Source organism: Prosopis cineraria, unplaced genomic scaffold (assembly GCF_029017545.1).
Source record: "Prosopis cineraria cultivar Desert tree isolate PC_DT_omini unplaced genomic scaffold, ASM2901754v1 PC11, whole genome shotgun sequence".
Taxonomy (NCBI): Eukaryota; Viridiplantae; Streptophyta; class Magnoliopsida; order Fabales; family Fabaceae; genus Prosopis; species Prosopis cineraria.
In genome coordinates this window covers 13,212,076-13,356,254 of record NW_026555342.1, presented here as the reverse complement: position 1 = coordinate 13,356,254, position 144,179 = coordinate 13,212,076, and the positions used below count along the sequence as shown (strand labels likewise).

Here is a 144,179-nt window from a genome sequence, read left to right as displayed (position 1 = left end):
AGATTTATATTGATAAAAATTTTAATCTTTATCTTAAATTTAAAAATTTAAATCTTTATCAAATTTTATGTAAAATTTTAATTCATTTTATGTTGAATTTTAAAATTTTCTGTTTAAATTAAAATGTCGGATTTCTTTAGAGAAAAAGGCTTAAGGCTAGGCCTTAGAATTAGGTCAAATCTTGGGTAATTGAGTTTTAGGACCTAAACCTGGCCTTGTTCTCACCTCTACCAGAAACACAAATATATATATATATATAAAAGGATTAATAATAACATACGCCTAAAGTTATTTTTTTAATGTATTAATAATAAAGGCCATATCCTCATGTTGGCCGGATTTTTCATTTTAATAAATCCACACGGTTTAATATCACAGCAGGCCATGTCAATTCGCTCTTAATTTTCAAAATTATTGCTGAAATAATGGCCTGTCCTATTAATTTCATAACCTTTTGCTTCCCATTCATTCGCCATTATCCAATTAATTTTAAACATTTCTTCCGTCATTTTCACTTTTCTGTTCAGCCTCAATGCTCCGTAATCTGACTTTCATAGCGACTATCTATTCTTAAAAAAAAAAAAAAAATCAATATCTGCATAAAATATTAAAAAATCTAAAAAGCTATAAGAATTATATTCCTAAATGATATACAGGCACCCATTTATTTATTTTCTTTTTTAAAATTAAAATAAGAGGGTTTTTAAACCTAAACTTTTCTTAACACCGTATGGTGTGCTCCGTTTAACAGGAGAGATAAAAGAGGAAGAATTTTAATTGAAAAGAAATGATGAGGGATTTGAACAATTAATCCCTTGTCTGTAGCAAATATATAATAATAACACATTGAGTGATTAGAGAATTAATCACAACTATATAAATATATAGTAAATTCTTTAAAAAGTAACTTAAACTATTTTAATTTAAGTGATGAATTTTAGTTTATGATTAATATAAAACTTTAATAGTCGGCTTGGCTGAATGGGCTTAGCTGCAGTTTGCAGCCGACTGTTTCATTTTAATTTCTTTAGTCAAATCCAATGAACTTAGCATAATGTTGTTCTCGCATCTAATTTTAAAACAAACCCAAAAAAAAAAAAAATTGTCGCTGTCTATTGTTTACGAGAATGAAAGAGAGTCCTATTAATTAATTAAAGCAACCCGAAAGTGAAGGGATTAATTCAGAATAAATATAATGTCATAACTTTCTCAAACCAAATAGAGCGAGTCACAAAATGAATTTTATTTTTTTAATGATTTATGATTCCAAAATAAACTTCATTTCATGCCCACCTCGTGGCTTGAAGGTTCCCAGTGGGTATCAAGGAACTAATAATAAGAGTGCTAAAAATTTTGGGATTATACTAACTCTTATTCAAAATTTGATGTAAGCTACATAAACGAAATTATTATGTTTAAAAAAATTACCAAATTACGGAACTATTTTGACAGAATTATAATATGAAAAAAAAATATTACTGTACGAAATTTTATTGAAAAACTTATATGCGCACTCGCGAAATGATATACATATGTAAAAAACTAGAATCTGACCATTACCTTTGTCATAAAGAATTGAATCATTACCTTTGATTATGCATTCACGGAAGTAAATAAATGTGCTGAATTTCTCGCTTACTAAACCTCTTAAAAAAAAAATTAAATCTTATCATTTTTATCATTTGCCCATGATGTACATCTCTTATAGAATCTGACATAATTTAATTTATATTCTTATTTTGCATGGGTTTCTTGTGACTTTATATTAAAAACAAAAAACTAGAATTGAAAACTTTATATACTATGCATATTAATCCACGTAATTGTTTTTTTTTTTGTTAATGAAAAAAATCCATTGCTATTTATATGGGAAATTGAGTAGAGAAGAAATGAAAGTGATAATATATGTAGAGACAAGATATAGTTGGGATGGGTTGGGAAAAGAGAGAAAGAGAGATTGAATTTAGCTTAGCTGCCAAGGTTGCGTCAAACACATAGCTTATGAAAACCAATTGCTAAATGCTTTGTTTTGCCTTTACACTTCAAAAATCCTCTTAATTAAATTATAAAGTAAATTCACTTTCTCTAATAATTAATCAATTAAGTTAAATATATATGTAGCATAAGGGTAGGCTACCAACTTGGTTAATACCTTAACTTCCCTTTCCAACTTCCAACTTCTTTTCCTTCTCTTCTTGGTCACCTAACTTCCCATTTTACCCTCTTCTCTTCTCCTCTCTCGGTCAAATATTAAAGTGAACCAACTTTAATTAATCCAAATCTTTTATCAACACTTTATTAGCCAAACTATATGTTTTTAGTACTCTCTAAGCTATAGGTCCAAGTGCATCTAGAATTCTAAATTAATTTTTAATGCAATATTTTTAAAAAAACTTTTAAAAATCTTGCAACGTTACTCATACCATTAGTAAAAATTAATTTTAACAATTACAGTTGATTAAAAAATAATAGAATGATTTTAAAAGTTACAAACAATGATCTAAAAAAATTACAAAAAAGAAAAAGAATGATTAAAAAATATTTTTGCCCCTCAACTATTCATTCAGGAGTATTTGATATCTTAAACTTTTATGTGGTGAAATTTGGCCCTTCAAATTTTGAAAATGATACACTAAACACCTTGCTATTAAAGAGATAATTTTGACTGTTAGTTTAACAATAAAAATAACAAAAAAACTCATAAAATTATAAATAAGTACTCTGTAAGAAAATTAATATTAATTAAGCATATAAAGTAATGGCTGGCCAAAATCATAGCTTGGCCTTTAAATGGGTCAGAAATAAAATTTATATCATGTTATTTATATGTAACTTAGGAGAATTAAATGATGTTAATTTTTTTATAAGATACTTATGTGTAATTTTTGAGATTTTTTTAATTTTTAAATTAACTAACAGTCAAAATTAACTTTTTTAATGATAGAGTATTTAGTGCACAATTTTTAAAAGTTGAAAAAAAAAAATTATACTACATGAAAGTTTAGGATTTCAGGCATTATTGAGCAAATAATTGAAAGGAAAAAATGTTCTTTAATCCCAAAAAAAACCAAAAAAAATATTTGTCATTTTTATAATTTTTTTATCAACTAATGATTAAAGTTACTAGCTATCAACGTTAAGGATCATATTGCACTATTTTGAAATGTTGAAGAGAAATATTATACCACAAACAAGTTTAGAATCCCCAGACACTTTTAGATTTAAAATTTAGGGGCTAATTTTTCATTTAACTCATATCAATTTCATCAAAAAAAAAATATCATCTTATTAAAATTATAGCATGTTCTAATACTTTGAATTTATATGCATGATGACTCAAATTAAGTCCATTATATGAATTAATAATTTTATTTCATTGTGTATTAATTGTTACGTCTATCTATTGTTGACAATTTTGTATATTTCAATTTCAAAGTGTAGTGTAAAGATATCCCATAAAAAAAATCTAAAAAAGCGCACAATAATAACAACATGAAGTTTTCCCCATGAAATCGTATAAACTAAAAGCTTTCCAGAAAGCTAATGATTAATGTTGTTCAGCACGCATGCATGGTTTGGTTATCTGTAGTAACAGCATCGTATATATACACTAACATGGCGGGAAGAAGACTTGTAATTGAAGGCTTCCAAATATATTTAAAATTGAATTCCATTACGTAAACAATATAATAAAGTCAAACCAATAAGGGCAAAATTGTAACTTGAAGGATCCATCGAATTGCCTTATATATACATATATATAGACATGCTACGGAAGCCATTGGCCATTGCTTTTATATCTCTTTGTATTGTGCGGGGTTTGAATATCTTACGTAACACTATAAGCGCCAAGAAGATGACCTGCTTTCACGGCTCACACGACCTTGTGATGTTTCTCCTTCTCTGCATCGTCGTCTTCCTTCAGTCTCCGGTGCCGGCATCGGCCGCCGGAGAAGACACCGAGGGAGATTTGTTCCAGTTACTGAGCAGAAAAGAGATGGTGCAGATGGCTGGATATGGAGAAGAGAAGCTTTCCACAGTCCTCGTGACGGGATCTGTTCATTGCGAGGCCCATGATTTGCATGGAAAAGCTGATCAGCAGATTCATGCATGGCCAATTCCAGGTACATAAACACATTTCAAGCCCTTCTGCTTATTTTTCTTCATCGATTTTGTTTCTCTATATAAATTCTGCAGTTTGTGCAGTATATATATGTTTATATATTTCAACGAACCTATGAACTGATCGATAACTGTCAAAGTATCGGCCTCTGTTCTCAATTTTTTTTTCTCCCCACTCTCAGATTACAGACACTGGAAAAGCAAAAGAAGAGAAATTTTAGTTTCATTATTACTTTCTGCGTGTGTTGGGAATTATTTTTATTAGTTCCAAATTTCTTTATGGATGAAAGCAAACAAGACTATTGCTTCTGCGAAAATGTGGTTATGGAAAACACAACATTAGATATCCGCTTCAATCCAAAGACAGCATTAATTTTTTTTTTTTCCCCTTCGATTCTTTTCTCTTCTCTTTAATCTGGATCTATATGCTCCAAAAAGTGCTCATGATTTCTTTATAACGTTGAGAAAGGGTCTTATTAATTATATGATGTTGTGATTTTTGGTTATTATTAATATATGCTCGTATTAAAGGGGGAAAAAATGGAAAGAAGCTATGCTGTTATATCAGAGAGCTATATGCAAGCTAATCACTAATCATGTGTTTGCTTTAGTTTGGGGTGATTAATTCACTGCAACAGTTTGTGTGTGTATATCAGTTAATTAAGGATTATATATGTAAAGATTAAGCTGTTGGTAAAAGAATAACAATATGCTTCGAATTAAAGCAGTGAACAGTACTACTGGAGAATGGGAGAGCTGTTGGCGTTTCACTATTAATTTTGGTGAATGTTGAAAAGTTTTGCTTTCTGGTTTTGGTGAAAACTTCAGTTTTGAAGAAGAAACTTATGTTGTCTCATATTCACTCAATCATATTGCAGATTATTAAGGCGTAAACTGATTCTTACATTAGATGAAAAAGAATTATATGCATGAAAGATAGAAAGAAAATGATAGCAAACCAAACAGAAATTTAAAAAAAAAAGTTTAGTCAATATCATTAGTGGATACCATAGCATGGAAATCATGCTCAACCTGCTTGGTTAAATTGGTAAATAGTTAAATTAATATATTGATTTGTTTAATAAAATGCTTCATTTATAACCGGTCTGATTACAGTTCAATTATAATTATAATTATTAATCATTGAACTAGTACCTTGATCACTTTAATAATTGATTTGATTTTCAATACCTTGGTCAATATACGTCCTTTCTAATTTTTAATATAAACTAAACTTAACCAACTCTATTTATTAAGCAATAATAGTTATATCCTTAATTAACCAAAACAAAAAAAAAGAGATAATTATATCCTTATAATTATTAAGAAAATATGTAACTTCTAATTTTGCATAGCTCGAGTTCAAACCTAGTATTAACATATTTTGTGTATGTGCTTAGGTGTGTGTGTCTCCTTTCCTGAGATAAGAATAAGGTTGGGGGTAAAAATTTTAAAAATAAAGTACTTGGAAAAATGGTTTTAGTTTCTTTCTATACGCTACCACATTTATTAGTTTTGACAATTTACTTATTTTATCACTATTCAATATTGATGTACAAATGTAGGAAATTTTTTTAAGAATGCATTTAATATGGGCAACGTGGGAACTTCTTTGATTTTTTGACAAGGTTAAAGAGTTGAAATTTTCCTTGATTTTGGCTGGGAAAAAAAAAGGTTGTATACATATATACACACGCACATATATATAAGTAGTGTCACGAAGAATTTGAGTTAATTCTGAATCTTAAGTGATACTGCAAACGAGACAACAACGGGAGCACGTGGTTTCTCTGAAAGAAAGCGATAATGTTCCATTGGTGATTTGATTTTTGTTTATATCATTAACGACACATCACTGAGAACAATAAGTATTGATTAGGAATAATAAAGAGTTTCAAAATCAAAGTTAATATTGGAAAACCCATAGCATTAAATTGACGATTATGATAGGTCACCAGCACTATCAGTCAGAAATTCAGAATTCAGAAATGTTGCCCCAAAAATAATTTAAAAGATTTAAGTTTTGTTTGGTTAATTATACCATAAGAAAGGTCTCTTTTCTTCCTACAAAAAATTATGTATGCATTATTTATTAGATCATATTTGAATGGTGGATCGAAAGATAAATATTCTCTATCATCTTTATAAAATAACGTCACTCATTTTAATTATTATTTGATATATTTATTTTATTATAATATTTAAAAGTAGAGAAGGTAAGAATATTTTTCATCGATCCTCAAAAGTAAAAAATCACTTTTTATTGAATTTTAATGTACCAAATAAGTCTTACATATTTATTTTAATACCAGCATTCAAATAATAAATATTTAGTTCTAAATCTACTTAAAACATTACTCATCTAACATGCTACGAGTTCATAATTTTCCAAATTTGTTAGAACCAAATTCATTAGACCCAAGCCACAGATCAAATTGTTAATTTGGTTCAAAATGTTATTTCTAGAGCAATTTAACTACTCAGCCGTTCTAAAATTTATGCAGGAGCTTCGGTGGCTGTCAACTGCCACAGCCATGGCAGCGAGTGGAGAGGAAAATCGACGGTAGCACGAGGCATAACCGATGAATATGGAGATTTCATGATCGATCTTCCTTCATACCTGCATGCAATCCCCAACTTGGAAAAAATATGCAGAGTGAAAGTTCATCAGATCCCAAAGAACTCGCAGTGCCAACTAGCTTACGTCAAGAGACACAAGAAACTCAGATTATCAACCTTTGGGAATGGCATTCGCACTTACAGTGCTTGAAATTTGAGGTTCCACTATAAACAGAGAGAAAGGAATGAAGCGGATTAAATCAACCATGAACAGATATTTGTCTATGATTGGCCTGGTTTTCCCATGTTATGTAAATTAAACATGAGCATCTTAGTCTTACGAGGAAGAGTATCATGGCTCACTTAGATGGCGCTCTAGTCACAGTATTGAGTTGCATGGATTGTTAATATCATGGTGTATTTAAATAGCATATACTGTAATGCATTCCCTCCCCTGCTTGGAAAGAAAAATTGTAAAATGTATTTCCGTTGTATGAATCATGTCATGTTTGGATATGCAAATACTTCTGGCATTTTGTCATATAGAAGGCTAAAATGATTCTAAATTGATTCATTTGCTACTATTATCAATGAACAAGTAAAATTATGCAAACGCCAATCTTTGATAAGCTCATACATCTCAAGATTAAATGATTTCCATACGTGGTATTCTTCCAATCACTGCATCTATGAAACATTTTAAAGGTCAACAGAGTATTCCAGCCAGGCTGACCTATCTTCAACCAAAAACAATCACTAAGATCTTTAAGTCTTCATCTATTCCAACAACAAAATACCTTGTTGAAGCAACAGATAGGTCAACCAACACACATAGTTGCAACTTGGCTAACTTAAAAGAAACTCTGATACCTCAGATATGAAACATTTGAATACCATGCCCAAGGAATATTGCCTAGAAGTCAGGGCTTTTCAACAACTTTCTGAGAAGCTTCAGAGGATATGTATTTTGCAACATCAGCACAGCAAGTTAGCTTTTCTGCTTTCTCATCAGGGATTTCGATGGAAAATTCTTCTTCAAGAGCCATAATAAGCTCTACCCTGTCCAAGCTGTCAAGGTTCAGGTCTTTCTGAAAGTCAGCTGTTTCAGTAACCTACACAGTGAAGTACAAGTAGCATCTTTTATTGGTAGAGATCTGAGTTATGGGCAAATTTTCCACTTAAAGTCAACTTGGGGGAAATGAGCTAAAGAACCTTGAAAATAATCTCCAAGAAACGCCAAAATTACGTTTCCTACAGTAACACTGGTATCTTTATAATTACAATTCATATTCCTTGTAGTTACAAATCTACAACATTCTTATAACATGGAAAGACTAGGTTGTGAATTTTAAAAACATGACTGATTATTTTAGAAAGCGTTAATGGTAAGTTTTGTCCTCGAAAGAACTTTGATTTTGAATGTCTCTGAGAACAACCATTGTTTCCAAGTTTGGATTCAAATGTAAAATATTTCCCAACTATAGTGTGCCTTGTCTTGAAACAGAAACAACCCGTCTAAGTCCTAAGTTTTGTCGGTACCCCAAAAATAAATTTCCCATAGTGAGTATAAATAAAAACATTCATTAAGGCATTAATACTTAAAAGTAGAACCATATCATGTCCGATTCATTTCCAATACAACTCGACTTCATCTGGAAATGAAGCCTAGATAATGAAAGGCTCTAAGAAGACAATACATAGAAGGCATAATCAATCCAGCCACAGATTAAAAGTTAGCACTATAAAGTTGACACAAAATGTTAAATTGCACATTAATCATTAGTCTAATACCTTAGAAGCATTAATCCTATTATAATTCTTCACCAATCCAATTACTCGATCAAGTATCATATCAGAGCTGGCATCAGTTGAGGAGCAAAGGCGTCTCAATTGCATTTGAACATTCTCATCCCTCGCCAAAAACCATCTTTCAGTTGACCTCAAATTTATATGTCTCAAGATAGACTTCCTTATGCTCTGCATATTCAAGAAACCTGCGAAGATCCAAACACTTTCAAATTGATGCAAGCCTGCTAATTGTATAATACATAAGATGCATAGTGAACAAGAGGAAATAAGAAGAATAGAAGACTTTTTATCTTTCCAATTGCTCAGAACAGTGCATTGATGCCTCCACATAATCAGCCATGAAACAAAATGAAACTAAGAAGACACTTATACATGATGCATTGCCAGGAGTGCAACTTAAAATCAATAAATAAGAGAATCACGAAAAACAAATTACACGTAAACAGATATTGTTCAATTGAAACTGAAGCTAGACTCTGGTTATGAAGTATGATCATAAGAGATTCTAGACAACTATATGACCAACATAATTATGGTTAGAGTGGCTCAAATGCCACCTCCAGTTTATCACTTCTCAAACAACATATTACTAGCTAAATACTATGAGAAGTAACTTTCATCTTCTAATTTTACAAAGGATTGTCCTAATTCCATGGCATCAAGAACTTCTAAGCCTTCCTACTGTGCAAAGCAGGAAACTTCGAAGAAAACCCCAAGGTGATTGCAGTTGCAGATGGGGAAGGACCTAGGTTAAAAGAAAAAAGAGCAGCCACACCCCTAAGTTTTGGTCATCTTCGTAATATGTTAGTACAATAATGGAGAATTTTATTTTTATTTTATTTTTTTTAGAAAAATTGCAATTTCAACCCCTAAAAATTTTTAAATTTTGCCCCTTTAAAATTTCAAACACTTCCCCCCAAAATAAATATATCTAGTTCTGTCCCTTTGCAGAGGTAACTGCAAGTTTGAAACCACCACATGACAAACAAACTTTTATGTAAGCATGTTCTTCTGTAATTAGTTTAATCCATCATAACAACAGAAAATCAACTATAAAGATAAACTTTGATTTTATTCGTTTCTCAAAGAAAAAATTTAATGTGGGAGATAAATGGAATGCCCATAAAGTCTAGTGGAAACATGTTTTCTTAATTCAGATTTAACAAATTGTGATAACAATGTGTTACCTTAACAGCATGCTTGCATAATACAGATCGATTTGCCCCTATACCCAACCCAAGTTGCATGAGGCTTTCACAAGGACCAACTAGGGAGTTGGCAAGTGATCAAACTGGTAAAAGAGGGATAAAAAATGAAAGTGTTATATCCAACAGTTATGTGTTGGCCAAATCCAATGGGAGCTGGTAACAAACAGAACCACATGACATCAAGTGAGGGGCAGCTGAAAGACACTAAGACCCAGATGACATGAAAGGTGCTAAAATAAATGGGTCAGGGAACACCTCAAACAAAATCTCACGCATGCAGCCTAAGGTTAGGTGTGCTTTTTTGTTATATGCATAAGCCCATACTCCAAACTATTGCTCAAAACCATCCCTAAGAGTTCCAAACGCAAGGACTATTTACTCTTTATGATTCCTCATCAAATAGGAAAGTCTACGTATAAGCACACTAGACTCTGAATCACGGGCACTCCAGAAAAAGGCGTTGTTCTCATACACATGTGAAACAATAATCAGACACAACAGAACACTTTAAATCACATATGAATAATGCGTTGCCGTGTCCGTGGTGGCGTCATGTCCCATGTGCCAGTATCAGAGTCCACAAAACACAAATAACATTTTCAAATTTCAAAAGCCAGGTGTAATTTGAGCTTCTTAGGTAAATGAGTGAGCAAATATGGTGTTTTCTACACAACAATATCATTCAATTCGTCTCAATAGAAAACAGACACAGGCGTCCAGAAAAAGAAAAGAATCAAAAATTAAATCAGTAGAGTATTGTGGGGAAAACAAAAAGAAGAGTTATGCAAAGCATCAACAGTTTCAAATGAAGGATTCATATCATGCGAGTCATCCAAACATGTTATCCTTTCAAGCACAGACTACATATAAGTTCAGTAGGTCTAGCATGGGCGGTCGAGTATAATTATGAGCTTCCTAAACACACATGTGAGCAAACTATGGTGCTCAGTATATTTCTAGAAAGCAATCTCATTCAGTCAACATCAATGACACCGAAAACAGAATCAGGACAACGACAATCAGAGACTAAATGAGTAGAGCAGAGAAAAAATCAGGCATAGTTGAAGATAGGAGACAGTAGGTAGTGCGCACCAAATAAGCAATTTGAGAGGATAAACGAAGGCGGAGGAAAGCAGAGAAAGCAATGGACACTCACGAGATTCGCCTAAGCGTCTGGGATTTTGGCAGGGATCTGCACAGTGGTCGGTTAAGTGTTCGACGAATTGCACAAGAGACAGTAACTCATTGTCTCATTGTTCGCAGGACTCGTCTCGTCGTCTTCTTAATTAAAAATATAAAATTTTTAAAAATATTGTTCTAAATTTTTTTGTAACATTTGACTTATTTAAAATATCATTTGCTCGATATTAATTAAGGTGTAAATGAAAAATAAAATATAACATCCAGCTAATATTTAATTATTTATATTTTAAATCATGCAAAATTTTTAAAGAGTGGAAGAAAATTGTCATCTGACCCATATCTATACAACAAATATTATTAATTTTTTATTACAATTTTTTTTGTTTAACTAATTAAATATTAATAAAAGAAAGTATTATTTAAAGTATACATAATTAATAAGAATAAAATTAAGAATTTATTAAATTTTTAGATAGAGGTAATAATTCTTTGTAAGAATTTCCTTTGTTTGGCCGAAAAATGCTGAGAATGATTTATTAAGAAATTATTAACAATTTATAAAGATTGGGATATTCTGTTAAGAATGGTTATTCCTTCTAAGATTTTAAAATTAATTTCAACCAAAATTTCTTATATAGTTATCTATTAGTATTGGGTTGGATTTTTTTGTTTAGCTGGTTACATGTTAGTGAAAGAAAATATGTATAAAAATATACATATTTAATGATATTAAAGTTAAAAAATCATTAAGTTCTTAGACAAGGTTATTATTATTAATATCGTTAGAAAACTGTTCTCCTGTGGAAGTGTATGAAATTACGACTAGTTTATTTTGTAACCATGTTTATAAATTGGGAATGTTATAACTTGCTTTTAAATTTTTTTATGTATAAACATACGAAACACATATCCAATTTTTATTTATTGTAAAAAAATTGAGAAATTAGTTGTATCATGAATAGTATATAAGATACTGCAAATTTTATATCATATGCTCCATTCATTTAAAATTGTAAGACATTTTTAAAAGAGTTGAATATTTAAAACTGTAAGATATTTTTAATACTTCGATATATAATTATTACTTTTTTAAAAAAATATTTTTATTATAAAATATTTAATAGGGATAAATATAAAAAATAAAATTAATTTAAAAATAAATAATTATTTTATTAATGAATAAAATTTAATTAAAAATATTTTATATTTTTAAATAAAATGAGTATGACATGACATGACCGACCCTCTTCTTTTTCTTCTTCTTGGGTAATTACCCTTAGCCATGAAATGAGGTCAATTTTGATTTAACAAAAGTGGGGCGAAAAACAGAATGTAGAGTGACTGGGACGTCTAGCTCTAGCCCACAAACATTTACAAATGAAAATATTTCTAGCCGCCCAGCCTACAGACACAGGATTTTTTTCTTTCTTGGGAAAAATCCATGAAGAAATAGATTTTCTAAGATTTCTCCTGTACAACAAATCTATTTGAGATTATCAGTGCTGGGCATGAGACAAATTTATTCTGATTCTGATTTAAATTTTTAGACAACGATTTAATATATTATTAATTATAAAGAAAAACAATTAAAAAATTATATATATTTTAACAATTTTGATGATATACAATAATTATGTTTTAATAAGCAAGAAGTTTAGTAAGTTTGTCTTGTATATTAAAGTCTGGAAAAGGCAGGTGAAAAGTAACCCTTCCTCATCAGTAAACCTGGTAATTTAACCATGGTGTGGGGCTGAGAAACTTTCAAATCTTTAATGGTTAAAATGATTGCCCATGAAACTTGTTGTTTACCAATTTGTCTAAGTGGTACTATGGAGATTTTAATTAAATTTTACTTTTAATAAAATAATTATTTATTTTTAAATTAATTTTATTTTTTTATATTTATCTTTGTTAAATACTTTATAATAAATATAAAGTCATTATTAGAGGTACCTTTGGAAAAAAAAGATAATTATTACACTTCAAAAAACTAAAAATACCTTATATTTTTTAATATCGGACTTCTTAAAAAATACTTTACATTTTTTAACAGAAAGAATATATATTTACCATAAGATCTTTTAATTAAAAATAAAAACAATGGAGGGAGAGAGAGCCTTAGCCTTGGCACAATAATGAAGTTGTTGCGATGTGATCACTTTGGTAGTCACAAGTTTGAGTTGAGTAATTGAAGCAATCTCTTAAAAAAATATATGTATAATAAACTTGAAGTGGAAAAAAATAATATACTTAAATTAATGTAGCCAACTAAACTTAAATTCTCATTAAAAAAATATTTACATTTAACACACAGCCATATCTCAAGTAAAATACATTTGTAACATGTAAGTTAATCGAGGTGAACAAAAGGAATAGAATGTGATACATGGAGATGACATGATGTCTATAAAGAGCCAAAGTCCTGGATCAAAATGACATAACATAAAGAGAAGCCTTCAAAATTCAAGTTTATTAATCATACCCACCCAATATTAATCAATCTATAGCCCTATTACTATTTATAGATCCTTTGAATTTGTGCAATTTGCGTGTAACTGGAAATAATGTGATCAAAGAGGGTCAAATTTGTATGAAATTTATTTTCTTTGATTAAAAACAGGTTTTTTCAATTTTCAACTCAATATTTTGATTGCTTGAAGTATTTTAGAAAATATTTTGCATTTCAATAGCTGTTGAGTAGATCACTCAAAAAAAAAAAAAAGTTGCTGAGTAAATTTACAGATAATTGACAAATGACAAGAGCTTGTTTCATATTACTGTGGATTTATCCTCTTTCAGATTACATGAGGTGAATTTCATGCCGTAAATGAAAAGTAAGAGGATATTAACCATTTATTTCATTTAACGACTAGAAAGAGAGTGGCGTACAAAAAATTTATTATCTACAAATCATATAAACATTTTTTATACAATAAAAAATTATTTTACAATTTAAATCTTAAAGTTCTTACTTCATAGTGGATGAGGAGCCTGGATTCCATCTAGTAAATTTCTTTTATATTTTATTGTAACAATAAAAAATTTAGACTTTAAAGAGTATGAAAAAGGTTTATGTGTTTTGTAGATTATAAGATTTTTTATGCACCAATCTCTTATTAGTTACTCCTTCCATTTAAAAATATAAATTATTTTTTAAAAAGTTAAATATTTAAAAATATAAGGTATTTTTAATTATATAATCATTACCTTTTTTAAAAAAATGCCTCTGTTGATAATGAATTTATATTTATTATAGAATATTAATAAGGATAAAAATAAAAATATAAAATTAGTTTTAAAGTAAGTAGCTGCTTTATTAAAATAAAATTTAATTAAAATATTTATATTTTTTAATTGAGAAAATATTAGGTAAGATGAACGGTTAAGATCCTGATACTTTTCATCCATTGTCAGTGCATGTGATCCAAATCCTTTATCCTCATTTTGAAACCGTTCTCTCAAGTAGGATTTCGTGGAAAGTGATGCACAAAACAAGCATATGGCGTGCTCGGCAAAAGTACTGAATGAGAATCCATGTTGATATTACTATTTTGGTAAACCTCTTTAAAAAAAAGTGCTTTTTTTTATTGTCAAATCACTTGAAAATCAAATGCCGAACAATGTCGGTGACATTGATGAGGTCAAATAAGTATAGCAGTAATAGCTAATTATGTCATCAATCGTTTTTAATACAAAAATTATGTGTAGCAGAAGACTTATATGCCCCCTCCGTCCTGATATACTCCCTTTAATTCTATTTATAAAGTAAAAAAAATTAATTTTATTTATAAATCTTATCATTATATTTTTATTATAATTTTTTTATCTTTCATTCAATATTAAAGAGAGAAAATTTATTATTTAAATACGTATATTTAATAAGAGTAAAGTTGATAACTTATTAAATTTTAAGAAAATAATGAGTTTTATTGTTTTCCTTGGTACTAATAAAATATGTTAGAAGTGGCTTATAAATAGGATTAGAGGAGTATAAGGTATTTTAACCAAATCTCAAATACCAATAGAAACTTGTTATTCAGTTGAACTCACATAAAACATAATAATTTTTCAGTTTAACCCCCAATGATATCATAGTTAATATCATGATAATAGTAGGAAAAATATATAATTAATGATTTATTTCATGTTCCGAGACAAGGGTAAAATTGTCTGATTATTTAAAAATATTATTATTACCCCTTATATTTAAGGACAAAATAAGCTTATAATAAACACTTTATATATAGGGAGGAGTGGAGTATTTAACTTTATATGTTTAAAAGTAAGTAAATAAATTACTTTCATAAAATTTTAGTTCAATAACATTATAGGTCTTGAACTCATTTATTATATAAATTATTTCTTTAACTTTTAAAAAAGGGTGTAATTCGATTCATGATATTAACAAAAGTTAACTTCAACCATTAGTTAATTAGAAAATAACTTCCAAAATTATATAAAACAACCAAAATATTACAATAAAGGACCCAAAAGTTACAAACAATTACTTAATTTTTTTTGGAAATGGACCACAAAAATTTCATATAATTTCTTAGGTCATTAGGAATAATTTACACAATAAATAAGTTTAAGATCTATGATGCTATTGAATCTAAAGTTTAAGAGATAATTTATACATTTACGTTGTATTTGAAGTAATTATTTTCTATTAAGTCATAATATATTGATTTTTATATATTATTTATTTCATAATAAATTCTTGATATTAATATTATTAATGCTTTAAAATCTACCCGTTATGATTTTATTGGATGAAATTATATTAGACATATAAGGCTAATTACCCAAATCTTTTCTTTGTTTTTATTATATTAGATTAGATGGATTTCAATTTTGATATCATCCATATTTTATCTCATTCTTATTATTTGAATCATTAACTTTCAAAAGCTATTAAAAAAACTGTTTTTGATGTAATATTTCGATATTTTATTTTTCAAAATGATTTTTGTAAAAAAAAAAAAATCGCTCCCTTGGGAACCAAGTTAAGGTAAACATGCAAAAAGTGAAAGAACATGTGCATTGTTTTTCTTTTTAAATAAAGCTTCATTGATTCGGGGAAAAAAATAATAAAGCTTGATTGAATGGGAAAGTAAATAAGGCCTTTTGCTGGTACAATTACTTTATTTTCCTGAAACGGAATGTTACGAGCCAAAGAATAAATACTACTCCCTTCATGTTAAATTATAAAATATTTTTAAATAAAATTTTATATATTAATAAATTATATATTAATAAATTTTATTAAATATACTTAATAATCTTATTTTTTAAAAATAAAAATATAAACTTTTAAAAATATTTTATCATTTAATATATTAAAAAAAGATAAAAATTAATTATAAAGAAGAAAGGATAATATTAAAATTCATATATTTAAAAAACCTTAATTTATTCAAATTATTTTATATTTTGTGACCGAAAAAATTCTTCAAAAGTACCCTATAATTTAAGATGGAGGGAGTATTATTTTTATTATTGAATTCAAACAACAAACAAATAGAAAATAATGTACAATAACCAATGACTAAGCTAAAGAGAATGGGTTCTATTTGCCCATTAGTGCGGCAATTTTTCCGTGATATAAAGGAAATTAAACTAAGGATGTGGATGTCGATGGTGAAAACTTTTTCCCCTTGCATTTTATCTAATATTTGGTTTGATTATTCTAAAGTTAAGGGTTTTCATGCCAAAATAAAGATATTTCCTAACATAACAACAAAGATTCAATCTCATCATATTCTTAAAAAGATGTTAAATCCCTATCAAAGGATAGCCCTTTAGGTTGTAATTATATGAACTCCTTGATACATATCTCATGAAATTGTAAGTCGCTTACTTGCAAAGAAGTTTGGAAAATGTGGATTTGAACTTAAGCTTTTTGAACCTAAATTTCTTTACTCTTTCAATAAAAGAATTGATGATTTGAAATGTAAGGAATGACGTGAATGCCGAGCTAAAAAAAAAAAAAAAAACTACTACTTGATAGAGATTTTTTGCTCTTTGTCTATTGTAACATTTAGAAAATGAGATACAACATTTTTCCTAAAAAAGACATCTCAAACTGAGATATGGCATCAACCTGTACACTATGCATGATCAATGATTAATATGTATTTAAAATAATTGCTCAACAAAGAGATTTGAAAGATTAGAAGCCAAATCAACAAAGAGATTTGAAAGATTAGAAGCCAAATGAAGCTCCAAAACTAGGTCGTGTCAGACTTAACATTGATGGTTTGGTTAACATCAACACACATCAACTTGTGGTGGCCTCATTGACTAAAAAATTAAATTAAGGAATTTTCTAAATGCCTTAATTATCATGTTAACACTGTTAAAAAACTCCTAATATTCTAAAAGCTCTTAATCTTTGTTTGGATGCCAAGCCTCCTAGAGTCAACATTTAGTCAGTTCTCTTAAAGTCATGTCACTCATATACAATCTAGTTTTTCCTGCAATTTTACATTGAATCTATCAATATTATTGTCAGATATAAAAATCTCTCTGTTATAATTATTAAAAACACTTTTATGAAAGATTTAGAGTTTCAAAAATTAAAAATACTTTGATAATAAAGTTTTATTAATGATAGTTTTTTAATATTACTCTTTTTATATATTATCTTTCTTCAATATTTTTCATCAATGAGTATTAAATGAATGAAATTTTTAAAAGTTTATATATTTTTGTCTTGAAAAAGTAAAGTTATAAAATATATTAACAAGCTTTATTGATATATAAAATTTTATCTAAAAGTATATGTAATTTGGGACACAGAGATTATTAGGGATTTCAAATAACTTCATAACGCTTTAATATTTTTTGAGAGATTATATTGAAATCTTATATAAAGAAATTAATTATTGCAATTGAACTAATTATATTGACAAACACAATCAGTTGTCAATACAGTTTAGTTCATTTGTTAATAAATTTTTTAATAATTAATTTTTTTATGTGAGACTTGATTGTAATTCTTTCATATTTTTATGCAGTTAACATGCTCTAAGCCTCTAACAGTCCTTTAGTAACATTTTATCATGGAGACACACTCATATCATTTTATTACATTTTTTGACTTGACACTGATCAATTGATAGGTTGAACAAGTAAAATATTAAAAAAAATAAAAAATATTAATTTAAAAGGAGAATGACAGTTAGGTTTAAATAAATACATTAATGATAATTAAATTCCTGATAAAATTTTTATATAATAAATTATAAATATCAATTCAAACAGTTATAAATAAAAATTTCTGCTATATTTAAGAGTTACATTTAATATTTAAATACTTATTTATAATTAAAAATCTTAAATTTATTATAATCTAGATTGATATTCTTAACTTTTTTTCAAAAATAAATTTATCAAGGACTTAACTTTTATTGATTCAATATTTTAGGACCAAAATGTCATTTCTCCTAATTTAAAATAGACACAAACCAAACACGAGTGCGCCTTAATTCATTGCGTCAATCTTCCAGAAGTGGCTGACCCCATGAACCACTTGCGGCCAAGCAGATGTGACTCCAGTCGGCTGTCACGTACCTGTGGAAACAGAAAATATTTGCGAACTACTGAGTTAAGCTGGCAAAAATTTAATTAAGATTGAAGGACACGTTTATTCTTTCATTTATGTAACATTTTAATTTGATTTTTTAATCCTATAAAATATATTTTTCACTTTTTGATATTAACAGTGTTTACTTTTTAAATATTGATAAAATATTATTAATTATTGATATATTAAATTTATTTTTAAAAAATAATAATGATTGATGTAAAAAATCATTTAAATCTACAAATATTAAATTAAAAATTTTAAAAAATATTTTATAAATTAATTGTGGCAAATCTTTCTCATTTTCTTTGGCTAAATAGTACTTTCTCCTGTCTACTTTATTAGTCATTTCTACAATGGTGATGTGATTTACTTTATAAATAATTTAATTGATAGTAATATTTTATTTCAAATGAAATATCTAAACTACCGTTAAAAAGTTAGAGAGAAAAAAATAAAAAAATAATATTATATAATTTATTTATTTTTGAAGGATATGTTTGTAATTTTATTAAATTTTATTCTTTATTTTTTGATACATTGATGTTAATAAAAGTAATAGAAATAATTTATAAATAAAATTAGGGAAAGTAATTGCTATTTTCACTTGGCATGTTTGTTTATATATGATGTATGAGACACGTGTTAGTTATCTAGAATCTACATAAGCCTTAGCGGGGAGGGGTCTTTCCTTTTGCTTTCCTTCACTTTTCTCTACTTCTCTCATTTCCATCATTCAAATTATTTTATTAAATAATTTTTTAAAATAATAAAATTAATGAATGATGAGAATAAGGGAAATGGAAAGAAGTGAAGGAAAAAAAATGAAAAGACCTTCTTTCCAAGCCTTACCTATTTACAAAGCTGTCCATAACATGTTTTGCTTTAAACTTTGAACAAAGTAAAATATCACATTTTAATTAAAAATGAATGCATAAACCTACCTTATTTGAAACCTTCAGCAACTGAAGGCGTGGCCAATGTAATTTATTTTCGGAAAAATATCATTTAAAGATCCTTATAGTGTTTTAATTTCAAATAAGGATTTTAAAAATATGAAATATCACTACATTCTTGAGACGTTTATAAAAATAAGATTTTGAGGAAGAGACATAATTATCCATGTAATAATTTACAAGCAGTATAGATAATAAATCATTTGGCTATTAGCAAGTTACTATATACATAATTAATAAAAAGATGTTAATTTATAAACAAATTATAAAAACTTACAGACTTAGTTTATTATTTATAATCAAATGGTAACTTTTCAGCAATTGAATGTTTTGTTGTTTATATTATAGAAAAAGTTATAAAGTTAAACCAAGTCTATCAATTTTTGTAATTATTTTATAAGCAAATATCCGCTTATTAATTACATATAATAACTTGTCAATATCTAAATAATTTATTATTTATATCAGAACAAAACTTGTAAAGGGCTGCAGGAGTAGTTAGGTCTTTTTTTTTAATTTTAATTTTATTTTTAGACAGGTTCCAGAAAAGTGCCATAATATTTTAGATTTTTTGGATCCTTATTTGCTATTAAAATGCTATAAGGATCCTTAAATGATTTTATCCTTTTTATGTTTCAAGCTCTCACAACACAAGAGATGCATTGTTCCTATGCTATCAATAGTAAATTTACCTTACATTTTATGTAAAATACGAGACCCACGCCCAATCCTTCTTATAGTCAACCAAAAAAAAGAAGGTCATAAGCCTATTTATTGGAACAAAAGAACGAGAATTAAATCCTTAGCACACAAAATATAAAATCTCCTCACATTTTTTCACAACCCACGAATGGTATAAATTGCATCTTAAATTTTATGTAAACACACATGATGATGGAGAATTAAGAGGAGTGCTTAGTGCAATTTTTTTTTCCAAAACAAAAGTTTAGGTGTGTTAGTTTTTGAAAACTCATTAAAATCAGGATATACGTCCAATTTAAGTGACGCTTACAAAGTATTTATAGAGGCCCACCAGCAAGACAAAGATAACTCCAAAAATTATTCTGCAGGGAGACCATGACTAAAATTTAATCCAAAAGTGGGGGATAAAATTAATTTTAACATTTTTCATAAGCAAAATCTTACCCATTTGCAAATAAAAGTTTTGAAGCATGATGAGCAAAGCCCCTGTTTGCCCACCGAATTTCTCACTCTGCAACAAAATTCTTATATTGATGGCAAAATTTAAACCTAAAAGTGATTGGAACTATTTTTTTTTTTGGCAAGAAGGAATTCTTCATTCATTCATTGATCACAAGACCGCATGCAAATACACCCGACCTGGACTGGTTATACGGAAATTAAAAAACTCATATTTATTTGTAAATCATGCATAATTTTAGTTCATGTAGTTATTCTATGCCTCTTGTGTGGGCTTGTTAAGTTGTCATTACCAAGGAAAGCCTTACAAATACCCTGATGATGCTTATTCAACATACAGACATTACATAACTCCAATTCTATATATGTAAGTTTTTCCCATTAAAAAACAAAAACCATATATTTAGCCCCAAAATTAACCGAGAAGAAATATTTGGAGTATGAATCAAGTGAGATTTCATTAATTGTCACAATCTTGAGAAAACGAAAGGGGATGATAATAGGCTTAGCACATCGCCTTTCAGTGGCTTCGTTTCCTGGTCCTTCGCCGTTGAAGGGAGGAACGGAAAGCGGCGGTGTCTCTGTGCGGAGCAAGAGATAGAGTGAGGAATTGAGGAAGGAAGCAAATAGCATCTTGAACCAAATTAAAAGGCAAAGAGAAAAAGGCTCCGTCAATAAGATGACGTGACGACCATCCCCGCTACGCCCAACATCATTGGGCCACCATTCGATCTTCCAAACTCGTCGGAGAATATCATAATTACCCTACACTTTCTTCTAGTGCTGCTAAGTGCTTCTTAAAGGAACAAGTTTCGATTCTTTCTTTATAATCCCATATAATGCTGGTCAAAAAAATATAATCCCATAATTTTTTTTTCTCTCCAGAAAAAAAAAATTAATCTCCAGATGGGCATCTGTTGGAATTGGACCGTTTCTGCAGCTGATTTTTCTCTTTCTGTTTCTTGAATTCGTAGTGGGTTCTCTTGGGGGAATCATATCTGGATATTTTTTAGTGGGTTCTTTCGGTTTCTGTTTTTTTTTTTTCTTTTCTCTTTTCTTTTTCTCCTCTTTGGAGCAGTAATAACGATGGGGAATGTGAATGGGAGAGAAGATGGGAATGGAAGTCCCTCAGGGGCAGAAGAAGAAGGTGGAGGCAGTGGCAGTGTCCAGGAGGCCATTTCCGCTTCGAATAATGTGTCTTCTGAATTGATGGGTCAATCACCCCCAACAAGCCCTAGAGCTACCCAATCTCCGTTGATGTTCACTCCGCAAGTGAGTTTCCTCTCTTTCTATCTGGTGCCGGCTTTTTCATTTATTGTGGAAATGGGTGTTTTTTTAGTTGAATGCTCGCCGGAGATGTTTAAAAGATCCTTTTCCCGTTTTCTTTTAGTGAGTTGATTATCTAAATCAATAAATGAAATGAAATGGGAAGATCAATGGGTTTTGGTTGAATCCAATTCTTTGGAAGATTGAAATGCATTCTGGGCTTCGCTTGTTTTTCTTCAGAATTTTTTTTCGCCATATGGTGCGCACCCGATGTTTGATTCAAGTCCACTGTTGCAAAATGAAACTCTCTCCCCCTTTCTCCCCTCTCTCTTAAATTATTCGGTTTCTTTTTCATCTGTTACTCTATAGCCTTGAGGCTTCACGTTGTGATTTCTAACAACTTGATATCTGTAACGGGGAGCTGATTCATAACGTTGCCATCTCTGAGCTTGTTTTGAGCAAGTAGTTTGTCTGGGAACAAAATTGAATATTTGTTGTGAGTGGGTTGGGAAGCAAGGTATTGGGATCACCTCAAAAAGAGCTTTATTGACAGCTTTCTAGAATCTTGTCAACCCAAGAATCAATATCCTACCCCCACCCGCCTCCACTAACAAGTTGATTGTGGGGATTATTGATTGGGACATTTTGAGGTTTTCTTTTCTTTCTGACCGGTCTGATTCTGAATTTTTCAGTGCTTACCATATAATCCTTGGTTGTTATTCTTCTTATACCTGTCTCAAATTTTCTGCTTCCCCTATCATTAGGTTCCAGCAGTTCCACTCCAAAGACCTGATGAGATGCAAGCTCCAAGTCATGCTTGGATGCAAGCTTCTTCAGCATATGACGATATGAGCAATGAACAAGGAATTCCAACGATGATTACTTGGAGTTATGATGGGAAAGAAGTAGCTGTGGAGGGATCATGGGATAATTGGAGAATGAGGTTTGCAAAAGCTTTAGTCTTATTTATTTGTTTTCAAATGTAGTGTTGATTGTTATTCAGATTCTAATCTTCGTTGTTTTCAGAATGCCCATGCAAAGATCCGGGAAAGACTTCACTATAATGAAGGTATTGCCATCTGGTGTTTACCAGTACAGGTTCCTAGTTGATGGACAGTGGAGGTATGCTCCTGACTTGCCCTGGGCTCAAGATGATGCTGGCAATGCCTACAACATTTTAGACTTACAGGTACTTTTCTTTTTTATATTGTCTGCATGTACTCTAAATCAATTTGACAGTTCTCACGCTTAGGAATTCATAAACAATCTCTCAGTTGAGCAAAGTAACTATGTCCTTTTAACAACTAAATTATATGAGTGGGTTGATTTTTTAACACAATTATGGCTTTTGGTACAAAATGAACCTTGTATGAGGTTATTGTGACAATCCTTATCTTTTAGCGACTTGTCTTTGAATGCACTTTTCTCTTCAGGCATTCAACAGATTTCTTCTCTTTTTACTTATCTTCTACTCTTTGACCAAATTCCTATTCTCTTATGAGCAAGAATATTTTGTTTCTACATGCATTGTTTCTAACCTCACAAGTGCACTCAATTCCCTTCATTTGACTTGTGAGCAGAGGCGTCAGCTGATCTGGTGACATGTTTTACTATTTATTCTATAGCTGCATTGCTTGATAGTGCTTGTACACTCTTGCAGACTGTTTTTTGAAACTCTGTTATTTATGGCTCTGATCTTACATATATTAGGCAAGGCTGTGCATTTGCCTCTCTAGCAGCTAAAGTTCTAATAGTCTTACTATATATGTGGGATTATGACTTGCTAATATTGTGGCACAAGTTATATTGCATGGCCATAAGTTCAGTTTGTCTGTTAATCTTATAATTTTCCTTTAACTTTACTCTCTCTAGTCCTGTTTATAGGGCAGAGAGAGAATAAAAAATTTGGTGTGTTTATAGGGCATTTTGCCAATTTTCAATACTTTTTTTTTTTTCATTTTTGCTGTATTAAATACTTTGAATTAAATATATTAATAATGAGATTTAAGAACATTTCTTAGGGGCAAAGATGGAAACTTGTTTTAAATTATAAGACAGAGTTAATGAGGTTTAAGGTTCTCCTTAGTTCCTATGAAATATGCTTGAATTGATTTATAAATAAGACCAGAGGGAGTACATCGGAACAATTGTCTCTCTTTTACATGGATCACATCATCAATTGGACTTACTGATCTTTTGAGGTTCAGATGTACTAGATTTTGACTGGGACATTGTACCATAGGTGGTCTGGAATTTCAGTTTTCTGAGAGAGAAAAGTGGCCCGGGGGGTGGAAGGAGAGGAGTTAATACTGAACTTGATTTACCCAATTTATACATGTATTTTTTTTTTTTAAATGGTAGGTAAAGGAGTATTAGTAGCAGAGAGATGAGAATGTTACGATGGATGTGCGGACATACACGTAAAGATAAAATTCGAAATGAGCACATACGTGAAAAGTGAGGGTGGCACCTATTGAGGAAAAAATGGTAGAAAATCGGTTGAGATGGTTGGGCATGTACAAAGAAGACCAAGAGAGGCACCAGTGAGAAGAGTGGAACATATAACTTTGAGTCCGATTAAGAGAGAGGTAGAGGAAGGCCTAAGAGAACACTCTTGGAGTTGTTGAACGTGATCTCTTAATTAAATATATTCTAAAAGCTTTATAAATGATAGAGCACAATGGCGTCTTGCAATCCATGTAGCCGACCCCACCTAGTGGGTAAAGGCTTTTGTTGTTGTTGTTGTTGTATGTGTAAAGGATTTCTCTCTGTAGCTAAGTAGCTGGAGAAGTTGCTTTGCTTCTTGAATATTCAAGTTGTATTTTGGATACATACACATGCATGGTTACAGGGAAAATTTGCAAATCCTAGCCAGGAGGGAGAAAGGTTGTAAAATTGATGGTGCTATTGCATATCTTGCAGGACTGAAAATTGGATGACTTTGTTATTCTCCTGCATGAAGGAATTGGTACTTGAAACAGAACTCTTGAGATTGATGGTCTTTTTTAATCATTTGCAGGATTATGTTCCTGAAGACATTGGAAGCATTTCTGGTTTTGAACCTCCTCAATCACCAGAATCAAGTTATGACAATCTACAACTTGGTTCTGAAGATTATGCAAAGGAGCCTCCATTAGTTCCGCCGCACCTGCAAAATGACACTGCTTAATGTGCCTGCTACAAACATGGAGATTCCACCTCCTTTGTCAAGACCTCAACATGTAGTGGCTAATCATCTCTACATGCAAAAGGGAAAAAACCAGTCCTTCAGTGGTTTGCGCTTGGTACATCGCATCGGTTTCTTGCCAAATATGTTATGTGGTGCTGTACAAGTCTTTGCAGAGGTAAACGTAGATGGGCCCGGACCATGTAGTCCTCAAGCCTTTCATTAGTTAATGTATCTTTGAGTAGTATAGTAGTATGAGATAAATGCTAACGCTCATGAGTCATGAAGCAATTACATGAAGTTGAGATTGTACTACATGTAACGGAACTGCTTGACGGCCATTTATCAGACGATCTGGTTCCCGCAAGTAAATTATTCGGTTATGTTTTTCTTTAGGAATTTTGTTTAAATAGAAGGGGGAAGTGATAATATGCTATTATCACATGTAGCTGAATATACACTTTGTTGAGTTATCCTATTTGAATGCCCATGTCACTGCATTTACATTTTTGCCCCTTGGAGTAGACTATCATTTGGATTCCTAAAGATGCTTGTTCACTCATTGTATTGTGTCGTAGGAACATAATTACTATGACTTGACTCCATAATTTTTTAAAAGGCCATCGGTACAGTTACACCAAGAAGTCGGATCTGTTGATGGGTTGTTAGAAATTTGAGTGTAAAAAATAGTGATAGCCTCTTAAGGACTGATGGATGGAAAATGCTCCTTTTTTTCTGGGGAGGAATTAGACCATGCTTGATATGGAGTCATCATTTGTGCTTCCTTTGTCCTTTGTGACTGAGGAGGATAAAGAGGAGAAGCTTTCTTACTGAGCAGTGCGGAAGTGGTTTTTTTTTTTTTAATTCTTCTTTTGTTTTACAGATATCGTTCTATTTAAACTGAGGAGGATAGAGAGAAGCTTTCTTACTGAGAGTGAGGAAGTGATTTATTTTATTTTTTATTTTTTAAAAAATTTTCCTTTTGTTTTTCCGATGTCGTTCTGTTTGTTACCCACATTCTTGCTGGATTGTGCAACCAATCAGTTTTAAGGTGTAGGTTCATAAAAATTTTGGTTTCCCAAGGACTCGAAACTATAGTTGTAAAAGTATGGGCTCTTAACAAGTAGGCAAATTTAAAGTTATGCATTGTATGCATCCTTAAAATTATTTAAGCGCTTTCTTTGCCACATCTTATTCTAAAAGGAAAAGGTATTGTGTATGATCTTTCACACACTGGAGAAGTTGGAACACTCACTCACAAACATGCCAAAACGACGACAGAATTTCTTCCTTTTCAAATGTTGCTCTTCCGTGCGCCATGGGAAAAGCTTAATATGAACAAAATGAATGCTTTCTTGGAAAACTTACGTTTGTGTCATAATCAATTATGAACACTGTTGATGTCAACAATTTGGGTTGCTCAAAAAATACGTTTGCGGAATGATTTTCTTCAGAAACTAGTTAGCTTTAGGAGTCTTGATTATAAATTGTTTCTGATTTCGTGGATCTGAAAAGATTGTACTGCAAGGATGCATGATTGAAAGAAGCGTGTGGGAGGTGGAATCTCCTTCAATCGTGACTCCCACCTAAGTAGTATCTGATGCAGCTATGGTGGGGCATGGCAAATTTTTGGCTCATTCGCCTTCCTTTATATTCGCTGTCAATATAATTCTTTGATTTGTTTTCTTTTGACAGCCTAGCAGTTTTCATTTTGGTGCCACCTGCTCTGTTTGATTTAACTTTTGAAGTGGCAAATTGAGTGTCAGTGTTTTCTGGTTCTTTGATTATTTATGTGGGGAACTGGTTATGCACAAGCTGTACATCTATGATTCAGTAGTAGCTGCTAGGCACAAAAAGGGAAGCCCTCCAAAACTCAAAGCCTCTACAGTCCTTTAGAGTGAACTGAGAAGTTAGTTGAGGAGAGAATGAGAGGGTCTCTCTCACTCGCCCCGGGACTCTGAAGGTGGCCTAGCCCAACCCGTTTGCACCTCTTTGGCAACAGTGTGCGGTTTGCTTCAGAGAATCATATATAATTAACACTCACAAACAAATTTTGAAGTGACTACATCAACAATTAAACTCCAAAAAAGTTGTCTATAGAGAAGCGAGAAGGTAGTTGTAGGTGAACTTAATCCAACTAGAATATAAGCCGCGCTAAAGAATACTGAGTTTGTAATTACAAAATGAAGATCGTGTATACACTAGGAGTACTTCCTTACAAAATTTGAAATGAAGTGATTGAATACTTAAATTCCAAAGAAGTTGTTTATAGGAACCCAAAAAACAAGATTGGCTGAGTTATCTGTGGATTATCAATTTTGCCTTGAAAATTTTTCCGCTACAAGTGATCTTACAACAGGGAGGAATAGGCGTAGGAATAACAATGAAAGTCCAAGGTGATGTTAATCAATAATATTCGATTCCATGCCCACCAACCCAATTAGCTTCTTCAATGCCTTTCTTTGCATCATCTATATTTTGAGTCCTTTAATATTGACACTATTAGTTCATTAACAAAAAAATTCTTACATTAATATTTTATATATTGACAAAACATTCTCAAATGTTAAAATATAATAATGATGATAATAATTAGCACAAAAAAAATAATCATTTGAAATTAATAGTAGTATGATTAGAGGACTGAAAATATTTTATAAAATTAAGGGGCCATGTTAAGATTTATATAAAATTAAAGAATCAAAAGTATACTTTAGTCCTTTTAATTTTTATATAATGTTTTATTATTATAGTCAGTAATTTCAATGAAAGATAGAATTTAAAAGTCACCTTATTTTATAAATTTAAGGTACCAACTACCATTTTTTTAAAAACCACAAAATTAGTCAATTTTATCCTATAGTTAGCATCAAAGTGAATAATATTTACCTCAATTTTTATAAACTAAAGACATGTAGTCATAAAATGAAATGGGAAGGTCATTAATAGGAAAAAGGGGCATGAAATAGATTTTTTTTCCATAGCTGTGTAGTTGTGGAATGCAACGGCGGAGTTAAGAAATGCACAATAACTTTCATAGAATGTTTAAAAGGGTAAGAAAAGTTGGGGCAATTAGTGAATGTGTCAATCAATTTGGGAACTCTTTAAGAATTTATTATCATTTTTTATAGAAAATATTTGTTTTATTATATTTAAACGCTATAATTTATCAGTATCACTCACCATCAAAGAAAGAAAAAAAGAGACCAGAAATAAAGGAAAAAAGATACGAGCACGCATTTACATAATTGCTGGTCGCAACTCGCAAGACCCGCTATCCTTAAAACATAACCTCATTTCATTTTCACCCCAACAGTAACCTGTATACTTAAAAAAACGAAAATTAAGATCAAATATATATTATTAAATTTTCTACGAAAATCATTCACAACACACAATCACGGCAAGTCATAAAGAACTTGACTTTGATGGGCTACATTCAGAATCCATCTTGTGTACCTGACATTCTTTCACCCCACCACTACAGAACCTACTCAAAAAACTGGGCAACCTTCCACTTTAATTCCCGGAGCTGTCGGACAAGAAGCCAATGGACAGTGATCCACGTCACTGCCCCACCACTTCAAGTTATGGCCGGCGTTTTGCAACGCGAAGAATATCAGCACCCCCATGAACGCCGTGCCTGCGTCCAGCGCCGCTGACAGCACGTAGTTGTACTTCTGCCACCACCGTTTGTGGTACCGGAACACGAAGAAGTTGAAGATCATTCCGGTGAGGAGCCAGCTGGCGATGTTGGTGGGGGTGGCCGGCGGCATCCCAGCGAAGCCGTATGATATGACGGGGATGTTGATGAGAGGGATCCATTTCTTGTCGGGGTAGATTTTGCTCAGAACCCAGACCGAACAGGTAGGACTGCTCCAATGAGGAATAGCCAAACCAGATTCCGGTACATGCCGCCGGGACCAAACAGCCTCCTCGGTCCGATGAGACCCCATATGACGGAGGCGTCGAAGGTGACTCTGTACTTGGGACATGTCCAGGGACTGTCGTGGTGAGCCTTGTCGTCCATGCATATATCTTGAATGCCGTCTAACATCCACCATGCAACTGCTAGATTCACTATCGCTGAAACCAGAGTACCCACCAACTACACGCAACAAATAGATTCATTATCTTATGATAAACACATGGTTTTCATGTTTTAAGAAATCAGAAATTAAAGTACTGAGTTTGGTGGTGTACCTGAGCCACATACATGGAGCGTGGAGGGATTTTCATGTAGTGTCCGAGTTTGAGGTCTGACAAGAAGGAGAGAGCATGCACGGTGCTGATTCTGCCATAGATTTTGAAGAGCAAGTTTGCAATTGGTTTCCCAGGAAGCACATACCCAATCATGAACTGTGCTATTATGTCATATCCTGGTTGCTACAGCATAACACAATTTTAACCCCACAACATTAAAAAGCTCAAACCTCAAAGTAACATGATTCCATGATTCACCCCATTTTTATCCTTCATCCTTACGTCAAGCTCACTTACATAAAAGACAGAAAAGTGGGAATGATTGATTGATTACCTGGTTGGTGGTGGCTTGAATAACACCAATAGGGAGGGTGACAATGAAGGCCAAACCAAAAGCAAAGAGCATCCCCCACCATGGAAGTTGGACATCCTTTTTCCACACGAAAGACATGACAAGGGACAGAAACAATGCTGCCAAGCAGCAATACGAGGAACCACCACTGAGGCACTTGTTTGTATGCTCTCATCAGCCTTGCGTGCACGTCCACCTTCACATTACTCACTGCTGACCTACTTTGTCTCCATATGTCACTGCGCAAAACAAAACCAGTTCACTATAGTCACAGACACATGATTATGCAGTCATCTAAACCAAATGAGCCTCATGACTCATGAGCATGTTTTTTCTCTCTCTGCTATAATGATGCTGGCATACAATATACCTGCCGTGCGTGAAAGAGTGCAACATGAGTGAGAGTTGCTGTGAATCTTGCAAAACCGGATCCGATAGACAGTGCAAAAGAGGACTAAGGTAGAGCTTGCCGTATTTGTTGTAAGCTTCAATGTCGAGATCGAAATTAGGGGTCAAGATCTTTGTGGTATCATACTTGAGTCCATCAGATTTGAACAACTGGTTTGAGAATATTGGGAATTTCCTAGCATCAAAGGTGTTGAACTTCCAGTAACACACAGGAACAATGATGTAGATGAACATGATGAAGCCTATCCCAACATTAACAATGGAAGACCAGGGAGCGACAAGGGGGCTTCCATGGTAGGCAGAAATCCCGGCCCAGTCAAACGTGAAGGCCCCAACACCCAGCCCATGGTAGCCCGAGCCCACTTGATGGGCCGTAATGTTGTGGGGCCAGGCCCAGCAGACCCAGGAGAAGAAGGTTAAGATTGTGAAGAGATAGCCTGGGAGGGCATAGTACAAAAAGCTTGCTCCCATGGCTATGAGGAAAAACTGCATCCTTGTAAAGCCTTTTGTCTTATTCTCTTTTTCATGGAGTGCCCTGCAAAATGAAGTTACTGAATATTAACAAGAAATATTATAAGAATAAAAAAACAACAAAATCTTATTTGGTTCCGGACATAGTTCAGCTTTTTTGTAGTATAAATTCTTTTGAAAAAGATGTTGCGCTTTGCTGATGTAGAAACAGCGATAGCATAATATATGTTATATATATAGTTTCAATTTGAGCCTTTCCCTTTTCAGTGTTGCTCTCTCGTCAGAGCATATTGCGCTAATCGGATAGGATAGCTTATGAATGAACCTACACAATAAAAAGCATAAAAAAAACCTTCCATCCAAAAATCTACCTTTTAACTCCCCACAAGCGCTGAATTCATAATTGTTTCAGCGCTTCAACTTCAACGATTTGACTCCTTACACTTTCAATTCAAAATTTTATTGCAGTAACAACCTCATGACAGCAACATATTAGAACACAAACAAAACTTTAGATCCATGATGCCTCCATTTAGCTAAACTGAACAACTTTGGATAGATAAGTGAGTAATTTTAATTTAGATTAGTCTACCTCAAAGTTGAGAGAAGTATCATATGTAATTTAGTGAAATTCATGGGAGTTAAACATAATTACTCAGGATATTATAATAGTACTGATTGCTACACAGTAACATGTTGGAAAGTTCTTACTGCTTTCAGAGCTGAAACCAGACAGACAAGAGACGTTTGTCCTAGAATTATACGGATATGAAAATCAGTTCAGCTGCTTTTCTTGAACTTTTCTATTTGTTTAAAGCTCTTCCTGTGCATACCTAAACATCTCTATCATGGGATAAAAAATAAGAAGTGTTCAACTCTTTTAATGATTGATTTTAAGATTAAAGAAAGAGAGAGGGAAGAACCTAAATAGAGAGACTTGAGCAAGGTTTGATGGCCACCACATTTCTACAGGATCAACCAGGTACCTCCTCAGAATCCCAGCCCAGCCATATATCCCAAGACCTGCAAATAATCAAATCATCATTCAATCAATTAATTAATTAATTATACAATTCAAAAGATGCCTTTATTATTAAAGCAAAACTTTTCGGACAACTAGAAAGCAGATCAATCAAAGAATATTTTCTCCAGATATAAAAAGGAGAAAAATTTAACAACTTCAGCAAAATAAAATACAAACCAAAAGTAAAGACAAACTTCGCAGACATCGGAGATTAAATTATCTCTACGTGTTTAAGAAGGAGAATTAAAGAAATCGAGTTTGGATTATTTCTTGTTAAAAGCGCCGGCGAGCAACGTATATGGAAGAGTTAAGCTTCCAGGAATTCAAGTACCCATGACAGAAAAAGAAGAAAGCACAAGCAACGAGAATCTTCACAGATTTTGAAGAGAAAGGACCAATCACATCGAAAAATGCAATAACTTGAAAGCCGAGAGATCCAACCTGGGTGGTCAAGACGATGAGAAGAGCACAGAGGAAGCTGATGGTCTGTTTATAATAAGCTTTCATGACAGTAATGGCTCCGATGGAGTAAGCATCCCCTCCTCCGAAGGAGACACCACAGTTAGCAAAGATAGTGATAATCACATGCTCTTTGATGTTGAAAGGCCCTGGATTCAAACTGAATCTCCAGCCGAGCAAGCTGTACTCCTTGGTCGGAAGAACGGAGGCCATGAACTTTCCGATGGGGAGGACGGCGATTTGCATGAGAATGGCGGAGATTGTGAGGGGCTGAGTACGGAAGGTGAAGAATGTATTGAGGAAGATGAGGAGAACGCAGGAGGTAATACCCAGAAACCAGGCCCTGAAAGTCATGACCGGAAGAGAAGGGTCGTCGGTCTCCGGCACCACCAGAGCCACCTCCTCCACGGGACAACGCTCGTCGGAGGCGTCACCGTTGGAGGCCTTCTCGGCGTCGGGATACTTCTGGGAGTTAGGCTTGGACGCCATTGGGGAAGCAAGAGGAGGAGGAGGAGGGAAGGAAACAGGAAAGAGACAAAACAAAAGAAAGAAAAAATAGAGTACTCTGTTTCAGTTACAGAATGGGCCTTTTTTGGTGTTAGTGAGCCGTGTTTGAAAGAGAAAACAGAGTACTTAGTGGCGAAGAGTATTGGTGAGGGGTGCTTATAAGCGAGAGATTGGATTGGGATTTCGGTATGAAATCTCGTAATTGCCCTCGAGGACTGCACCAACTTGGAAATTCAGCAACAGTCACTTCTCGCGCGTGTGAGCGTGCGGTATGCATGTGTCCTGTGTGTGGGTGCGTATAGCCGTAAATACGTATGCTTGCTTGTATGTACACGTATGTTCGTATAAATGTTTGTGTCGTGCATGTGTGAAGCGTATGTGTCGTGTTTGCGTGCATTTTTACCTTATTATTAATTTTTTCACGAAAAGAACAACTATTGCAGTGTTTGCAATACTGTATGAGGCAAGTTTTTTAACCAGTGCTTTTGCACTTAATGCTCATTATCATTTAAGTCGATACACGTGATGAGAAATTCTTGTATGCATCCGTTGTTTAGTCTTTCATGATATATTTAATGAAAATGTAATATTTAAATGTCGTTAAATATAAATTAATTTTGATATTAATGATTAATAATTATAATAGTAAAGGGAAAAAATTCAAAAAATTAAATAAATATTTTATTATAAAAATAAAATCATTAAAAATAATAACATGTAAAATTTTATTTGATTAAATTAGTATAGTTTTATTATGAGAACCGTGAATGAGGCTCCATCCAAGAATTTCTCAACATGCCACTAATGTTTTTTTTGTCCATGCACATTAAATTTTCATAAATTTAGCTTCTTAATTTGAAATTTCTGTATTAAATACCATTTCATAGAAAATATAAAGCAAACAATGGGTAAAAAATTGTCCCAAAAAATCGAGTAACAATCAAACTAATTATAAGCAATAAATAGTATAATCCTTCTCAAATTCTACATAAAGGAGTCAAGCATTCTCGTTTGTTTGTTTTTTTTTTTTTTTAACAGGGAGTCAACCATTGTAGTGGAAGTGAAATATCCAAAAAGAGAAAATTGGGGCAATGGCCATAAAATATACAGGCCTTAAAAATTTTGGACATAGTTTATAAAAATCTAGAGTGTGGCCCTTCACAAATTTGATTAGAATGTGATATTTCTTCTTTGTCTAACAAAAACTCCCTCAACACATAAAAATTTCAGCGCTATATATCCAAAATAGGGGAAAAAAATCCCACATAATTGGTCTATAATTCAGAATTTTGTGTTATATGCACCTAACAATTTAAAATAAAATATAAGATTTTATTAGATAACAATAACAATTCAAACAAAAATTTTAGAATTTCGCATTGTTAAAAATTGTTGTTTATTATATGGTTGAATTTTCTTGGCTTTTCATTTATGAAAGTAGAAGATTAGGTTGAAATATATTATCTATCATCAGATTTCACCATCTTCATATCTTTCGATAACATCAAATTTTTTACAGACCATGTTTAATACATTTTAGGCAAATGATTATATATTTTTGTATTATTGATTTGTGATACTATATCATTGACATATAACTATATATTAATGATAAACAAGTTAGTAAATTTTCACTGACATGACTTATATATCAATGATATATAATAGTATATCACTGATATACTATCACAAATAAACATAATCAAACAATCATACATAAACTTATTTATTATTAACATACAGCTGTATATCAATAATGTAGCATCGCAAATCAGTAACACAAAAATACTTGATTATTTGCCAAAAACTAATCACAAACACAACCTACAAAAAATTTTAGACTCTTAGCTTGTCACAAAAAATTAAATACCGAAACTAATAAAAATAAAAAATCATGAATTTGTAGCTTTGTTTTTCTATGAATGTGCTCCATTTCGTCGAGCACCCTTAATGTCTCTTCCTATTGTGACTATGGCTTAGTCACACTGCTTTGCTTTCTTCTATCTTCAAGTTGTTTCTTCTACTATGACCGTAGCTCTCATTTGCCTCTCTCATTCACCTGATTTCTTACATTTCGAATCTCTTCTGATATTTGCAAAAATAATGTTGTAATTTTAAAATGGCAATTTTGTAAATTAAATATCAACTAAATATTAAAAAGGTCATTTTTAAAATTTAATAAATGATATGCTGTTTTTTTTAATTTGATTTTATGATATGGACTATGTATGAAAAAGCTCCTATTTAGAAGCTATATTGAGTCGTTTGGTTGGTGTAAATTAAGGGATGTGAAAATAAAATGAGATAAGGTGAATGAATCTTACATGATATGGGTCTTCTAATGGTTTGACCATCCATTCATCAAATTAATTATTATAAAATATAATCAACTATATTTAAAACTAATCATATAAATCAATCTTATTTGTAATCAATTTAATTTTATCTTAATTTTTTTTAAAATATTTAATCTTAATTCAAATACACCCTTAATCGAAACTGGCGATTTCCAAAGTTATGGCAATGAGCATCTAAAAATGGATGGAATGGGTAACCATTCCTTCGAATTAAGATAGAAGGGCCACAATACCCTTGTTATCATTAATAATTTGGAAAAAAAAAACATCACAATCAAGAATCCCTAAAAATAATTAAGTATACTGTATGATTAAATGATTTGACATCGCTCCATATGATCAAATAATTTAAATTGAATTAAAATTTATTTTGAAAAGACAAAACTATTTCAATTGTTCTTGATGTGATTTTGTCTTGGAGAAAAACAAATTTTCCTTTTTAAAAAATAATTTCTTATCATCGATTTAGTTAAAAGCCACTTTCCAAAATTAAAATAGTTATTAATTCAACATCTTTTTATTACATGCTTGATCTCTTTTAATAAAAAAAATGAAATAGAAATAGAAAAATTGTTTACAAACTGAAAAATTAAATCAAATATTTTAATGTACTTTTTATGCATATAGTTCAGTGTATTTTGATTAAATAGATGTATGAATGTTTTGTGACAGTGAGAGAAGTTAATAAAAATTATTGTAATGTGTATTAAGATAATGTTATCCAATCAAATAAAAATATAGTCATAACACAGCAAGCATACTTTATTTTAAAGATTTGCTAAAATATATTTTTAATCCTCTAATTTTATATAAAATTTTAATTTAATCCTTTAATTTTGTAAAATATATTTTAATTCTTTAACTCTAACATCATTAGTTTTAAATGATTATTGTTTATGTCAATTATTATTATTTTAAGAAATTAAAGTTAATATGTTAATATTTGAGAATATTTTATCAAATTTAAAGTTTAATATAAAAATTATTGAGATAAAACTAACAGTATTATGATTAAATGACTAAAAGAATATTTTTATAAAGTAAGTGATTAAAATAAAATGGTGTGTAAATTTAAAAGATTATATTTATATTTTAGCCTTAATATTTAAATCTTCTAAAGTTGAGATATGTAAAATTCAGTCAAGTTTATCATTAAAAAAAGAGAGAGAAGATTTTTATATTTTATAAAAAATAATTAATGAGGAAAAATACTAAAAATTATATAGAAATTCATAAATTTCAACCTTAAAGAATTTGAATCCTTATTTTAACATTTCCTGAAACCGGCGATAAATTTAGGGGGCCAACATGGGCTGTGGGCCCCACACTCCAATTTTTTTTAAAAAAATAAGTATAATTTTGTTTGTAAGAAATTTAAAAATTATTATCAACTCCCCATATTTAAATAAAATTTTACCCTCCATGTGATAAATTCTGAATTCATCCCTGCCTGATACCATTTCAGATACCGAACGTGTGAATTGGGATAACTATTATAGAGATTGGAGGACTTGCCTGGTGGCCTATCACTTGTGAAGTGCTTCCTTAAATATTACCCCCTCTTGCCTTTGTTACCGGCGACTTCTAAAAATATTTTTAATCATTTTTAATATGAGATAATTAATGGAGAATTAATTATATTATTTTAATATTATCTTTATTTAAATCATTAACTAAAAGAATGCATTGTAAAATTGAAATTTTTTCACTTAAATAAAAAATAAATTGAAATTTTATTTTGTATTCAAACAAATTAATAATTTAACTACTTTTTTTAAGTTCTAGTAAAATGGTTACATGTGCTTTATACTGAGAAGATGAGAGTAGATTATATGGTGAAGAGGAGTGATATAGACATATATGTACTCCTCCATTTAAAAATATAAATTATTTTAATCAAATTTTAACATTGATAAAGTAGTTGCTTATCTTTAAACTAATATTTTTATATTTTTTTTATTAAACACTCTAAAAAATAATATATTTAATAGGAGTACTTTTTAATAAAAAGATAATAATTATATTTAAAAGATTTAAAATGAATATTTTAAATATTTAATTTTTTAAAAACATTTTATATTTTTTAAGAAGGAATGTGTGTGTGTATTGATATAATTAGATTAGACAGGGACAACTGTGGAAATAATATTATTCAATCCCTTCGAAACCCCAAATTATTTTTAAATTTCAAGAGGGAGGAGCATCCTCTTGCATTTGTCTTTGAAGTTTGAAGAGTCAAGGCATTGCCTGTCACTATTTGTGGACTTGTACTGATTTGTGCAGTCGGCAAGTGGATGCCAAGATGGTGACTTTCTTACCCTCTCGCCTAAAATAAACACTGATACTTCGTCTCAACTGAAACAGGCTCAGCGCGTCAAAATTCTCATTACAATACAAAAAATTAAGAAAATTTTTTTATGTGTTTATAACAAAAAAATAACAAGTAATTATAAATATTATGCAGTATTGTGATAAACATAATGAGATATTGCAAATTAGACATTTTAATTTATTTTGATTGTCTTGTTATTTTTGCTTTATGCATAGGGAATTTTGCATCATGGATATCTATTTCTTTCACGCCTGGTTACGATCAGTTACAAACCTATATTTTGATAGTAATACCATCATTGAGAATGAATCTGAACAATGATTCCATCCCAAGAAAATTGCTAAAGTCGCGTATCAACAAATATTGGAATGTATAGGTTGGATAGATAAATTATATATATAGGAACATTTCGTACATTAGTTCCTTGACATCTGTAGTAGTTTAGGAATTTGACTGTAATTGAATTTTTAAATTTTAACTCAATGCATCTCAGTCCTTATTATTTAATATTATTATAATTTAATTCTTAAAAACTTTAATAATAATTGTCTTCTTTATAAATTTATTTTTTAAAATATAAGAATTAATTTTTAGATAGAAATAACTATATAGACTAGTTGTAAGAGTTAAAGTTTAAAGATTGAATTATGTCAAGTTAAAATTCAAGGACTTAATTTTAATTGAATCAAAACTATATAAATTAAATAATAACTTTTCCAATATATACTATGCATTGATCCAAAGCAAGTTGACATGAGTATTAGAGATTCTTATTGCTTGAACAATTAGTTGGGGGTTTGGGTAACTACTCTCGTGTGCGTAGTATGTACCAACTTAGCTAATTGGGAGAAGCCAACTATTTACTTTTAATACTTCATGAAATATTAGTCCCTACTCTCTGTGGAATTTATTCCTTGCACCCGTGACACAAAAATCTATACCTTCTAAGAAGAAGATATTTGTGCAATTACAAGATTCTGCTCTTATGATTATGGACTTGATTGGATTGAAAAAATAAAAACAAGAATAAAATAATCAAGAGTGAAGGGGAGATAGGTCAATCCTGTTCGTGAGAAAAAAGACAATTTAATTTATGAAAAAAGGAGTCAACATTTATGAAATTTGTTAAATATATAGTGATTTTCACATTTTTTATATGTGATATTGAGTTTTATTATAATTATTATGAGGGGAGAACAATTTAATTCATTTTATTTTGATTTGTTTAATTAATTTCATCCAATCCTTTCTAACAATCTCTTATTACGAGTTACTATTGCTTATAGCCACACCCGGGCAAGGTCAAGCAGGGAGTCCTACTCTCTGTGGAATTTATTCCTTGCACCCGTGACACAAAAATCTATACCTTCTAAGAAGAAGATATTTGTGCAAATTACAAGATTCTGCTCTTATGATTAATGGACTTGATTCGATTGAAAAAATAAAAACAAGAATAAAATAATCAAGATGTGAAGGGGAGATAGGTCAATCCTGTTCATGAGAAAAAAGACAATTTAATTTATGAAAAAAGGAGTCAAAATTTATGAAATTTGTTAAATATATAGTGATTTTCACATTTTTTATATGTGATATTGAGTTTTATTATAATTATATGAGGGGAGAACAATTTAATTCATTTTATTTTGATTTGTTTAATTAATTTCATTCCAATCCTTTCTAACAATCTCTTATTACGAGTTACTATTGCTTATAGCCACACCCGGGCAAGGTCAAGCAGGGAGTCACCTATGCCTGATGCTTGATGGGATGTGTAGTTCGAGCTATCTTGATACCCGAGTGTTTGGCTTGAATGTTCATGTTATTATGTTTTTAGGGTAGAGATAGTACTCATTGATAAACCCATTAGAAGCAAATTTATTTTGCAATCCAAAGTTATCATCAACGTTATTAATTTGTCAATAAGCAAGTCAACATTAATGTTAGGCCTGTTTGAATTTTTTAGGTATAATTGATTATAAAAAATAAATTAATATGATTAATTTTTATTATAATTGATTATGTTATAATATGATCTGTTTGGATGTCATTTTTTAAAATTAATTTTAATAAAATCGAAGATACTTGGATGATTTAGTCAAATTAATCTTGGATGTATAAATTATCATAAAAGACATTGCTTTTGAAAATAAAAATTTGATGAAATTGTATATAATATATTAAATTTATTCATCTTTATTTCTTTATTTAACAAAAAAATATGTTATTTAACTTATATACCTAATCATTATATAAATTTAAATTATAATATTAATAATTAATATAAAACTTAAATCTGACCTAGCCTGAAAGAAAGCCTATTTAAAAGTCTACTTAAAAGTAATTATTTTAAAAAAAATTTTATATTTTATTTTTAAATGTCTCAAATATACTTTAACATTATTAATATAAATCTATAACATGATTTATTAATTACAATATATAATAATTAAAAATACTTACTAACTACAATACAATAATAAAGTAATAACATCAAAATCAATATATAAATCCAATCTAATTAAAAATATAATTAAAAATAAAAAATAGATCAATTAAAAATTAAATGGCGAAATTGATATACATGTGATATATATATAATATATATATATATGTATATATATTTATTTATTTATATTTATGTAAATAGGCCAACTAATTAGGCTCGTAGGTTAAACCTTAAAAATTAGGTTTGACCTAGTCTAATCAAAAGTCAGAACTTGACATGAGTTTATTTAATAAATAGACTAAATTAGGTTTGAAGTAGGTCAAAATATAAATCCCTAATAGAAGCTTGATTATTCCCACCTTTAAATAACAGGAAGAATTGATATTGAAAAGTTTTTGCCAAGCTTTATCCAAATAGCAATTAACATCCAAATAATCAATTATGGAAAAAATCGAGCGTTTGGGTATCTTTTTATCCAAACCATGGTTTTCCTTCCAATAATTGATTAAATAGATCAATCCAAACAAGCATGTTGGCACTTACATTGTTCTAGTAAATTGTTTAATCAAGATATACAGTAATCGTTATAAAATAGTTCAGATACTGAAAATGTATTTAACACTGAAAAAATTCTAATTACCCTTTTAAAATACATATTTTTACTTAAAATAAAATATATAAAAAAACCTTTCAATTCTCGAGATTTGAATAGTGAGCTTCCGTGAAGTGGGTTAGTGGGGGGCACTCTTGACACTTCGATTCGCGTCTCGGGCTCTCTGCATCCAAATCAGAAAAAGCACTCCCATGAGGGATCCGCCACGTGTGATAATCTGGGCCCACTGAAAATGTTGTCGCCAAATCACATACAGTTGAGTTGCACAGTAATCATGGCATGCTTTGCTGGACGCCACGTGTGCACGTGAAAAGTGGAGCTCTCGTCTGTGCTGGTCAGCTCGGGTCGTATCTCGTATGCATGAGAGCCGTTACTAGTGAAGTTCACGTGTCAGGCTCTTGAGCTTAGTTTAGCTAGCTGTCCATATTCTTGTTATTAACGAGACACGAGTCCTTCAACTTCAAGTTCCCTACCTTCAAACCAAACACTTGGATTACTCATTGATTTTGCAAAAAAGTACATATAAATTTCACATAAAAAATTAATTAATATAATTTTGTTAATAATTGACGTAAGATGATTTATAATAAATGTGTTGTAAATCATCTTATATTAATTATTAAATTTTTTTTAGTAATTAAATTTTTTATAGAATTTTAATGTAATTCTCTCTTTTGTTTTTGATTGATTAGTATGGATGGAAAGAAAATTTTGAAAAATTTGAACAAAGAAAATAAGGGAAAAAAATTCTAAAAAATAATAATTTTTTTACTATTTTTAAAAAATCTCAAAATTTTTTTCTTATTTAATTTTTACCACATCCAAAGAAAAAGTAAATATTTTTATTTTTATATCATATGTGTGTGTATATATGTATATATATATATTCACGAGCTATATAAATATTGGAGGCTTACTATAGTATAATTCATGATTAACCCTCATTATAAATGTGCCCCATATTCTAATTGTAGATGCTTTAGATTCTTCAGAGAATTATGTCATGTAAAATCCATGCAACACATGGAAACCAATCTAGTTTATTATATATTGTGCATGAAATGAATTGGAAATATTGACTTTTAAACGGTGTAAGTTATTGAAACTTTTATATTATATACATTGATGTATTATCAATAAAACTCAGGAAAAAAATTATGCAGTGTCGTACTTGCGTTATGTAACTGAAAGTATAATGGTAGGCATATTGGGAACACTCTTGGTCGAGTTATATTGGAAGGCTAATAATTATTAAAACGAAAGTGTTCCAAGTGGCAAATATTGTTCATGACTTCATTGTATATATATGGTTCATGATCCATTTTCAGATTAAAAATTGATCAAATTTATAAGTGATCATTCATAAATCATTATTTATTGGGTATATATGGTCTATCACTAGCTAGTGGCCTTTTTCATCGACCTCAGTCCCATTATATTAGCATGTGCAGGACCTCATATAATAAAATTTAACTATACACACGTGGCATTATCTTTCATTGATTTGTTTATTAGTGCCACGTGTCATCATTTTATATAAAAATACTTTCTGGTTTCATCAGAGACCTTTGATAGTGCATGATAATTTGGTGGCAATGTCTCAAACATACATGCCACCTCTTATTGAACCCATCAACTCGTAACCCCTTTTCGCCAACCACATAATAAACAGAAAAAACGAGAAAAACTTTCATTCATGGAATCTCTAGACAAATACATAAATACAATGGGTCGGAGACTATAGAATGGATTATCAAGAATAAGAGAAAATTAATCATTTAGTCGCCATTATTTTTTTTAGTTGAAAGTCATAATTCAATTTTTGATATTTGATTCATTGTAATTCAATCTTAGTAATTTTGACTCAATCATAACTTAATCGTCCTTGAATTAGATTTGGTGTAACTTAATTCTTATGATTTTAACCATTTAATAGAGGATTTAAAATTAATTATAAGAACTAAAGTCATTGTTTCTCAAAATATAGGAACTAATATTTTGAATTACTAAAACTAAAAGAAATGATAGAATTGCAAAGAGTTAAAATTTAAAAATTAAGTTGCAATCGAATTAAAATTATAAAAATTGAGTTGCATTATATTAAAGTTTAGGAATTGAGTTATAATCAAATAAAAATTATAGAAACCAAAAATTAATTTATCCCTAGAATAATTAATTAAGACATAATTATTATATATACATGCATATAGTTATTAAATGAATGTAATTGATAAATACAATACATTGTAAATTCTGGAACATTCTGATTTTTCTTATTTGAGGGTGAATGAATTAAGTAGAATAGCAACATTCATGAACTTAAATTTATTAAAAGATAATATATTGCTTCCATACATGCTAAAATAGTTATGGCAGTAAAGCAGAATGGCTGGGCGAAATTAAAAGGCACAAGCGCACTATCTCATGGACTATTTATTCAAACGAGATCACATAAAATTGAACTTGTTAAAGCTCGCGACATTCACGTGCCAGAGAGCTGGGAGGACGTGGAATCCAAGGGCGAGGCACGTGCATCCCGAGAAAGTGTTCCACGTGGGAGGGAGCGATCCTACTAACCTAACGGACCACCCAAACGCCGTTAAGATGTGGAGCGGTTTTGGGGGGAAGTCGCCGTTACGTCGGACACATCAGTGACACGTAGGACGGGGATGCCCGTGGAGGGCTCAAATGATGGCGAAAAGAATCTAGAGGGCCACGCATGTGGGGGAAGTTATGTTGAGATGAAAAGTGAGAGTGAGACGCCAGGAATGTTCAAAAAGAGTGATTGTGGTTGTTGCAATTATTCTTTTTAATTCTATCCTTATCGTATTATGATATTAATATGTATAATTATATTGTTTTTAAAATGAATTAGTGATTGACAGATTGAGTGTTCAAATAAGGGGGATTGTTTGTTGCGTGAACTGTGGGAGCACCAAAAATAAATAAATTTATGATTTCAAACATAATGCTACAATATAATTAAATGCCTCCCGAAAATATGGTCTCAAACTCTCAATACTCAATGGATTATGATTCTCTTATGCACACACCATGTTTATCTTTATGGAAAAATTCTAGTTAGTTGCATCACGCTCCAATGAAAAGAGTGCTTCTAGGCTTAATTACAAATTTTTATTAATAAAATCTTCACATTGATATTTACAGCATTTTACTAAAAGCTTTCGCTTGTTGGATTTTATTATTAGAGGCAATGAATTCTTACATATCATTCATACTCTGTTAATAAAAATATACATGTTATATAAGTTTAATTAAATAAAATTTTATGTGTCATTATTTTAATAATTTTATTTTTAAAATAGAATACCTCTTTAATTTTTTATCTGTTTTCTTTTTATTATCATCAACCGTATAATCAACTTATATTTATAATAATTTAATATACTATTTTTATTGAATAAAATATGAATGACGCATATAATGATACATGTCAAAATTTCTTTTTAAAGATTCCTTCAAAGAATGTGAGAGCTGGGATATATGTGCCTTGTAAAAGTTCAAATGCCATTATATAGTTAATCACAAATTATTCACTAACAAAGTCTTTGAATTGGCAATAAAATGTTTAAATTAAAGACAAGCTTACACATTACCATCTAACAATTTATTTTTGTTTTTTTTTTTGGGAGAAAATAGGAGATAATTAAAGCGAGAAATCCACCTCTGATGGAGTAGTATGAGACTGTGTGAGTAGTCAAATAAGAAAAGCGACAGAGGACTGAATGAAAACCGATCATGCCTGGGGGTCAAGTGGAGGGTCCCACAACAAGACCTAAAAGTCAACTTAAAAACCAAAAAACAGATTAAGGAGGTAGAGAGGGAGAGAGAGAGAGAGTTAATAAGGTGCATCATCACATCACTTGGTTACCCTACACGTGTCTGATTCGTATATCTTCTCCCCAATCACAACAGTACGGAACAAGAAGACGGATTCCACTCCTAAAAGGACTATATTGTCCTGAAAGAACCGAAAAAAACTTCAACATACTAAAGGAAAACTACGAGTCTGCAATATCAAACGTTTTATTTTTGGCCCTTATATTTTTATTTAGTTTAAAATATAATTTTATTAAACTATTTACAGATGAACAAAATTGTTTCTAAATTATACTCCCTCTTATTATATTTATGAGTCATTTTCAACATGTTTCACTAAAATTAAAAAAAATTTTAAATTGCATTAACTTTGTCTTAAAATTTAATAAATTTTAACCTTTACCCATAATAAATATTTTTAAATTTTATTATCAATATTTTTATTCAAAATATTTAATAAAAGTAAAAATATAAAGAAGAACATTAAAAATTGATAAGTACTCTACAAATAAGCCAATTTTTTTTTTTACTCTCTCTGCTCTATAAATAAGATTAGATGAGTACATCATACAACATTTTTTATAAACTAATTAAATTAAAGTAATGTTACCCTCGTCATTTAAAACAAATGTTTGATGGTTTTCATGATAAGAGAGTAAGAAGTTTGACCAATCACTACCATGTGACGTCTAATATGCATTATAGTAGATGAGTGGATTGAATTTCGAAGGCTAAAATAGACATTTTTTTGAGGAGGAAATGTGAGAACCCTAACTTGAACACTCTAACCCGATTGAAGTGGAAAAGGCTCTTGATGTCTAAAGAATTTAAAAGATCACTAGCATAAAATAATGAAGGTACGAAGGACAACAAGTGAGAATAAAGAGAGGTTCACCTGTGATTTTTGAACAATGCTTAGAAAAGAATAAAACTAAAGGTTTCTCGCGTCGAGATACAAGTAACAAATCTCTTGACTAATCTTTTCCTTTTGTTCTTTTTTGAATGTGAAATTGCACATTTGCCTTGGATTTTTTTTTTATTTGTTCTTGTAGAAATGGTTGATGGTGAAGAAAATTGTGGTGGAGCATATAAGGACATGGAAGATGACAAAGCATTTGATGGTGCCATCGACAGCATTGAAGATGGTTGCAATGATGACAATGGTGTGACCAATCTTTTCGAGGTATGTAGGGCAATAGAACATGCTAGAGATATCAGGCTTTATCATTATCATCATTTATTTAGTACAAGTAGTCTAGATGACAGAAAAATAAGGGAGGTTGGTAGTAGTTGGTCTAGTAGAGATTTAGGGAAGGGAAAAGAAGTAGTTGAGGATGACCCGATAAACGTAGATGAATGTCCAAGAAATAAAGAACTATATATCTTAAGGGACCAGAAATAGATAGAGGGGGAGTAGAGGTTGGGGGAACTAAGTCCCATAATTTTAATTAGGCCTGTGCAGGATGCCCATGAGCCCGAGATGCCCGGCCCGGCCCGAGCAAAATATGCCCAACCCGAGCCTTAAAAAAATTGCCCAATTCTGTTTGGGCATGGTCGGGCTGAGCCCGATCTTCAGGTTGGGCAGGGTTTAGGGCTGGGGTATCAAACCAATTGACCCTGCCCGGCCCGAGATATAATATATTTTTTTATAAAAATAATAATATAGGATATAATTTTTTAACTTGATGGGGACATAAATGGTAGTTCTTTTTTTTTAGATGCCTTGATGATCAAGTTTGTAAACCTTAGGTTAAATATTTTTATATTTCTTAGAATTTGAAATTGGACAGCACTTGTGACTTGCATGAAAAATTCCTTCCATATTTGTTTTGCCATTAAGTTTTTTGATGACACCATAATATTTTTGCTAGTGATATTTAACAATCTATTACTTTTAAAATAAGAGCTTGAAGTGATTTATTGATGGAAATAATTAATTTGCTACAGTGTATTTCAGATTTGTGTGGATGGGTCTGATTTTTTATTTCGGTAGGGCAAGGTTAGAGACCCTGCCCGAGGTGCCCGATCCCTGCCCGCCCGGCCCCTCCAAAGTCGGGCATCTTTCGGGTAGGGTCGGGCTTTGGGCATAGTTTTTTTGCCCGAAGACATTTAGGGCAGGGCATCGGGTTAATGGATTGCCCTACCCGACCCTGCCCATGCACAGCCCTAATTTTAATGTTAATTTAGACTCTATGATTAGGTGTGATAAAAGACATAACGAGGGTGAGCCAAGTGAGGAAGGTAGCAGTGAAAAAGAACATACTAGTGATGTAAATAAGAATGTAACGGTGATGGTGAAGAAGGTGGTGCTTCTAGCGATGAAGGTTCAAATTACAATGACCTAGAAGATGAACAAAGTAGTGATGAAGTTTGTGATAGTGAGGAGTATGAAGAGGAATTTAATGTCAGGCTAGAAGGTGAGGATGGGCCTATCTATGAGGTTAAAGGGCTTATTGAAGAGAGTAGGCCTATGTTCATGTTGGGTATGACATATAGTGATAATAAGGAAGTAAAGATAGGCTCTTGATAGGTATATTATAAGGGTGGGTGTGAAGCTGCATCTTATTTTAAATGAACCTAATAGGGTAGAGGCAAAGTGTGAAAAAGGCTGTCCATTTCTTTTTTATGTAGCAAGAGATAAACATACTCTAAAGCTCAAGATAAGGACATTGTGCATGGACCATATATATGCCTTGAGATTTATAAGAATCCAAAGGCATTGGCCAAGTAGATAGCTAACTATTTCAAGGAGAAGGTGCAATAGAAGCTGTAGTATAAGGTTTCAAACATGAAGAAAGACTTAGAGCATGAGTTGAAGCTAAGTATGAGTACATTCAAGTGTAAAAAATGTGAAGAGGATGATAATGAGTGAGATGGAGGGTAGTTACAAGCACAAGTATGCCAAGCTTAAAGCCTTTTATAAAGAAATTAAAACATCAAACCTCAGATCTAATGTCAGTGTAGAGCTAAGTAAAGAAGGTTTGGAGAAAGGGATGAGGATGTTTAGTCAAATGTATATTTGTTTGAATGCATTAAATGTAATTAATCTTCATTGTGTTTAATTTTCCATTTATGTTTAAGGTGGAATGAAAAGTTAGATGTAGGCCATTCATTGGCTTAGATGGAACATTTTTGAAAGAGAGTGCTAGAGGCATTTTGCTAAATGCTTTCAAGCTTCATGTTGACAATTTACTCTTTCAAATTGAAGTTGGATTGATTGCTCGCTAGAATATAACAAACTAGAGATGGTTAATGTAGTGGCTATAGAGTCATAAAAAAAAAACCCAAGAACACAATAGTGCTGTGATAATCATCTTAAACTTCTTCTTCTCGTCTACCAAATCAACTTCCTTCCTTCTTTATTTAGAATTCATCTCCTTCAACTCTCTGTGAATGGGATCATGCTTTACATTGAAAGCTTCAATCTCTATTCTTCATCTCAGGATCTCATTCTCTGTAGACAACTTCTCAATGTGACCCACTAGCTCACTAATAACGACCTTCAACTTTTATCCAAGATCACCATCTTGCCATGTAAAGAAACCACAACTACCTTGTTGTCACACTAAACCACTATCGCACAAACTCTTAGACCATAGAGGAGAAAACCATTAATGCTTTGTAAAAACATACCTGGTAACATTTTTGGCAACTATAAAAGTGTCGCCTTAGATTACTTTGAGTCTATAAAGTCTACTTTGGGGCCACCATTCCACAATGACATAATCTGGGCTGACCTTTTTATATCACCTCTCCATGTCCTTGCCTAAAAAAAAGACCCCCTCCTTCTTATCTTACCTATTGATGATGAAGCAGAATCACACATTTAATTTGCTTACCGTCAAAGCTTCGAGTCTCCACGCTGTTTGGTGCAAATTGTGATATTCACCCTTTGTCTACTACAAAACAGTGGATGAAGAGTAATTAGATTGGTTAGGCTTTTAATGACTAATTTCATTAGTCTACCAACTTGCACCACATTATAAATTGAAGGAATAACTCACTACCTCATGTGCCAAATAAATGGGACCTACTTGCTTCAAACAATAGATGTTCTTGTATTTTAAATGACAGGGGCAACATTGCTTCAATGTAATTAGTTTAAGAGAAATATTGTTATGATGAATAGTTTACGAATAAAATTGCACTTTAACCTATTTTATTTTATTATTCATAGTTCTTTTAGTTTGATACATGTGTAGTATTAGAATATAATTGTAAAAATGCATATAAAGACAATAACCTAGTACTTTAGGTAGTGATTGATCCAAAACTTAACTTATAGGGAGGCCAAAATAAAAGAATTCATGAACATGGGGGGCTAGAATTAGTTTTATCATTTTTTCAAAGTAAAAATGAAAAAAAAATCATTAACAAATTCGTAACATGGGGCAAACACCCTTACTTATCCCTAGATAAGTCATCGATAGGAAGAGTTATTGTTGTTGATGAGTATTTAAACTGTATTTACCATTTCACCTTCTAATGATTGAGATTCTTAGACAAAGACGTTCTTTACCCTAATTGCATATGCATCCATCTCTTACAACCTGTCTAAACTAAATATATAAAAAAGTTGTTCCCTTTTATTTTAAATAAGATCCGATCAATTTATTTTCATACAAGTAAAAAGAATTAAGCACACATCGACAAAACTAACTTTGTCAATATTGGGTTATGGTGCTTTTGTGTGCTTTTAAAACTATAAGACTAACATTGCAAATAGATTAAACTAAAGGAATTGAGAACAATGAAATAAAATTATATATAAGGACTAAAAACCCAAAAAAAAAAAATGAAGTGTAGGGATTTACTATTATATTTTTTTTATATGGTAAATTATAAGATGGATAGAACTCCACCTTATTTGCAAGGGAAAATGATAGAGAAAAACCCTTTGAAATATACAAATGACAATGAGGTCCTGTAAAATGTAATAATTTCACTTAAGTCCCTTAGAACCTTTATGATATTAATGTCTTTTCTGAAATGACTATAATACTCCAAATTTAAAATAAAAAAAAGAAATGGATAGAGTAAAACTTGTTATTTTCTATCCCATTTTAGTCACTATCAAAAGTAAAGTAGTCATTATTTAAATAAAAGTAGTCATTAATATTTATAACACTTTGACTTCAGTGATTAATATTTTTGCAAATGGGGAGTTTTAATTACTTATCATGTGTTTTAGTTATTACTTAAATCAAAGTAATCACTAAAGTTTACAATAGTTATATTTTAGCGATTAAAAATTTGTAAAGTGAAACTTGTCATTTGTTATCCTATTTTTGTTATTGTTAAAAAAAAAGTAGTCATTATTTAAACTAAAATATTCATTTCATGGTTTTTTTAATTATAAATTAGGGGCATCATAGTTATTTTACAAATGACATTGATGTATAAAAGGTTCTAAGAGACTCAAAAAAAATTATCAGACTTCATAGAATTTTATTATTATTTGCATATTTTAGAGAATTTTCTATTATTTTCCCTATTTACAACATGATTTTTTTTTATGTATAATTCCCCCCCACAATTCTCGTTAAGTTTTATATAATTTTTTATTCCTTCCCTTTTTTTTTATCTTAACATGGTTCAAACTTTTTTTTTTTGTACAAGAATCCTTTCATTAAAAGTAATCATGTTTAATGCATAATTGAGCATTAAATATTAATGTGGGCACATCTCAATGATGATTCAAACTTTAGGTTATTATATGTTATAAAGAACTAATCCCTTTCATTAGTCTTTGATGACTAGTGGTGGCAGTTGGAGCCCCATCCATTAGTGATGGATGTGTTAACTTTTTTTTTAAAAAAAAATAGAATAATGGTATTTTTGTAATCATATATAAAATTTATTTACAAATAAATGATTTGCGACTTGAAAGTAATTTATGCATATGTAACTTTGTGGTAGTTAAAATCCTTATAAGGTAATTTTTAGTTATTTTTCCAAAAATATTTAATTTAACATGTATAAAACACTATCTTTGGTTCTTCTCACTCCCTCCCTTTGTCACTCTCCCTCCCTCCCTCATCCTTCCCTTCCTCTCCTCTCTTCACTTGTCTGTCATCGACTCTAGCATGTTTTTTGGACCCTCTTTCCTTTTTCTTTGCACCACTATCACTAATTTATGCGACAAGGTCTCTGAGTAGAAATTCTCCCTTGCTGTCATCTACTATTCTTGTTATTGCTCATCAAACACGCGTTCTATGTTGGTTCTGTTTTATCGATTGAGTGGCCAAGCTAATTTTTTTTAATTGCATATATAATTTCTTTTAGGAACATTGTAGATATGATTTTAATATATATCTCAGAGATAAGATTTTGTTTTAGGATAATATTAGGGAGGATTTTTTAAATTTGTCTTTCTTAATTTTTTTATTCATAAAAAATAGATTTTTGATCATGGAAAATTATTTTTCGCTTTCTAAAAAAATACTTTACTTATAATTGTTTTTTCAATAGTTGTAAACATAATTTATCATTTCATTCTATCTCTTTAAAATTAATATTTTTAATTTATCAAGTTAAAGTTAAATATTTTTTCTAAAAACATTAAATAAATCACAAATATATATATATATATATATATATATCATGAAATTCATGTCCGTTTTTATCATTATACATCTAAATTGACTTTTAAATTAAATTATTTAAATAAATTTTAATTTGTCCAATTGACTTGTGAAAAAAAAATTCAAATATAAATCACGTTACAATCGCATACATTTTTTTAATATCAAATTGTTAACTTTAATTAAAAATTTTTTAATCCAAAACGTACTTAGAAGCTCGCGAGGGGAAAAAACCAAAAGCAAAAAGCATGAAGTGAGAAACTAACATCGTTTAAGATTTTCATTTAGTGATTTTTTTCCTGAAATAATTATTTTGCTCAATGATTTATTCACCAGCCATTTATAAGATAACAGATGGATTTATAGATTTAAATTTAAAATGTCACATTTAAATTTACATATTACAATTCTTTATTTTGGATAGCGTAAAAAAATTTTAAAGATAAAAGAGAGATAAATTGAGATTAGAAGCAAAAATGAAAAACTGAAAGATGAGCTTATCTCCATTCTCCAGTGAAGGAACCAAAAATGAGAAGAGTAATGAGATCAATAGAGACACTAATAGTAAAAACAAATGAAAATGAGAGGATCAGATACATAAATTTTCAAATGAGTAAAGTTTTTTAAAAAATAAAATTAAAAAAAATTATAACAAAATATGAATTTAGATAATTCAAATTCAAAAACTTTTATGTATCTATATAAATAAATGTTCAAATCTCTACTGTAAAAAGTACTTATATTTAATATTTAACTATATTTTAAATGAGATTGCTTCTCATTAAAATGTACTTATAAGTAATAAAAGAAAATCACTGATCACAATAAAATTGCTTTATTTTGGATGCGTAGGCCATGCACTCAATTAATGTCAGATAGTTCGATCCTATGATGTCGGATGAAGTGATGTTTTAACATTCTTTTTATTTTTTTACAAGACTAATTGAAAGTTAAAAGCGTCCGGACCTCGTTGTTGGAATCTGAATCTCACTGCGTAAATTCTTAATGACTTTGGAATCTTGTTCGACAAAACATGTGATTCTTAATATCTGTGGTCAATCTCCAAACCAAGTGCTTAGTTGTTCTTCTGGGAAATGACGTCAGAGTGACATTTGCCCGAATAATATTGAAATTCGGAACGCTTGCCTTAGGTTATTGGGCAAAATTATGCTCTCAGTGCATGCCTTGCATATATAGACATCTAATAATAATGCATTAAAATAAAGACAATATTGCATTAATGGTTGTAATTAATCATTATAAAATATAGCTCAAATTGATTAACAGGTAAAACTTCAAATGATGCCTGACTTTTGAAATACTTATAGTATTGCGCAATATTCTGGTGCAATGGACTCTACTCTTGTCACCGCTCAAGTTGGGTCACACGCCTCATATCAATATACATTTTAAACGAATTAGAATGCCCACTTATGCATTCCACATATATTCTCGCTTGTTTAATTTTTTTTTTTAGTACCAACATATACTCTAGATTGTTAAGTCATGCACTATTTCCTGTTAATTAAGAATGAAGATAATTTAACAATTTCTATTCAAATGTGAGTCCATGTAAGCTCCTTACATCGAAAACGTCTCTGCTCTTGTGGTGAAGCCCACTAGTTTGGTCATTTTCAATACTCAAATGGTGACACGCATGGGAGAAATGTATACAAACAGTAAAATAATATCACATCTTAATTCAAAAATCAAAACCTCACAATTAGTCGATCATAAAATTATTTTTTTTTTATTTTATATTCCTCCGTTCAAAAATATAAGGTATTTTTTGAGAAATTAAATGTTAAAAAATATAAAATATTTTTAATCTTTCAAAATGTAGTCATTGCTTTTTTTAAAAGTGCCCTATTGAAAATAACTTCATATTTATTATAAGGTGTTTAATAAGAATAAATATAAAAAAAAATTTTAGTTTAAAAATAAATAATTACTTTATTGATTGGCGAGATTCGGTTAAAATTACTTTTATATTTTGAATGGAGAGAGTATTAATTATTAATAAATCTATAATTTTATTTAATATGAGACTTTTTTTTCAACTCAAGTTCATTGAACACTTGAATAATTTAATAATATCTACCGATGAGGTTAAGTTAATTACTAGCATTGAGGAATATATGACCTAATAAGAAAGCGCGGAAGTTGAAGCGGTGTCATGTCCAACATTATTTGATCTGGATCTTAGTCATATACTCCGACTATCAAGGCCTTTGCATATAGAACACATCATTAAATTGATGGGGACTCAGTGACTGTGAGAACAACTTTTTATTGCCTTTTTCACAGTACCATTGCTCTTTTTACTCACAGTTAATTGGGTATATTGGTATGTCAAAATGGCCTTTAATTTATTCACATTCTTGATGTAACGAAAGACATGGCTATGTGTGATTCTTTTACTTTTCGTGAGTAGAGAGGCAAGAAAAGGCTCGAAATTCCAAGACAACTTGGTTGAATAAACCATTTAACACAAACGGATCTGTTTATTCAGGGATTTAATTTTGAGGCAAAGTTGGAATCTTCTTCTATTTGTGGATCGATACTGACATTTATATATATTATTCAAGTGCGTGTAGAATAAGATGATATGAGCGATGTGAATATCGTTTTGGAATTTTTTGTATAGTTGTAAGACATATGCAAGTATTGAAACAGGTCAGAAGAAAAATCGATGTTCCCCAACATGCACAAAATGATAAGAAAAAATGATTAGAAGACGACAAGAAACACTGCAACGTGATCGATGCGGATTGTTACTTGTTGACTCCAAGTCTCGCTGGGAAAAAATTGGTATTGTCTAAATGGATAGGATAGGACCAGAGCATATAGTAGTATTATTTAAAAGCATAACATAACTATTGTTCTTGTTCTTGTTCTGGGTCACTGTAGATCTTTTAATCAGTAATATTAGTCCCTTCATTTTTAAATATATACAGAGAGATTATGATGTATCAGTAACTGTTAAATTATCTAATGTATACAACTAATATCATTTCACTGTCCGTCAAACAAATGTTGAGTTTTATTTTATTCATTTTTATAGACTTCGAAGTTGTTCTTTTGCCTCAGCTTTAGTTTTGTTTGTCGCACTAGGATATTCTTTTATTTTTAATATGATTTTGAAGTCATTGACTGTTATTTTTGTTTAGTGTTGATATTTGAAATTTATTTTATGTTTGTGTAATTGAGCATAGTCCTCAATTTCTTTTACTTTATATTCGTTACTTTATTTTTTGTAATTACCCTGTCTCTTTTCTTCTTATTAACTTTCAGTATAAAAAAATGGCTAGTTACACGTCAAATATAATTTAATACCAATAGTGCCACATCGTCGTTCCTTTGGGCTATCCGAAAAAAAAAAAATTTATAGATAAGAAAAACTATAAGGAGGTGAAGCAATAAAAAAAAGTACATAGATCAAAAATAAAAAAGATAAAATTATAGATCCAATAGTCATGTTCATGCTTTCTCTTATTTAAAATATACACAATTAAGTTACATAATTGAGCTCAATTCAACACGAGATATCAGATGATATTGTAATAATAAGTATTCAAAATGAGAAATAACAATTCGATATCAAAAGATTGAGTTACTAATAGTTAAGTTCAATTTTTAGAAAATCAAGTTACAAAAGTTGATTCAAACTTTACAAATAAAAGTATGAGTTGCAGCATGAAATTTACAATTTAAACTTGAATGTCTCTAACACAATTGAAATTTTTAAATTTTTAATTATCTAAATCAATAATTTTAATTCATTTTTTAAAAAATTTGTTAGCAACTTTACTTCTATTAATTCAATCTTTTGTAACCTAATTATTATTCTCTAAGTAAAAACAACACAATACCTTGTTTTGATACAATTCAAGTGTGTGTACACAATTTCTTTAATTTTGCACAAATTTATTCATACGGAAATTATTGGTTACATTTAACTAGTAGTAATTAATTAGTTCCTCAAAATTTGATTTTTCTTTTTCGTGGCCATGAAAATCTGAGATTGAAGTCCTTGCACGTATTTATCTACCACCTGTCGTTTAGTATGCTAGTCTAGCAATGGTATCAATCAATTTTGGGTAAACTAGGCTTCCATAAAAGTTGTTATCCAAAGATTGTCTGGCTCAATAATTTAATCAATTTCTTCCTCTCCTTATTTTTTTTTAAAACGTAACTTTTAATTCTTACATTTTACTTATATTTTAAATTTTTATATTTTTTTATTATTTTAAATATTTTTAAAATTTTTACACTTTGTTTATAAAGAAATTTAAGATAATAAAAAATAAAAAAAATAAAAATTTAATATATTAAAAAAATATACAGATTAATAATAAAAAGTGGACAAAGTGGAAGGTTTGAAAATTATTTTTTTTTCTGTATTTTTTTCTTCATTTTCTAAATGTACACGCCAAGAGTCCTGGCTTGAAAGCCTGCCACATCTTATCTTCCACACCAAACGCTTCTCTTGTGGGTCCCAAACCATTGTTCACGGGTCTCTTTTTCTTCACTCAATTTTCCATATATAATTCACAATAATTTTTTGGCAACTATATATGGTCTGCTATATTATCCATTAATTTATATTTAGAAAAAATCAATCATTTTATCTTTGCATTGATTTTTAAAACTCATTTATAAAATTTTGACTATTTATAATTCAATTTAAAAGTTTTGATTTAATTACAATTTAGTTTTTAAATTCTAACTCAATACAATTTAATATCTATAATTTTAATATATGAATCGAAGTATGTAGAGTTTGTTAATGATGTTGGGACAGAAGAGTTTCCCCATCGGCGTTCTCAATGCCTCGAGAGAATAAATAAAGACGCGCCTGTTAATGGTGGAGAATTTTTGCCCAATATGGAGAGATTCACCAAGTGACAACCAAAACAATGATGGTTTTGACTAACCCATATAACACTAGATGTTACAACTACTTAAATACAAAGTCTCAAATTTAAGCTTACATAAATATAAAAATATTTTTGAAAAATTATCTTTAATTAATTAAATTTGATTTAATTAGACATATACAACAATGATGGTTAATAAATTATAATTTATCATTTATTTATTGAACACAATGATGGTTTATTTCCCTATAAATAAAGTCAATGGTAGTTTTTTAAAATATTATTCCCTCTTGTCTTATTTATAGGGTGAAAATTAGAGAGGGAATATTTTTTGATCTCATATATAAAACACATCAATAAATTGTCATAATAAAACTCTCATTTTTATCCTCCATTAAATATTAAAAAAAATATAATTAAATTATGCATATTTAGTAAGAATACAGTTGAGAACTTATTAAATTATTAGATAGGGTTAATGAGTTATAATGTTTTGTTTGATTCTAATAAAATATTTTAAAAGTGACTTATAAATAGAATTATAAAAATATTATTTTTTACTGCCATCCAATTTATTTCATGATTTTTTTTTAAATCTAGCTATATTAAAGCCCTGAAACTATAATATTTATGAATCATATGCAGTATTTCACTTGATGTGTATACCAGAAATAATTTTCTTTCATGTTGTAAATATTATTGTACACCATATCTTTAATATTTCTATCTTCGACAGTTATCTAATGTCTAGTTTTAATAGGTTATATTTGAGTACTGTTAAGCTCACTTAAAAGTACTTTTTTCAGCTAAACAAAAAAAAAAAAAAAGGAATTTTTTCAACAACAAAAAATCATAATGTTGGAACCTTGTTTCTGAACCAGCCAAAAAAGGGCCCCCCGTGACAGCTAACAATTTCCCGGTGGATGAGCGAACAAGATATCCAATTATATTTCTATCATGATAACAACGGTCTTTCTCTGCTTTTTTTTTTTTTTTTGGGATTACATAAAGATTCTTTACTTACGATTTTTTTTAAATTTAATTACCTTTTAATTTTATTCCATTGTCTGACATGATCCTAATTTTAGAAAAAGTGCAATAAAATCTAAAATGGAACATGAACAGTAAGAGCATCCACATGTCAAAGCAGTGCTTGAAAATTCACAAAAATAATGCCCAGGTCTATTTATGAGTGTCTAACCCATTTGTATGTCCTTATTTTTTCAGAGTTTTTTTGTTGAATTCTTTTTCTTCCAAAAAAAAAAAACCTTCAACGGGTGGAATTAAAATGGAGGAATGTGGTGGAAGGGGTTACTTCAAAGTTTTTTCCTTCCTATTTTGTGGGGTCCTAGACTAATTTCTTGGGACTGGTTTGATGATTGATGTTTTGACTTGAACCATTCACAGGTTGGGTTTTCAAGTTTTATTTCGTTCGAAACTAAAATTGGAGTTTGAGGTTGAAGCCTTTTAAATTTTCAGTTGGTAGACATTCTCATACAAGTTCATGAATTTTCTCATGAGGAAATAGAAGACGAACCAATAAAGGGAAATGGGTTAGATTTTCTCCATAGTGGGTGGTATGGTATATTGTCAAGCCTGATTCTTGAATGAAATAAAATCCAAACCATTCTGGGATGGCTTTTTCCCTTGGAGAATTGTTAGAGTTGGATTGGAACAGAAGAAAGAGCACATTGAGAAGTTGAGAGCCAAATTCTGCCTTCTTCATTGTTGAGTTGTCAGCCATGGAAGTCCTGGTAAGGTGGTACCACACCTCTATTAAACTGGGCCAAATCAGTCTCCATCAGCCCTTTTTCTCTCCAAGTTTGTCCGTGTTAGGCATAAGCTCAAAATTTCAAATGTAAATGTAGTTCAGAAATTGCACCTTTTGGACTGTGGTCCACATGTGTGCGTGCGTATGTACTCTCACGCAAAACAAAACCCATGATTATACTGCAATAATGGGTTTGGCAGATTCCTCTAAGCCACTAGCTTCATTGTCCTGCAATATCTACTACGCATGATGCTGCACTGTGAGTTCTGAAGCTTAGCATTTGAGATCTGACATGGGATCAGGTGAATCTGGGCTTCTCAGTTTAATGTTTAATTTTTGTTTCTGTTTATAATTTGTTCCTTTTGCAACTTCAAAGAAAACTGTAATCATGTAAAAGGATCTTATCAACTAAGAGTTACTACTATGAAATTTCAGACTTGCTATGAAGTTTTGGAGACTCAGCTGTTTCCCTTCCATAATAGCAAATGCAAAAGCTGGTTTTTAGTTCTGGTTGATCATGAACAACCTGACAAGTTGCTAGGTCAAATTGCTATGGCCTCATCTTTCATGGATCTCAGCCTAGTGTGCAGGTCAATCAGTGTGTGTGTTCAGCGCAATCACTTTGGAGTTGTGGACCAAATAATCTAAATTTGCTGTGTTCTGAAGCCAAGGAAAACAGAAAATGAAGGTTCTGAGACTGACTATAAAATTTCAAACAAAGCCGCAAGCAGCATGCTCAAAAAATTCTTCAAATTCCACCAACTGATAATTGCATGTCCAAATTGCAGGCTCAATGTAGTGCTTTCAGATCTATCATGATCACAAGTCATTATCTTATCCAATCTTGGCATATATACAATTCATTTTTTCTATAATGATGAATCATTGTTGTTTAAAATTCTGCATTGAATACTTAATAGTTACATTGTATTCCTCCGGTCATCGTTATAAGTTATTTTTACCAACCTCAACAATATCAATACAAAAAAAGATAAAAGGAATAAAAGTATGTAAAATTTCAAATATGCCTCTACATAACAAATCTAAAAAATATTGTTATGTTACTTTTTCTCTTTTATGAATAATAATTTTGAAAATACTTTTCAAAGATTATTTAAATAACCGCACCGTGATTTATAAATGAGATCAAATAGACCTTCTAAAACATGTTTTATAAATGGGACCGAAGGGAGTACTTACCTTATGCCAAAAGTTTAGTAATGCGTGTCAACACTTCCACCAACACCCTTTCACAAGGGTATGCAACAAAGCAAAACTTTCATATCCTTTCTTCTAGTCCAAGTTGTTTCAGAGAATCAATAAAAACCGTAAAAGTAAGTTTTGACACACTGATTTTAATATTTACATGAGTTTTTTTTTTTTTTTGCATATTAGCCCAACATCTTGGGAATTTTCAAATCTTTCTAAGATAGAAGGGCAATCTGGTGGTTGAAATTCTGCTTAATCAATGGTATGCCCAAGGCATTAAGCCAGTAGGTCTCTTCCACATGTATATACATCTTTCCAAGTTTAAATTTATTTGAATATCGATGCACAAAAATCGAAATCTCATTGAACTTCCATTTATCTGGACGTGTCTAACACCACATCTTGCCCCAAAATTTCAAGACATTGAGTTTAAGAATGTTTTTCATGAACACATTTTCTCAATCTAGATTCATCCAATGTGAAAGTTCTTCTCACTGCTCACTTGCAACATGATAATTACAAGCATCGTAAGGACAACATTTAGTAGTACTTACCTACCCTCAAACCAACACAAGTCTTTTCAATCCACCTTTTTCAGAGTATACCTAAAAAGGACAGAATTTAGGTACAACTCAATAACTGTTCACTATCAGATTTCGCAATAAAACCATAACAAGTGAACGAGTCACACATCTAAACACAATTCTGTCGCAGAATTTTGCAACAAACACTTCAAGCTTCAAGTTTTGTCAGTACTTAAAAAAGGTCAAGAGAAGCATAAGCCCTACGAACACTCAAAACACTATGTAGCAGCAGGGCAGAAAATTGTTTGAGTTAATGACCTTCCAACTAACAATATACAGGAAAAAAAGAAAAAAAAAAAAACTAAAAGCAGAAGAAGTGCGTGTTTCACATAACAGAGCAAGCATTGGGATTTTCATCACTGAAGATCTGAGGGTCATAAGCATAGTCGGTGAAGTATTTGGAAGGCCAGTATTCCATCCTCTTGATGATATCAGTTTCATCATTGTCGTCATCTTTTTCGTGTTCATCTTCTTTCTTCTTATCTTCTTTCTTGTTATCATCTTCTTTCTTGTCTTCCTCCTTCTTTTCTTCATCCTTCACTATGGAAGCTTGCTTCCCAGTTCGCTTGCACACATATTCAACTAGCTTACTCGGTTCAACCGCCCCTTTCACCACCACTCTATCATTTCCCAAGTCTGTTTCCACTGATTCTACTCCTGCATGCACAATACTGATTCAATGCATAATAAAAGGGTGTACAATATAGGTTTAACAATTTGGTTCGTGAATTGTTGGGTCAATCCAATTGAAACACTCTGCCTTTTACTCTCAGTACCTAGGTAAGATAATTTTGGTTGTTAGTGGAATCTGCTTCTTATACTCACACTCATACACACACAAAAGAAGATGAAGAAGGAAAGAAAGAAAGACATATTCGAACATATTGATGTAGTATGTGTTTGGCTATTTCAGAAACTAACTTTTGATACTAACTTCTTGAAAATAAATTATTTATCTTAATAATTCCAGCCTTGAATTAATCTCAGTCTTTTTCAATAATGCAATCTATAAAATAGCAAATATCAAATGTATGAAGACAATAATTAGAGAAGATCTAATTATCCCTAAGTTATTAGTTTTGCAAGAATTCAAACCTGTATCCTTTTTTCACCACCAAAGAGGATATATTTTAGTGAATTCCTGTTTTGCTTATTTCCTTAAAAATAATGCAGAAAACACATTTAAAAGAACTATCTCCAATTTGATATGACAATACTTGAATTTGACCCTATTAGATGGTCAAATAAAAAAGTATTATAAGTGTATATGGGCATAAAAAATTCATTGGATTGGCTGTCATTTTTATTAAAAAAAATATTGAGACTTGTATAGAAATTTTAATTTTATAGACGACAAATTATAATTTGAAATAGACTTAAGTAAATATTAGGATAATCAGACCTGTCCTAGGGGGAGGGCCAGCCCAGATTCCCGGCCCATAATTTCTTTCTTTTGGGCCATGGGTGAAACTTGTTTTCCAATTAAGCCATCTTTGCAAATTCTTATTAATATTAATGACAAACTCTTGTTATTAGTGTTAATAGAGACAAGCATTTTATTATAGTATACAATAAGTGACAAAGGGCTTATGAGTTATGGCATGCAGTAGACAGTTAGCATTAATATAATCCTCGAGATTCCATTAAAGTCGAAACGACAATAATGATAAATGAATCATACCGTTGGTTTCTTTATTTATTTATTGGTCGGTGAAAGGAAAGGATTGAGAACCTCAAAGCTTTCACCTAAAAAAAAGGAAAAACTCAAAAGCTTCTTTAATTTCCTTTAACAGGAACGGCATTAGCGCCATAAATTATGTGTTCTTATAAAGATGAGAAGACTGGTTTGTTATTTATGTGCTCGTGACTTAGTACACCCAAACATAAAATTATTTTAAAAACACCTCCTTTTACATCAAAAGAAACAACAAATTAAATGTGCTTTTTTATCAGGATTTTGTCTCCATCTCATCCTTTTTAAATTATTTGTTGCTATGGAATCTTTACTAGTTCTGTTTTAAAATAACTGTCCATTTAGTATGTTAAATTGTTAATGACACGTTGGTTGTTTTTATATTAGTCTATCCATGATGACAAAATCATCAACAGGTGAAGTTCAAATGTTATAAAAGTTCAATATTAAAAAAATATTTTTGTCAAATATAACTTAATTTTGTTCTAAATTTTAAAAAAAAAATTGTAAGATAGACCCTCATGTATAATCTATATTCATTACATGATATAAAGGAGAAATAACATTTTAGGACCATTTTTAGGAAAATGACGAGCCTTGAATATTGAAAAATAACAATTAAGGACCAAGGCCCTTTACAAATCTCAAAATAAAATGCTATGCATCACAATATTTTTACTTAAAACATAAGGATTGTTCAAAAATTAAAAATGATGGGAATTCAATGGAAAATAATTTGAAGTCCTAATTTTAGATTATTGTGTGAAATTAGAGTTCAAAATAATTTATTACCAACAATTTTTTGTCCTTAACGCCGTTTTCAAAATTCAAGATAGATCCTTCTTCGACATTAATTAGCTCCTTAAAATGATCTCAAAATGTCATTTTTGAACTAGATATGAAACTATAATACATTTTACAAAATCTAAAATTAGTTGTCCTATTCTCGTATAAATTTATACAGACACACATGCATCATTAGAACTGTACTTTAATACTTAATGAAAAAAAAAAATACAACAAGAGGTCTCTACATTTTGACTGCATTTTGTTTCTAGTCTCTATAACTTTATTTCATTGTTTTCAATCCTTTAATATGATCTATTTGTAACATTAGTTTCTATAGTTTTAAAACCACATGACGTGATATTAAATGAGTTAATTTTAGTGATGGTCTGAACACATAATGGATGTTCATCAATGGGAAAATGATTTCTGAAAAGACAGTCGGCATCGCCAAGACAAACAAAAACATTAAGTGGCTGATACAAGTACATAACTAAGGGAACACTATATGGTTGATGTGTCCGGGAGGCATTCAAGGCAAAGAAAATGGTAAGTTAAGTATGTTAGCGAAATTAACTTTGTTACAACTTTAACTATATATAAAAACTAATGTTGTAGATATATGAATCAAGCTAAAGAGTCCGTTAATAACAAATTAAAAACAAAATATGAGACCTATTGTTGTATTTTTCCATGTTTAGAATACATGAATTATATGTAACCATGTCCACACTCAATGGCTTAATGGTAAAACAAGCTATAATCAACTTAAGGGAAATGAATGAGTGCCCATTTCACGATAACACTGCACGAATTTCATTCAACTCAATTCAAAACATTGATAGATGCAAAAGACTTGTTTGAATCAAAGAGAAAACGGAGGTACGTAGTACTAGCAATGAATAATTAATTAGTGAGCTAGTTAAGTTGGTACGTGAGTGGTGGGTGCATACTACATACCTTGAATCTTGCGGATTCGCTTCTGAATATCTTGAGCACATGCGTCACAATGCATCCCAACCTTGAGCACCACTGTTACCACAGGTGGGGCCTGAGCGAAAGTCATCAAATTTCATCCATGAAACATGAAACATTAAAACACACATACTACTATGGACACCAGAGAGAGAGAGAGAGAGAGAGAGAACCCACACAGAAGAAAACAAGAGCAAGTTGTGGTATTGGGATTACTGTTGAGTTGTCAATTCAGAGGAAATGGGGCATGGTGATGGAGGGCACAAAATGCCAAGAACCGTGCCAGAGCGAGCAGTCTCCAAGGTAAGAGCCTGATCTCATCTGTTCTCTTCCCTTAATCTTCATTATCAGCTGACCCCACCTCTGCTTTTGTCTTCCCTTTTCATCTCACCCTCCTCCTTTTCTCTTTCCTACTCTTTCACCGTTCCATTACCACATCATTCCCACTACCCACCCCACTGTGTGCCTATTTTCCCATCTCTACTGCTAGCAAAGTTTAAAGTTTGAATATGATTTCAGTATTATGATACCATCAAACTCATGTTGCCATATTATCGAACTCATTCCCCATCACAGTGGATGGTGGGGTCTGACTCAGCCCCAAAGGCTATCCCTTTTTATGAATATATCGTGTCCTTTCCATGGCCACCATTTTGCTGACCTTGTTTCGTTACTTTCATGTCAGCTAGCCGCTAGGCCACCCCCAAACAACTACAAACAACGGCCTTCACAGCTTGGGGGTTTCACTGTTCATCTCATGTGGGCGCCCTCTCTCTCTCTCTCTATAATGTCAGGACTCAATTTTTTTTTTCAAATCGTGTACACAAGGTGTTTGAATCTTTGCCAGAACTAGGGAAAGAAAAGGCTAAGTTATTACCTCCTCTTTTTTCTCCTGGGGCTGCGCCTCTTTGTCTTTGCTTTCTTTTTCTTCTTCTTGTTTCTTCTTCTGCTCTGGAGGTTTTGGCAATGGCGAAATCAGCTCCACTTTTCTCCCACTTTTCTTTTGCAGTCTCTCACACACCTTCATGGGATCTGCTGCTTTCCCCTTCACCACCACCTTACTTCTCTTGCTGTCTGCAGTTACCTCCTCCACTCCTGTCTTCCCACAATCATCATTGATTAACATCTTGCGACGTTGTTGTTACCAATCAATCATGTTTTTAGTACAATGACAGTGAAACAGAATCAGAAGTACCCCCAGCTGACAAGAAACACAACTTAGAAACTAGGCAGTAGCTTAGCAGTCTATGTTATTTGCTTAGAGATCCTTGATCTGATCTATCTAATCAATCAATGATTATCCTTAAAGAGTGTGTGTGTGTTAAAACAGAAAAAATGATGACCTTCAAATCCTTTCAATGCTCTCGCGACTTTCCTGGCACAGGCCTCACAATGCATGTCGACCTTGAGCACTATCTCTGGGCTTGCTTCTTCTTCTCCTTCCTTCTTCTCATCCTTTACCTCTTCTGTTTTCTTTTCCTCTTTGCTCCCTTCTTTCTTTTCTTCCTCCATCTTCTCCTTTACCAGCAACAACAAAAACACATTTAGTTTAAGGATGAACTCAGACAAGCTTTAATTTTTTTTTTTCTTCACACAATTCATTAGGGGGAAAAAAGCAAACTAAACAATCCCACAACATATAATCACAGAGTGAGCTAGAAAAGAAAAATTAAAGGAGAAGACAAAAGAGCATACTTGGAATTGGAAGCAGACGTGAGAGAAGATCATAGTACAAGTAACCCTATAGTGTTGAAAACAACAATGAAGGGGCAAAACACAGAAGAGACTGAGGAACAAACAGAGACTACTGCAGTACAAACACACACACGCGCATACATGGTAGTTTGTTGGCGGTCAAAAATAAGAAGAGAGGAGTCTTACTTCGGGCATAAGTGGGATAGTAGACAAGGGCGGAGATTCAGAAGGGAGACTGGGAAATTCAGATGGAAATGTGTTAATGAGGGGAAGCTAGCAGTTGATTCACTCTTTGTTTGGTTCCTCTTCTTCTCTCTCTTGGAGTCACTCTCTGTCTGCCTGGGGTGCCATTTGCGGGGAGGTACCACATTTATGTAACTTGGGGATTCTGCAACTGTGACGTGGACCATTTAATGCAAAAATACTGTACACATACCCTTTGTACGTCCTACCTGATCTCCGCCTCTACTATTATGGTTTTTTTAGAAAAAAATAATCAGTTGATTAACTTAATTAAAACTCTAAAGTTTGAATGTATAAGTTAGCACAATTCAGTTTATGTAGTTTTGATTTAATTAAAATTTAATTCTTAAATTTTTTTCAATAAACACAAGGAGTAGGCTTTGCTAAAAATGAAGATTATTTCTTTTGAAATATTGGAGGTGAAGGGTAGACCTCCTCAAAGTAAATTATTGTATATACAATAATTGAGATTCAAACTCTCAACTTATTGTTCATGTAACATGTAACAGAAGCTCCTATAATTCACATCAATTTTAATTGATTCACCTTTTAAGCTTTGATTTAGTACAACTTAATTTTTATAATTCTAACTATTTTAAAATGTTGATATCTATATTTTAGGGAATAAAATTATAAGAACTAGAGTTATTTTCTAAAATTTAGAGATTAATATTTAAAAGTGTTAAAATTATAATGGTTAAGTTGCATTAAATTAAAATTTAAATATTAAATTTTAAGGAAGTTAAAATTATAAGAATTAAGTTGATTGATTTAAAGTTTAAGCATCAAATTACAACTAAATTAAAGTTTTATACGTCACATGATTAATTTTCCCCTTTTTTTGGCGAATAATTTTCCCTTTCTTAAAATTCCAGCAGTCTCACCTGTTTTTTAAGGACTAACCTACCTACCTCACTCTCAAGTAGGATCTTTTAGGCTCTTGGCTTTGTTCTCGTGGCGTGCTGCGATTGAATAAATAAATACACCACACAACCATTCAACTTGATACGCGTGTGCGTGCATATGTATATTAGGCTAATGTCAGCGTGACTTGACAAATCCTAAGCAAAAAAGTTAGATGAGCCCATGCCCCAGGGGGGGATCTTTGAGCGAAACAAAAATAATTTCTTATTTTTTTTATCCAATTAATATTTTGATTTACGTTTTTAAGGTGCCTTTAAGGGTGTCCTTATAGTCAAGGTTGAGGCGCCGCACTACAATATTATTCCGACCCAGTAGGATAACTTAGTCATAGATCATATTAACAGAAATTTAAAATGCTTGTATTCTAATCTCTAAATGTTTGTGGCCCAAAAAAAAAAAATCTCTAGACAAAGACTTCGTTCTGCAGTGTGAGCAATAACTCCATAAGCATAGTCATAATAGTAAATTTAGATGTCCCTATCGCATGAAACAAATTTATACGATTCAAATCTATGTACTTGCTTGCTTCATGGGACGATTTGCATTTATTGAGAAGCAAGATCCTTGGTTGAAATTTCCAAAATTTGAGGTCCCTATTTATGTTTTATTTCATTTATGGTCTCTACTTGTCATTTTCCCTAGTTTATCATTGCATTAAATAACGAGTTGCGGCCCATAGTAATAAAGCCAATGTTGGGCCTCGTACAACAATGCGTCCATGTTTGTTTGAAAGGATCATGAGCGTTTTGGCGGGCATTTGTAGAAATGCAGTGTGGCTACTGCTATCATACTTTCTAAAAAAAAAAAAATTATTAGTGTAAGTCATATGGTTTAATTAAAACCCATGAAGCCAAATATGAATTATTACATTTAATTTTTTAATAAATAAATAATATCTTAATAGGTCTTTGAACTTGTGAAGACTACCCGTTTGTTCAAAAAGGTCAAACCAAAATATAAGCAGATGTCATGATAAGTCTAACTCTAAGGTTTCATCCTATTTTCTGTTATTTTTTCTCAGCGAAAGAGGTGGGTTAACGCAAGGTGAATGCAGCAGCACTCTCTCATTTACAATGCAATTTTTTTTATTGCACACAAATATCTTTTTATAACTGGGAGAATTACATTCAAACAGCGATGAACTTATTTATTTACAAGGACTAATATAAAGTGGATTGTTGTTAAAATGAGAATATGCACTTATTTTTTATTTTTTATAGGACTGATTATTAATCTTCATTTGTGAATAAATTTTTTATTAGGTCCTTAAATGTGATTCTTCCTTTATAATTTTATTAGAGACAATTTTGTTTGAGATACTGTTGAATACTAAATGTAAGCACAGGATTCAAACCTAAAATACCATTTTAATTTACATGGAAGATACTTTTCTCCGTTGCTAAGGAGACTCTCAAGCACCTGCAATATTTCTTATCAACTTTGTTTTGGTATACGATACGCCTTGCAGTGAGGACTACCTCTAGATTCTTTCCAATGGATATATTATATATATATATATATATATATGTACAGGGCATGGATCGGATTGTTTGCCGTGGATATCGTCAGGAAAAGTGATCATGGAAACGGTTCCTTGGGAGCTTCTCCAAAAATGTCTTGTTGTTTTAATTTGTTTCTCTTTGTTTTGGAAGATCATTAGATATATGTGTGGCCTCCTCAAAGTAGAGAAGGAACCTGTCACAGTATTGGTCACCGGTGCTGCAGGCATGTTGCTCAATTTAGTTTTCTTTGATTTCTTTTATTTCTCCATTACTGGATGCTTATTGATGTAGTTTTCATCCAGTGATCATATTGTCATACTAAAATTTGTGAAGTCAGACACAGAGATTTTAGATAGCTTTTCAAAGCACCCGTTATTCTCCTTCACATTTATTCTTCAAAATCTTTAGCTTCTAGATATACTACACTCTTTGGTTTTGCTCATCTTTACCCATTAAAATCCAACCAAAAGTTTTTTTTGAAAAGGTAACACCAAATTCAAACACCAGACTAATTTTGATACTAGTGATTGATCAATTAGTAATCCATATCAAGGTGTTGTCATGATTGAATAGTTTTTCTTTGAAGTCATCAACTTGTGTTCTCTTCTTTGAATGCTATGTCTCAGTTCAACAGTTTGATCTGTCATGTGAGTCATCAGTGAACTTCCAATACCAAGGCTTTTATTTGTTCATCGTTTTCAGGTAGTTTATGTCCTAAACTTGTGCCGTTAGAGTTTATAGTGACCATAATTCATATCTGATGTAGAAGTACAATCTTACCATATGGGCATGTGTATAGTCATACGTATTGTTGGAGATTTGGGAGAATGAAAATTTTATGGAAAGAATGCTTGACTGAGCAACCTATTGAAGGAGAAAATATATTGCATTCTACTAAAGTCAGCGGCTTCTTCATCTGAGGATTTACTTTTGCTTATGATTTGATTCAACAACAGGTCAAATTGGCTATGCCCTTGCTCCAATGATTGCGAGGGGTGTGATGCTTGGTCCAGATCAGCCTATAATTCTTCACCTGCTTGATATTGAACCAGCAGCAGAAGCCTTGAACGGGGTGAAGATGGAACTGGTTGATGCTGCTTTTCCACTTCTTAAAGGTATGCAACATATTACCTTCAATCCTGATATAAAAATAATCACATCGTAGTTCTTATATTGACATATCAAAAGCTTAATCTGTGCATATGTATACATGTATAAACACAACAGGTATTGTTGCTACTACCGATATTGTAGAAGCTTGCAAGGATGTAAACATTGCTGTCATGTTGGGTGGATTTCCTAGGAAAGAAGGAATGGAAAGGAGAGATGTGATGTCTAAAAATGTATCAATTTACAAGGCTCAAGCTTCAGCTTTGGAGCAGCATGCTGCTGCAGACTGTAAGGTTAGCATGTATTTTAACGTCATAAGTTTTCCTCCTTTTAGACACCGGTTGTTACATGTTGTTTGTCTTTCAAGCTTTTGCAGTTCTGTGTCCACCTATATATGGTCTCATTTGCATTTAACAGAAGTAAATTTAGTACAGTTGATAGAAGATGAGAACTCTGGTGTGGAAATATTCCTATGGGATGTTGTTACATTCAATTATTTAGGAGATGACAATGGAAGATAGTGGTTGATGGCTTTCCAATTCTTGTTAAGTGCAGGTGCTAGTGGTTGCTAATCCAGCAAACACCAATGCTCTCATCTTGAAGGAATATGCTCCTTCGATACCAGAGAAAAATATCACCTGTCTTACTCGACTCGATCATAATAGATCATTAGGGCAAATTTCTGAGAGGCTAAATGTTCATGTTGGTGATGTAAAGAATGTTATCATATGGGGAAATCACTCTTCAACCCAGTATCCAGATGTCAACCATGCTACTGTCACTACCAGTAGTGGGAAGAAAACTGTCAGGCAAGCTGTGGCAGATGATGACTGGTATGAAAGTTTCAAGCCTTCCCAATTTGCTTCCCTTTATCTTTTTGTGAAATTGCATGTTTTGAACTACTTTTTTTAGTGTATCTTGTTGACAAAATAGATATAATATAATTTTACATAATTAGATCATTGGCATGTCCGTGTATTGGGTTCATGTAGAGTGATCCTGTTGGGAAATAAGAAAGAATGCACTTCCCTTTCTATTCCTATCCCAAAAGAGTTTTATTGAAGTGAATGGAGAATAATCCAAGACACTATGCCAGAAATCCTCTTCAGCCAAAATAAAAAGAAAAATATAGGGGAAAGAACCAATACACATAAGGGTCAGATTAAGTAAACTTTCCCCCCAAAGATTTGGAGAAAGAAACTTCTGATTTGAAACTCTCAGTATTCTGTTCTAACCAACTACTCCAAAATCCTGAAAAAACCAGTAATCATAGTAGGTAAGAGCACAACTTTAAGAAAACTGTAAAGAGGAAGAGGTTGAATTTTTAGCAGAAGCTGTGGATACAATTATAGATGATCAACCTTCCAAATGCAGCCTAAATCTGTCATGATTCAATCAATTGATTCATTTTGCGGCTAGGTAAACTGGTATCTCTATATTCCCAGCATCCAAACACCAGTGGGATGATAACTTTGTGTTTCATTTGTACTAACTAGGCTGAACAATAAGTTCATCAGCATCGTTCAGCAGCGTGGTGCAGCCATTATCAAAGCCAGGAAGCTGTCTAGTGCATTATCTGCAGCAAGTTCTGCTTGTGATCATATTCGTGATTGGGTGCTTGGGACCCCCAAGGTTGGTTCTCTTCACCATTTAAATCCTCTAGATGATGTTGCTTCTGTTATTTATTTGTTAATTTTGTGTTTGCTTTGTTACTTTCAGGGAACATGGGTGTCCATGGGAGTGTATTCTGATGGGTCTTACGGTATCCAACCTGGCCTCATTTACTCATTCCCTGTCACTTGTGAAAAAGGAGAGTGGAAGATAGTTCAAGGTGCATTTTTGTTTCTTAAAACTCTTGATTCATCATACGATATGATCTTTATCCTTGTGGGTTTTTAAATGTTGACTCCTAGATTTATTTATCTATTTACCCACATTAATGGCATGCCCTGCAAGAAATTGTGATCCTTTCTTTTGTTTCATGATGTCCAAAAAGATTTTGACACCAAAAATTGACAAACTTCAGCAATCACATCACATCGTTTTCTTTTCTTTCTTTCTTTCTTTTTTTAACTCACGATACAGGGATGCATTGAGAATTTTCTTTAAGCATGAGAAATTCAAAACTAGATTTTTAATTTACCAATGATAATTTGACAAGGCAAATTGATGTCAACTATATTAGGTATCCTTGATAGATAGGGTTATTTATGTATTATCCGATCATGCTTGCTAATTTATTTATCATTGACTTCATGAAAAAAATATTTACTTTTATAATATTTGAATTTTATTAAATATGTAGAAAAAGATTGAAAGAATAAAAGAAAAGTTTTGTAAAACCCTCACCCATGTATACAAAGTGCACGAAGGGGGGGGGGAAAGAGTCATATAAATCATAACTCATAGCATTGCAATTCCAAATAAATTTTATAGTTTGTATTGATGTTGATATTCCCACTCCTCATTTTTGTTCACAAGTGATTTAATTCCATCCATTAAAAGACATATTTGATGCATTGGCAGGCCTCCAGATTGACAAGTTCTCAAGAGAGAAGATGGATAAAACAGCTCGAGAGTTGATTGAGGAGAAAGAACTGGCCAAATCATGCCTCAATTGAGACTTGAGAGCTCATTTTATGTTGGAAAACTGATTTGAGGAACAATAAAAATAAATTAAGTTCATGAAAATATTGAAAAAAAGAAAGCTTCATTCCTATCAACACTGTACTAAAGAACCATGTGCAAGTTTATTTCATAACTTTATTGATATATAATTAGGGCTTGAAAAGAATGCCAACAACTTATTCACTAAATAACACATTATATTTTTAGAGGTTATAAGTTTTATCTTCAATCAGTGACGATAAAGACTAAAGTCATAAACAAATGCAATTTAAGGGATTTGGAGTAAATATATATATATATATAGAAACTAATGTCAAAACACACTAAAAACATAAAAATCAACAATTACATTTTCATTTAATTTTATCCTTCGAGTATTTATTTTTGAAAAAAATATAACTATTAATTTTTATAGTTTTATCATATTTTATTATTAGCCTTGTATTTTGTTTTTATTGCTCTAGGTTTCTCTAATTTTTCTTATCTACAACATTACTCTCTCTCTTTAAAATATGCCAAGAGGGATGACAACATAGTACTCACAATACTAAGCTATTGATTATGTAATAGTGTTAATTTTTTTTTAATACATGGCCATGACAAATTGTGCAAAAAAAATGTTAAGCTCATATCAAATATTATATAATTTTTGCATCAATGGGATGGATCGTAAAAATTTTTAATTTCAACATCATTGTTTGAAGCTTAATAAGTTTGTCAATCTATACACTTATTAACTTTTCTAAACTTGTCTCTAAAATTGATCATTCAATCTCTTATAGCCAAATCTCCGATGTTATTGAGAGTGCCAACAAGGGGATGGTTTGTGGTGAGATTATTTTAAATAAGCATGCAAGTTTTAAGAGAGTTAGAGTCATCATTAATTTTAGAGAAATAGCACTCCCAACATAAGTTTAAGCTATCAAGGATGTTTGATAGTTCAATCACAGTGTTGGGATACTAATGTGTTAAATTAAATGTTAAAATAAAAAAAGAAAGAGACATGACAATTACAAAATGTATAGTCACAAAAATTAACTAAAAGAAACTAAAGACTATGCCTAATCATACGAAGGGAAAATAAACTTCAAGAGTAACATTAACCAAAAATTATAACCACTAACCACAAAAATAAGAAAAAATAAAACAGAGTATCTTACTGCAGTGAACAAAAATAAAGCATTGGTGAAAAAATGAGTTCAAAGTCCGAAAAAAAAGCAGAAAATAAAACCTAGCATTAAGGTGTAGTGAAATGATATAATTAATTATAAATAAGATAATTTGAAAATGCGAGTGCTATATCATCATTCCAATATTTAAAAGTAGAGTTGCTCACATTATAGTATAGGACCACGTTCTTCGCATAAATTCTCTTACGCAACTCTAAAAAATTAATTATAACTCCGGAAAACACAATACACAACCTCGTAGTGAGAACTCACAAGCAGCGGATTCGTTTTTCTTCGTCGACGAGCGGGCATTCCACTCTCTGTTGGACGCCGTCCACAGTTGTCACCCCTGCGTAGTTGTTCTCGGGCAAGTAGTGAGGAAGGTTGGAACTCTAGGGCTTTCCCAAAATCCTGTGAGGTTGATTTGTTCAATCTTGCTTTGAATCTAGATTTGAATTTGTTCCCCGCGTCATCTGTTACTTGCGTGGTTGTTCTTGCTTTGTTTTGAATTTTTCATTCTAATTTGATTTTGAATCTGGTCGTGTAGACGCTTTTGAATTTGGGAATATTTACGGATTGAGTTTAAATTCCTTTTTTAACTAGTTTTTCCTTGAATGATATGTAATTGGCCATTATCCTTCTGCTTTCTTCATTTTGATTACTAGCGAATTGTATGCTTTGGATTGTGTTGTTTTGCAACGTTGGATGTGTGTTGTATTGGCTATTAATCTCTTTATATTATCGTCAATTTAGACAACTCCCAAGGTATTTGTGATATATAAACTTGTAAATACTTGGCCAGTTGTGTTAAACTATCTGGAACAAAAATTAAAAGGGTATTATATCAGCTACGCATATTTCAAAGATTTAAGCGGGAGCAGATGCCAGCACTGAATGTAATATAGGTCCGCCTATGAGCACAGGGACACTTGTATAGTTCTACCAAGTATATGCTATCATTTGAATTAATTATAATCAGCGGTGTGCATTAACTTCTAGCTGTGAGCTATTGTTTTACATGATGCTTAGATTGTAGCAGCATGTGTTCAGTGTGCACACAAATCAGTTCCGTTTGTTTAATCTTAAGGGAAAGAAAGGACCAGAAGTCCTTGTATGAAAGGCATGCCTGATCATATAGTGGTACTAATAACTTCTGGCTCCTGATAGCGGTTTGGCTAACTGATTAAGAAGAATCTCTAAATTGACATAGTTGCCTCTTCTTTCCATGGTCATAATACTAGAATTGGATTTAAAGGAAATTTTGAGTAGATTTTCTTTTTGGAACACTGGTTTTTGAATAATTACCAGTGTCACGGAGGAAAAAATAGCACACTTGCATCTAATTTTGTTAGACTTCATGATGGAAAATATGGGTGATTTCAGGTCAAGTGTGTCATAATGTTGGATTGATAGAAATGCATTGTTAGCGGTTAGCAAGTTTTAAAAATAAGATCTCCGGCCATCAGGGTCAGACATTTAATGAGGATATGGAGTGATTTTCTGACATGAGCTGTCCTTTGGATACTGAGAGTTGGACAATCAATGAAGATATCATCGTTCTTTCAGTATCATTAATAAGGACTGAGGTAATTATATAGTGATATATATTCATTGCTTAATTCCTTTCCCATTATTTGGTTTTTGGGCAAGGTTAAAAGTAAGAATAAAAGCTTCAGTCCATCTGTCACCCTGCTTTCTAGCTGCTTTTTTTTTTTTTTTTTGAATCGATCTTCTGCTGTAAATGCTCAAGTCATTCCATTTACTGCTGACTATGTGATATTGTGTTGCTATTATGTCAACTATCTAACTTATTTTTCTTGACAGTTAGTTCTGTTTGAGCATCTGTATTGACATGGCGGCCTCTTTCCGAGCATTCCTGAACAGTCCAGTTGGTCCAAAAACAACCCATTTTTGGGGACCTGTTGCCAATTGGGGATTTGTTGCTGCAGTACGTTTTGCTGCTTTGATTATTTGTTCTAGTTATTTGGTTGTTTTTAGATTAAAGGACATTGCAATTGTTCTTATTATACCAGATTACCTGTTCTCGTTTTATGCCTTCATGACCAAGTTTGGAATGCTATTTCGTGACAGGGGCTGGCGGACATGAATAAGCCTCCCGAAATGATCTCAGGCAACATGACTGCAGGTTGAAACTATCTGTATTCTTGAGAACTTGGAATTGGACACGACTTCAATGGAGTCCTTAGTTGTTTGTTGTCAAGTTTTTCAATAAAACTCTAATATGTGAAGGACATTCAAAGAGCCAATTATGTGATGTGTTGTTAAAAATATCCACTCATTATGTTTTTGCAAGAAGATATGGTAGCAAATACCTGAAAACTGCACCTATGCTTGAAAATATGATAGCAAATATCTAAAAAATGCACCTAAGCTTGGTCTTTGTATGCTGGCTAAATTTCCCTCTTGCATGTGTTCGCGCTGCAGCAATGTGTGTATATTCAGCTTTGTTCATGAGATTTGCATGGATGGTCCAACCACGCAACTATCTGCTGCTCGCTTGTCATGCTTCAAATGAGACTGTGCAACTGTACCAACTCTCCCGCTGGGCAAAGGGAAACGGGTAAGCTGCTGAGCATGTGATTGAGTCCCAACAACTATATCTTGTTCAATTTTGTGTCTCTTTGAAAGAAAAACAAATTTGGTGCAATTTCAAAATGTTTGTTATCAAGTTCTTTGACATGTGAAAGAATTTTGTTGAGAAGCCAATCCTAGTGTACAGTCTCGAAAATTATTCATATGTGATATTTTTATTAAAGAACTTCATAGCATTTGATCATGAAAATTTACGCATACAATTATGGTTCTACTTCCATCTCTAAGTTTGTATGGATATGTTGCTCTATTTAGGTACTTGTCAGAGAAGAAGGAGGAAGGTGCATCCAAGTAAATTGATGCTGATTTTCCTTTTACTATGCCCATGTTAATAAAATACTCTGCCCATGGGAGTCATGTAAAGCATTTTGCTTTTGATCAGTCAAATGCAAGAATGAGTTGATTATATGTGGTTTTTTTGTTGATTGTATCTTCTATTTGACTGATTATTCAAAATTCAAAACTTTCAGTAATAAGCTGTGAAATGACTTTGATTGCAGATTTTGGTTAAGAGGTTAAAGCCTAAATAACTTGGATGTTGTTCAACTCACCTAACAATGTTGTTTGTTTTCCCCACTCTGATATGCAAGAATCACTCTTTTAGAGAACTAAATGTTAATATTAGGTGTGTTTGGTTTTCAGTTTAACTAAAAGTTTATTTGTTAAAAGTTCATTTAGCAAAAGTCAGTTTAGTAAAAGTCGATTATTGTAATGAAATTTATGTTTGGATATATTTTTTCAAAAGTCAGTTTAGTAAACTGAAAGTTGTTTGAATTATGATAGTAAAATGTGCTTTTGAATGTATAATTATCATAAAGAATATTAATTTATGATGATTTATAATTTTTGTTAGACAAATATAATATATTAAAATGATTAAAAAATGTGAAAAAGATTTAAATAATATAAAATTTGATGTGTTAAACAATAAAAATAAAAAAAATAAAAACTTTGATATAATGAAAAAAATTATATAATAAATAGTTCAACATATATTAATTTTGAAAATTAACATAATTCAAATAAGATATATATCATAATTCAATATAGATTAATGCTAAATATGAATATAATTAATTATTCAACTTGTAATGTTTATTTTGATATCTAACATAAATATGAGATAGTATAAATATAATAAAAATATAAATGTAAATAATGCAATCATAATATAAATATAATAAAAATATAAATGCAAATAATGCAACCATGCATATCAAGGGATTATGGACAAAAATAGATAGTTAAAAATGTCTTTTCTTTGATAAATGCACCACTTTCAATACATGAAAAAGCAAAAGCAAGTTATAGTTGTATTTAGAAAAAGAACTTTCAAAACTACTATATATATTTATCAAAATTACTGTTAAAGTTATTGAAAAAAAATTAAATAATATTTACTTTTAAATTACATTTTAAAAGTACTTTTTAAATGGCAAATGTGAAAACCTAAGGGGCGACAAGTTCTTACAAACCACAAGTTGCGTCATGAATGATGAAGTGCATGTGGGGGTGGGTGATAATTTGATTGGGTCCTTCATTGTTATCTAATGATTTGTAACACTATATGATGTCGTACGTGATTTCGGAAGCTGTTGTCAGTTTCAGAGCACCATGGGACCATGCGGAATTTGATAATATTAATTCAATACTATCGTTTAAATAGATACTTATATATATATATATATATATATATATTATTCAATCAAATTAGAACAAATGAACTTTAAACGTAAGAAAGATTAAAATGCTAATAAATTAAGAATATAAAAAATGCAGATTTCTAATTTGATTGGAAAAGAGCATGAAATATATATATATATGTGTGCGCGCGCGCGCGCATTTGCTTAGAATATTTTGCTTGGACGATTAGGGAACTTAAATGTTTAGTTCAGCACTTCAGCTTAATTTGAATGAGAAATAAATTGGACCAAATTACTTGGTTATAAAGGGGAAAAAAAAGATCTTTTTTGGGTCAAAATAAGATGGGGGAATTTATTCCCGGTGATTGGTGAATTTGATTGGTTCTTGATTCAAGTCAAGGTCAATCTAATTCATTGGTTCAAGAATCTAGAGGTTAGCCTTGTCATCGAGACTCATAAGCCAGTTTCATCCCATGAATTTTTTTTTTTTTTGGGGGGGGGGGGGGGGGGGGGAGAGAAAATCCCATGTCTTGCGGTTCAGAAGGAATTTTGGAAAATTTCTTGGCCAAGACGTGAAACAAGGAAAGTCGCAATCTTTCTGAATCTTCCACTTATGCAAATATGAGACTCAAACACTAAAATGGCCCACCGAACCCAGATATTTATTACTATTTCTTTTTACTCTCACCGTTCATTTTCGTTATTCGTTAAATTCAAAACTCGCTTGCAAGATGAAGATGCGATTTTGTTGTCTCTCCAGGGCGCCACTCTTTCCTCTCTCTGACGCTTAAGAATGGCGTCCAGTCTTTCTCATAATTTTCTTCCTTTGCAATCTCTGCAAGTGAACACGTTATCGAAATCTCAAACGCTAGCAAAAGGTCATTGCTTTGCTCGCCTAAGAATAGCACCCAAATCTTTTCCCCAGAAAAACAGTACAACTTCGCTGGAAGCAAGCTCCCCCAAACCCACTCCGCCCCAGGATTCTTCATCTTCAGTTGATTCCTCTACTCTGCTTCGTCGTTTCAGGTACTGTATGGTAAATAATGAATTCCAATAGTGGATTATGTGAAATTGAAAATTTTCACCTTTTTAATGGTTCCTGATGCAACTGGTGTTTTGGACAGAAATGAATGGCTTAAACTTGATATCCTCGGGATGGATATATTGTCCATTGCACTACCTGCTGTGTTGGCTCTGGCCGCTGATCCCATTGCCTCATTGGTTGACACAGCGTTCGTTGGCCATATAGGTAATTCTATGGAAGTGAGTTTATGATCGTTGAAGTTTTAAAATTTATTTGGGGTTCAATTAACCCCACTCCCCTCCTTTAAAAAAAGGATAGACGTGATTTTAATGTGACCTTAATCATTCCAACTACTTGAGTTTGTATATTGGTCCGGTGGGAATGTTTAATAATAATCGTTCCATTGGTCAATGGTCAAGCCGATGATCTTGATTGCAACAAACGGATTTTCTCCTGTTTTTACTGACTTATAGTCAGTATAGTTATCACTAGACCTCTCCATGCAGGATCGGTTGAATTGGCATCAGTGGGGGCTGCAGCATCTGTGTTTAATCTAGTGTCAAAAGTTTTCAATGTTCCTTTGCTTAACATCACTACGTCTTTTGTTGCTGAGGAGCAGGCACTGATTCGCAAGGAAGAAGACTCTGATCAAAGTAATGATAATGGTAATGTATTCAAGAGAGCTACCAAACTCTAGTTTTTCTTGGCTTGCAAATGGGTTTTATATGGCTTATTCATGTGTGTGTGTGTGTGCTGATGCGTTTTGATCTTCATCTGTCTAAAACGAAGAGGTCCTGGGTAAGCACCAAAGCAAGATGCTACTTCCTTCAGTGTCAACTTCTTTATTACTTGCTGCAAGCCTTGGAATTGCTGAAGCTGTGACCCTTTGCTTTGGCTCTGGCATCCTTGTGAATATCATGGGTATACCTGCTGTATGTCATCCTTGGCTGACTATTGATTCACACATCACTTCGTGTTGTTGTTATATTTCTTTATATTATAATACTTCTGAGTTATCTAAATGTCTGAAATGGAGCCCCCCATCCCCCTCCCCCTGGGGGGGGGGGGGTTTAGCTGTGGAATCGGGAAACAAGATGATTTAGGCTATAAAATTTGAATTTCTATTTAGAAAGATTATTATGCCTATACTTAACATTATATTAGTTTTATTTTATGCGTTGTAGGATTCACCAATGCATGCACCGGCTGAACAGTTTCTTACCTTGAGGGCCTTTGGTGCTCCACCTGTTGTGATTGCACTAGCTGCACAAGGCACTTTTCGTGGATTTTTGGATACGAAGACACCTTTATATGCCATCGGCAAGTATTGAAGCAACTTATCTCTCTCCCCCACCCCACCCTATGTGCACGTTTTTTTCTATGTTCGCCTACGTCGTCATGCTAGTTAAGCTGAAGATGCACCCCCACCCCCCACCTTTTTAAAAAACGGATGAGGGTGCTTTTGCAATAATAACCCCTTTTAGTTATCTAGAATTGACAGGCCTCGGAAGTATTTCAATATGAGAAATTGAACATATGTTTCAAAGTCAAGGAAATAGATGCAAATAAGAGAGAGAAGATCTAACTGACAAACAAGCATTCACTGGCAGAAAGTAACCAAATGAATTGTGTATTAGAGATCCCAGGCTTGTATTATCTGGACCCTGAATTTTCCTTTCTTTGTTACATATACTATCATGGATAGCTGCACAGTATTTAACGTTTTGAAAACAGGACCACTTCAAAGTACAAACCTTTTTTTTCTTTTTTTCCTAAGTGTATGTCCTGTTGAATTCATGCGCTTTGGAATTGAACACATGCTCAATACAATGTTATTTGAAAGGCTAAAAAATGAATTATGCATATAGCACCTAATGTTTCTTCTCATACCCTTATGACTGTACCTTCCCACTATAAATAATTAAATACGCTCTCTCCAATTATCTAACTAATTAGTAATATGTTTCAGGTACTTCAATTTCTGATAAGTGCATTCCATAAGCATATGTAAAATGCAAATCAGGCTACTGGGTAGATAATAATTTGCTCGAGTGTATATTGATTATTGAATGACAAGTTCTTCCTTTTGGATGCCAGGTGCTGGCAACTTACTTAACGCCATATTGGATGTGATGCTTATTTTTACTTTTGGTCTTGGCATTAGTGGTGCTGCTATTGCAACTGTGACTTCTGAGTACGTCTAAAATGTGGTAAACTTTAACATTACCACTGCATTAAGCACATGTTGTCCTAATTTATGTGTTTCTCCCTTTTAATCAAATCTATCTTTTTTTGTTTGCCAGATATTTAATTGCTTTTATTCTTTTATGGAAATTGAGTGACAAAGTACTGCTAATTCCTTCTGACTTTGATGGGAGAAAAATTTTCAGCTACCTGAAATCTGGTATTTCACTTTCTAAGTTATGTTGCCTTGCTGCTTTGACTGTCCTTATCCTTCGAGTAATATCAACATTAGAATTATCAACCTAGATCACTGATAGAAGAAGACAGCTATTAAACATATTTATTGAATAGTTAGTGGTTTTCTAGGTCCGATTAATTGAATTTATTTTTGAGACTAACACAACCTTCCTTAGTGAATGCTTGTAGAGAACAGGAATTAATTACTGAATAGTTTGGATTAAATGCATCTTAAAACTGCAATATCTTTTGTGGTCTTGCAAGTTCTCTAGATTATAGCGACAAAGTGCGAGTTTGATGAGTTTTGAGCTTTTTACCCCCTGGCTGGCTTCTATGACTTGATGAATGACACTACCTGAGTAAACTAGTGTAAATTTTTCCCTTAACATATTGTGCAAACTGCCTATATTTTGTTTTCTTTAAAGTCCTGACAAGCTTACATGTTGCATTTTTCAGGTGGTCTTCTTACAGGTAGGACCATGGCTGTGCTTGTGACTATAACACTGGCGACCTCTATGGCAGCCAGACTGGGTCCTGTACCTATGGCTGGTCATCAAATTTGCATGCAAGTTTGGTTGTCAATGTCTTTGCTGACTGATGCTCTGGCACTTGCTGGTCAGGTAAAATAATTTCACATTGGATGTTAAAGTACAAATTTTTACAAGAATGATGGCATTGCATCTTATCAATTGATTAAAATGTATTTCATAAGGGGTTACTCGTAATTTTTTATACATGCATGAATTTAGAATCATATAATTGTCTGGTCTATGGATTGCTCCTTTTCCTCTTTTTTTTTTTTAGGTGGGAGGGTGGGCTAAGGGCAGTTGTTGCTACAGAAATGGAATGGTAAAAGGTTGCAGCAACTGAATATCTTTGGTTCCTTGTTTTGTAGCCCTCTTCTCATTATTTCCTTCTTTCAATTCATCTATAATGTTCAGCATCCTGTGGATAGGGGCAAATGCAAACATATTTCTCATGCATGAAATGGCAGCTCTTGTGTGTTTAATCAGCATTGTTGTTTACCTTGACAAGAGGTTGTTTATAATGTTTGGCTGTTTGTATCTTTTTTAGATATTGTTTTATATTTGTGGTGGAAATTAAGTCCGGGGATTTTAGCTGAAGTCTATTTTGTTCTGTTGTTGTATTGATATTTCCTTTACAGGCTCTGCTTGCTGGGGATTACTCCCAAGGGAATTATGAGCAGGCTCGCCTTATTGTATATAGAGTTTTACAGGTCAACGGTCATGGTCACCATAAATTTCTTTCCTTATAATGTCATGCCCTCTTTAAAATGAGATGGGAACAATTACTAACCTTCTGTTCTTTTCCCCTTCTTTTGTCCATTTAACTAGCAGATTGGTTTGGTGACAGGAATTGCATTATCAATGATCTTATTCCCTGGGTTTGGAGCATTTTCCAGCTTATTCAGCACAGACTCAAAGGTTCTGGATATTGCTCAGTCTGGTTTATTGGTGAGAAATCATAATTGTTTGAAAAATAAATACCTTAATCTCATTCGAAATCTTTACTTCACGTCCTGGTTGACACACATTGGTCTTTATACTAGTCTTAACCTCGTTCACTTGCATGGGAATAGAGATTTTCTATTAAAAAAAAAATTCATACAGAATTTAGGAAAAGAAAATTAACTATCTATGTATGAAAGAACCTCATCAGTATTAGAGTTTGTTTTCTTTGGATAGGCCAATAGAGTACTTTCAATAATTTATGTTATGAACTTACTCTTGGATCTGAAGATTTTGCAAGTTTAGCAATTGCATTTATTGCATGCTGCTGAATTAGTTCTTGTGGAAGGTAGAAGACAATGAGAACATTTCTAGTGATTGCATGACTGTAAGTGTCAAGCTACATTTTGATGTATGTTTATATTGCAATTTATCTATAGAGTGGGACTGTTGTCTTGTTCTACTCCATCATCTCTTTCGTGCTGCAACCTTTTTGAATAGCTTGAAATCAATGGGACTTGGTAACATGTGGCAAAATATTCTATTTCTGTGGATGGACACTTGTTTCATTGCGTTGTTGAAGGATTTGACATGTACTCATTTTCAGTTTGTTGCGGGATCTCAACCAGTAAATGCTTTGGCATTTGTTATTGATGGGCTTTACTATGGGGTGTCAGACTTTGAATATGCTTTTTACTCTATGGTAATTTCCTAGTCCAGTAGTTGAGAGATTTCAACATTTCATTGGTTTTAATCCTAAAATTCCTTTTTTATTATTATCATTTTTATTTCTTTATTTTCTTACCCCCTTCTTATCTTGGCTTTTGATGACTAGTTGATCGTAGGACTAATTTCATCAGTGTTCCTGCTGGTGGCTGCTCCGGTACTTGGACTTCCTGGAGTCTGGACAGGGCTGTTTCTCTTTATGACTTTACGTGTTCTTGCTGGAGCATGGAGGTATAGTCTTTGATATTGTGAGAGACTCCATATAATATACAACGCTCGTACTCAAAATACTATCCACTGACCAAAAGATCCATCCTTTTGGTCCTACAGAAATTCCTTCATTCTGTATGATACCGAAAAAAAAAAAAAAAACTCTATTGTTCTCCATTTCTAGGGCACTATATGGTAGATGAGTTAAATTTTCTTGACAAGATTCTTATTATATTGCTATTTGCTAATCTTTAAAATCTCATCTCGACACTCTGAATTAAGGTTGAGCAGCAAAAGTGGACCATGGAATTTGGTATGGCATGAAGACGGAACGGGTGACTGATTCATAGGAATCCGGAGTTTCTCTTATCTGATGAAACAAAAGCCATGAAAGGTGGTCACAAACTCTAAAATATGAAGGTGCTGTAGACTGATAGCAAATTATTAGAATACTGTTTTATATCTGAAAAGCATTTGTCACAACGTTTCTTGTTCAAGTACGGAAAGGAAGAATGGCCAAAAGATGCAGATGATTGGTGAAATATAGCCAAGCAAATGCCCTTTGCTTTCTGGTTTTTGAAGATTTATACTTACAAGATTACTACTTCTGTATGGCCTCTTTATGTAATAGCTGCATAGGAGTTAGGCACCTGGTCTTATCTGTATCAGCTATTTAAATTCAATGTAAGTTGATGTCTCTTTTCTCTTGAGAATGAACAGTGATTCTTCATTGCTTTGAAAGGGATTGACAAATTAAATTGGAATTCTTCATTATTAATTGTTGTTGTATGCATTAATGATGTGTGTGGAAGAGAGAGAAGGAACTGACAATAATAATAAGAGACATGAAAACTGATGGGGAATGAAAAGCTATCCCAACCAACAAGTGTCTAACAGAATTTTGTGTTCTGCAATGAACAATAATTGATTTTTCCTTTTCCTAGCAAGTTTTGATCTCACTCACAGCACTTTTAGATCAGAATCAGATGGCCAGCTTGTGGTCTCAAGGACGGAGCTTTCCTTTCGTCCCCCGAAACAAAGAAAGACAATCATAAAAACAGAAAGTTCATTTTTGAATCAAAAAGATTCCCATACAATCATTAATCTACATCCCACACCCAAATAATTTAGTTCTCTCTATAAATAAGATTAATAGATATAAAACTGCCATATTGTCTGTTTATAAATAAATGAACATATGATATTCAATTAATATGTGCATAACATTATTCAAGGTTGAAGGGTTTGGGAATGCCTAGCTAACATAAAAGGATGGAGGAAGCAACAATTGAGGTCGGTGCAGCAAATAAAGTATGATGGTTTGTTGAGGTTTCTCTGTTTTGAAGGAACATGCCGATTTCGACTCTTGTGCGTGTGGGTGTGTCCCACAGATTTGAACACCTTTCTCTCTCTCTCTCTCCATTAATAACTCAATCCCTTTACAGGTCATGGTTTTAACCAATTCCACCATCCTTAATTTAATATTCCTCAGGTTTGGCACCGATTCACCTATTTTTATCATGTTTTGATCAGAGGATATAAAAATGAGCTGTAAGCTGTGATAATAAGCATTGATGGCTAGAAGTGATAAACAAAACAATTCCACAATTTGAACTCCACAAAGTTCTTCAGAAAAAAAAAAAGAAAAAGAAAGAAAAAGGTGTTATTTAAACAATAGACAAATTAAGATGTCACTTGGATGTTTATAAATTTTATTCATTTTTAATTGGAGGCATGTGTGTCATCTTTGAACTTAAATCCTTTCTAGTTCAAAAGGAATGTGGAGGAATCAAAATTTGATTTGAATTCTCTTTAGGAGAAAAAAAAATTTTGACTTGAATTAATTATTTATGCCCCATTAGTTTAAATTATAATTTTTATTAAAGTGACAATTAAAAATTATACTTATCCTGCAGTTTACTGCCTTCAGGATAAAAAAGATACAAAACCTTTAAAAAAAAAAAATCTAAACAATGTAGGAGACTATATACATTTTTACGTAGAGAAAGCAAATGAATTACATATTTTTTTTATGAGGAAATCATTTTTGTTTTATGACAATGATTTTTACAGTTACTCCAAACAGCCTATTCAGCTGATGTTATCTTGGTGGGCTCTTAATAACAATGTAAGTGGTAATTTGTGAGGAATAAGTAAGGTTCTTAACGTTGGATCAAGGAGGGGGCAAAAAGGTGGTGGTTCAAGTGAATAAAAAAGTTGTATCAAATTTTGATCCCAAAAAACAAAAGAATTGTATCAATCAGAAGTCATCTCCCACCCAAAAGGTCTTGGCTCGGCTCAACCTGAACAAGTGGGAATCCCATTAAAGTAATTTCAACTCATCGTGGGACGGAACCCAAAATACCGGGTGCACAAAACAAAGAGAAAGAAGGAAGATGAGGTGGGTGAATCGAAGGGAAAAGGGCAGCACATGGGCCCGACACCGACGGGAGGTGGAGTCAAACCATTCGAAAGGAAAATTATTCAATATAATATATATTTCAGTTTTATTTATAAATTATTTTTATCAATTTTATCAATATATTATAATAAAAATATAAAAAATAAAAATAAATAAAATTTTTCATATAAATTTTAAATAAAAAATAAAAGATAAGTTAATTATATAATATTATATTTTTATATCTTTTTTTTTTACTTTTTAAAAATAATTTAAGAATTTTAATTTAAAATAAAATAATTTTATTTGTAATTTATAAAATAAATTAAATTATGTTTCTAGAAAGTTATCTATGTACTGAACCGGAGGAGTACACTTCATACAAGCAGCCTTTCATTCAATTTTCTTAATACCACACACACACACACACACACACACACACACACACACATCACGACAACATTCACAACACACTCTCTTCTTAAGCCCCCCTCTCTCTATCTCTCTATCTCTCTATCTCTTCTTCCCTACCGATCCCATCGTCACTTTCCTTCTCTTCCTTCTATCGGTTTCTCTCCACCATGGCTGAAAAGGTAATACCCTCTTCTCCTTCTTCTTTTTATTGTTCTTTTTAGTTTCTGCAAACCATGATCTGAATTCCCCTGCTCTCACTCTTCAGGTCACTGACATGAAGCTCAACGTTGACCTTCAGTGCTCCAAGTGTTACAAGAAGGTCAAGAAGGTTCTCTGCAAAATCCCTCGTCAGTCCCTCTCTCTCTCTCTCTCTCTCTCTCGTTTCTCGCTCCTCAATTTCGCCTTTCTTATTCTTCTTATTTTCTTCCGTACGGCCAGAAGTTCGAGACCAGAGGTTCGACGATAAGCAGAACGTGGTGAACATTACTGTGGTGTGCTGTGACCCGGAGAAGATCAGAGACAAGATCTGCTGCAAAGGAGGAGGTGCTATCAAGAGCATTGAGATCGTCGAGCCGGCCAAAAAGCCTGACAAACCTTCCGAGAAGCCCAAGGACAAGCCCGCCGAGAAGCCTAAGGAGAAGCCCGCCGACAAACCAGCCGAGAAGGCCAAGGACAAGCCCGCAGACAAACCTGCCGACAAGCCAAAGGACAAGCCCGCTGACAAACCTGCTGACAAGCCCGCGGAAGCCAAGCCGAAGAGTCCCGGTCCGGTCCCGGTTCAGCCGCCGGTGGCGGTTCCGGCGGGAATGGTGTTTACGCCGTATCCTTGTGGGCCATACTACCATGGGTACGGTCAGCCTGCCATCGTTTACGACGGGTATTATGGAAGGCCGGTATACGACAGCTACGGCGGCGGAGGAAGGCCTGTCTACGTCAGCCGGTGTGATCAGTACTTCAGCGAAGAAAACCCACAGGGCTGTTCAGTCATGTAAATCCCTAAACGGTGGTCAAATTCAATTTTCTGTTTTTCTTCATATTGTTCAGACTAACAGAGTGTTTCATGTGAATGTGGATTGTGGAGATAGAAACGGTGGGCCCACAATAATAAAAATATTATTGTTGCTTTTTGTTTGGTGATACAATTTTCAGATCTAATTTTACGTAACACGCACATTTCCACCTATTTTAATTACAGAGTTTGATAATCAACTTCACGATTTTAAAGAAATAATAATAATTAATTCAAAAAAAATAAATAATAATTAATATATACTTAAACCTGTAAAAGATATATTATTTTTTAATTTTATATTTTGCTATTATTAATAACCATAATAAAATGTAAATTTAGAAATTATTGAGGAAATTATAACTTGGTGTAACTAAAGTGTGATTATATTAAAAAAATTAACTACCACATTTTTTGCCTTATATATCTAAGATTAGGAGTACATTTCCTTAATTTATAAACCTAACATTTCTTGTATCTCACTTTAACATTATGATATATTTTATGAAAGAATTGTTATTCCTGATTTATAAACATGTAATCAAGCCAAATTTTATGGTTGTACTGTAAGAGCTAACAACCTGGTTTAAAGAAAAGGAAATAAAATTAATTAGTTATGGATTAATTTGACGAGGGATGAAGAATATTACTGTACTAATTTATAAGACTTTTTTAAATAAAATTATATATATCAATAAATTTATTAAATGCATTTTATAACTTTATTTTTTTAAAATAAAAATATAAATTTTTAAAAATGTCATCTATTTACTATAATTTTATTTGTGAAATATTATTTTTACTAAAGAGGGAAACGTAGTATTAGAATAAATATAGTTTATAAAATTTTATTTTTATCAAAATATGTTATATGTATTGATACAAAATCAATTTCAAAAGTGTCAAATAAATTGAGATGGATGGAGTATTGGAGTAGGAATGTTTTGGCTACTGATACTTTGGTGGTTAACCTTTAATGAATGATATCACTCAACTACTAGACAATTACAAATTTACAATTACAAAGCCCTATTTCTAAATTATAAGATAAAGTTAGAGGTACATTATTATAAAATAATTTGAAAAAAGTGAGGTTTTGTTAATGATATCTTTCAAATATTAACCTCTAAGTTGAAAAAGAACTAAACTAATTTGATAGTGCAATGGATAGGTATGTAGAGATATTTTTTAAACTTTATAATTTTATTTAAAAAAATAAATTTGTAAAGTTTTATTAATATATTTTATTGGTATGCACAAACTTTTTCAACCTCATCTTATAATTTGATATAGAGAAAGTAATATATATCACCATCCTCTTGTGGCTTTCAAATCCTTCACTTTCAACAAATGAATGATCAACTTGGAGAGAGATTTTAAGCAACGTTGAAACTAAGGATCTAGCTCATTGATTCTTAATTAATTATGCGGAAGGATAAACATGAAGTCATTAACTAAGTTTGTGAAATTCTGCTGGGCAACTTGCCGTCACTAATTAAATGGCCTCTTTAAATATTTCATATGTCTCAAATTATAAGATATTTTTTAACAATATTTTACATTTTAAAATATAATACACTTTAATAAAAATAAAATTTTATTAATAATACTTTTTCAATGTTACTGTTCATATTATATTCTCTTTTTTTAATATTATTTTATAAATCAAATATTAAATGAAAGGTATTTTTGTTGTTTAAAAAACTCAAATTATAAAATATATTTAATAATCTTTATTATTATGTATAATTTTATTTAAAAATATTTTATGATTTAATCCTAAGAAAATAGTAAAATTAAAAAATGTGAAGGAAGTCCAAGAAGAACAAGAAGAGATCAATTAAACAAGATTTCTTGTGGCCAAAGTGAAAGGGACAGGCACGACAATCTCTCCATTTTTATCAGAATTCAGAGGCACCATTGATGATGATTGATTATTGTTCAGTTCTGTTACTTATTTTCACACTCTCCTCAATGCAAGGCCGTGTAAATAGCAAGGCAAGCGAGGCTTCTGCATTAGGCCTCCAAAATGTTTCCTAATGCTCCTATTATATATGTGTGCCATTAATATTTGTAATGTTATATATTTAGTTATATTAATTTTAAATAAAAGAGAGAAACAAATTTAAGTTGACAAGCTTCAAGCATTCTCAATATAATATTAATTTGTCTTATATCACCTTACTCAAACTCGCTTTCATTGTCTCACTTTTTGTCTACCCATTTTCTTATTTTAAAGCCCAAAGCATCACCAAACATTTATATCAATGCTTGTATGATTTTATGTCATTAAGGTGAAAACTTTAAACCTCATCACATTTTTGTTTATGATTTATCAAAAGGGAAAGCACACATTAAGATTCTCTAATAATTTCACTCTGGATCTCAAACCTTTTTCACATGGCCTTCCCTCAGTGCCATTCTTGAATTCAAGTTTCATTTTTATTTTCCATTGACATGCCCATTTTTTTTATATATTTACTTTTTTTCAAATACTGATTACCAATCTCACCAAATTCAAGACTAGTCGTTACATTGATAGGAAATGACTTAAAAATATTATTATATTAAAATTAAATTAAATGTGAAGTTTTATATTTAAAATGATTAGAGTATATAAATAAACAAGATCTATAAACCTAATTTTGAAGTAAATTTTAACAAAAAAAAATCAAATATAGAAAAAAGAAAGAAAGGAAAAGAGACAAGACATGAGGTTAGCAAGTGGGCAAGTATAAGAAGAGATGGAGACGAGATGAATAATAATTTATAAGATATATACAATCATGATTATAAATAATGTAATTAAAAAACAAGTAAAGCCAGACCTTATTTTGAGTTTTGAAATATATTAATCACATTTGAATATTATTTGAAAGATTCGATTTTGTCTGCATTCTCTTTCACCTAGCCCACCACATGCTTCGCCACAGCTTCTATCCCAATGCGTTTTCTTCATTAATTAGATTTGTGTCCAACCCCCAACTGCACTTTTTCCTCTGATTCAGATATATCTTATTAATTACTTGCAAATTATTAAATCTAAAAATGAAGTAAAAACTCAGCGTTAATTAAATAATTAAGTTAATTAGCAAAGGGGGTCCGACGTGTCGGCAAGTTTCCATGGAGACATGCACATATAACTGTGTTGTCAAGATAATTGTTTTTCCCATTTTTTTCATTCGCATTAATTAATTAATTTTGGTAACTAAGCTAGTCGATGTGACAAGTAATTAATACATTAATTATGCGTACATTATCAAAAATTGAGATATACTTCAATTGTGTAATAAGGAGTGAGTCAGACATGCAAATGATTTGGTGATGTGCTGATGTGTTAGTTTCGTGTGGACATGGCAATCCAAATGAAATAAAGGACCAGCCAAGTGGTTCGTTATTTATGATATTATATTATATTAGCAATATTCACGATTTATTTCGACCAGAGAGATGTCATTGCTTTTTAGCAAAAGAAATTGAACACTTTCACAACTATAAAAAACTTTCAAAGAATGTCTCTTCGAGGCACTTAAATAAAAAAATACTAAAAAATTTAAAAAAATTAAAATCACTTGACCCTTTAAAAGCTCCAAAAGGCCTACATTTTAGAGTGCTTTAAAAAAAAAAAATACTTTGAAAGGCTTTATCTTTAGTAATGCTTTGAAAATAAACACTCCTAAAGATTTATTTAAAAAAATTCTCAACCTTTAAAAAGTGTTCTTAAAGGTTTCATGGAGCACTTTGAGATGTTAAAAATTAAAATTAATTTTTTTTATAGTTTATATATTTTCCTTCGTATTAGATTTTCCATTTCCCTACTTTATCCTTCTCTCTCTCTTTCTCAACACGAACTAAATTGCCAAACACTCAAATTCTCTAAACTCAATTAGCTCGTCGTCAAAGTCACGTCGTTGAGGTGGAAACTCGCCGAAGAGCGAATTGGCCCAAAGCTTGTTGAACAAATTGTCATCTCTTGAACAGATTGTGAAATTCTGCTGGGCAACTTGCCATCACTAATTAAATGGCCTCTTCAAATATTTCATATGTCTCAAATTATAAAATATTTTTTAAGAATATTTTATGTTTTAAAATATAAATAAAGTATTAAATGAAAGGTATTTTTGTTTTTTAAAAAATAAAATTATAAAATATGTTTAATAAGCTTTATTATTATGTATAATTTTATTCAAAAATATTTTATAATTTAATCTTAAGAAAATAGTAAAATTTAAAAGTGTGAAGAAAGTCCAAGAAGAACAAGAAGCGATCAATTAAACAAGATTTCTTGTGGCCAAAGTGAACGGGACAGGTACGAAAATCTCTCCATTATTATCAGAATTCAAAAGCACCATTGATGATGATTGATGATTATTCAGTTCTGTCACTTATTTTCACACTCTCCTCAATGCCATTCTTGAATTCAAGTTTCATTTTTATTTTCAACGGACATGACCATTTTTTTTTTGTGTATTTATTTTTTTTTTCAAATGTTGGTTACCAATCTCACCAAATTCAAAACTAGTTATTACATAAATAGAAAGTGACTTAAAAATATTATTATATTAAAATTAAATTAAATGTAAAGTTTTATATTTAAAATGATTAGAGAGTATATAAATAGAAAAGATCTATAAACTTAATTTTGATGTAAATTTTAATCAAAAAATCAAATATAAAAAATAAAAAGAAAAGAAGAAAAGATAAGAGGCTAGCAAGTGGGCAAGTATAAAATGAAATTGAGACGAGACGAAGAATAATTTGTAAGACATATGCAATTATTTTTTTGACAAAAAAAAAAGAATACTTAAAGATATATGTAATTATGATTGTAAATAATGTAATTAAAAAACAAGCAAAACTAAACTTTATTTTAAGTTTTGAAATATATTAATTATATTTGAATATTATTTGGAAGTTTCGATTTTGTCTGCATTCTCTTCCATCTAGCCCGCCACATGCTTCGCCGCAGATTCTCTCGTAACGCGTCATCTTCATTAAGAGGGGTCGAGGAGACAAGGGTAGAGATTTGTCTCCAATCACCAACTGCAGTCTTTTTCAGATTCAATATTCCTTAGTCTTTGTATAAATTATTTTTATTAATCTTATTAATATTAATATAAAAAATAAAAAAATTAAAGTGCATAAAATTTAAATATATCTTTATATAATAAATTTAAAAAATAATATTATATTATTTTTTCTTTCTTATAAATAATAATTTTTAAAATATTTTTTAAATATTATTTAAAAAGTCATATTGTAATTTATAAATAAAATAAAATATATTTCTTATAACATGCTTTATAAATAAAATTAGAGGAATATATTTTATTAATTTCTTGCAAATTATTAAATCTAAAGTGGAAGTAAAAACTTCCTTATTGTATATGAACAATATTAAACTCAGCGTTAATTAAATAATTAAGTTAATTTGCACAGGGGGATCGACGTGTTGGCAAGTTTCCAAGGAGACATGTATGTATAACTGTGTTGTCAGGTTAATTATTTTTCCCATTTTTTATTCGTGTTAATTAATTAATTTTGGTTAATTAAGCCAGTCCATGTGACAAGTAATTAGTACATTAATTACACGTACATTATCAAAAATTGAGATATACTCCAATTGCGTAATAAGGAGTGAGTCAGATATGCAAATGAAAATGATTTGGTGATATACTGATGCGTTAGTTTCCGTGTGGACATGGCAATCCAAATGAAATGAAGGACCAGCCAAGTGGTCCGTTGTTAATGACAGGAAAAATGACATTAAAAACCTTAAAAATATACATAATTGCAGTTTAGATTTGAAAAAGTTTGATATTGTACTGTAGGTTTTGGGACTCTTATTGTAATTTTTCTTAAGATCAAAAGTATATTTTTACCCTTTATTTGATTTAAATTTAGAAAACTTGCACAAAACATGCACAACACAATATCTACTATATATAAAACAATGCTCGCATATGTTCAACTAAAAGTCTATACATTTTATAGTATTTTAATAGTTTAGGGTCAACAAAATGGACAACTTAAGCAAATTATGCACAACATAATATCTACTGTGCATAAAACAATACTCATGTATGCTCAACTCAAAGTCCATATCTTTTTAGTATCTTAGTAGCTCATGCTTAACAAAATGGACAACTTAGACATACCATGCACAACACAACATCCACTATGTATAAGACAATGCTCATGTATGTTCAACTAAAAATCCATACCTTTTCAATATTTCAATAGCCTAGGTTCAACAAAATGGACAACTTGGGCAGACCATGTACAGCACAACATTCACCACGCACAAGACAATGCTTATATATGTTCAATTTAAAATTCATGCCTTTTTAGTATTAAGAAGGACAATTATATTAGATGTAAATAGTTTTATGTTAGTATTGACCTAACTATTAAAACAAGTATTCACATCAAATTTGAAATGATATTTCAAGTATAATATATATAAAAAGTTAGCAATTGTATTCCAAATATCTAACAGTTACTTCTCTATATATAACTAAAAAAATATATGTGATTCTCAATTATTCAAAAAATATTTTTTGAGAATGCTTCCATATACATAATTATAGTTGCCTATGTATACCAAAAAAATATAATATGACTACTTCTCATGTTGAGTTAGGATTTTGCATGTCTTGTAACTGTGTCTGACCTCCTCACATCTTGAACAATGATAAATCTTCTTATCTTTAAATTAAGACTCTATCTTCCTTATTCGTGGCTTTTCAAAAGGATGATTGGTTAAAGGCGGTTGTGAAAAATTTTATGATAAGTTATTTGTCAATATTGTTGTATCAGTAGATTAGGCTTAACGAAATGTACAAGCAGGCAAATAATCTACAACATAATATCTATTATACATAACACAAGGTTAATATCTTCTCAACTAAAAGTCCATACAATTTTAGTTTATTAGTAAGTTATGCTTAACAAAATGCTCAATTTAGGCAAACAATGTATAACATAATATCTATCATATACAATACAAGGTTCATATATTTTTAAATAAAAGTTCATATGATTTCAGTTTATCAATAAGTTAGGCTTAATGTAAAGGGCGTCTTAAATTAGGACTTAATCATCATACTAACAATGGTTAATCAAGGACTAACCCAAATGGATTATCTAATACGAGATTAACCCAAATGAATTCTTAATATGTATTTTTTTTTCAAACTATTTAATATAAAGGGATCCCAAGTCTTTAAAATATTTTAAAAACACATATCATTCAATTAAACCTATACGAAGCATGATAATAACTATTTTTACTTGTACAAATATTTTGGCCCGTAATTATAGCACAAGCATCAAACCACATTCCCTAGGGCCCAAAATACATTTCCCTCAACACAAAACTCATAATGCAAGTAGATCAAGAATATATTATTCTAGTTGGCAATATCATAAACTAAATACACATATCAAATAAAAGGAGTGAGGCCTACAGAAGTGATTATTATCACTTGGCCTAATGCTCCTTTTCTCTGTTCTTCTGAGATGAGCTAGCTCCTATAATATGTTAAAAGAGAGGGGTGAGTACAACCACTCAGTAACCAAGGCATATCTAAGTTATACAAATGCATGATAATTAATCATGAATGCAAGTGGCCAATAAATTTATTAAGGTGACCATTCAAACAACCACATTAATAACATGTTAATCACATTAACATTTAACTCATGTGAATAATTTCAAGAATAATGTCAAGTACAAAATTTACACAAATAGCCATATATACATTATTCACAAAATTAATACATATTCTCATTTCCACAATTATAATTATATTCTCAACATAGCCATCAATCACTCAAATGGCATGATAATAATAATATACATGATCAATCTCTTCATTATATCCCCCTTTATTTCCTCTGACATGAAATCCGTGGACCAACAACTGGAAGGGATCGTCCATGTGGTGAGACTACCCAAAGCCTTAATCATATCATGAGGGGCTACCGGGTTAGGGTTACCTTACTCACTTATGAACACGGTTTCCCCCAAATCACACACTATGGGATGTCATACCCAAAACTAGCTCTACCCAAAACTCCAGGTAGGCCAGTAGGGTCAAGTTCCTTAATAGGAACAATGCTACAGTACCTTACAAGGTAAGTAGCGGCTATAACCTCTAGGATTATTGGTTAATAGCCAAGTACCATATGGATTTTGTATAACCGTTAACTCCTTCACTAAGGCGAACTCTCGCCATATGATCATGCTCATGAAAAAATGCATTTCAAAAACTCATATGTATAATTCAAAATTATCCCACATGCTCATCAACTTTCCTGCTCAACAAACATCAAGAATCATCATTTTGCAATCATGCCTCTTGCATCAATTTTTTATATTATCACATAAAACCATATTAGCATCATATAAAACTCAACATGCTCATACAATTTATCACTGTGTATAATCCACAACTTATAATCAAGAGTGTATACATAATCATCAACCATCAATCTCATTACTCACACCAAGTCATAATTAACTTGATCACAAGTCATAAAGTCTCAACAAAGCCACATGCATTACAAACAACTATTTCAAAATTTAGACATATATATATATATATATATATTCTTTTATTTCACCAACATAATTAATTAAGTAACATACAAATGCATAAAATAGATTTTCCCCGATTACCTCAACCTTTGAGAGGTCAAAGGTTACCCCTCAAGTTACAATACTTTCAAAGCTTTCTAAAGCTTGAATGGTGTCAAAAGAAAATTAATCTACAATTGATCATATCCTAATGTGTCAATAATATTATTAACACAATTTTCACTCATACTCTAATACCTAAGTATTTATTTTATTTTATTTCATTTTTTTAAGACCTTAGTCTTAGCCTCTTAAGTTCTAAAATTTAACTTCATGTATTTGAACCTATCTACTTGGTTCAATAGTCTCATTCACAATAATTTAATTCAAATAATTTTCTATTATCAAAATTTTCCTTTTTATTCCAAAAATTCGCACATAAAAATACCCAAAAATTGTAAACTTGATTTTAAGCTTAAAATCATTATTCTATAGCCATAATAATTTATTTCTCATCTCAAATAATTATCTAAATATTAAAAATTAATTTATATTTTTAAATTTAACCAAAAATCTCCCCATAGGGATCTAGGGATAAACTCAAATGCCTCAAATTCCAATTCTATCAACAAAATAATACTCTAGAATATTTATTACACTACCAACAACCTTAACAACTAGATTTTTTCATCAAAAATTCATCCCTCTTTCAAACCCTAGGTTTTCTAAAATTTCAGAATCTGCAACTCAAAGGAAAAAACAACTAAAAAAAATGTTTAGAACACTTACCTAGTATTAGAATACTTAAAATCTCATTTGAAGTATCCTATTATGGAGCTTCACCTTCTAAATCAGTCAGCCTCTCCATCGCGCGGCGTCGCTCTCACTCTCTTTGTTCGCACCCGAAGCAATGAAGAAAGAAGGAAGAGAAATGAAAATGAAATACGAGCATGAGTGGTTTTTTTTAAAAAAAGGTATGGGTCCTATGGCCTTTACTCCTCACCTTTTTTTTGTCTTTTATTAATTTATGCACGCTGAATTGTCTGCCACATCTCTTCATTTCATGTATTTTTTTGTATTATTTACACCTCAACACCCAAAGCAAAAATTACTTCTCTCCCCCCTTTAATTTTCAATTTATTTTATGTTCCTTTTCCTTCTTCTTTTTTTAATAATATTATCATTACTATTTCTATTTATTATAAGATCATAACTTAGGATTTTAATCTAAATTAAATCCAATAATAATTTTCTAACTAAAATTATTTATATCTCAATATTCCTCCAAAATTACTCATTTGCTCTAAATTAACTTAATTAACCTTAGGTTAATTTTTTTGGGATGTTATACTTAACAAAATGTTCAAATCAGGCAAATAATGTACAACACAAAATTTACTATGCATAATACAAAGTTAATACATTATCAATTGAAAATCCAAGTGATTCTAGTTTATCATTAGATTGGCTTAACAAAATACACAATTTAACATTCAACAACAACTCCTTAAAGTTATTTTTGTCCAACAAATATTTCAAAATTCTTGATAGCAGATTTTCTTCATATTAAGTCATATTTTATTCAATTAACATGTTAAAGTCCAATATGAATAAGTTAATTATCATTATTGTACAATAACTAATCCATTCTAAAACTTTCACAGCCAACTTAATGGTTCAGTAACCTTTAGCTTACATCAATAGTAAAATTACAACTAAAATTTCAACCAAAGTTTTTCCCATGCATCCAACTAAATGTTTGGCTAAAATTCAACTATTTTGGACAATCCTCTTATTAATTTATACAGGGCTAAATAGCCAGCAAGCTTATTCCATCGCTCTCTACTTGTGGTTCAATGAAGAAAACATGGCCAGGCAAGAAGTAATCAACAGCAACAAATATTGAAAGCTAACAAAACGTTATATCACTCTTTGCTTGTGGTTCAATTGTCAGCTCTTTCCTGTTTCAATATAAAAATGATAGATAGCATCCTTAATCAAAGCTCTATAGACAAATTTTCAACTAAAGCACTGCTTAAAATGGAGGGATTTTGAAATCTATGCATATTGAAAGTTACTCCTTGCCATTAAAGTTGAGAAACCTTCACATCGTCCAACTGAGTACCGTTCCCACATTTGTCATCAGTCCCACTACTCTATGTTCGTTCATTTCCATTTCTTGTCATAAAGGGTAAAATTATATTTTTAGTGTGAAGAAAAATTGCAATAAAAGCCCCAAGGCTTGTAGTGCAATATCAAAAAAATTTTTCAAGCACAAAATGTAATAATGTATGTTTTTAAGGCCCTTAATGTCATTTTTTTAATAATGTTACATTATATTAGCAATATTCACGATTTATTTCTGCAGAGAGATGTCATTGCTTTTTAGCAAAGGAAATTGAACATTTTTACTGCTATAAAAATTAACTTTCTAAGCATGTCTTTTTGAGGTACTTACATAAAAATGTGCTGCCAAATTGGATGGCAGAATATACTAGAACACTTTTATTAAAAAGCACACTAGTAAAGTTGTCTTTAAGAGCACTTTATTAATGTAATACTCCTAAAGCCATCAATAAATTTTTTTCAAAAAATTAAAACTTAGTTTAAATTAATTTTTTTAGAAAAATAAAATCACTTGACCTTGTCAAAGCTCTCTATAAAAGAGCGCTTTTAAAAGGCTTACATTTCAGAGTGTTTTTTTAAAAATTGTTTCGGAAGGCCTTATCTTTAGGAGCACTTTGAAAATGGACACTCCTAAAGATTAATTAAAAAAATTGTCAACCTTTAAAGAATATTTATAAAGGCCTCATTGAGAGCTCTTTAAACGAGGTCTTTGAAATGTCAAAAATTAGAATTAATTTTTTTTTATAGTTCATATATTTTCCTTCGTATCAGATTTCCCATTCTCCTTCTTTCTTCTCCTCTCTCTCTTTCTCAATGCGAACTCGCCGAACTCGATTAGCTCACCGTCAAAGTTGTGTTGTTGGGCCTAAAACTTATCGAAGAACAAATTGGCCCAAATCTTGCCGAACAGATTGTCATCTCTTGAACTTGGTTCTTCCTAGCCACCGCGTTGCACGTCATCGAAGGTTGCATGGAAATTGTCATGCACCCCAGGTTTTTTTAAATGAATAATTAATATGTGTGTGTAAATAATTTATGATTGATAATATATAGAAAAATTGTGTTCATAGTAAATTTTTTTGTGACTCTTGTCTCATATCAGTTGATCTTCAACTTGAAATTTTTATGTTTAGCATTTTCAGACTAAAAAACACACACTTGTACACTTAGCTGAGACTAATTCAAAGCCGCATAAAGCAATCAAAATATATCTATGATAATAATAATATAAGTCTGATAATAGTAATTTGTGATATTGGTTAATTTTGCTATGACATTATGTTACTCTTATTTTAGTTTTAATAGATTTTGAAATTGAAAGTGATTATTATTGAAGTATGGGAAGTTGAAATTTGAGAGGAAACTCTTGCTTAATTTTTTTTGCTTCATTTATGAAATATTTTAATATGCTCATATTGGAATTCTTTTTTTAAGGCTAATAGATAAACTAAAGATAAATTATAATATTGCTTGATGGATTTTAGTTGCATTATGCTGCAAAATTTTTATTTGGTTGAATTGATATACTATTTTGTTGGATTTGATTATTTAAAATGTTTTACTTTATCAATTATTTTTAAAAATCCCCAGTGGTACATCTACATGGGAGCAGATATACTATGAGCACTCTCATAGGTTGATATATGTAGGAGTGCTTTGTAAATTGTAAGTGCTCTCGTAGGTCAAAAATAATCACTCTAGCAAAGATTTTTTGTAATAGTGTTTATAAGTTACTGCATTCATTATTTATTTATGAAAATGATTGGCAATTAATATTTGATAAAAATAATTGTTTTAGAAGTGAATTTTATAATTATATGAAATAATCTCAATTGTTTTCATAGAGGATCCAATTATTTATTTATTTAAAACTTATTGATTCAATATAATATAGGGACATTGTACACACACACTTATACAGGTCTCAAATTTATATGTCTTATGTTATTTACAAATACAAATATACTAGATTGATATGTAAATAGGATTAAGAAAATAATTAATTAATTAATTAATTTAGGATTTGTTTATAATTTTCCTTATAATAAAGTGAAGCATATATGCAACCTCAAATTTATATGGATAAATAGAAATTTGATTCTTGCTTTTTTTCATAATTCGCTTTCTTGTCAACATAGGTATTTATTTCTATATTGATCAGCTTTACTTTATAAACCTTTTGTTGTGTATGAATATGTAAATAAACGGGGTTAATGCAAAATGTAAAATAACAATTTTATAAATAAAAAATAATATTCAAGTCATTCACTAGAAAATAAAATAAAATTATTATTTATAATTTGGCCAAAAAAATTATTATTTATAAAAATATATTAAATATTATGCATCTCGTTTTATCACACACACACACACATATAGCAAATTCATTTTTCTGACCTTTTTTTTAATTTTACTCTTAATCTAGCCCTTCTCTGTAGGAGAGGGATGTAAATACACATCTATACACACAAATATGTTAATGCGGTTCAAACTCAGGACCTTATCTATAAATAAATGAAGTGGCATTGCCACTGGAACAATTAGTCATTGCATTCATTTTCCTAACTTGAAAAGTTGTTGAGGTGCACATTTGGCAAGTCATGGCGTCCAAAAACATAAATATATAGAAGAGGCGGCTAGATTGTAGAAGTCAAGTTTAATACAACTTGGACCAATTAAGAATAAACTATATATACAGAGACTGTGCATGAGCGTGAAAACCAAAAAAAAAAAAAGTACATATTAAGGGAAATTTAACTAGACAGAAGTATAGGGATTAGTTTCTTAATCATGCCATTAATTGAAAACTTTTCTTTGAGTTGTGTCGTTAATAGAGTGTGGACATTGCTTGAAGTATAAAACTGTGCTATTTTGGGGCTTAGGAATTAGAATTGTAAAAGATATTGAGAGAGAAACTGTGATTTCTTGATTACTTAGTATCATCTACTATCTTTCCATACGTATCACTGTCAAACAAAATTGAAATTTTATTAGTGGAGAATATAATTATATAGTCATATATATGATATATTACAAGTTAATTAGAGTTAAATAAAAATGTGTCGTCTGTTGGGTATATAAATTTATTGGCTACTCATATCGCATTAATTTAGATATGTGTGTGTGTGTATATATACATAAGTTCTCTTCAAATATTGCAAGTGCCACGCACCAATTTCTAGGTGTGTTGGAATATTAGAATATTAATGTATGATTAGTGTTAATCACATTAGTTAGTTGTAGATTCGAAATTCTATATAAAGGGTGTCATATTTTATTTAGAGGTTAGGGGCCAAGTTCAAATTCTAGCTCAAGAGGGAGGTTAACTTAGCCCTCCCTTCAAAGTTTGAAGTTGTATTTTCATCTTTATGTTAAGGGATGAATTTTTGTTATTGATCCTCCGAATGTAGGGTTATGTTATTGCAATGTATAATCATCATCAAGAATTTAATCATTAATTTTTTTTTTCTTTCTATTCAATTTTTTGTAATCTTAACATTACGCTACAATAATTTGCTTATGATAAAGCCAATAATCTTAAGAAAATGATATATATATATATATATATATATATATCAACTCAATTGCTCTTCTTTAACAAATAATTGCAGATATTGTGAAGTTGAAATAAATTAATTTACAATTGAAAAAAAAAACATCAGTAAATGCAAGCGTTATTCTTTCTTTCAGAGCATTCGCGAAGAAACTAAACCAGAGAGACTACAAATTAAATTGGAATTTGGTTTTGCAGCAGAACTATATATATATATATATATATATATGATATGATAATCAACTAGACACAATATATATATATATATATCTAGGGCAACGAAGGGCACATAACAATTTCTTGTTCACACCTTCTGCAGAGAAATATGGAAGGAACCTGTTCATCATTCGGAATCCGAACACACCTCGTATGCTGCCAATTTTCACAAATGTCACAACACACCATTCTCTCTCCATCATCTTCTTTAGTCCCACAACTACAATCCACAACCTTCCCATTATTATTATCATAATTACCTTCGCAGATCTCTCCTATGATGTTACTTATGTTGTCTCCAATGTTAATATCTATCCATCCTTCAACCACTAGCTTTCCACCCACTTCCACCGTCCCAAACACCATATCATTCCCCCCACAATTTTCCAAGTTCTTTATCGAATCCACACAGAAACTCCTTAATCCATAATATATCTCTCTGAAGTTTCTCTCAACTTCAAGCTTCAGGTCATTAATGGTGGCGCTACTTTTCAATGTGATACACTCGTAGGGTGGCGCCATTAACACTTTGTTCGGGTCATTATTGTCGTAGTTTCTCAACGTTATTGTACAGTGAAGACTTAGTTTTCCGTCCAACCCTAGATCAGCTTGAAATGGAAGCTCCCCGAAGTACTCTTTGATCAGATACTTTGTATCAAGTATTATTCTCGCTGCCAGTGGAATTGCTGAGAAAATTGATCCTTGTGTTTGTTTGGGGTCTTTGAGGATGTACTTGTACAAATAAAACATGTCCTTCATCACTTGAGCCCTACTGATTTTGTACTTCTTGTCCTTTATGCTTTTGTTAGTGTTATTCACCATGACCAAATTATTATTATTACCACCGTGATCTTGATGATGATAATGAAGATGACTGGGGAAGACAATATTGGAGATGTCTTCCAAGCAATATTCAAGAACTTTCGTGACAGGATTCAAGCTTCTACGAACCATGTAGTTCCCAACAACGTGGTTTCCCAGAGATTTCAACACAAAATCTAGCAAACCAGTGTCTCCAATGTACGCTCTTGCAGCATCCCTAACCTCTTGCCTTGAAATCCACCTGAACTCAGCTCTTTTCAAGGCTTCAACAATAACCCTAGTCGCCATTTCGATCCTTTTTGGGGACCAACGGCAATTAGCCTCGAGAGAGAAGCCGGTGTTATGGGAATCGGGGTAGTTTTCCCGGCGAGGAAGCTGAGATTTGAGCTCTAACATGAAGTGAAACAGGTCAGCAAGTGTGACTAGGGTTTGATCTGAGAGTGTTTGATACCTTGAGAGGATGATTGGTATGTCATGGTAAGAGGAGTTGCCAATTTGGTGGATCAGAAGGTAAAGTGGGATGCTTCTGATTGCTTCAATTGCCTTCTCGTATGTGGATTGAGTCACACCAAAGCATCCTCTTCCAAATTTGTAGCCCCAACGTCCAAACCATGGCTCACCATATGCTATTCCGTTGATAAGTTTCAATTCCATGCCTTTTTTCTGTGAGACATCATTCAAGCTCACTTTCCTATATATGAATGCATATGATCAAAGAAATCAGATGTCACTTTCTAAAATTTGGGATGATAATTGATGAACTATATTGTGGTAAGATTGCATCTAACATTTAAAAGTCAACCTAAGTGCTGAATAATTAAATTGGAAAAAAGATAATATAAATCAGTGAAAACTAAAAATAATTTATTATAAAATGCTAATTAAGTTATACTTTCTCTAATTCTATTTATAACAAGATATTTTACAAACATAAAAAGTAGTCCTTACTTATAATTATTAGGTGTTGAGCAAAAAATTGGAACAATCTTGCCATAATTACATGAGAGAGAAAGCATTACTGGGGTTAGGGGCTTCTAAATATGCATTTATCTAATCTTTCCATTATGTTTTTTTTTCTTTTGGATCATTGATTTTTATATGAAATATGAAATATTTTAATATCTTAAAATCTTGAAATGGTAAAATTTTGTGTTTTCTATGAACTTTCTCAAAGATAAAAGTGTATATAATTTTGATATTTTTCTTTAAAAAATCACAAAAAAATACAAAATTCTTATGTCTCTAGGCTTCAAGATTTCAATATATCTCTTATTTTATATAGAGGCCAATGATTCAAAAAAAATGAAGTTCAAAAGATAGACAATTATAAAAAATATTAGAGAAAAATACATTAGATGTTTCTAGCCCCATAGATTACTAGATGACCTATCATTTTTCCCCCATTTTTGATATGGTTATAACTATATAAAGTTGGGATAAAGGTTAACCAAAAAATAACATAATAATTTTTTTAAAGCATGTGAAAGATGCCCTAAACACCTTGGAAATAAAACTGGAGGAGTATCTACATACATATAGCTATGTATATGGACCATTAATTTTCAGAATGTAATCTCCTTATTAGTTTGGTAGGCATATCTGACCTTGCTTGCAACCCGGTGCAGAGGCGGTCCCAAAAGTCCATGATCTGATGTCCGGCAAGATCCGACCCGGTTTCAAGGCCATTGACACAGAGCAAATGCCCGAATCCATTAGAGTGAAAAACAGCTTGCATCATATGGCCCTGTAATTCTATTAATTTTGACTTACCATTATTATTGTTGCTCATCATAGCCCCTGCTTCAGCAATTGCTTCACACGGCACTTCTTCACAGCTCAGACTTGTAGCCAATGTCTCCTTTGATGGCAACACAAAGTGATACTTCTTATTGCATATGAAATGGTTTCCCCATCCTAATATAAGTTCAAACCAAGTCCCAAACCAGCACACAACATATCAAGAGTAAAACATAATTAATTTAGTGATCTATCTATCTGAGACTATATGAAAGATTCTTTCGTGCAAAAGAAAAGAAGCATACCTACATATTGACAGTGCTTGCAGTGGCGGTTCATAGATGATGCTTCAGTTGCTTCTTCGATGACGAACAAGAAGATATGAGAAGGAGGGTGACGATGAACCTCAAGTTGGAAAGACCATATAGGCATTCTTCCAAACCCTAAGTACTTAGACTCAGAATTGGCAAACTCAAGCAAAGCATTCACGTTGTCACGAAATGGCCCTGTAAATTCCACAGGATATCCAGGCTCTCCAAAGTTTTTGAATCTAAAAACCCTCCCACATCTCTTCCTCTTCTTGTTTCCCATCACTTCCACATCCAACATCTTAGCTTGAAGCGATCAAGGAAACTAATTAAAGTAAGCATGTTAGATGCGATGAAGTTCTTAAATAGTACACTTGTTGGATGGGTCAGTCTGATAATCACACAGATAGTTCCTGGAAATAAATTAAAATTGGAGGAGATGAGTGAGAAAGCTGGAAGAGGTTGTGAAAGGTACGTACTATTTGCATGATTTGATTCAAAAATAGGTTTCTTTGAAAAAGTGTCGCAGAGAGCTTCGAAATGGGAAGTAAAGTATGGGTACCATGCTTTTGAAGAGCTTATATTTCTGCTACAAATCCTCTGCTAATTTCCTATCTTATAGGGTTACGACGCAAATGCAACACTTCTTGCCTAACTACCATCTTGTTAATTACCACGTTGCTTTTCATGCTTCACAGCATTTTCTCCATCGCTTTAATTTCTTTCATATGTTCAACTTCTCAGCTAGCTTATATAGGTTTCAGTTATATATTTATGTTGAATTTGTGGAAATGTGGTGCAATCATGGTTATACCTCTCTCAGCAGGCGAACTGCTTTCCCCCATAGTTCATTTGCATTTTAAAACATTTTTTCGGTTTCTTCTCTTAGAAGCAACAAAGAAATGTTTTATATAAAAGTCATTGTTTTTTAGGTTTTTCCTTTTTATGTATGATCCAAGCAATTTTCATGCAGCATTTTCTTTTTAATCTTATATATCTTGTTTGTTGAATAGAAAAGATTGCCAGCAACTAAATTCATTCAACCATGCAATTCTCCAATTCGGTTAATTAAATTTATGCACAGGAATCAATAATGAAGAAGTTATTAGCAAATTGGTTATCCTCTATTATATTAATTTTGCAAGAAGAAATTAAAACTAAATACACCACAATTATGTAGTGGGATGTGATTTTCATTACATTCCTTCTTTTTAAAAAATATAAGATATTTTTAATTTAATTACGTCTCCAATAAATTAGTTATTGCCATTAAACTAATATTATTTATGCATTAAAAAAATTAAAAAAGCTTTATATTTTTAGTATCTAATCTAAAAAATGTCTTATATACTTTTCTCTGATGCAATGTCTTATATTTTTTAATAAAATAAGTATATAATATTATTGGTTTAGGTTAGCCTCAGGTTGTAATCTTGGAGATCAGACGTTTCGATTCAACCAAAGTGGTTTTCCTCTTGGAGATCTTGAAATGTTAATTTCCGAAGATAAAAGAGGTGGTAGATATTTTAATTTCTTGATAGTGAATGGACAATTGAGTCCACGCCCCTACCGCATTTATCACGTATGAGAGCATTACACAGCTAAGGTTAATATCGTAAATTTATGAGTTATTCTTCAGCTTCCTTCGATAAGGCTTTGCTTCTTTCTCCTCTTACAGTCATCACAAGAGACCGCGAGAGCGAAGGAAAATGGCTTACCATCTTTGCTCTCCCCCTTCCTCTTTCCTCCACGATCGCCAATCCTTCTGTAGCTCCTTGTGTTCTTTGCACAAGCTTAAAGTTCGAACCTTTACTCACTCAAATAAAGTCACTTCTCTTTCGCCTCAATCCAGAGCACTTCTCCATGTCAATCATGTCTCCTTACAAGAACCAATCACACAAGCAACAGCTGAAGACGTCAACTTTGTGGATGAAGAAAATCAGGACGGCTTAATTGGAAAATCTCCTTCGTCGAAAAGCTACATTTGGGTCAATCCTAGAAGCCCGAGAGCCAAACAGCTTATGAAAAGATCGTATGATTCCAGGTACAATTTTCTTCTTAAAACAGCCGAGTCCTTGAACTCGTGTAGTCCTAGTGAACAAGGAGTGTCGGAAATTTTGGGAGGACTAGGGGATAAGATATTAGAACAAGACGCTGTGGTTGTTCTCAATAATATGGAAAATCCCGAAACTGCCCCGGTTGCTCTTAAATTGTTCCAGCAGAAGATTAAACCGAGCAGGGAGGTGATTCTCTACAATGTGACGCTGAAGGTGTTTAGAAAGTGTAGAGAATATGATAAAGCGCAGAAGCTATTTGATGAAATGCTCGAGAGAGGAGTTAAACCTGATAATGTCACTTTTTCAACTATTATAAGCTGTGCTAGGATGTGTTCTATGCCAATGAAAGCTGTGGAATGGTTCGAGAAGATGCCTAGCTTTGGGTGTGAACCTGACGATGTCACATACTCAGCTATTATAGATGCCTATGGGCGGGCTGGTAATGTTGACATGGCTTTGAGCCTATATGATCGTGCCAGAACAGAGAAATGGCGCATTGATACAGTAACGTTCTCAACATTGATTAAGATGTATGGGATGTCGGGAAATTATGATGGATGCTTAAATGTCTATGAAGAGATGAAGGCTCTTGGTGCTAAGCTTAACATGGTCGTATATAACACTCTGTTGGATGCCATGGGGAGAGCTAAGAGGCCCTGGCAGGCCAAGAATATATATAGGGAGATGATTAGTAATGGATTTACACCCAATTTTGCAACGTATGCATCTCTTTTACGGGCCTATTGTAGATCACGGTACAGTGAAGACGCTCTCAATGTTTATAAGGAAATGAAGGAAAAGGGAATGGAATTGAATATGGTTCTCTACAACACCCTGTTAGCTATGTGTGCTGATGTTGGATGTACAGAAGAAGCAGTTGAAATTTTTGAGGACATGAAAAGTTCAGGAACTTGTAAGCCTGACAGTTGGACATTTTCATCTTTGATTACCATATATTCCTGCAGTGGGAAAGTACTTGAGGCAGAAGGGATGCTGAATGAAATGATAGAATCTGGATTTGAGCCTAATATATTTGTTTTGACATCAATAGTGCAGTGCTATGGAAAGGCCCAGCGTACTGATGATGTTGTGAAGACTTTCTATCGACTCTTGGATTTGGGGATTGTCCCTGATGACCGCTTTAGTGGTTGCCTTCTGAATGTTATGACCCTAGCACCAAAAGAAGAACTTGGTAAGCTTACGGATTGTGTTGACAAGGCTAATCCAAAGCTAGGATCTGTGGTAAGATATTTGGTGGGAGGCCCGGAGGATGATGGAAACTTTAGAAAGGAATCATCAGAACTATTTGATTCAATTGATGCTGAAGTAAAGAAGGCCTTTTGCAACTGTTTAATTGATCTCTGTGTTAACTTGAACAAGTTGGAGAGGGCATCTGAACTATTGGACATGGGGCTGGCACTTGAAATATATTCAGATATACAGTCCAGGTCTCAAACTCAGTGGGCTTTGCATTTGAAGAGCCTCTCTCTTGGAGCTGCTCTTACTGCGTTACATGTTTGGATAAATGACCTGTCCAAGACTTTGGAATCAGGAGAGGACCTTCCACCACTGCTTGGAATTAACACTGGACATGGAAAACACAAGTATTCAGACAAAGGTTTGGCAAGTGTACTTGAATCACGTTTGAAGGAAATGGATGCTCCATTCCATGAGGCTCCAGACCAGGCTGGCTGGTTTTTGACTACACAGGTAGCAGCTAAGTCATGGCTGGAGTCCAGGAGGTCACCTGAATTAATTGCTGCATAATTCTTAGAACTCTATGGTTTTAGATGTTTCTGGAAAGGTTTTCCGTTGAAAATGCTTTTGGATGCGCTGCTTTATTTCTGCACATTTTCCTTTGCCTTGTGTGGCAATTTTGTACTTGTGAATTTAAAATATCATATATTCATTTATTTCCGATGTCTTCTAGGGTAATTGAAGATCTGTCACTTATGTGTTGGTATGGCGTATGTAGCGGCTAGTTTTGCTTTTAGCTGCTTATTGATCTAGGTTGCTTTCCTTCCAATTATATTATGATTACAGCTCAACTCTTGCTTAGAACTCTTTCATGGGATATCATGCGAAATGACTTAGGCGAAGTGTCAAACTCCTTATGCTACTAATTCCATCACAGTTTAATACACAAAAGGGGACAACTATGCTGCCAATTTCATCATGAAATGGCTGGTGCGAATTTTCAACTCTTGTATGCTAATGCCTGCACCAAGTTGAACTGTTGTTGGCCAATAGACGAAGTGTCAAATTCCTTGTGTTGAGAGCTGCCAGAGTTCTTGAGAAAGTTTTGTCAAGGACAGATGCTCGAATTCCTTATATGCTGGATATTTAATGCATCAGTTGGCATACCAATGCATGCACCAAGGCTTCGAAGGGTTTGCATGCAAATCGTGAATCAAAGTCAAGAGACAATAAAGGCTCAAGATTTTTGGCAACAGGAAAACAGCCTGTAAATACACTTTAAGGTTCCCCCCCCCCCAACCCCAAAAAAATAAATAAATAAATAAAAATTATTGAGAAGCATTAACTGTGAAAGTGGTGGGCTTTAGATTTCTTGTACGCACCCTTTGAATGTATGTATAGCAGGATGGAGAAGCTTAGAATTCCACGTCACTCCTGACAAGCTTTGTGAAGCCGTTGTTACCTTCTAAGACCACCGGCAGTAGTATAGCTGAAGACTAGGAAAATCATAGTTTTGGTGACTCTAAGGAATTATGGGAGTTGTTTTGTTGAGTGGAATGTGGAAATTTCAATCCAAAAATAAGTTGCCTGATTCAGGGAAAATTCTGTATCACAAGGTGTCGAAATTGAAGCCTTCTTTGGCCACGATTCCAAAAGAGCGCTGCATATAATAAGCGGTATGATTATTGCATTTTAGAATGTTCCGATAAGCAATTGTGGAGCCAGGTTTTGTATGGTGATTGTAAAATTTTGATGGTCACCCAAATGAGGTAGGAAATCTTTTCCGAAACCTATTTATTGAGGTGGAAAAATCAACCCGTTTAAGTATCCCATAGTAATGAGGGTAAAACTCAGGCATCTCGTAGACCCACACTGCCTTGATCTTCATCAATTTACTCAAAGATGGCAGGTCATATATGCTAAGGAGATAAAGTGTATTTACCATTTTGCCTATTTCAATCATTTGAAGGTAATGGAAAGAGTGAGCAAACAAATTACCGCTAATGTACACTTTGTTTCGATTCCTTCAAGTTCCTTGGATGAACCATTGAGAAGATGATACTTCATTTGAGTTGATTAATCCATGGTTACCCCGTGTCAATGTCTTCGATGCTTGACAGAAAGTGAACGTCAATTCATGTTGTGAAGATGTTTGAAGATATCCTTTTAAGGCAAATCTCAAAAACAACCCAGATTTTATTTTTCTATAACCATTAGGTAGATTCTCCCTTTTACTTTATCGCATACAATCATCCGTGCCTCCCTACTGTTTTCCAAGTCGTCTTCATAATCCCTTCTCCTACTGATGCATAGTCTTTTGCCATTACTGCTCGTTTGACAGCTTTGATTGTGTAAAAACTCACAAAATAGTCTATCATTTATCCAAATGTACACAAAGACATTGAACACTGCTGCATGTACAGACGAGATTCCCACAGTCCCTTGTGGGAATTTATTTCAATAAATTACATCACGAATTCTTTTTTGTATTTACATATAAAAATCGCAAGACACCGTTGATATATACTTTGCCTTCAACATTATCCAAATAAAGGATCTTCAATGTTCTTTCATCACCCTGCAACAATGGAATAATATAAGGTCCAATGTTAGACAGTGAAAATCTTGAATAGATATAAGCCAATTTCAATGTAATGTTACTTAACCTTTTGGAGGAGATTGTGCTCCTGTTTTTCTTGTTATTTTCTGATTTTGCTAATGCAGCTTCCTTTTCTCTAGCAGCTGCTTCTCGTCTCATTTTCTTCCACTCTACTTCCATTGCCTTTGTCAGTGCATCAACTTTCTTCGTGAGTATCTGAAAAACAATATTTCGTGTCTTCCATTTAAGAACAGGGTAAAGAAGCTCGCTTTCTCTCTCTCTCTCTCTCTGTCTTTTTTTTTTTTTGGGGGGTGGGGTTGGTGGGATAGCTGTTAAAACTACCTTTATTTCATCATCTTTGGCTTGCAAATTACTGTCTTTAACTTCACAATACTTCCTCAAACTGATAACCTCTTTCTGAAGCCTGTCGTATAGAAAACCTGAGACCACATCGTTGCTGCCCATATCATTATTTTTCTTGCTTTTGGACCGTTCATCCGTGTTGATGCTTGGTTCAATTTGCGCTGCTTCTCTTTCATCAGTGCACCTATTTAAATCTACTTGTGTGTTCGCCCGAACCATATTTTCTTTTTCATCACTATCGGCTATTTTACTTCTTGATGCCCAGATACCCTTCTTCAACACATTTTCTGCTAGGTCACCAGCAACAATGTCTGTTGTTTTCTTATCATTTGACTTCAGGAAGAAAGAGCTTCCCATGGTAGCTGCTCTTGGTTGCGACGTAGATCTCTTTCTTATTCCACCATTGTTTGTCAGGAAACCAAAGATGTTAGGCTTTTCTGCTTTTGGATACCCAGAAGTCGCATTGGAATTGGAGGAGAAATGCTTCAAGCCTTCTTCTAGCGTTTTTAATCGTAGCTTTAGTTTATCCTGAACAAAACACTAAATTAATTATAACTGAAAAGTTGTGTTAAGTGTTCATACAGAAGACCGTTAAATACCTTCAGTTGTGCTTCTGCCTTGGCTGTTCTCTCTGATACTGCTAGTTTGTCTTTCAACCGTTGGATCTCTGCCTGCATACACTAGCATGTATATTTTGATCATAGTGATCATTGCTTGATCTGAATTTATTATCTTAAAGGTGAGAAGTCTTCCCATTTTTCTGCAAAATTAGTTAATACTTCCAAGCTTCTGTTGATTAAACTCTGATTTTTATATAATTGGATCATAGAGTTATCAGCATCAATGCTGTATGACTGATATAAAACTATTCCCTCCATTCCTTTTTATAAGAAAAAATTACCTAACACAACCAAGAAAACATTTAAATTAGTTTATGTTAAAAAAATTATTCCTATCTTTCCAAAATGAATACTCCGACTTTTTGTGCATGGGAAGGGATGCTCATTTATTTATCAGGTGGGCCAAGTCTTTTAAATCATTGTTTGGGGCATTTTAGGAAAAAAATATTAATTACTCCTAAAATTTTGTAAAATGTCTTGGATATAAGAATACCATAACTTCCATAATCGTCTTATAATTAGGAACAAAGGGGGTAGTATTTTGAGAATTTGAGTGAAGAAATAGACCTGCATTATCCTCCTTTCTTCCAGCCATTGCTTGACGGGCATTACTTTGTCTTTTTCATCCTTCCACTCATTAGCCACAACAGTTGCAACTCTGTTGGCTGAAACTTTTACCCTTGCTAACTCCCTTTCTAGCATCCTCTTCTCCTCCTGAAAATTTAAGCTAAATCAAGTTACCTCATAGATAAACTAGCAGGTCATAACATTAGCAAACAAGTCTAGAATTCCGGTAGCCAGAGGATATGCCTACTTGCAATTCGGAAATCTGTCGCTGATAATCACGAATAGTATTTGCAGTAGCTCCACTTGATAGGATGACCTCCTCAAGTTCTTGAATGGTTTGGCTAAGCTTCTCCACTTCCAAAACCTTTTGGCGGTGGGTTTTCTCTAGGATTTTGTTCTCCTCCTGTTTATGTGGTAGTTACAAATTGGTTGAACCACTTACAAATTCAGCAGTGAAACCTAGTGTGTAAAAGGAAGGATAGAATATCATGCCTGGCAGATCTCAATCTGTCTCTTCAAGTCAAAGTTCTGATTTTGAACTTCCTCCACTATTAAAGCCCTTTCCAATGCACTTCGCAGAATCCTCTCCGCTTCAAGCAATGCTGACTCTTTTGACTTTGTAAGTCGCTCCAAAGCTTTCTTATCTTCTTGTAATGCTGAAATCTAAAGGCAAGACAGATGCTAGTACTGTCAGTACTTGCTATTTATTCATGCTATAATATATTTTTGAAGTCCTGAAAGTTTCGTTAGGTGTACCTCATTCTTGTACATTTTAATCTCAGCTTCAAGAGGAGCAATGATGCTCTCCAACGGAACAGAATCATCATCCCGTTGATCTTCGTGTAACCTTCTAAGAGCTGCTTCTGCAGCGTATTGTGCAGCCTGTGCGTCTTCTTTTTCATCGGCAAGTTTCTTGATTTCAAGATTCTGCATATGATCATATTTTTGAAAGATGCGTTAGAGTCCAGCAATGTTGTTCACTCTTCCAACATATACTATTAGCTCAATTACACACCTTGTGTTCAATGATATCCTCCACAATTCGAAGTTTTTCATCCAGTTTATTTATTTCAGTTGTCAGCTGAAATTGGAGTAAAAAGATTCACAGAAATATTAGTAGGAATTCAGAGAAATTTATACGTATTTTTCTCTTACAAGTATGCCGTGAAACTGAATTTGTTGTGCACACTTTGGTTTATCATGAGTTGAACACCTTACGATACATGTGGATTATAGCAGCTAATCATGTTTCCAAGTTTAAATTATATGGGGTGTTGTGTGTGATAACTGATATGGAATCTAGAAGGATATACCTGTTCTATAGTCTTTTCTTTAAGAGCTTCAGCTGCCCTTAAGGTCTTGATTTCACACTGGCAAGTGGCTAGTTCCTTGATTTTTTCTGCAATCATGAGGTCAAAATTTAGTACAGCATAGACAGTTGACTTGGAAAAAGTACTAAAGATCATTCTTATACAGTATTCATCTTGTCCATTTTGGGTATGCATAAGAGAAGTATCATTCCCTTGCTAGATGGTATATGCAATCTGTGAAGCCGAAATTATTTGAGAATGATGAAAGTCAGAAGAAAATAGTGGTGGGGTCGGCTTTTAAATGACCAGAGGTATTTTGTATAGTGTTATCTTGACCCTAACATATGAGATGTAATGTCAAACAGCAGAGTGCTAAACAGCTTTGCAATACTATAACAGTAATCAAGTAATTCAACTATAATCTACCACAAGACATGCAGAAACATTCTCTGAAGTTCCATTCATGCTAACACCATCTGTGTCATATTTACGTTCAGGAACCTGGTCAAGGCTCTTGGAAAACCAAAAGTGAGAGAAAATAATGCAGAAAAGAGGGAAGAACAAGACAGAGATATGAACCTTTGAGCTGGTTTTGCAAACGATCAATCTCCAGCACAGCTGGGTCTGTCTGCACAAGTGGAAGCTCTTCTTCAACATGTTCTTCGTACCCTACCATTCTTGCTTCTTTGAAACATAAAAATGCAGAGACAGGTTCGTACAATTCAACAATGAGTTGGGAGATTAGAGGGTTATATATATATATAGTAATATTTGTTTTGGTTTGGTTATGGGTGGTGGATAAAAGGACAAAAATGCAGAGTCCAAAATCACCAACAACAAAGGTGCGCTAGGTGGGTTAAATAAATAAGTATGATAGAAGTTTCTGTACAAAGATGACTGAATCCACTCGTATAAAGAATTGACGGTAATGAAATGACCTTGCTCTATGTTGAAGCAAGCATGACTGGGCTTCAAGTAAGATGTGAAAAATGCATAAATATTAATTATTTTGGGCTAAGGAAGGGGAAAAAAAATGCTGTTATCCAACTGTTGTAGCTTTGTCACCTAGGTGATGACAGTGACTGAGGGTAGGTCTTCTACAAATTGCTTGAGTAGTTTTTTCTTCCCCATTTTTTTAAAAAATGTTTTTATTTCTTATAATGTTCTAGAACCTTTTTATTTTTTATTTTTTTGCGCATTAATTCAAGTGTGTTGGGTTTGGGAAATTTATTATTGTTAGCAAAAGCCTCATGTGGGTCAAATAATGCTAGTGCTATATATTTGCAAAATTAAAGATCAAATTATAAATATTAAATGTATACTTAGTTTTTAGTTCTATGTAAACAGCAAGCTAACAACAGCATACTGGAATGTAAATTACTTATGTTAAAATAGAGACCAATTTTTTTTTTAAATCTATAAGTACTTACAATAAAAAGGTGGTACTAGAATTTGAAGCAACGTAACCAATATAATAGAGGAATATTGGGAAATAATATGATGAACAATGAATTATGACATTGTCATAGTCTGTCTATGTCAATGGAAACAAAGCAGCATAGGATTGTTGAATTGCTTAAGCGCTAAAATAGTGCTTATATCATTCTCTTTTCTAAAGTCAGACACTCCAAGATTGTATTTCTAACTACGAAACCAAAATGAAGCAGTCATGACTCTACTTTGAAAGCAATGAACTAAAGTGGCTTCAAAGGACAAACTTACATATTTTCATATTTATATCACCCAACTTGTCAATTAATGCCATCTTTGCTTAAAAGTTTAATTTCAATAAAATTTAAAACCAGCTTCTCTCTGTTTTCCCCCTTAAAAGCACATTGCTACACTTGGCAGTACTTGGTCTGCACATTTTCAGGTTTAACATGGCGACCAAGGAAGATTTCACCAACAACAACTACTACTTATTTCAAGACCAAAGACATAAAATGTATAAATAAGGAACTTAAAACAGTTCATTTGGATTTCAGTGATACGAGCATAAATAATTTCTCTGTTGAATTGTGTTGTTACTGACTCTTGTTTGATGGTGATGTGGATGAAAGTGAGATGCAGCTAAGCCTTAATTATTTTAATTAGTTTGGGTTAGGTAAATTGAGCAAACGTTTTCTAAATTAAGAAATAATACTTTGACAAATATGAATTTTGTTGTCTAGCAACTCAGTCTGAATCAAATTCAACCTAACTATTTTTTTTTGTTCATTGGTTAGTTTTGATATATATATATATATAATGATAATAATAATAGTATTTTTCTTCTTGATGTTTGATTGTTTGTTCATTGAACTATAATATTGTATGGTTTGATGATCTACTCAATTGTATTATTAACATGTGTTTTTTAATCAAGAATGTGATAAAAAATTGACTGAGGAATTGATGATTTCTGATTGTCTAATGCTGATAAATTAGAGAAACTATCATTAACATATTATATTCTGATATTATCTAGAAAAATAAATCATAGGATTATTTGAAGATGATTAACAAGAAGCATGTACCTATATTGATAGCTCCATGGAAAGCGATTGGACTATTATCCATCTCTCTTGAATAATTGACTTATATTTGGTTAATATTTATATATATTGATGGTGGATATTAATTATTAGGATTACATATGTTTCATAAACTGTTGATTCTTTTTGGCCATTTATAACTTGGTGAATGAATCCAAAACAGAAAGAGAGCAATACAATATTTTTCAATATTATCATACTCTTTAAGGGAATATTTATATGTATATTCAAAATAAAATAAATAACAGTGATTTCGTAGAGTAGAAGGAATTTGATATCCCTTAAGACAATATCTTCTTGTAAATGGAAAAAGTGTTACATTGGAGAGTTTCTTTCTCATTTATCATCCAATATGATTCAAAATGAGAAATTCGATAGGTGGTATAGATTAATACATAATGCATAACATAACCATTCTTACTATTGTAATATTCAAGACAAAATATATAAATGTTTTTATAGATTTATAGAGAAAAAATCTTATATGTTTAGGCTTTTCATATAACATAATTTTATCTGGCAAAAAAAAAATCATAATTTTATCGAAAATTAAAGTTACCAATAAAACATTAAAGATGAGCATTTAATTTAAATATTTTCATTCAAAAAGTGCTTGTACTTAAAATGGGCTTCAATGGCTGGTTTTTGCAGGGCCATGAGAAATGACTTGACTAAATATAACTCATTCCAGGTTCTCAAGCAAAGCATGATACGTTTGAACCCTGTCTAATGAACATCCCCAAAATAGAAGGGTTTTTGTGGGCTTCAACAAGAAAATCTTCGGCCCACACGAAGCTCTCATTCATTTCTTGTTGCCTATATTCATGTAAAGAGTAACAACCAAAAAAAAAAAAATTAAGAGACCATCTTTTTCCCAATTAATTATATTGGGGACAGGATAAGATTAAATACAAACAAAATAAAAGGATGGATAAAAATAATCCTCATACCTATACTTTTAAAAATATTAAGTAAAACTAATTAAATAATTAATAACAAAAAACTAAAATATTTTTTTGTCATTAAACCTTAACTAATTGCCTCCCACTTTAACATGAAGATTACATCTTACCTCAATGTGAGTGGTAGATGTCATCTTCTCAATGGGATTGAAGGTTACCCCTTACCTCAAAGTTATTAGCATCATGTGATAGATCTCATAGAAAGAATGTAGCACTTTTATTGTTTTTTCTTTTGAACTTGCGAAATTATGCATATTCTTTTTTTATTTAAGGCATTCTCCCGTTAAAGGAAGTTATGTCTATGCATGAAATTATGCATATTTTAATATAGAAAGAACGTAGAACTTTTAGTTATTTAAAAAATAAAAAAAAAAAGAAAAAAAAAACATCTCTTATTTGGAGACTTTGAGAACTACTCCGTTGTGGGGGGGGGGGGGAGCAATTCAGTTGATCCTATAAAGGATTAATAAAATAGAGGTTGTCAAAACATTTTAAATTCTTTCCGTCATTATCATTCATAGTACTTAATTCAATATTATGATAAACGAACGTGATAACAATACCCATCAAAACATGAAAAGAGACTCCATCAAAAGACTGGACACACCTAATTATAAACTATGAGAATGACAATAAAGTTCTAAATGATGAAGTTTATTACAATTAGACAATTATAAATAGGAATCCGACAGTTATATTTAGAATTTTAAATGTCTTATTTACAAATAAAACTCTTGAATATATAATCATATAACTTGATATTTACAAGTTAATTGTCGAAAAAAAAATTATTGGAGACCTAATAACTATTATTAATTATTTGTTAATACTTAATTGTCATTCTCGCTTGTCAAAAAGATGGGGATCCACTTGCATAAACTCATGCATGATACCAATGGTTACATGCAATTCACCCAACAAGCTTATGAATCTCCAAAGAAAAGAAAGACTTGAATTTATCTGATCACTGTTTGTATATTTACCGAGAAATTAATATTGGTGTATATAAATCAAGGTCTCACTTGGAGGAGGTACTGTCTGAGAATATAAAGAAATCTTTTTTTTTTGATAAAAAGATTTTTGGAAGGGGGCTGAGTTTGCTCACAATTCAAGGACAGGGCAAAACCTTCATTCCTCCAAGGTGATACCAACGTCAGGCAAGGCGAGCCGTCAATTACACTCAAGCATTTACTTAGGTATTTTGGAGCTAGAATACCTCTTCTAAGGCCTCGACCAATCTAGAAATCAAATTTCCTCCATTATGTGAGAGGACTTGATTTTGAGTCAACTGAATCCAAAGATGGAGGGTAAAAAAATCTTAAATTAAAGAGCAAAAGAGAAGAAAAGAATAAGAACAACGAAACTTGGGCTACTAGGTGTTGTGTTGGATATTAATTTAATTGAGATTAATAATAAAGTAGTATGAGTTGATAATCCTCCATTATGGAAAAGGAAGAATAAGAAGCAATGCCTTTCGTGGGAGGTTCATTCAATTTTGTTAGGAATTGGAAAAGGAGGAATACTGCCAACCGACCTGTGAAGCAAGCTGACAGAGAATCTATTCTGTGGCCATTCCCATCAACCACCTTCTATAATTACTATTTTGCCCCTCCATTATCTCCCTTTTTTAATTCGCGGTCCTCCTAATAATTATTATTTCCACTTCACCCTCTAGCCCTTCCTTATCTCTTGTCCCTTCCATCCAAATCTCTCTAATAAATCCAGTCCCTTTAATGTTTTGATTTGACATGCCACGTAAGAATTAGGTTACACTTTTCTTTCTTGAAAGATGATGCAGAAATAAATACAGTTTAATATGTTTTATATATGCGTGTTTGTGTAAAAACATGCATATATAAAATAGAGAGAATTATAAATAAGTCTTATATATAAAAAATAATTATTATAAAATTTATTTAACATAATTCTCCTTATAAAATATGATATTTTTATAGGGCACAAAAAAATCAAGTTATTATTTTTTTAATGAAAAAAATAATTTGTTTACATTTGAAACACTGTTGAAAGTAAATTTTTACAATTGTCAAGATAAAATTACTTGAAAGTAACCATTAGGAAAGAGGAGAAATGTACAAAATTAGAATAATGATAGATGTCACATCTTAACTCAAATTTTTAAAACTCAAATTTATGTGTTTTTTATTTTTATTATATATTAGTTATTAAACTCAATTTTGTTTGATGTTGGACTTCTCACATCATCTTAAGTCCACATATACTTGAACAACTTTACAATCTTCCCTTCAAGTGTGATATACAAACTTCTCAAATTAAAGACACTCCAAATACCAAGTCTCTTATTTTAGGTTAACCTAATTTTATGAGCTTCAAATGATGTGGCGCATTTAAGTCCTCATTATAGTCAAGGCCAATCCCATTTTGGAACTTCAAAGGTGTACACAACAATAAGCTTACATGTCTCAGGTGAAACCTGATTATAATATCACTTATTAAGAATAGGAAGTGGCTGTTTGAAAATAGGGAAGGAGAAATGAGCAAGATTGGCAGAAAAAATCATATTTTAATTTAAAATCTTAAGGCTAAATTTTATGGGTTATTCCTCTTTATTTTATATTAATTATTAAGTCTAACTTTATCTGATATAAAACTTCACACATTAGCTTAAGTCCACTCACACTTAAAAAACTAAACAATTAAAATTAATGTCTACCATTAAAATATTTTAATAGTGATATTATAGAAACAGTAAATATTTTATTTCATACGTATTGTGTTAATATGATTTAATTTTAAATATTCACATGTTAAAGTTTATCTATTTACATGATATTTAATATATGTACTCCTTAAAAATAAAATAAATAAATAATCTGTTTAAATATTTAAAAATATTAACATAAATGGTTAAAGAAATTAATTTCATTATATTACAATACTCATTTGAATCTTGTTTTATACTTTTTTTTCAATTATAATTATTAGTAATCCTTAAACACATGGATTGGTAAAAAACTAAAAAAGGATGTAAGCATAATATATTTTCGTATCTTATCTTTAGTGGACTGGTTCAGCTAATGGAATTAAAGTCAGTACGGGAGGATAATTTGGGAAATGAATGTGACTTGTTAAGCACCTTGTGGCATGTGGGCCAAGCAAGCTTTAGAAAAAATCATTTGAAACATCATTTCCCATCCAGAATCTTTCAGTGATACATATAAAGCTATCAGACAGGAAATTCCTAGAAAATACAACAATCTCTGTCTCTCTCTCTCTCTCTCGTCCCTTAATTCTGCTCCTTTTCTCATTGTAGTTAGATCATCATCCATGGATGTTCCAGAAAAGCTTCTTCAATACAGACACCACATCATCACAGCACTAGCAATATGGCTATCCTTCTCTTTGCTTCTATATGCAGCCCCGAGAATTCTGATCATTCTGGCTTATTTTTGGCCTCTCTTTGCTTCCACCCTTGTCTTCTTAACCGCCATAATAGCTTTTGGAGGCGTTTCCAAGTTCTCTTCTGAATCTCATGGTGAAAAAGCTGGAGAAGGGATCTTAGATTACGTGGCAGGAAGAACGGAACATTATTCTGAGGAGCTTCGAACTAGTTTCGATTGATTCAATTAAGGTTGTTGTTCCATGGACGTCTTAAGTTCAGGTTATTGTTGTATCAGTTATATCAATCTCTTATGTCTCAAGTGAAGTTACCGAAACATGAAGCTATAGTGGAAATAAGAAAAGCCTGCAAATTTTCTGGAAATGATGATGATGATCGATGATGGTGATAACTGATATATCTTTGAGCTCTATCTGTTCATATATTGTTCTTCCATGTGAATTGCTTTGGCTGAAATGTAAAGGGTTCTGAAGTTCTGACATATTAACCATGTGCATGCAAATAGCTAGCTTCTTGTCCTCATTATCTTTTTTTTTTTTTTGTTTCTTTTTCATGCTTGGTTTCTAATAATCTCTCCCCTCGTTTTATCTAGTATTAGTAATCAATTAGCAACTAATCTATCATGTTTTGTTTTAAACCAGAAAAAACATGGGAGGTTGAATGTCCTTTAATTGTTATTAGCAGATCAAAGTTACATGTTTCAGTTGAGAAGTGGGTCAAACAAGTAATCTAAAACGATAAAAAGAGTATGACTTTGAGTGATATATGGCGATGAAATTTATAGGAACTTCAAGAAGCAGAATGAAGAGATAGCCAACTTAATTTAGAGCGAGCCTGCTGATAATAATGAGCGTGGCAAGCCATAGTTTACAAAATTAATTAATCAGATCGAGAAATTGATGAATTAATTGTAGTTTCAGAATTTGGAGAACTTAAAAACTGGCTTGACTAATAGCCTAAAAGGTACTAAAAAATTGATTGAACTTATTAATAAATTGCAAACAAAAATCAAGATCGATCGGTGCACGGATCAGAATTAGCTAGTGGCCACAAATATTTAATCATTTCTTTTTGGCCAATTAATTGATAATAAGTAAAAATTTTGAAGAATCACCACTTTGCTTTAATTATAGAATTTGTGGTTTTATGTGATTTTTAAAACCTTTGAGAAGGGGGAAAAAGCTTTTGAAACAGAATCAACCTTGTCCAAGTGGCCTTGCACTTTATATCATCCCTTTCCAAAGTTTATTTAAAGGAGAATCACATTCAATAACTTCTCAAAAAAATTATTTCTAAATAAAAATTAATAATAAATCTCATTCAAAAAAAAAAGTCACATTTCTATTTTGATAATAATTTATTTCATATTGATTCTTATTTGTAAATAATTTTTTTAAGGGGTCCTTGAATGTGATTTTTTTTTTATTCAAATTCTAATATTTCCTGTTTGAATTATCCAAAAGTAAGTCCTTTTAATATTCTTTTCCGGCCAAAGGAAAGTCCTTTCAGTATTCTTGGTTAAACATAAACTTTAATTTACAGCACACATCTTTCCTTTTTTATCAATGACAAAAAAAGAAAATCTAATGATGAAATCAAATCAAAATTCACTTTGCTTACATCTGATCATCATTACATAATTAAGATGACCCAGAACACTTGAGATCAGCTTCAGTCAAAGTTCCTGATTTATCATAGTCAAGTTTCCTAAAAGCTTCCATCACAATAGAAATATCTTGTTGGCTGATCCTTCCCATTTCCTTCAACTTGTATACTATGAACTCTGCAGCGCTGAGAATATAATAAAAGTAATTACATAAATCAAAGTAAATTTCTGAATCTGATAGAACTAAATGACACACACAAAATGAAGCCAGATAAAAATGCAGACATAAACTAAACATAGCACACACGGACACTTTGGTGTCGGAATTAACTTTGTACTGTCTTACCTAACAACATTGTCATGATCAAGGTCTGCAGCCTCAAGATCCGAGCGTAGGAGTTTTCTGGAAAGCACAGTTCTGACCAATGACTTTTGTCTACCTTCAGTGTAAAGTTCGGCTAGATAGAGGAAAAACTGAGCCACGCAAATTGTGCTACTCAATATCCAAAAACACAGCGAAACCACGTCCAATACTTGTAGAGAAGCTCTTGTCACCGTATCCTAACGTAGTAACAGTAGAACAAACACAATAGAAGGCGTCCACCAACTCTAGATTCTCAACCAAATGCAGAAAAACAGTTCCTACAATCATGAGCACTAGAAGAACAGAAGATGCTATCATGAACTTGTACTTCACTTTGTGAGCCTCAACCTCTTCAATGAGCTCTGAGGGACTGACTTTTTCACCCACGTGGATGGCTCGAACCAATAGGATTTCTTGCTTCTCAAGAAAGTAATCTGCTGCTTTGCTCATGATCATGCCTACAAGAGCCATGCCTGTGAAGACATAGACGCATGCAAAGAGTTTGGCCACTTTGCTATTGGGAACAAGGTCTCCATACCCTACTGTGGTCATTGTCACAACACAGAAGTAAAGGGAATCAAGGAAGCCATTTGTCTCTATGCCCTTAATTTGATGCCTTATGAGGAAGAAGGATAGGGTTCCTAATCCCAGGTAGGCAGTGAGTAGCAGTAGAACTAGTTTCTTGGATTTGAACTCAGAGTCTAAGTTTGATAATGGCGGAGTTAGATGAATCACATCTTCTGTTTCCTTATTGATATCATTATTCTCAGAAGAAGCATCACCATGCCGGGGACGCCTTCTTCTCTGGAGGTCATTCATTTTCTCATTGATATTATAATTATGATCTCTTGTGTATGAAAGCAAGGGTTCTTGTTCTGGTTTTCGTTGAACCTCATGATCACCCATATCAGCTTACTGAAAGAAAACCTCATATGTTATAGCAGACTTCCTGACGAACCAACAATTTAAAAGGTAGTAATGAGTGAATTTATGACAAACACTGAATGATGAAACTATTCACTAGAATGCTTCTTAATTCCTTAAAAATTGATTAGCTGGTGAAGAATTCTCCTAGCTATGAAATCATTTTCAGACAACATTTATGGTTAAAAGTTTGTCTGAATTATTGCTTTTTCTTGGAAAATTCTTCATTTATAACTGTAAATGTTCTAATATAATTCTATAACTGTTTCCTCCTAGTTTATACATATCATTATCATTAGAAAGAGTTAGGAACAGTGATACTATAATGTCATAAGCACAAGTCTAAAAAAAAGAGCTCGTCTTAAAAGATTAATCTGTTGAGTGAAAAAAGCTCTTCACACCTATAAATTTCACTACACTTGTGAGGCTCCCAATTGTGGAGCCATGACAAATGCTCTTGAAGGTTACTCCATTTAGAAGTCCAAGTGTGTTCACATTTGTTACCTCAAATCAAAATTAATTTAGCTTTATAGTCCATTGAAGAATGTAATGCTTTGCATGTTTTCTTCATAAGATCTGCAATCAAATGACGCCTATAATTCCTAGTAGATTAGGGTTCAAGAAGGCAAATTTTTTTCACTTTCCATTTTCCTCTTCGAAAAGATTCACAATGCATGCGACCTTATAAGACCCGTGTGCGCGCGCGAGCGCACGTGTGTGTGTGATATGAAGTGTTCATTCCAGATGGTGCTTCAAAAGTCTTAATTAACAGCCACACACCGCAACAAACAGGCGCAAGAATAAGAACACATTGATGAAGTTTTGATACCTGAGAAAATTTATTTCCTGAAGAACAACTTATTCAGAAAAGAATAATTTGATTCTACCTCATAGGCAGGAACTGTCAAGTGATCTAGAAAGAACAACACTTGTAGTCCTCCGAGAAAGTGCTACCCAAAAATTTCTATTCTGCTTCCAAGTGGACAGTTTCAGACCTTAACTTTTCATCCCCTCTTCAATTTTATTTTTTCAAATCCCACTCATGTGCACAGTGGAATTTGAAATCAAAATTTATATAATTAATAGAAAATTTGAAATCCCAATTTAGGATATATTGTTGTATATCATGACTGGAATTGTGTTCAAATGAATTGTCACACTTCATTTTCTTGTATTTTTAGGTGCAAGATCTTGAGTATTTTACTTGAATACAGGTTGAGGAAATAAAAGAAAGAGAAAGGAAAAAAATTCTTCCCCATGCATGAACACAAATTTTTTTAAGACTAGTTAAATTATTTATTTATTCAATTATTTGTGTACTTAATTACTTACATAAACTACACTTATGCATTTGTAATTTATATTAATGAATAATTCAATACATATACATATTGTGTGTGTGTGTGTGGGTTGGTGGATATTTCCCTGAATTAAAAGCAGACTTTCATTGCTTTTTTTTTAATTATTTGTTTAGAAAATTTTACGGGCTTGGTGGAAAATAAAAATCTTATTCACCCACCATCGTAGATATTCTCAGAAGAAATAAAAATAAGAAACTGAGAAATGATAATGGAAGACATGAGAGTGATGTTAAAGGAATAATAAATCAGTATTCTTCAAAGAACAAAAGAAAGAAAAATGGTGCTGAAAACCACAAATTAAACAAAATTTGCCCATTATTCGATATTATTGGAAATTAATTAAAGCACATAAATAAAAGAACTCGGGGTGAGACATGCCAGATTCGTGCATGGAGCGGATGACCGATTATCCACGCCCACGTAGAGAATCAAGCACAACAAATGCAGAGAAAGAGAGTAAATAGAGAAGAAGTATATTCAACTCGAAATAGCTTTTTCCTTCCAAAAAAAAAAACTATATCTATTTATAGAGTAAGTAATGACATGAATTACAAAACCATCATGGTGAATCCTATCTATTGGATGATTATGATACGATATATCATATTAATTATAATATCTTATGTAAATCCTTAATTAATTCTTGATCCTGGTCAAAACTAATTTAACCAACTATATATATCAAATTAAATATACTAATTAATATAATATCCGAAAATCAAGAGCTAATACTGTAATCCAACAGATATTTAATGTAGCAAGGCCAAAGTGATCATCACTCTAACAAATATACGTCTATATATACGTGATAAAAATTCATACTTATTATTAGGCAGAGTAATTTAGGACCACAAATAATCATTAATAGATACTCATTGTTATGTGTCTTGCGTTAACCGATGATAAGGGGTAATTAACAATTTAGAAAATCTAAGTGGAATTAATTAGGTGATCTCAAACTTAATTTATAAACGCCTGCTTGTGTTTTATTTTTGTTCTCCCTATCTACTCCTGTCTCATCTTTATATCATTTACAATCGTCTTGGTCCTTTGTATCACATATACCTTGACTGTTATCAGGAATGAACCGAGGGAAGCTATAGTGCACTAGTCTATTAAAACATCAAAATGAAAATTTTTCTACGCACGAAGACAATACATTTTGGGACATGGATATTGGATAAATGAATTATTGGCAATTATCAGGCCATCAATCTCCAAGTGGGAGGGTTTCCTTTCATCATGTTATGATCTTTCCAGAAGATCGGGCCCACCTTGGGATCAGACATATTCTCCTAAAAATATCCACTACACAATCCTTTCAGAAGCCACACGCTCATTTTCTTTGTTAGAAAAAAAGGGGGGGGGGGATTGAATGAATTAAAATAAAAATGAAGTAGGCAAAAGAAAGAATGACAAGTAAGAACCTTATAAAAAAAATAAATATTAAATTAAAAATTTTAGTATTAAAATATAAAAAAACAGTATTAAATTTATGAACTTTAACACTAAAAAAATCTTAATTTGACACTAACTTTTTTTTTTTGAGGTCCTTATTTGTTATTCTTCCTAAACACAATTGCAAAAGAGCTCCCCCCACGTATACCATCCTTTAGTAAAAGTAATGAATCTTGCTCGCAAATTTTTTAAAATAGAGTTTGGTAACTCATTTACTGATAGTAAATATGATAAAATGTCATAAATGTGAGAATTATCATATTTTTAAAAAATTTATGAAACATGACTCACAATCTTATAAATTAAATTATATTTCTCTTATATAGATATGGTTCAATTATCACTTTCTATATTTTAATCATCTTATTTTTATTTTTATTTTTAAAATACATTGTATTCTCTCTCTCTTTAACAAGCAAACCACATTTTCAAAAAATATTTCAGAAGCCTCGTTCACATTTAATCACAGTGTTTTTTTTTTTAAACATTAATGTATTCTTTATGGTACATGACAAAAAAGAACCCGACAATGTTCATAATGAAGTGGAGCCTTTTATTTGTCGGAAATAAAGCATAAACTAAGGAATGGAATACTCTAGTACGCACACACGATTAATTAGCACAACATCACTTGCGTCATATCGCAATAAACTATTTTTTATTTTTCGAGAAAAAATGAAAGTCTGTCCTTGATGGAAGTAACACGTAAATTGGTTAAGGTATTGAAAGAAAATAGGATGGATACTAATTCCTTCATTAATAGATTCACATTACATGGCCTCCTTTTTTTAATTTTTTTTTGAAGTTATGCTGCCTTTTAATGAAATCAAAGTATGCATTACACGAAATATAATATATATGTATGCATGTGTGATCACCTTCAATTCCAAGAGTTATGTTTGATACTCTTGGCGTCCATGTTCATGTGTGGGTTGGACCTATACATTATATTTCCTCCGTCTCAAATTATAAAACACTTTTAAAAAATATTTATCGTTTAAAAATATAAGATATTTTTTTAATATTATCATTACTATATATTCTTTTTCTTCAATAATTTTTTATCAATGGAGTATTATATGAAGAATATTTTTTAAAGTTTATGTTTGTGTTTTGAAAGCTTATAAAGTGTATTTAATAAATTTTATTAATATATAAAATTTTATTTAAAAATATTTTATAATTAAAAATGGAACGGATACTTTAGAAGATTTGTGATCATTAATATGTGTGGTGAGAGTTGCAACTAGAGTTTGAAGCTGCGCTTCAAAATGAGGCACGTGGAATGTTTACGGAACACTAATTAGGCATATTCTTCCAACTTATTTATTAAAAGCAGTGATCATGATTAATCAACTTAATTACAGCTAATTAAAAGTCGTATTCTTTTGGTAAATGTGAATAATAATTGAGCTTTCTTTTCTCATCTTTCACAAAGTTTTGAAAATATCATCTTATGACGATCAAAGTCCCATTATATTCATAAACAAAATAATAGCCTCATTATAGGGCCCTTTCTATGAGAGAGGTTGACCTGATCGATCACCATCACCGTCTGATGAATAAGCAATGTGAATCATATTAAAAATTTTAAATTCAAATTAAAGAATTCTTGAAATTACTATTAGCATGTCTATCTGGAAACAATTATATTTTTAATTTAAAGGCCTTTTAACCTAAAATTTATAGAACATGAATTTTGAATCTCATTATATCTTAATGGTGCCTAATTAAAACTGAAAGGGTAATATAATAATAAATTATCAACACCAACAGCTTTTTTAATTTAGAAGAAGAATGAGAGACAATCGTAAATTTGATCACTTACGCGTATTGGAATTAGAATTAAAATTGAACACATGATAACAAATCGTATATAGATGCATATATATATATATATATATATATGTATATATATATATATGTTTGGATAAGTAATGATGGTTCGCAGGCTATTTCTAATCAAAACCTACCGAGACAAAAACACAGCACTAATTGACATTTGCTCACTATCTTTGTCTGCAATATAGTTGAATATTGGCACAATAATAAGGTTACTCTTCTTAACTTGCTTGTCCAACCCATATTTGACCTCACAATTTGTACAACATATGATTTAGCAATAAAAATCATAAAAAACATGAAGTTCAATCCGACCTACACGTTTCCTTGTCTTTGGGAAACTTTTAATATTAGATTCCCTCCTTCAAACGCAATACTTCATATCTCCTTCATCATTCTAGCACTTTCCACAACGAACTAGGTCATTCTGATTCTTGATCTGTGATAAAGAAAGTCCTTGGAAATAAAAACAGCTCTCTGTAACTTCATGTCTGTTCTAATTTTCTGCTGATGTACAAGTTTTATATTGAGCCACACCTTTAACCTGAAAGCAGTTATTTCATTCTCAATATCCTAATCGATATCTCAGTCATGAACTATGTATTCGTTCAGGGAAGCAGAAGAAGCTACTTTATTAACATATTAATTAAAGATCAGTAAAGCTAGAAAGACAAGAAGCAACACCAGTTAAATAAAGCAAAGATATAAGACTACACTAGCTTCTTTAAAACGACGTGACATGCACACATAGCTTCGCCAACTGTAAAAGGCTTTGTCATTTCAAAATCAGACTAAAGCACTTTCGTTGGCCCTTTTGTTTCAAACTAGACTGCAATTAGCTGCCTTTGAGCTTCAACCCTCATCTCTTCCTTCATCTTCCTTATGAATTCTTCAAACTTTCTGTTCAACTCATCTGCATTTGATAATTCCTCATTGTCTTCCACCACCGTAGTATTATCTGCTTCATCATCTCGCGTCCCCACCGTAACCTGATCATCAGTACAGCTACTTTCTTCCGTGGTCCGCACCTGTTCATCTTCTTTAGCAATGGAGGCTTCTTCAATGTTTTCTTCATCGGCTTCTGGGACTTCTTCTTCTTCCTCACAATGCTCTTGCTTCTTACCTTGTTCTTCAGCCATGAGAGAAGGAGCTTCTACAGAAACTGGTATGGCATTAGTAGTGTCTTGTAAAGTTGCAGCTTGGAGGGACTCATCTTTATCTGATGATGAGGACAGTGAGGTTTTGGCAAGAAAAGCGAGGATGGCATTGCAGAGGAGGAACATGTATTTTCGTTGGAGGGTGTGAGAGAAGATGGAGAAGAGGAAGGTGGAGAAGAAGGCATTGAGGGACTCATCATGAGGGAGGATGGAACAGCCAAAGGAGTACCAAAGTAAGAAAGAGAACGTAGAAACAGAGAAAACAAACTGCAAAATTCTCTTCGGAAAGTAGTGGTGTTTCTGAAACTTTACGCCACCTTGTCGCACCTTCCAATCATCACTTTGATCCATCTCAACTTGAAGGGATATCATGGTCTGTTCTCTGATTTCTGTGTGTTTGTGGGATTAGGGTTTTGGAAGGGGGGTGATGGCCTCGGAACAAAATGAGTCGCCCTTTAAATTTGTTTTTTGTTGTCATAAGTGAAACTCTAAACTCAAAGGCTCCCTTCTATTTATAGTAAGCCTCACAGGTTCACGTTATTACTTGGAGGAAAACAAATTATAGGCATTTTTTTCATATTTAATTTTTCCTTTACAAGTATTATTTATTGAGTTGGGTGCGTTATACTTGCATTACTTGCACGAATATGGATTGCATGTGTATGTTGCTGTCGATTAAAGTTTTCCCATGTTCATTTTTTTTGTTCATTCTAAATTATTTTATTTTTAAAATTATAACACTATATTCTTAAAGATAATTCATGTCAAAAGTTAACTGCTTTTTTTTTTTTTTTTGCAATAGACAATTCATATTTGTATCATCTCATTACAAGTCGGTACGTAAAGTAATCTAATTTATCAAAGTGCCCTATGTAGATTCTATGTTAATTTATGATTAAGGGATAACATTAAAGTATTATTATATCTATATATATACACATATTCCCTCTGTTAAAAAATATAAGACATTTTTAACTAAATTTCACTCACAATAAAATAGTTAATTATTTTCAAACTAACCCAATTTTTCTATATTTACCTCTATTAAATACTTTATAACAAATATAAAGTTATTTATTAATAAAAATATTTTTTAAAAAAATAATAATAATATTTTAAAAGAATAAAAATAATTTATATTTTTTAACATTTAATTTTTAAAAAAATATTTTATATTTTTAATGGAAGGAGTATACTGTACACTTTATAGAAATTTATGTATAAATAGTTAGTCATGGAACTACATTAAAGCTATAAACCGGAAGTGAACAGGTTATAGAAAAGATTTGTTTGCCAGGACGGTGATTCATAGCCGACAGCTATAAATTGTAGGCATAGGGATAAAGATCAATCAACAGGGTGAGCAAAATTGGGGGAATGCGATTGTGTCATGAAGCTTCTAGGTGTCACCATTCTTCACCACAAATCTCTTCTGGGACAATAATGACATCATCTTTTCATTCTCATCAACATCTGGAGGTCCATAATTTGTGTTCATTTGTGACACTCATGGGCCCTACTACAGCCCTTTCCACACACAATTCTTCAACCCCGCTATCACCCCACGATTTACGTTGCTTTGATGTAATTATCTGATTAAGTCAAATTCAAGTGTTATTAGGTTTAATTAACTAGGGTAACTCTTTTAAAAACGTTTTTATATTTACACATATTTAAACTTGCAGTATTGTATTTAAACGGTCATAATTTTTTCCACAAGAAGTCTAGAATAAACGTGGTGGGATAAATTTTACCTTGTTTCCAGCTAATTCACGACCATCATCCGTTATATTTATAATTTTTTTTTTAAATTTTCAGAACACTCTGAAATAACGTGAATTTTATTATTATCCAGTTCCACGACAATTAAATGATAATGTTGTATTATGATGCATTGACTAAGCCGATCCACGTACCCAGACAAACTCGAAATATTTGAATGAGATGATTTTTCTAGATGTATCAAATGAAACCGTTTCTATAAATACTTGAAGATGAGGGCATTTAGAAAATCAATAAAAAAAATTAAATTTGTCCTTAATAAGTTTTGCAATTAAATTGTCCTCCAATTGTTTGCAGCCATGAATGCACCACCGGCCTCCTGCTTCAATGTTCAATCACCTATATATGAATCATCACAAAGAAACATGGATAATTACAGTCCTAATTTCTTTTAATAATAACTTTTTTAAAACAAAAATTCTCAACTAAGTTTCGATTGACTTAACGTTTAAATAAATACATCAGGATCTATATCCATATGATAATTATTAATATTGTTACTTTAGGAAATTTCATAACTAGCATGAAAATATGAGAGAAACATGTGAGAGGATAACAAGGGGCCACATGTTGTAGTTTGTTGGTTAGGATGCGACTGTAAGTGCATGCACGAAAACTCAGTTTACGGTTGTACGAAATTTTCCTACCATGCGTGATCTTGTTTAATTTCCTTCTCCTCATCTTTTACTTTTGCAAGTAATTTTCATTCATAACATGAAAGCTCGGATTCTACAAGTATTGTGATTTGTGAGGCCTAGGAATTTTTATGGGAAATTTAAGAATATTGCAGATGCATTATTTACCAATAATGTGATTGCATTTGCTGTATACATAATACGCTCACCGCCACACATGGGCGCGCGCAATCGTACACAATAGTTTCATCGATATCTATCTCTTAAACTGGCCACAGACTGTGTTTCTCTTCAAATCTATACAACATTTCATTTTCGGATGTGCTTGTGACTTTGTGTGGGTGGATCATATCTACTCAATATGCCCGACCACGGAAAAACTAATGCAGAGCTATCTTGGTGGATTAATATAATTAATCTAAGGTCTGATAGAAAAAATAAAGATAAAAATAAAATAATCAAAATGTGAAAAGAGATAGTGAACTATATTCATAACAAAGAAGAATAATTTTAGTTTATGGGGTTGGGATAATTCCCAAATTTTTTATATATAGTGTTGAGTTTTGTCATAATTCTTTTTTTTTTTATCAATCTATTTCATTCCCATCGTTTCTAGCAACTAAAGGGATTTAAGGGTTTTGCTATTTTTTCACATGAATTATTTGAATGATATAGTTTAACATTATATTTTAATTCATATATTTGAAATATAAGATTGTAAGTATTAGATCATATACTAATTATGTTTTATTTTTGAACACACCTACAGAGTTCAGATGACCTAGGTTCATATATATATTAGAATGAAAGGATTAGGGTGGATCTACAAAAGGAAAAATTTCACTGAGAACCCTCTAACCATAATTACTGAAAAAGAAAACCTCAAAAATATTGACATATCACTGCATGACAAAGGCATTGATTTGAGATTAAATTTCATAGTTAAATGACAATATTGCCCCTCACTATAAGAACAAAGAAAAAAAGTTCTGTTAGCTCAACCACAATACACATCTATTGTAAATACATAGAAGATCAACGACAACCTCCATTTCAGATTTGAACCAACACCTCCATTTTAGACCTAAACCAATAGAAACTCCTTTAAGCAAGTGGGAAATTTTCACTCAAGAAAATTCTCATCTCACCCATTATCGTCCGCCTATTCGATAAGCATAGACGATACACATAAACTTTCCAAACTCCCAAGTCTAAAAATTAGCGACACCTCCATCATAGGAATTCCTATCCAAGAATCTTCCTTAACTGAGTCACCAGCCGGTCGAGTGCTACCTCTGACGTTGTAGCTTCTTTTGGTCGGCATTATTCTTCCCTCAATTAAACATTAAACCAATACTTGAAAAGCAGTCAATATTGTAACAAATAAGTGTGGTAAAAAAATTAACAACTGTCTTAATGTAATTAACTACACACGCTAAGACGATAAACAAATGATCCAAACATGAAATCATATCGAAATATCAGAGACATATCAGTATGTTTTACTTGAAATTCTTTCAAAAACATACCAGTATATCAGAGACATACTGGTATATTATAGATATACCAATATATTATAGACTTATCGGTATATTTTTCTTAGAATTCTTTCGTATTGTAACTCGTAATAAATAAGTTCAGTAAAGAAATGAACAATTGTTGTAAGGTAACTAACCACATGCATTAAGGCAACGAACAAGTCATCTAAATATGAAATCATTCAGTATATCAAAGACATATCGATATGTTTTACTTGAAATTCTTTCAAAAATATACATCGATATATTATAGACATCCCGATATAATGTAGACTTACCGGTATGTTTTCCTTAAAATTCTTTTATGTCATAGCTCGTAACAAACAAGTTCAGTAAGGAAATGAACAACTATTGTAAGGTAACTAATCACATGCATTAAGGTAACAAACAAGTTATTCAAACATAAAATCATACCGGTATATCAAAGACATATCGGTATATTATAAACACACCAGTATATCATAGACTTAACGGTATATTCTTGGAATTATTTCGTGTCATAACTCATAACAAACAAGTTCAGTAAGGAAATGAACAATTGTTATAAGGTAACTAACCACACGCATTAAGGCAACATGTATGATTTCTCTGTCATTTTTTTGCTCATTACCTATAATACTTCTTCCTTTAAATGATTATTGTGCAGGAACTCCGACGATGGAGATGTCGCTTTCAAATGCCCTAGTTCAAGTTCTAGAGATTCAGATCTTTATTCATATTTTTTGCATTTTAAGATTTGTAATTATGATAAATAATTATCGCTTGCAATTAAGTATGTATAATAGTTGATCCTTTAGTTTAAGTTCTGAAAGTCGACGGAGATCTCACTGATTTTCAAATGCTCTAGTTCACGTTTTGGAGAGATTCATCTCCGGCGATAGATGTGTTTGTCATCTTCAGTATCACTATGTGCGTCGTCTATTTTTTTGATCTACATTCATCTTTTTTCATTCAACGAGAGCCAATATTGACATTTAGCCATGAAATTTAATCTTAGTTCAGTGCCCTTGCTTGTAGTGATATATCAGTATTTTTTGGGTCTTTTTTTTTATTAAGTGCGATCAGAGGGTTCTCAGTGAAATTTTTCCTTTACAAAAAGAGGGGATGAGAGAGAATTCACTTGACTAATGTCATGACAAAAAAGCAAAAACCCTTGAAATATAATCTAATTTTTATTTTTATTTTCTTGAATCATAAAAATTACACATAATATGATAATATAGTCCCTTCTAAGGATGTGTTTGTATTTTAATTAGATATAATTGATTATAAAAAATTAATTAATATGATTGATTTGGAATATAATTAATTATGTTATGTGGTATATAAATAATTAATAAGATTGATTTTAATCAGAATTAAAAGTATAATTAAAAATAGAATTGAAAATAAAGTAAAATTATAGTTTTGTAAAATATATCCAAATGTCTATATTACATGTTAAAATCAATTACGAATCTAAAATTGTATTTAAAAAAAATTCAAACAACCATTATACATACCAAAATTAATTATGAACTCAAAATCATAATTCTCTTAAAAATATCTAAACACCCCATACATGCCAAAATTAATTATCAATCCAAAACCACAATTATCTCATAAACTATTACTGCCTACTTTTCAATTCAAATTTTTAATTATATAATTATAAAAATTTATCCAAAAATCATATAAATTATTTTACAAATAATATTTTTTGATTCATAATTAATTTTTACATAATAAGAGGTGTTTGAATATTTAAAAAAAAACTATGAGTTTGAATTTATAATTGATTTTAACATATATAATGGATGTTTGGATATTTTTAAGAAAACATAGTTTTGGACTCATAATTAATTCTAACATGTAGCATAAATGTTTGAATAAGTTTTGCCAAAATTTGATTTTGGTACAATTAATTAATTTTGAACGCAAATCCAAATGGGCATTAAAATGAAGAAAACAAGTTTTCATCCAAATGCTTTATAAAACGGATTTGAGGGATTTTTTATGTGCGCGGGCGAGGAAGGATCGAATTTGCAGCCTCTGATGTTGAGTAACAATCAAGGTATTGATTTGGCCCCCAAAAAGACAATCAAAGTATTGAGCAACTGGCCCAACTCTGTGGCCCAATCATATTGAATTCTTCACATTGTTATAAATACAATTAACTCCTACATTTAGCTAGAACCGAAAGAAACATAGGACCTATTTGATAACCTGCTATAAAAATAATTTTTTTGTTTTTTAAAATAAAAAAATTATTTAATAACGTATTTTTAAAAAGTATTTTAAAAAATAAAAAAAATTATTTTGAAGAATAAAAAAATAAAAACTATTTTAAATATTTTGAGATTATTGTTATAAAGAATAAGGGAGAATGAAAAAAAATACCTATTTTTATTATTTTTTATTCTCAAAACATATTTTACAAAACACTAATTTTCAAGATAATAAATAAAAATAATTTTAAATACATCCATATATATCAAGTTTTCTCATATATGCACAAAGATTTATATATTGACAAGTTCTTTTACATATGCACATATCATCAAAGGAAATATTCCTAATGATCTTGTAGCTTAATCGCATGCAACAAACTTACAATGTAATTGATTCGGGTTTTTGATTGGAGTTGCTAAAGCTTTAACAAGGAGTTTGATCAGCTCAGACTAGCTCCGTTGACCATCATCCCATCTTTAATCTCTTTTGAATTATGATTTTCTTAATTATAATCCTAAAACTTGTTGTTTTGCTTCGTAGAACTTTGTTTTGAATTTTCTTAAAAGAAATATATGACTTTCCTTCGCTGGGGAAAAACAACCCTTTATTAGAAGGCTATGATTTTCCGTCCTGCGCTACTTCAAGCACCTAGCTCGCCCTTTGCAATTAAAAACAAAAACCGCTTGTATTATATTTTTTTTGATTTTATTTATAACTCACTTACAGAAATTTTATTGGAGCAAAAAAAACCTAATTAAATTTATCTAAAAATTAAGCAAGTTTTCAACTTCACTTCTATTAAATATACCCACTCAAAATAAAAATACTCTAATATTTAATAAGCTTCACAACATTTAATAGGGGCAAAATGATAAAAATAAATAAAATAATCATTGAAATGTCCTAAAAATAAAACCAAAATAAATATACATTTTTTGCCTCATAAATAGGATGTCCTATAAATAAGATAAGAGGAGTAATATTATCAAGATTTTTTTAATAGTGTTTGACACGTTGATTTTTTTTATAGACACAAATATTTATATATTCTTTTTAATTTATACTCAAAATGTACAATATTAATTTTACACAATAGTACCGTAGTTTTTTAATTTTATAAAATACATTTTGGGTCCCTTAACCTTAACACCTCATATAAAAGTTAAAGATTAAAGATGTACTCCTTTCGTTTAAAAATGTAAAGTATTTTTAAAAAGTTAAATATTTAAAAATATGCGATATTTTTAATCTTTTGAAGTATAATTAATACTTTTTTCCAAAATTGCCTCTATTGATAGTGACTTTATATTTATTATATGGTGTTTAATAAGGATAAATATAAAAAGATAAGGTTAGTTTGAAAGTAATTATTTTATTGGGAATGAGATTTGATTAAAAATATCTTATATTTTCAAACAAAGGAAGTATTTTTTACTTTTATTTATATATACATACACACCCACATATATATAACATACCAAAGTTTTTATCATATATATTTTTCATCTGATCCAAAGTATAAAAAATAAATAATTGCCTCAGATAAAATGATAAAAATAAATAAAATAATCATTGAAAGGTCCTAAAAATAAAAATACATTTTTTGCCTCATAAATAGGATGTCCTATAAATAAGATAAGAGGAGTAATATTATCAAGATTTTTTAATAGTATTTGACACGTTGATTTTTTTTTTATAGACACAAATATTTATATATTCTTTTTAATTTATACTCAAAATGTACAATATTAATTTTACACAATAGTACCGTAGTTTTTTAATTTTACATACACACCCACATATATATAACATACCAAATTTTTTATCATATATATTTTTCATCTGATCCAAAGTACAAAAAATAAATAATTGCCTCACTTTTTTTTTCGCCATTGCCACCCAAGCTTGCCTAATTTTTTTTTTCACAAATGTTTTCAATTTTAAATTTGAAATTACACCTTATAAGTTATAACTAAGGATTAAGGTGTAATTTTATTCTTAAATTATTCTCGAAGGAGTAATGTTATCTCTAAACTATTCATCATAGCAATGTTGCCCCTAAACTAATCAAATTGAAGTAATGTTACACTTTAATTCATGAAAAGTTGGTTTCACTAACTACAGTAACAAACGTTTAAATAATAAGGCAATAATGCTTCGATTTGATTAATTTAAGGGCAACATTGCTCGTCAAACAATTTAAAAACAAAATTGTATCTAAAAATGATATAGTTAAAATTAATATAACTTAATTAATACATTATAAGTTCCTTGCTTCTTATAATTTGGACCAAAACAAGTTTTTTAAAAAATTCTCTTAGACACCTGTATTTCATATTATAAGATATTTTTTTAAAAAAATTATTATCACATTTCAACATGTAATCATCTTTAAAAATTTTAAAGAAAATTAATATATTTTTACCCAAAATATCATTAAAAGTATATTAAAATTGTCTAATAAAAGTAATCAAAAAAATATTAATAATTAATTATTGATACTAAAAAATTAAAGATGAATAATGGGCTTTTAACAGATTAAATTCAGTGAGAAATTTAAATCCATTCACTCAATCATTCCTAGCATAACAATCATTTGATTTAATAATATATTAAATCTTAAATTTTTAAAAAAGACAACATGTGTAAAGAATGTTTTAGACATGAGGATTGTTTCAAATTTTTAAGACAATCATTAAGTGATTGAATTTCAATTATTTACCGAATTCATAAAGAAAAATGATAATAAAAAACTATGACAAAATATTAATGACAATTGAAAATTTCAAAATACTGTAATGTCATAAAAGAACCATAATCTTTATTTACAATTAAAATATTTTTAATTATTAAAACAATCAATAGAATGTTACTCATAAATTTAAGAAAAATTGATTGCAAATTTAAGAAAAATAAAATTACAAATGCATAAATAATTTCATGTATATATACATCATCACTTAAAAATTTAAAGAAAAAAAATTATGAATTTTTGAAAAATTATTTGTGAATATATAAAAAATTAATTGTGAATGAATATTTAAAAGCATGAAAGGATCCTAAATGGCTAATTTACAATTTAAACAATTCATATTCATTCACTGACGTTTCATGCATTCTCAAGTAACATTACTTAAATCTGCACGTATGCCTTAACCTTTTCAAAAATTTACAAGTAATTATTTTTAAATTCATAGATAATAATATATAAATTCATAAAATTATCTATTAATTCACAATTGACTTTTTATTAAGAGAAATTTTTGAATAGACCTAACACACCATGTCTATCTATATTTCATTCAATAAATACATGACATTCAAACGTCATTAAATTTAAATTAATTTTAACATTAATGATAGTAAAGAAAGAAAATGTATAAAATTATATAAAATTTTATTATAAAAAATTAAAAATAATAATAATACATAAAATAATTTTATTTGATTGAGCAAATTCAATCTTATTAAATAGACCATACATGATGCAATGCATCCAATTCATTTAAAAATTTCTCTTCCATTAATTCACAAGACTTTAATTCACAATTAATTTTATTTAAATTTATCAGTCTCATTCTGTTAATTAATTTAATAATAATCTATTTTTAATTCAAATAAAAATTATAATCCTTTCGTCACATTTCAACAGTTCGAAGCCTTCAATTATCTTATTATCTTTATAAGATCTTAATCATCATTTACCTGAAACCACCTAAACTTGTGCTCTTTCTAATAATTAGACGTTATATTTTGTGGAAAAATGCAGTGAAGCAACTAATCGGGTTGTCTCAATGTCTCTTCGATCACGTAGTAACTTTTACATAGCTTCATTGCTCATCTTAAATTTGTGCACACAAACTTCAGCACAAAAACTAACAGATAAATCCCAAAATATTAAATTAATAACAGTTAAATTTTTAATAAACTTTTTTAAAAAATAAGTTTAAAATATGAATTCAGATAATTATAAATTCAGAAATTTTAACTAAAAATATATATTTAAGAATCAAGTAGGATGTTACTCAAGACCCAAAACCACCGCAACCCATGACAGTTGACCAAGATGCTCATCATTCTCCCAAACTTGAACCCAAACGCAGAATTCTTGATGATCAATAGGACCTAATACTCTTACACATGAAAAGTCGATTTCAAACACAGGCTTCAAGTGGAAGTAAATCAGAAACATTTGTCCACAGTGAAATTGGAGGAAAAACTTAAGTCAGAAATTAGTTGGCGTAAGCTTGAAGAGCCTCACCAGTTAACCCACAGATCCTGTATTCCTGCAAGATCTTGGCCCCCATACCCTCATAAAACTTTATGGCATTCACGTTCCAATCAAGCACGGCCCACTCGACTCTCCCGTATCCCATCTCCACCGCTTGCTTTGCCACCGCCGACAGCAGCATTTTCCCCAACCCTTTCCTTCTGTAACACTCTCTAACAAACAAATCCTTCACGTAGAACCCTGGCTTCCCCAGAAACGTCGCGTAATTCGGAAAGAACAGCACAAATCCAGCCACCACAACATCATCACCCTCCGATTTGAACGCCTCCCTATCCAGATCCTCGATTGGAACGTCCAGATTCACAATCCGAACAGTCGGTTTGTACAAGGGATTGAAGGTCGATTCCGGGAAGGGGTTAGCGGAAACTTCGAGGATGAAGATGGTGAAGGAGTGGAAGGGCGGAGAATTGAAGAGAGTGGAGGAGAGAGAGGACTCGGTAGCGGAGAATTGATGAGTGAGGTGCTCGAACACGGCTATCTGATGGACGAGCTTGTGGATGTGAGGAACGTCGGAAGGGGTCGCCAGACGTATGCGGCAGAACAAAGGGTGGACCGCCGGAGTCGACCCTGGCAATGCCTCCACCGGCGCTGGAGTTGGTGGCGGTGGCGGTGCGGCGGCAGCCATTGATAAAAAATATGTGCTGATGATGTTTGTGCCAATAGGGAGTCGCCGACCACCTCAGTAGTCACCGAAACTAAAGGAGATATAAATGGGCTTGGCTACTCGGGTAGCGTTCTCTTTGTTATATTTATAATCGAAAAGCACATGAGCTGGGGGAAAAAAAGCCCAACAACAAGTTTGAGTTGGACACTTTGTTGTATGAGGGAAGGAGAACTTGAATGGAACAAGTTCTTTTTTGTTAAATTCAATCCTAGTTGATGAGCATGTGTATCTTTTTAATTCGTGATTTATATCATGTAACCAACTTTTGTTATTATTAACTTCATTGATTTTTTTTTTAAAAAAATTAAGTCCGCTCATACTAATTAATAATACTTACATTAAAAAATATAAGATATTTTTAGTATTTTAAGATGTATTTAATTAATATTTTTTAAAAGTATTCTTAATAAATAAATCACTTTATATTTATTTTAAAGTAAAAAACTCTATTAAATAGAAATAAATATGAAAAGGTATTAGTTTGAAAATAACTAATTATTTTATTGAGAGATGAAATTTAATTAAAAATATTTTATATTTTTTAACGGAGCGAGTATTGGATTAGGAGCTAATATAAATTTAGAATGTTCCTCCAAAATTTTAAAAAAATATATGGTAGCAGTAAGTAGTACCATGATGATGACCATGATATGATTATAATGTGATATACTTTTAATTGGGTCTCAGATCATGGACATTAGCATTAATGGAGTATTCAACTATGATAGAATAAAATAAAGGCATCAATTTAGTGGGGCAACAAACAAATCTCATATTGAGACATAAGATTAAATATATAAGTCTTATCCTTCTAAAAATGTTTGATCATTTGATTCTCTTAAAGGCTGAATCTTGGTTGTTTTATAGCCCTTAGTTCACACAAAAAGTGCTAATTAGTTCCATTTAAAATATATTTTAAATTTCTTTTTACATGTAGGTATTTCAATTCATTTAGGTCTTGTTTGGCTGTTAAAAAAAAAAGGAATATATTAAAAAAATAAGTGTAAAAATAAGATGATTAAAATGTGAATAGCTGTAAATGAATTATATTCACAAAGGAAAAGGGAGAAAGATAATTTAATTCATGAGATTAAAAGTCATGATTCTTAAGATTTTTAGAGGATGTGATGTTTTTCAAATTTGTTATATATATAGTATTAAATTTTATTATGTTTATCATAATGAGAAAGAATAATTCAATTCATTCTTATTTTGATATTTTTAATCTATTCTATCCTCATATTTTTTAATGACCAAATAAGACCTTGGGCTTCGTCTAATAAAGCTACCTTTCAAAATCATTATATGGAGTGGCTCTTAGCATGTGTTTTGACAACTAAATCATAAAACAAATTATTTTCCTATTTCACGACTTTTAACATTCGGATGCCCTAAAAAGCTAACCTTAGCTCTTTAGCAGTCATTGATGCTCATAAAAAGGTGTTCAATCGAAATATATGGATTTTAAAACATAGTATATTATATTTTGGACTAATATTAATTGATAAAAATATCTTATATTTTAGATCGAATGAAATACTAATTAATATATCAAATTATAAGATAATTTTAGAAGAATTTTTATTCCAGAATACAAGATAATTTGAAAAAAAAAATAAAATTTCATTAATGATACCTTCCAACATTATCTTTCAAGGTGGAAAACAAATTGAAATGATTAAGTGTGTAATGAAATTTTTAAAAATTTATAGTTTTATAATAAAAAAAAGTCTATAAAATGTTATTATTGTGATTTATTGATATATGTAATTTTTTATTAAATTATCTTATAATGTGAGATAGAAAGAGTAAGACTTGGCTTTATAATGTTTTATATTATACATTGATTGATACACGTAGTCTAGAATGTAGCTTAGCTTTTGAATATTTTCAATTATGTTGAGTTAGTAAATACTTAGGAAAATAACAATTAAGAACTCTCTAAAGACATTAATCTTAATTAAAAATTATAAAATTTTAATTAAGGACAACTGGGATAAAAAATATAGTTTATTTTAAATCCCCTTAAAAAAATTGAAAATACTCGTGCCCTCAACCTTAGCCATTCTTGCTTTGTTTCATGACATCTCCTTTCTTCTTTCTCATTCTCCTTTGTTCTCATTCTTTATCGCTCCTCGGTGTGTCCTTATTAGCTCTAGTGTTGCATCAATTGTTGGTGACAAGTCAGGTCTAGTATTGGTCCCTATATTTCCAAACTCAAGTTAGTAAATTTCTAAGTCTTATTAGTGTATCCTAATTTGGACATAACTTTTTCTCAAACAATATATTTTCAAATAGGATTTCATATTTTCACAATATATGTTAGTAATTTTTCTTAAGTTGGCTTAGTGAATTTCTAAGTCTCATTAATGGATTTCAATTTGGACAAATTACTTTTTGTTAAATAATCGATTCCTAAGTGAGATTTCATATTTTTACAATTTACTTAACAATTGTCTAAAGTTTGGTTAGTGAATTCTCAAGTTCCGTTAGTGGATCCCAATTTGGACGTCGCTGTTTTGCTAAACAATCGATTCATAAATATGATTTCTTATTTTCACAATACACAATAGCAATTTTTCCAAATTTGGTTACTAAATTCTCAAATATAGTTAGTGAATCTCAATTCACGTTAGTAGATACCAATTTGGACAAGTTACTTTTTGCGAAACAATCAATTATCAAGTAGGGTTTTATGTTTTTACAATATATATTAGCAATTCAAGTTGAGTTAGTGAATTCTTAAGTGCCGTTAATAAATCTCAAGCATGAAATTTGACAAATCACGTTTGTATTCACATTCTTTATTGAAGTTAGTGACTTTCTAAGTGATGTTTGTATTTTCATAAGTAACCTTAGAATATTTTAAAAGTGAGTTTTATATTATGATAGTATTTACACTTCAAAGTCTGAAATACTGAGAAAAAATTTATTCCTAAGTAGGGTTCTATATTTTCACTAGTTATAATGACAATATCCTTATGCTACATTAGTGACAACATTTACACTTATACATATTTAAACCTAAAATAGATATTGGCATTATATTACACTAATTTTAATACATATACACCATTGTTGCATCTTTTTTTACTCACAAAACATCCCATCCACCTAAATAATACCTTTGCAGTTTACTTCTCAAAAAACAAGTGTAGCAAATAACAAGTATCAATCATAAGTTTTATTTAAATAATCATAACTTTTATTCTTAAAATCGTTAGAATACAACAAAAAATTATGAGTTTGCATTTCAAATTCCTTCTTAAATAATCACAACTTTAGGAATATCAAGTTGAGATGCGAATTTATAATTTTCTGTTACATTCTTGTAATTTTAAGAAGAAAAGTTGTTATTATTTAAACAAAACTTATGATTGGCACTTGTTATTTGCTACAATTCAGTAACATAACGAATCAAGGGCAATTTGATCATTTATATTAATTCACTAATGAAAAAAAAGTTTCTAGAAACTTTGCCATTTTAAAGGATCAAATTGTCATTTATATAATTTAGAGTAATTTTATTGTCATTTCCCCTTTCTAAATTGGCCACATTTATTTAAAAAGCTCCTAAATTTTTGGAGTTTCATAACAATCCAAAAGCACTGGTTTGATATTAAATTTTTCAAAAAAAATAATAAAATTATTTTTCATTTAAATTAATATTAAAACAGATCTACTTTACTTGTTGATTACCCTACTTCACTTATTCACTTATTTATAAAATGTTGTTAATTATTTTATTTCACTTGTTCATTTTTTTAAAATAAAATTAAGTGAAAGTCTGTCAATGAACAAGTAAAGTAGGGCAATGAATAATAGTCTATAAATAAATGAATAACATATAGTATAGGAATCAATAATTATCTTAAGATGATTTAAACACTTAAAATAAAAATAAGTTAAGTAGCAACATTCACTAGATAAATTAATAAGTGAAGTAGGATAATGAACAAAAGAAATAGGGGAGTTCTAATATTGTCATTTCTCTCAAAAATTTAATATCAAATTAGTATCTCTAGATTTTAGTATAATTTCATAAATTTAAAGGTTTTAAATTCAATAAGTGTAGTCAATGGGCCTTTATTAAAATTTTATCTTAAAATTAACCTCCCTAACTTTTTACTTTCTTACTATTGACATCTATACTATTATTTGTTAATTATTTTATTAATAATAGTTGCCATATCATATCAATAAAAGATAGGTAGTAATTTATGTGACATTCTATGTAAACTAACAATGATTTTATAAATTTTTTATCCATATTTTTTCTATGATTAGTGGTGCATATTTTTTTATTTTAAAGGATAAAATTTTATTTATATGATTGTTCCTTAAATTGTGTTTAAAATAATTAAAATATTTTTTCATGTCAACTGCCATGTGTGTCTCGTTAATTTGATATAGCAAACTCTAATTAATAAACTAATGAAATTATTAGCAATAGTAGGTTTTGGATTAAAAAAAATTAAAAATTAAAGAGGTTAATTTTAAATGTTTAAAAGTGAATCAAGTTATATACAAAAACAATTAAATTTATGAAATCTTTATATTTTTTTTTTAAAAAAGGAGTACGAATGATGAGCACCATGACATGATTATAACGTGATATATGTTCTAAATCGGATCAGGAGCAGTAGCATTAATGCAGTATTCGATTGGTTAAAAGAAAATAAAATAAACGCATCAATTTAATGGTGTGGCCAGCAAATAAGCTGGATCGTTTTTCAAAAGCTTTAATATTGTATTCTCTTAAAAGTCAATCTTGGCTATTTGTAGCCCTGGATTCACACAAATGGCATTCATTCCATCCAAAAAATATTTTAAATAATTTCTTTCTACATCTAGCCACCTCAATTCATTTAGTCTTATAAGCTACCTTTCAAAATCATTATATTGAACAACTCTTCGCAGCCAAGATCATGTGTTCTGAGAATTACATCTTACAACAAATTATGTTCCTATTCCAAAACTTCAACATTTGGATGCTCCAAAAAGCCGGCCTTTGCTCTTTTTTAGGCATTGATGCTCATAAAAAGGTATTAAGTCGAAAACTCGAAATATATGTATTTTAAAATTTCCTTTCACATCTTCATCAATCTGCGCCCTATACATAGAGTTACTATTCATATTCAGAATCATGTTTTTGATTTGTGAATATTATAAAGAAAATAAAAAATAATCAATAGTGTAGTGGCTTTTAGTTTTTTTTTTTTGCACCAAACAATAGTGGCTTTTAGTAAGAAAGGTAAGAACCCTCCTAACACTTTCCCACTTATAGTTTTCATTTCTTTAATTGTTTATTGCCACATACACCACTTTTCTTTTCTTTATTTGTCTTCAACTCCATTTTCTTTAATTTACTAATATATTTAGTGTATAGCATTCTTTCAGCAGCAGCGAACCACCTGTTTTACATTAAGGCCATGTGTGTTTGAGGGAAATTGCTTTGTGAAAGTTGGATCTTATTTACAAAGTAATTTAATTATCATTGTGTTTAACCTTTTTAATTAAATGTGTAAAAATTATTTGCTAGAAATATGGGGTAAGATTAGAAACTTGTTTAACTTTTAAATGAAATTAACGAGATTTAAGTTTTTTTTTTTTAATTTTCAGTGAAAAGACTGAAAGTAACTTGTAATTAGGAAATACCTTTCCTCCTCTTTCTATTCGTCCCTTACCTGCCCTAATTCCGTGATATGGAATACGTGTCTTATTTATATACTATGTGCTCT

The 144,179-nt window shown here is 31.4% G+C and overlaps 14 protein-coding genes, 1 long non-coding RNA gene and 1 pseudogene across 25 annotated transcripts; 8 read left to right on the top strand and 8 right to left on the bottom strand.

The window, feature by feature from the left end:
- The first annotated feature begins 3,787 nt into the window (after nucleotides 1-3,787).
- On the top strand, nucleotides 3,788-7,203 carry LOC129286779 (uncharacterized). The gene is made up of 2 exons (XM_054922812.1): nucleotides 3,788-4,124; nucleotides 6,627-7,203. Exons 1-2 carry the CDS (start codon nucleotides 3,857-3,859, stop codon nucleotides 6,890-6,892), a joined length of 534 nt encoding a protein of 177 aa, XP_054778787.1. The 5' UTR covers nucleotides 3,788-3,856; the 3' UTR covers nucleotides 6,893-7,203.
- An 82-nt stretch (nucleotides 7,204-7,285) lies between these two features.
- Nucleotides 7,286-10,957, bottom strand: LOC129286780 (acyl carrier protein 3, mitochondrial). 5 transcript variants are annotated; one of them, XM_054922815.1, is made up of 4 exons: nucleotides 10,791-10,910; nucleotides 9,678-9,781; nucleotides 8,473-8,675; nucleotides 7,286-7,793 (listed from the first exon to the last, which is right to left on the bottom strand). In XM_054922815.1, exons 3-4 carry the CDS (start codon nucleotides 8,662-8,664, stop codon nucleotides 7,602-7,604), a joined length of 384 nt encoding a protein of 127 aa, XP_054778790.1. In that variant the 5' UTR covers nucleotides 8,665-8,675; nucleotides 9,678-9,781; nucleotides 10,791-10,910; the 3' UTR covers nucleotides 7,286-7,601. The 5 variants fall into 5 exon arrangements, with proteins under 5 accessions (XP_054778790.1, XP_054778791.1, XP_054778792.1 ...); XM_054922816.1 differs by having other exon boundaries at nucleotides 10,855-10,874; XM_054922817.1 differs by lacking the exon at nucleotides 9,678-9,781 and having other exon boundaries at nucleotides 10,855-10,957.
- A 10,052-nt stretch (nucleotides 10,958-21,009) lies between these two features.
- Nucleotides 21,010-25,492, top strand: LOC129285209 (SNF1-related protein kinase regulatory subunit beta-2). Its single transcript, XM_054920787.1, is given in 7 exon segments — nucleotides 21,010-21,818; nucleotides 22,577-22,755; nucleotides 22,839-23,001; nucleotides 24,832-24,966; nucleotides 24,968-25,078; nucleotides 25,081-25,126; nucleotides 25,129-25,492. Coding segments are annotated over 7 exon segments (852 nt in total). The 5' UTR covers nucleotides 21,010-21,632; the 3' UTR covers nucleotides 25,161-25,492.
- Nucleotides 25,493-28,321: 2,829 nt separating this feature from the next.
- On the bottom strand, nucleotides 28,322-32,539 carry LOC129285926 (oligopeptide transporter 3). The gene is given in 9 exon segments (XM_054921907.1): nucleotides 28,322-28,840; nucleotides 28,843-29,086; nucleotides 29,182-29,364; nucleotides 29,516-29,644; nucleotides 29,646-29,772; nucleotides 29,908-29,983; nucleotides 29,986-30,476; nucleotides 31,336-31,435; nucleotides 31,865-32,539. Coding segments are annotated over 9 exon segments (2,238 nt in total). The 5' UTR covers nucleotides 32,385-32,539; the 3' UTR covers nucleotides 28,322-28,472.
- Nucleotides 32,540-59,128: 26,589 nt separating this feature from the next.
- Nucleotides 59,129-64,520, bottom strand: LOC129284973 (heavy metal-associated isoprenylated plant protein 7-like). 2 transcript variants are annotated; one of them, XM_054920497.1, is made up of 6 exons: nucleotides 64,354-64,520; nucleotides 64,168-64,213; nucleotides 63,816-63,990; nucleotides 63,350-63,567; nucleotides 62,458-62,548; nucleotides 59,129-59,675 (listed from the first exon to the last, which is right to left on the bottom strand). In XM_054920497.1, exons 2-6 carry the CDS (start codon nucleotides 64,198-64,200, stop codon nucleotides 59,344-59,346), a joined length of 849 nt encoding a protein of 282 aa, XP_054776472.1. In that variant the 5' UTR covers nucleotides 64,201-64,213; nucleotides 64,354-64,520; the 3' UTR covers nucleotides 59,129-59,343. The 2 variants fall into 2 exon arrangements, with proteins under 2 accessions (XP_054776472.1, XP_054776473.1); XM_054920498.1 differs by lacking the exon at nucleotides 64,168-64,213 and having other exon boundaries at nucleotides 64,354-64,518.
- Nucleotides 64,521-66,893: 2,373 nt separating this feature from the next.
- Nucleotides 66,894-70,669, top strand: LOC129286896 (malate dehydrogenase, cytoplasmic-like). The gene is made up of 7 exons (XM_054922988.1): nucleotides 66,894-67,059; nucleotides 67,793-67,951; nucleotides 68,064-68,239; nucleotides 68,502-68,779; nucleotides 69,443-69,578; nucleotides 69,666-69,777; nucleotides 70,473-70,669. Exons 1-7 carry the CDS (start codon nucleotides 66,915-66,917, stop codon nucleotides 70,565-70,567), a joined length of 1,101 nt encoding a protein of 366 aa, XP_054778963.1. The 5' UTR covers nucleotides 66,894-66,914; the 3' UTR covers nucleotides 70,568-70,669.
- Nucleotides 70,670-71,935: 1,266 nt separating this feature from the next.
- LOC129286020 (mitochondrial pyruvate carrier 1) lies at nucleotides 71,936-74,867 on the top strand. 3 transcript variants are annotated; one of them, XM_054922059.1, is made up of 5 exons: nucleotides 71,936-72,126; nucleotides 73,572-73,691; nucleotides 73,835-73,889; nucleotides 74,189-74,324; nucleotides 74,612-74,867. In XM_054922059.1, the coding sequence occupies exons 2-5, from the start codon at nucleotides 73,596-73,598 to the stop codon at nucleotides 74,649-74,651; spliced, it is 327 nt and encodes a 108-aa protein (XP_054778034.1). In that variant the 5' UTR covers nucleotides 71,936-72,126; nucleotides 73,572-73,595; the 3' UTR covers nucleotides 74,652-74,867. The 3 variants fall into 3 exon arrangements, with proteins under 3 accessions (XP_054778034.1, XP_054778033.1, XP_054778032.1); XM_054922058.1 differs by having other exon boundaries at nucleotides 71,937-72,161; nucleotides 73,568-73,691; XM_054922057.1 differs by having other exon boundaries at nucleotides 71,939-72,126; nucleotides 73,568-73,691.
- Nucleotides 74,868-76,552: 1,685 nt separating this feature from the next.
- Nucleotides 76,553-82,627, top strand: LOC129285924 (protein DETOXIFICATION 44, chloroplastic). 3 transcript variants are annotated; one of them, XR_008587417.1, is made up of 13 exons: nucleotides 76,553-77,025; nucleotides 77,124-77,248; nucleotides 77,530-77,688; nucleotides 77,813-77,955; nucleotides 78,208-78,343; nucleotides 79,121-79,217; nucleotides 79,327-79,427; nucleotides 79,901-80,064; nucleotides 80,610-80,681; nucleotides 80,803-80,919; nucleotides 81,521-81,616; nucleotides 81,759-81,870; nucleotides 82,132-82,149. XR_008587417.1 is itself a non-coding variant. In XM_054921903.1 (13 exons), the coding sequence occupies exons 1-13, from the start codon at nucleotides 76,793-76,795 to the stop codon at nucleotides 82,190-82,192; spliced, it is 1,527 nt and encodes a 508-aa protein (XP_054777878.1). In that variant the 5' UTR covers nucleotides 76,567-76,792; the 3' UTR covers nucleotides 82,193-82,627. The 3 variants fall into 3 exon arrangements, 2 of the variants coding, with proteins under 2 accessions (XP_054777878.1, XP_054777877.1); XM_054921903.1 differs by having other exon boundaries at nucleotides 76,567-77,025; nucleotides 77,124-77,262; nucleotides 77,643-77,688; nucleotides 81,749-81,870; nucleotides 82,132-82,627; XM_054921902.1 differs by having other exon boundaries at nucleotides 76,570-77,025; nucleotides 81,749-81,870; nucleotides 82,132-82,627.
- A 2,060-nt stretch (nucleotides 82,628-84,687) lies between these two features.
- Nucleotides 84,688-85,791, top strand: LOC129286861 (uncharacterized). Its single transcript, XM_054922940.1, has 3 exons — nucleotides 84,688-84,843; nucleotides 84,930-85,011; nucleotides 85,103-85,791. Exons 1-3 carry the CDS (start codon nucleotides 84,832-84,834, stop codon nucleotides 85,654-85,656), a joined length of 648 nt encoding a protein of 215 aa, XP_054778915.1. The 5' UTR covers nucleotides 84,688-84,831; the 3' UTR covers nucleotides 85,657-85,791.
- Nucleotides 85,792-100,204: 14,413 nt separating this feature from the next.
- On the bottom strand, nucleotides 100,205-103,318 carry LOC129285019 (PHD finger protein MALE STERILITY 1). The gene is made up of 3 exons (XM_054920557.1): nucleotides 103,015-103,318; nucleotides 102,577-102,886; nucleotides 100,205-101,663 (listed from the first exon to the last, which is right to left on the bottom strand). The coding sequence occupies exons 1-3, from the start codon at nucleotides 103,316-103,318 to the stop codon at nucleotides 100,205-100,207; spliced, it is 2,073 nt and encodes a 690-aa protein (XP_054776532.1).
- Nucleotides 103,319-104,668: 1,350 nt separating this feature from the next.
- On the top strand, nucleotides 104,669-107,027 carry LOC129285674 (pentatricopeptide repeat-containing protein At4g16390, chloroplastic). The gene has a single exon (XM_054921447.1). The coding sequence runs from the start codon at nucleotides 104,727-104,729 to the stop codon at nucleotides 106,839-106,841; it is 2,115 nt and encodes a 704-aa protein (XP_054777422.1). The 5' UTR covers nucleotides 104,669-104,726; the 3' UTR covers nucleotides 106,842-107,027.
- Nucleotides 107,028-108,036: 1,009 nt separating this feature from the next.
- LOC129285675 (microtubule-associated protein 70-5-like) lies at nucleotides 108,037-112,522 on the bottom strand. Of its 2 annotated transcripts, none has more exons than XM_054921448.1 (11): nucleotides 112,310-112,522; nucleotides 111,734-111,819; nucleotides 111,436-111,501; nucleotides 111,177-111,347; nucleotides 110,913-111,083; nucleotides 110,668-110,823; nucleotides 110,421-110,567; nucleotides 109,833-109,913; nucleotides 109,213-109,761; nucleotides 108,938-109,086; nucleotides 108,037-108,849 (listed from the first exon to the last, which is right to left on the bottom strand). In XM_054921448.1, the coding sequence occupies exons 1-11, from the start codon at nucleotides 112,404-112,406 to the stop codon at nucleotides 108,831-108,833; spliced, it is 1,692 nt and encodes a 563-aa protein (XP_054777423.1). In that variant the 5' UTR covers nucleotides 112,407-112,522; the 3' UTR covers nucleotides 108,037-108,830. The 2 variants fall into 2 exon arrangements, with proteins under 2 accessions (XP_054777423.1, XP_054777424.1); XM_054921449.1 differs by having other exon boundaries at nucleotides 109,833-109,904; nucleotides 112,310-112,521.
- LOC129285676 (uncharacterized) lies at nucleotides 110,820-113,668 on the top strand. Its single transcript, XR_008587255.1, has 3 exons — nucleotides 110,820-111,039; nucleotides 111,203-112,041; nucleotides 112,228-113,668. It is a non-coding gene; the product is annotated as an uncharacterized LOC129285676 (long non-coding RNA).
- A 6,043-nt stretch (nucleotides 113,669-119,711) lies between these two features.
- On the bottom strand, nucleotides 119,712-122,025 carry LOC129286722 (two-pore potassium channel 1-like; annotated as a pseudogene).
- A 4,959-nt stretch (nucleotides 122,026-126,984) lies between these two features.
- Nucleotides 126,985-127,689, bottom strand: LOC129286127 (uncharacterized). The gene has a single exon (XM_054922147.1). It carries the CDS (start codon nucleotides 127,687-127,689, stop codon nucleotides 126,985-126,987), a length of 705 nt encoding a protein of 234 aa, XP_054778122.1.
- A 9,881-nt stretch (nucleotides 127,690-137,570) lies between these two features.
- LOC129286805 (probable acetyltransferase NATA1-like) lies at nucleotides 137,571-138,506 on the bottom strand. The gene has a single exon (XM_054922857.1). It carries the CDS (start codon nucleotides 138,397-138,399, stop codon nucleotides 137,716-137,718), a length of 684 nt encoding a protein of 227 aa, XP_054778832.1. The 5' UTR covers nucleotides 138,400-138,506; the 3' UTR covers nucleotides 137,571-137,715.
- Nucleotides 138,507-144,179: the final 5,673 nt, after the last annotated feature.

Coding starts and splice junctions, on each gene's coding strand:
- LOC129286779 (XM_054922812.1), top strand. CDS start 3,857: ATGACCTGCTTTCACGGCTCACACGACCTTGTGATGTTTCTCCTTCTC. Junction 4,125..6,626: donor TCATGCATGGCCAATTCCAG/GTACATAAACAC, acceptor AAATTTATGCAG/GAGCTTCGGTGGCTGTCAAC.
- LOC129286780 (XM_054922817.1), bottom strand. CDS start 8,664: ATGCAGAGCATAAGGAAGTCTATCTTGAGACATATAAATTTGAGGTCA. Junction 7,794..8,472: donor ATAGGATTAATGCTTCTAAG/GTATTAGACTAA, acceptor TTCACTGTGTAG/GTTACTGAAACAGCTGACTT.
- LOC129284973 (XM_054920497.1), bottom strand. CDS start 64,200: ATGATCTTCTCTCACGTCTGCTTCCAATTCCAA. Junction 63,991..64,167: donor ACGTCTGCTTCCAATTCCAA/GTATGCTCTTTT, acceptor TTGCTGGTAAAG/GAGAAGATGGAGGAAGAAAA. Junction 59,676..62,457: donor GCGAATCCGCAAGATTCAAG/GTATGTAGTATG, acceptor TTGTGCATGCAG/GAGTAGAATCAGTGGAAACA.
- LOC129286896 (XM_054922988.1), top strand. CDS start 66,915: ATGGAAACGGTTCCTTGGGAGCTTCTCCAAAAATGTCTTGTTGTTTTA. Junction 68,240..68,501: donor ATGCTGCTGCAGACTGTAAG/GTTAGCATGTAT, acceptor TGTTAAGTGCAG/GTGCTAGTGGTTGCTAATCC. Junction 69,778..70,472: donor AGAGTGGAAGATAGTTCAAG/GTGCATTTTTGT, acceptor ATGCATTGGCAG/GCCTCCAGATTGACAAGTTC.
- LOC129286020 (XM_054922059.1), top strand. CDS start 73,596: ATGGCGGCCTCTTTCCGAGCATTCCTGAACAGTCCAGTTGGTCCAAAA. Junction 73,890..74,188: donor CTCAGGCAACATGACTGCAG/GTTGAAACTATC, acceptor TTCGCGCTGCAG/CAATGTGTGTATATTCAGCT. Junction 74,325..74,611: donor CGCTGGGCAAAGGGAAACGG/GTAAGCTGCTGA, acceptor TGCTCTATTTAG/GTACTTGTCAGAGAAGAAGG.
- LOC129285924 (XM_054921902.1), top strand. CDS start 76,793: ATGGCGTCCAGTCTTTCTCATAATTTTCTTCCTTTGCAATCTCTGCAA. Junction 77,956..78,207: donor ATATCATGGGTATACCTGCT/GTATGTCATCCT, acceptor TATGCGTTGTAG/GATTCACCAATGCATGCACC. Junction 81,871..82,131: donor GTTCTTGCTGGAGCATGGAG/GTATAGTCTTTG, acceptor CTCTGAATTAAG/GTTGAGCAGCAAAAGTGGAC.
- LOC129286861 (XM_054922940.1), top strand. Junction 85,012..85,102: donor GGTTCTCTGCAAAATCCCTC/GTCAGTCCCTCT, acceptor CCGTACGGCCAG/AAGTTCGAGACCAGAGGTTC.
- LOC129285019 (XM_054920557.1), bottom strand. CDS start 103,318: ATGTTGGATGTGGAAGTGATGGGAAACAAGAAGAGGAAGAGATGTGGG. Junction 102,887..103,014: donor CAAGCACTGTCAATATGTAG/GTATGCTTCTTT, acceptor AACTTATATTAG/GATGGGGAAACCATTTCATA. Junction 101,664..102,576: donor TGCACCGGGTTGCAAGCAAG/GTCAGATATGCC, acceptor ATTCATATATAG/GAAAGTGAGCTTGAATGATG.
- LOC129285674 (XM_054921447.1), top strand. CDS start 104,727: ATGGCTTACCATCTTTGCTCTCCCCCTTCCTCTTTCCTCCACGATCGC.
- LOC129285675 (XM_054921448.1), bottom strand. CDS start 112,406: ATGGTAGGGTACGAAGAACATGTTGAAGAAGAGCTTCCACTTGTGCAG. Junction 111,502..111,733: donor AAGAAAAGACTATAGAACAG/GTATATCCTTCT, acceptor CTCCAATTTCAG/CTGACAACTGAAATAAATAA. Junction 110,568..110,667: donor GACAGATTTCCGAATTGCAA/GTAGGCATATCC, acceptor TTAAATTTTCAG/GAGGAGAAGAGGATGCTAGA.
- LOC129286127 (XM_054922147.1), bottom strand. CDS start 127,689: ATGATATCCCTTCAAGTTGAGATGGATCAAAGTGATGATTGGAAGGTG.
- LOC129286805 (XM_054922857.1), bottom strand. CDS start 138,399: ATGGCTGCCGCCGCACCGCCACCGCCACCAACTCCAGCGCCGGTGGAG.